The sequence below is a fragment of the Plutella xylostella genome, chromosome 11, assembly GCF_932276165.1.
Source record: "Plutella xylostella chromosome 11, ilPluXylo3.1, whole genome shotgun sequence".
Classification (NCBI taxonomy): domain Eukaryota; kingdom Metazoa; phylum Arthropoda; class Insecta; order Lepidoptera; family Plutellidae; genus Plutella; species Plutella xylostella.
This window is the reverse complement of record NC_063991.1, coordinates 5,007,458-5,122,605: the sequence shown is the minus strand read 5'-3', so window position 1 is coordinate 5,122,605 and position 115,148 is coordinate 5,007,458. Positions and strand designations below refer to the sequence as shown.

General features: G+C 38.7%; 6 protein-coding genes and 1 long non-coding RNA gene across 13 annotated transcripts; 5 read left to right on the top strand and 2 right to left on the bottom strand.

The window, feature by feature from the left end:
• The first annotated feature begins 13,406 nt into the window (after positions 1 to 13,406).
• Positions 13,407 to 21,276, top strand: LOC105385587 (lipase member I-like). Its single transcript, XM_048624076.1, has 10 exons — positions 13,407 to 13,573; positions 15,916 to 16,013; positions 16,366 to 16,445; positions 16,756 to 16,880; positions 17,223 to 17,316; positions 18,119 to 18,215; positions 18,797 to 18,883; positions 19,508 to 19,599; positions 20,025 to 20,126; positions 20,323 to 21,276. Exons 1-10 carry the CDS (start codon positions 13,441 to 13,443, stop codon positions 20,423 to 20,425), a joined length of 1,011 nt encoding a protein of 336 aa, XP_048480033.1. The 5' UTR covers positions 13,407 to 13,440; the 3' UTR covers positions 20,426 to 21,276.
• Positions 21,277 to 24,876: 3,600 nt separating this feature from the next.
• On the bottom strand, positions 24,877 to 54,709 carry LOC105396563 (signal transducer and activator of transcription 5B). 7 transcript variants are annotated; one of them, XM_048623882.1, is made up of 25 exons: positions 54,553 to 54,709; positions 53,010 to 53,054; positions 52,424 to 52,479; positions 49,558 to 49,634; positions 49,106 to 49,166; positions 48,616 to 48,704; positions 48,194 to 48,311; positions 47,165 to 47,285; positions 46,360 to 46,472; positions 45,578 to 45,591; positions 45,114 to 45,206; positions 44,473 to 44,596; positions 44,072 to 44,152; positions 43,330 to 43,412; positions 42,833 to 42,902; positions 41,824 to 41,972; positions 39,747 to 39,870; positions 38,838 to 38,966; positions 38,508 to 38,617; positions 37,706 to 37,867; positions 36,740 to 36,864; positions 36,064 to 36,213; positions 34,669 to 34,786; positions 27,494 to 27,607; positions 24,877 to 26,261 (listed from the first exon to the last, which is right to left on the bottom strand). In XM_048623882.1, exons 3-25 carry the CDS (start codon positions 52,472 to 52,474, stop codon positions 26,258 to 26,260), a joined length of 2,280 nt encoding a protein of 759 aa, XP_048479839.1. In that variant the 5' UTR covers positions 52,475 to 52,479; positions 53,010 to 53,054; positions 54,553 to 54,709; the 3' UTR covers positions 24,877 to 26,257. The 7 variants fall into 7 exon arrangements, with proteins under 7 accessions (XP_048479839.1, XP_048479838.1, XP_048479841.1 ...); XM_048623881.1 differs by lacking the exon at positions 45,114 to 45,206 and having other exon boundaries at positions 45,485 to 45,591; XM_048623884.1 differs by lacking the exon at positions 45,114 to 45,206 and having other exon boundaries at positions 45,485 to 45,591; positions 53,010 to 53,067; positions 54,553 to 54,708.
• An 892-nt stretch (positions 54,710 to 55,601) lies between these two features.
• LOC105392926 (la protein homolog) lies at positions 55,602 to 62,670 on the top strand. The gene is made up of 10 exons (XM_038116676.2): positions 55,602 to 55,740; positions 55,827 to 55,956; positions 56,359 to 56,525; positions 57,175 to 57,279; positions 57,848 to 58,003; positions 59,783 to 59,926; positions 60,361 to 60,475; positions 61,678 to 61,757; positions 61,988 to 62,171; positions 62,556 to 62,670. Exons 2-10 carry the CDS (start codon positions 55,836 to 55,838, stop codon positions 62,633 to 62,635), a joined length of 1,152 nt encoding a protein of 383 aa, XP_037972604.2. The 5' UTR covers positions 55,602 to 55,740; positions 55,827 to 55,835; the 3' UTR covers positions 62,636 to 62,670.
• A 1,614-nt stretch (positions 62,671 to 64,284) lies between these two features.
• LOC125488585 lies at positions 64,285 to 75,752 on the top strand. Its single transcript, XR_007266757.1, has 3 exons — positions 64,285 to 64,410; positions 71,758 to 71,853; positions 75,693 to 75,752. It is a non-coding gene; the product is annotated as an uncharacterized LOC125488585 (long non-coding RNA).
• Positions 75,753 to 77,060: 1,308 nt separating this feature from the next.
• On the top strand, positions 77,061 to 95,766 carry LOC105387687 (lysosomal alpha-mannosidase). Its single transcript, XM_048624319.1, has 17 exons — positions 77,061 to 77,072; positions 77,209 to 77,368; positions 77,820 to 77,901; positions 83,418 to 83,487; positions 84,036 to 84,151; positions 84,699 to 84,904; positions 85,285 to 85,421; positions 88,002 to 88,135; positions 88,972 to 89,055; positions 89,582 to 89,711; positions 90,083 to 90,161; positions 90,731 to 90,851; positions 92,591 to 92,690; positions 93,047 to 93,140; positions 93,424 to 93,888; positions 94,092 to 94,285; positions 94,439 to 95,766. Exons 1-17 carry the CDS (start codon positions 77,061 to 77,063, stop codon positions 95,624 to 95,626), a joined length of 3,372 nt encoding a protein of 1,123 aa, XP_048480276.1. The 3' UTR covers positions 95,627 to 95,766.
• A 95-nt stretch (positions 95,767 to 95,861) lies between these two features.
• Positions 95,862 to 110,641, bottom strand: LOC105392933 (gelsolin-like). The gene is made up of 20 exons (XM_048624318.1): positions 110,466 to 110,641; positions 110,059 to 110,133; positions 109,565 to 109,757; positions 108,844 to 108,959; positions 107,087 to 107,264; positions 106,633 to 106,724; positions 106,269 to 106,379; positions 103,839 to 103,970; positions 103,325 to 103,436; positions 102,788 to 102,902; positions 100,627 to 100,765; positions 100,225 to 100,290; positions 99,924 to 99,996; positions 99,405 to 99,499; positions 98,927 to 99,052; positions 98,435 to 98,555; positions 97,910 to 98,055; positions 97,304 to 97,414; positions 96,684 to 96,809; positions 95,862 to 96,057 (listed from the first exon to the last, which is right to left on the bottom strand). Exons 1-20 carry the CDS (start codon positions 110,526 to 110,528, stop codon positions 96,004 to 96,006), a joined length of 2,244 nt encoding a protein of 747 aa, XP_048480275.1. The 5' UTR covers positions 110,529 to 110,641; the 3' UTR covers positions 95,862 to 96,003.
• Positions 110,642 to 113,149: 2,508 nt separating this feature from the next.
• Positions 113,150 to 114,675, top strand: LOC105392927 (40S ribosomal protein S2). The gene is made up of 3 exons (XM_011564619.3): positions 113,150 to 113,270; positions 113,582 to 114,101; positions 114,363 to 114,675. Exons 2-3 carry the CDS (start codon positions 113,583 to 113,585, stop codon positions 114,627 to 114,629), a joined length of 786 nt encoding a protein of 261 aa, XP_011562921.1. The 5' UTR covers positions 113,150 to 113,270; position 113,582; the 3' UTR covers positions 114,630 to 114,675.
• Positions 114,676 to 115,148: the final 473 nt, after the last annotated feature.

Sequence of the window (115,148 nt, the reverse complement as noted above, 5' to 3'; positions counted from 1 at the left end):
AATACCTATCTAGCCTAGCCACTGCCGTTGTGGCCTAGTGGTAGAAGCTTCGCTATAATATCTATCAGATATCGGGTCCATAAACATTGTATTATGTCTATTTAGAAAAAAAATATAGTTGCTAAACATCAAACTCCAAATCCGCCTTTTTAAGGTAATTTAAAGACTGATTTTTTTTCTGCCTAAAATGGAAATAGTCTGCGATAAAAAATCTGAGCAAACTTTATCACTTCTTATAGTTTCTGTACTTACACTCACGGGCAATGAAATAGTTCCGCTCACAAAATACCGACAACAAAAGACCCCAACTTTTTCAAACATTTAATTTAAAATTTGTGCAAAATATTACCGTATTATGTTGGTAATATCCTGATGCTCTGTTTGATGTACTTCAATGTTGCAGAAGGCATAATTAAGCTAGCCTTTTTTGTTAATGATTAATTTGGTGTTTTTCTTAGTGGAACCTTTTCATTGCTCGTGAGTGTAGATAATTAGCTAAGGTCTCACAATATACAGTATCTTAAATTACCTACCCATTGGCGAGTAAACCGACACCATACACTCTGTATAAAATAGATGCATGTATAATATCCGTAATGAAGTTTTTTTTCAGGGGTAACATCAGATATTTCAGGAAGAGATACAAATGAGAGATAATACAATAAAAACACCATATAAAATCCAGGTTTAGGTCACAGTAATACTATAACACAACATAATTATAACATCTCTATCACATCATCAGTATGTTCACAATCATCACTATCTGTATGTAGTTCGTTAGATGTTACATTAGATAGGTGACATGCAGATGTTTGTGTTGCAAAGTTAAGGCCATCAAGATGATCTTACTTAGGGTGCAACCTGGCGGCAGAATACATAAGGTTGTTGAGCTACTAAAGTCTGTTTTTTAATCTCAGATACTAAATTGACAGTTTGAACGGCTCTTCAACAGTCGATTGTCCCGCGATTCAGAGACGTATCGTTCTCTTCGCGAGAAAATTGTCTGTTGACGAACCGTTTTTTAGAATCTGTCAATTTAGTATCGGAGATTAAAAAACAGACTTTAGAGCCGTAAATCATTGTAGCAATAGCAATGTCAGTGTTTTTTATATGTACGATGTACGTATGATGACACGTCCGTTAAAAAAACATAGAAATTTTATCAGTGATCTGAAAAGGGCACGTTTTTTACTGGTGGAAGATGATAATTATACGTACTTATGTAGTTAGTTTGGGGAGTTAGCAGTTAGCCCTTGTTTAAAACCCATAACTCACAAATATTATTGTTATAATAGTATCACCAAAACTTATTTACTTAGGTATTTACTGTTTATAGTTGCGACATCTTGTTTAAAACATGCGTGTCGCTAAATTGTGAGAACTAAACAGTTGAACTATAGGTAGATCCTATTATGTACTTGTTTTCATTACGAAATGCTTATTATAAAAAAACTGCTGTAATTTTTGGCCTTGATTTATAAATAGTTTGACCTTTCTGACTCAGCAGATATAGTTATTATGTTTTTAGGAAGTTTAAGTGCCTACGTACGTAGGTACCTATGCTTAGTATTATGTATGAATAACTTATACTTAACACTTATAATATATAAGAACTTATACTTAAGTGTATAAATAGCTATGCCTAGTGATCAATATTAAATTATTTACCAGATGGCAATGAAAGAAAGAAAGAAAATATTATTTATTAAGTACAGTACAATTTTTTATGATAACTAGGTACCTACCTAACTTTGTCGTTGTGTAAGTTAGCTATATATTTCATCTAACTATAACTCATACTTTGTTATAATCATAGCACTTAACTTTGTAACTAAGCATAATAATTAGGTAACTGTATATTTTCTCAGGTTTCGCGACTGATCGTCGGCACAAATTGACTGTAATGATATTTACGGATCGCGTGAGATACATATTTAATTATTTTTAAGAGTTGATATTTCTAGTTCGCGGCCATCCATAGCTGCGCCGGCGCCGCTACACGCGACAGGGGGGGCACTCCGACCCTGCGACATAATAATAAATAAATAAATATGTGGGGACATCTCACACACGGCCATTCGACCCCAAGCCTGGCAGAGCCTGTATTATGGATATCGGACAGCTGATATATCTACACAAATACATAGATAGATACATATTAATTATAAATATCAACACCCAAGACCCGAGTACAAATATCTGTCTTTAATCAAATTTTTAAACATGAGTCCTATCATCATCATCACGACCCATCACGTCCCCACTACTGGGGGACGGGTCTCCTTCCAGTGAAGGAAGGGTTTAGGCCTATTCCACCACGCTGGCCTAGTGCGGGTTGGTGGCACAAACAGGCTTGTGCTGAGAGAGTTGTCATGTTGTTATAACATGTATTTCTCTTTATTTATTTTTTATTTATTGAATTATAGGTAAGAATGAATACATAAAAAACAAGCTTAAAGATACTACAATAATCCTCGCATGATTGTGCGCAGCACCTTCATTCTGCGTTATAATTTATAAACAATTCAATTATGGAATCTTCTCATTGCAAGGTCTTTCCACTTTCAAAGAAACAAATGTGAAAAAGAGGCTATACCTATTATATAGTTTATAGAACACGAGTTTTTTTTTCAAGTCTCCTTATTTATATGTTTATACCTATGTATCGATATAGGTATTTTGTTTAGTTTGAATTGAGCGTAAATCTGAGATTATGAACCATCATCACGACCCATTACGTCCCCACTGCTGGGGCACGGGTCTCCTTCCAATGAAGGAAGGGTTTAGTCCACCACGCTGGCCAAGTGCGGGTTGGTGGACCCCAACACAAGCAAGCTTGTGCTGAGAGAGTTGTCGGGTAAGTGGGCAACCCGACTGTCAGATGTTTTCAAGTCGCCCGAAGGCCTCTGAACCAACAGCTGATTAATTAGATAGCACAATAATATTCGTAAATTCAAAGTTGTCCTCCCGAGTATCATTTGAATTCGTAATAATTGATGACCTTGGGAAGGTTATCGATCTAGAATATGCCAACTCACGGACAGTTGAGAACGATCAACGTTCGTCAATAGGTACATAAATAAATGACCCATAGAGACAATGCACTCAAAATATAAGAATTTTCCTTGAAAGAAAATTTGGAAATGTTAAAATAGTTAAGTAAGTACTTAGTTGGGCATGAGCTGGCACGAAGTCGAGGGCGTGGCACTGGACCGCCGGTCAGAGTGGAAATCTACACTTCGAGCCCTATGTCCTTGATTAGGGATCCCAGGACCTGATGATGATGATGAAGTACTGTTGCCTATTTAGTTAGATATAGCCTAAGTACGTACTAAGTTTGCTACTACTGATTTATCAGGTACCTACTTCATTTCTTAACCTTCATTTTGTTAAGATTTGCCACGAAACTTATTATTTTTATGACTCAATCCACATTATTGTTCTGTTTATCATGTAGGTATCATTTATTTTAACTTTGAAAGATGCCTATTTTAAGGATTACCGTTAGGTAGTTATAAAGAAAGTGAAACTGTTTTTAAATATCTTTTTATAAAAAATGTGTGTTAAGAATTTGAGAAAGTTTTTTCTTTATTATTATTTAATTCTAATATTTTTAGCATCGTGAACGCTAACCTACTGTTCTCTTTTTACTTCATCATTAGCATATCCTTATAGGTAGTTAGGCTTTTATAGGCCTACAGTACCTGGGTTCTTGAGTTCTTAGATATGCTTGAGTTATCTCTGAATATTTTGAGAACCAATGCTACCGATATAAGTAGGTATAGTTAGCTCTTAAAATTTGCAAACTGAAGTGGTAGTGGCCTGGTCATACCTACATTCATCATCATCATCATCAGCCAATAATCATCCACTGCTGGACATAGGCCTTTCCCAAGGAGCGCCACAACACTCGGTCCTCGGCCTTCCTCATCCAACCACGACCGGCTACCCGCCTAAGATCGTTAGTCCAGCGGGCAGGAGGGCGTCCCACGCTGCGTTTGCCTGTTCGAGACCACGAACAGGTCATACCTACATAAATATCTTCCAAATATCCTATGACCATTGTGGTAGTAGATTTCTCGAATGGAGACCACGAACAGGCAAGCGTATTAGCGTGGGACGCCATCCAGCGTATCCAATGCCTTTTAATGTAGAGTATTGCACTGATAAAGTTGTAACCTGTGTCATCTAACTTAGTTTGTTTATTTGTTTTAGGGAAACAGAATACTTAATTTTATTATTACAATGAAATAAAGTTATTATTTAATACACGTAAGTTTCCACTGTTAGGCATAGTTTATGGCTATAGATGTTAATTCCTAAACTTGAGGAGTAATAAGGAAATGTGCATATAACACCGAAATAGATTTCTGACATAATTTATGTGCAGTTAACAAATTATGAATCATAAAGTTTAACCTACAATTAAAATAATTAAGACAACTCGACATTTAAAATATTTAATGCATTCTTGATGGTATATTTCTTTTGATTTTTATACGTATGTATCTAATAATAATCTATAATAATCTCGCTTCTCTATAATAGGTAATATATATAGTAGGTAGATATATATACCTACACGTAGAAGTAAGTATCGATAAAAAAGTAGAATGCAATGTTTGTCTAGATGCATTTTGATCTACAATAGGTACTAGGCGGAGTACACAATATTACACTACACAATATTATTGACGTGAATACTTGATAATTTGATATAATTTATATGCGACATGTACTTAACTACCTACTAAATAATGTTATCGTATCCCAATATAAATAGGTACTTTCTAGTATATACACTGCCGGGAAATGAAGAAGTTCGACTCACGAAATTCCGACAACAAACGATCCCAATTTTTTCAAAGATTTAATTTAAGATTGCAACAAAATATTACCGATTTTAGTTGGTAATATCCTGATGCTCTTTTAAATGTAAGTACTTTAATAATGTTGCAAAAGGCGTCGTTAAGGTAGCCTTTTCCGTTTAGGAGTAATTTGGTGTTTTTCTCATCGGAACCTTTTCATTGCCCGTGAGTGTATATAAATATCATAGATAAATAGGTAGTTTCTAGTATAATGTAGTATTGCCTACTCTGTATTATACCTAATCACCTAATTTATAAATAACCAAAGACTGACGAGATCAAACAAAGGCGACATTTTGATGCGGAAGTAATGAATTATTCAATTCTTCTATTACGTTTATTGCTAAATGTTGTAAATTTCCTTGTTCTCGTAACACAACTGGGTGAATTTCCCGCGGCCAAAATTTGCGTGGCATCAATGTAATCGGTACTAAAAAACAAAGTTCTAATTTTCTAATATTTTTTTCCGGTTATGTGGAATAGTAATCTATATGAAGCACTAAATATTTTATCAATAGGATTAATGGATACTTTACAAAAAAATATTAAACCTCCAAATCTTTCATTGCCGTGTTTGTCCCCAGGTCATCTCGTTTTGTATTATTCTTCATTGATGAAAAAATATTGAGTGTTTAGATTTAAACTTAGTTTCATTTGATACATTATTAGTTAAAGTATTGTAGCGAAATACATTTATTCAAATAAATAATGAATATAACGAACGGTAAGTGAAAATTCATGTGTCCCAGAACTACATTTCATCGCCGTGACCTAAACATGATCAAGGATATTGTTTTATCTATGAAATTGGGCCCCCCCCTCGGTGCGCTAATCGTTTTTTACAAGTGTTGCCTAACTACTCGACGTGGAAAGAGGTACATAGGTGCCCACGTTTTCGCGCTATAGTGAAAGTTATATTTGTTTTTGGTCACTGGACATTTTTTCTTTCATCGCCGTGGATAGATATAACTTCTATAAAATTAAGTTTGTCTTCTTGAGTAACCATTCATAACAAAGAATTTTGAAAATATTCATCTTATAAAGTGTTAGTTTCTTCGAATAGTTAATACTTTTTTTGTTATTTATATTTAATGACTTGATTTTCATCGCCATGCTTTCATTTCCGTGGTTTCCGTGGCCAAAATTTGCTATGGCAATGAAAAAAAAGTCACGGCAATGAAAAAAATTTCATCGCCATGTCTTGTAAAATAATGTCTATTCATTGCCGTGGCCTGGTTATTCATTGCCGTGGCCAGGTTATTCATTTCCGTGACATATGTTTTCATCGCCATGGTATGTATGATTAGGCAAATAAAAATATATTTACCATCTTTTGTAATACAGGTAATACCGATCACTGAAATTACCTACAGGACTTGTCAAATTACCTCTTTTTGCAGTTCAATAAAACGGGCGCGTATCGCGATATATAAAAACTAAATGTATAATTTATCATTAATAACAATCACAAAATAAGTATTATAATTAACGTTATGTATAAATAAGATCTGTTTTAGCTCAAGCGCCCGCTTCACATGCCAGAGATGCGGGTGCAAATCCCGGCGCTGACATGTACCAATGAGTTCTTTGAATTTAAGTACAATGTATACCATCGCTCTTACGACGAAGGAAAACATCGTGAGGAAATCTGCATATCTAGATTTAGCACATCTAGATATGTGAACCCACCGACCCGCAGTGGACCAGCGTGGTCGGAAATGGTCCAAGATTAAAAAGGCAGTTTAGACCTTGTGTATATGAAAAAAGGTTCCATTCGAGAGAGCCAGGTGCAGGTACTTACACCCCCAGCAGATAATAGAATAGCATAGAATATACATCTCCGCAGGAACTCAGCTGGATGCTAAGTGGCCTAAATACTGCTTGCCAACGTGTAGGCCTCGGTATGAACTTGGGCAAGACGAAAGTCATGTAGAATGTTCACATCAAACGGGAGCCGGTGATCGTCGGTGAGACAACTATATGTCTACCTCAAGCAGACTATTCGGCTAGGCAGAAGCACTTTAGACAAGGAGGCTGAAAAGCGCATCTAACTGGGTTGGGCTGCATTCGGGAATCATCGTCACATATATGCTCCTCGGCCATTCCTCAGAGCCTGAAGACAAAGGTCTTCAACCAGTGCACCCTGCCAGTAATAACGTATGGTGCAGAGACGTAGACACTGACAGTGGGACTGGTCCAGGACTGGCTCAGAGTGCTATGGAGAGAGCTACGCTTGGGGTTTCTCTAACTAATGGATCGTATCAGAAAAGAGGTTATCCGTCACAGGATTAAGGTTACCGACATAGCTGTCAAAATGTGCAAGCTTAGGCAGGTAGCCGGTAGTAGGTGGATTAGGAAGGCCGAGGACCGATTGTTGTGGCGCTCCTTGGGAGAGACATATGTCCAGCAGTGGATGATTATAGGCTGATGATGATAAAATACATTTCATATTATTATATCAATTAAAATATACTTTCATTTAGCATAGAGCTCATAAAATATTCTATCATATCACGTTATCTGTGTAAAATCAACACCATCAAAACCCCTAGCACCAAAACTTTAAGATAGGTGCGATGACGAGGAAAGCGAGCAGGAACGGTTTATGCACATGCTGCGTCCCACTTCGCTGTTGACGAACATGTGCACCTAACTGCACCTATCTTTAGGTTTTGGTGCTTTTGGTGGTTTGTTCGGTGATTTGTAATTCAGCACGGATCATGTCATATCATAATATATTTTATGAACTTTACATAAAATTAACAGTTTGTATACTGTATAATATTATCATCATCATCATCATCTCCGCCATAGGACGTCCACTGCTGAACATAGGCCTCCCCCAATGATTTCCACCTTGTCCGATCGGAGGCGGCCCGCATCCAGTGCTTCCCCGCGGACTTGACTATATCGTCCGTCCATCTCGTGGAAGGCCGCCTAACGCTGCGCTTGCCGGTACGTGGTCTCCACTCGAGGACTCTTCTGCTCCACCGACCATCAGTCCTTCGAGCAATGTGTCCGGCCCATTGCCATTTCAGCTTACTGACTTGATAGGCCATGTCGGTTACTTTGGTTCTTCTACGGATCTCTTCATTTCTGATTCGATCACGTAGAGATAAGCCGAGCATAGCCCTTTTCATAGCTCGCTGGGTGACTCTAAGCCTATTTAAGAGGCCTAAAGACCACGTCTCGGCACCGTAGGTCATCACTGGCAACATGTATAATATAATACATTATGAAAATATAGATGTTATAATAGGTAAGGTTAATTACATGTTGTGAACGATATTAATGTGAAATTAAACATTTCGTTTTTATAAGTCGCAATACGAACCCCATAATACTACTTAAAGAATTCCATACCACATTCTTTATTATTTTATACATACTGTCGTTCTTTCTTTCGTTCCAATATCTATCCAAATATTTCTACCATACATAATCTGTCTAAAGTTTGCGTTTCCCTCACAGTTTTTTTTTTATTGCAGTGGATTGATTCTTTCATATCCATAGCACAGTTATTTCATTGCCGTGGACGTTAGTTTCATTGCCGTGGATGTTTTTTTCATTGCCGTGGACGCTTATTTCATTGCCGTGAACGCATGTGTCATCGCCGTGGCACGAAATTTTTGATCATCTGTATCTCGTTAAGTTTTTAACTTATCTGCTAGCCATTAAGTAAAAACACTAACATTAACCAAAACTTTAATAAAAGCGCTTTTTCAATATAAAAAACCTAAAGATAAAAAAGTCCACGGAAATGAAGATTTTTTAGGACTTGTTGAAATCCACCCAACTCTTGCTATTGTAAACAATGCGACATTACAGGATGCGTAGCTTTGCATTGTAATTTTACACCATTGACTCAGTACCAACGGCAATGTCTTAAAGGTATTTTTAAAAATTCCCGCTATTAAATAGTCCAGTTCTAGCTTTGCTATTATCTGCTGGAACCTGCATAACATCATAATACATACCTACCCTACCAACCCGCAGTCAACCAGCCTGCTGGTACTAAATGGAAGATTAGGAAGGCAGTCATAAAGGTTTAATTCGAGAGAAAGAAAGAAAAAATATTTAGGTATTTCACACATAAACAGAAACAATCCTTATCCTTACTAATCCTTACTATATTATAATAATAATAATAATAATAATAAATATATTTATTTTCAGACCTCATAGTCCATAGTAAGTGTTAGTAACAATGAATCTTAATACTAGGTTAGGCTAAATACAAACACAAACACATTAATAAATTTATTTACACAATCAATTTATAATCATCAGAGTACTCACCGTCCCAGCGAACACAGTTGTCTTGGTTGCCATACCAGTACTTTAACACATTAGTGATTTCAGTTGGCACAGTTGTGGTGGTACGCATTTTCTCCCATAAAACATTATAAGACACCAGATCGAATGCCTTTGACAAGTCCAAAAAGCATGCAAAGATAGGTGTGTTTCTGTCAGTATAGTACCGAACAGTGTGCTTAAGACACAACACAGCGGATTCAGTGGATAACCCTTGTCGAAATCCGAACTGTGCGTCATGCAGAGACACATGTTGATTTAGGTATTTGTTAAGCACACTGTCCAGCACCTTTGCCAACACGGTTGCTAACGAGATGGGCCTGTAATTAGACTTGTCAGAGGCATCACCAGTTTTATTTTTGATTAGCGGTACCACCACCGTTTTCATGAGGTCGGCTGGTAGGTAGTTATGCCGAATGCAGAACGTGTAAAACATTGACAAGACCCTGGGAAGGTGAACACCTGCGTACTGCAGATGCTCGATGCTGAGTCCATCGTGTCCGGGTGACTTCCCTCTGGTCATTTGTTTAATGACCATGGCAATCTCAGCCGCTGTGACTCTTATTGGAGGGTTGTCACTGATGAGGTTCTCAGCAGCGAGCACCGGCTCGACCGTCTTATTTTGAAGAAGTGGCTCTACTTTAAAATGCCTACCAAAAAGATTGGCTATGTCACAGGATCCACTCACACCATCCACACTCACTGGAAGGCTCACTTTAGGACTCAACTTCTTAGTTGACTTCCAGAATTGAGCAAAGTTCTTTGATTTTTGATGCGCGGCGATGATGTCCATCTTAATTTGGTCTTTGTTATTCAAACAAAATTTTAGTTAAGACTTAAACTCTTTTCTTGAGGAGCACATAGCTTCATACAATCGGCCAGACCTTGGCTTGCCATGAAAAGACCATTCCTGAAAACAAAGTCTTGCACTCTTATGCGCCATGTGTACATGTTTATTCCAACCTGTGACATAACCACCCTTCTTTGGTTTTTTAAAGCTACAACTAGACACGGACGCCCCAACAAGAGTTGTAACAATGGATGTATACCGTTTATCAATTATTGTTCTATGTTCTAAATTTTTACACATGTTATCACAGCAATCGCTCATTTCCTGTGGAAAATCAATATATTTCAGTTTACTGTGACATATTTTATGATAGTTATTTATTTGAGATTGTTCCCTTTCTCCCCATACAACATTCTTTAATAAATTAGTAGATTTCATATTATTATTATTGACAACACATTTTTTTGGCACATTATTATCTAAATTACAAACAATTTCTAGGGGAAAGTGGTCGGACCAAAACACACCATAATGTATCTTAGCACTTGAAACAGTTAGTTTAGCGGCTGATGAAGTGACACAGTGATCAAGCCAACGCCTGCACCCATGACTGTCACTCACATATGTGTATGAATCCGCCGGCAATAGCTCGCTATCCACTACACTAAGTTGTTGCTCGCTACAGAAAGTCTTAAGTTCATTATAAAAGGGCATGTCAGGATGCGCATTATAGTCACCCAACAGGTACACCAGATCCACATCCTCACTGTCAATAATCGCACAAATTTCACCTAAGCAATCTATTAGCTCAGTCATGTTGTCACGTTCGTCGGTAGGCATGTACACTGAGAATATTATCATCGATCTCTCACTCATAGACACTTTAATACCTATAAGACGCACACTTTTGCACTGTATTAAAGACACGCACGGGAACAAGCTCTTCCGCCACAGAAGCGCCACGCCTCCGTAGGGGCGCCCCCGCAGCACGCCCGCCGACAGGTCCACGGCTGTGTTGCCGGCATACGCGAAGTCCGCATCTATGGTTCCCAGTAGCGGTATGTCATGCTGCAGCAGCCAGGTCTCCTGGAGTGCGATGATGTCCGCCGACTGACACAGGTGCCTTATACAGTCCATTGATCGACAGAGACCTTTACAATTAAAACTTAGGAAATATATAATATAATAATATAATATATATAATACTAGCTGTTCCCGCGCGCTTCGCTTCGCCTTAAAAAGTTTTCCCGTGGGAATTCCGGGATAAAAAGTAGGCTATGTTCATTACTCTTTCACGCCAAAACTGAACGGATTTGAATGAAATTTGGTATACATACGGTCTAGACCCTGGGAAAGAACATAGGCTACTTTTTATCCCGGGATTCCCACGGAAAACCTTTTTAAGGCGAAGCGAAGCGCGCGGGAACTGCTATACAAAAATAAATGATAAAAACGGGTTCTAACTCAGCTGATGCTACGTTAGGCCATAGCGCTGGTTTTCAGCTGGTTAAGAGAGAACCACGAGGTACTTTCAGCCAACAGATAAAAGAATAGAATAGAAACAGCAGGGGCCTATGCCTTCTTTCTATTAAATACATTCACGAGCAATGAAAAAAAAACCATTGACATATTGAAAGTAAACGGCAGCGGCAGGTGGAACGTTTTCATTGCTCGTGAATCGTGAGTAGGTATATTTATTTAACTTCTTCCGGAAACCGTAACCATCTCATTATAGGTAGACATCTAGCCATGACATTTGAGGCTCACCTACCCATGCACCGGCTTACAAGTAAAAATATGATTTATTAAATCAAAGGTATTGTTAGTGAACAAATAATTGATCGGTATCTAATACCGAGGACAGCCGCGGGATGAGCCGCTAGTGATGGGCCGAGTGTGAGGTTTGTCGATGTCGATAAGATATATAAGTCCTACTATCCTATAAGTACTTACTAATATTATAAATGCGAAAGTTTGTGAGTAAGTATGTGTGTATGGGCGTATGTATCTATGTGTATGTGTGTATGAATGAGTGTAAGTATGTTTGTTACTTCTTTACGTCAAAACGGCTGAACCAATTTTAAAGAAATTTGTTATTGAGTTGGCTGACACCCTGGATTAACACATTAATAGTACTTACTTTATATCGCGGTATTCCCACGGGAAAAGTTTTTAAAGCAAAGCGACGGGCACACGGGAACAGCTACTAAGTACTAATACTTAAACCTATGACCAAGCATAAACAGGATGTATATGATTCTATATAAACCTACGTCATTGAAGAAATGTAGGTTAGTAGGATTATAACTTCATGTCATTTAAAGGTTAATAGACCTAAAATCGTTAATACACTCACGGGCAAAGAAACAGTTCCACTCACAAAATGTCGACAACAAACGGCCCCAATTTTTTTAAATATTTACTTAAATTAAAATTTGAACAAAATATATTATCGTTTTTAGTTGGTAATATCCTGATGCTCAGTTAAATGTACTTCAATGTCGCAGAAGGCGTCATTAAGCTAGCATTTTCCGTTCAGGAGTAGGTAATTTCGTGCTTTTCTCAGTGGAAACTTTTCATTGCCCGTGAGTGTACTAACCCCATCTCTAGATCAAGGGTAACTTACGCTTTCCGGCTGAACCGACTGTGATGCGGCGTGTTTCAACTGTTGTTTTTTTTATTTCAAGCCCCGTCAGTTACATAAGCCTCGCCACCGCAGCGGCTATCGGTCGCGCCTGACTTACCGCCGCTAGTTCCTTACGGACAACCTTCCGGGTTTCGTTGTGTTGTGTGACAGTGTTCTAGTTTTATTTGCTCTGTTGATAAATGTGGTGCTAAAAAATGTAAATACCTAAGTACCTAGGTAAAATATATTGCTATAAAAAAATTTAAAATCATTTTCATATTAAGGAAATTAAAAAAAAGTTTTATTAATCATGCAGCATGCTAAATTTGTTTCATAAATCAACCATAATGTTTACTAAAATTAATGCAACATTGCATTTTTTGAGGTGAAGTACAAGTACCTACATTCCTATGTATGTATCGGTTGTCTATGCCTTTCATCTCTCGGACTGTATTTGGACTTAAGTAAAATAGTGTATTTTTTATCACTGAAATATCTAAAAAAAAATACATCGTAATCGGTAGTAACTTTGTTAACCCATCATAATATTAGTTATCTACAACATACATTGTGTTAAGAGAACCAACAAGTTGCTGAAAACCAGCACATAGCTCACAACCTCCAGACATCATCAACCAACCAACGACTTCCTCATTAACCACCATCAGCACCCTCTGCTCAGCCAAGAAGTCTCTGCGTCAGCGATTGACGTTAACCCTGGCCAATCATTGGACAAACCTTACTCTGATGTTCATTGGAAGAAGACGAACAGAGAAACAAAATACTGACGGCTCGCTCCGGAACTTAGTTTCCTGTCTTAGACAGTGACTCCCCTGGCCATGCGAGTGGGCTGGGTGCCGGCGGCGGGGTGCCTGGCGGGCTGGCTGGTGGCGGCGGCGGTGGCGTCCGTCACGGACCTGCTGCCCGGGATCATCGACTTTGAGGAGCTGATCAAAGTTGCTGCTTCTACTTGTAAGTACCTATAATATACCTAGTTTGTTTTAGGCTACGACTAAATGGAGCAGTGTTATAAGTTTAAAGTGTCTGTGAATCTATTTGTCTGTGGTAGCATATCTGGGTCATAGGTTGTGTTATGCCCAGTGTCCATAGCCATATTTTTTCAAAATCAACTTAGCCGTTCAAAAGTTATGCGTCTAATGTCGGCGTTTTTTTTAACGTGGGTAAGGTTATTTTTAGGTTCACTGTACAAATACTTAGTTACTTAAGTACTTCGATTAAGGATGATAGGTACTTTTTTTTTTATAAATAAACATAACGTGGGAACGTGGCTTCTAAATTGAGATCATAAATGCTTTAAAAAGTGCATAAACTCACGTCTGACCTATCTCGTTAAGTAGGTATGTTTTGTACGTGGGTGAATCAAAATAAGAGGCTACCTACTTAAATATTATTAGTAAAAAGGTAAGAATATACTGCAGAGCATGAATTTTGAATATTTTAATGGAAAAATCTACAGACGAATGATTCGAAGACCACTCTCATTTCAAATTACTCAATTTCACAGAACTTGTAAACATCTGAACACCTACTTACAGTAAAACTATAAAGTTCTGAAAACGGAAATGGATCCTAACTAATTGTATTTATTTAAAAACAAACCCGTTAAAAACCATAACCGAACGGTATATATTATTTTTTGAATGCATGTAAAAGTAAGTAAATAACTGACAATCATAAAAAGTCTTAATAAAATCGCACTCTTTATTGTCAGGACTTTTAGTTCGACTGTATACCTATCGATTAAATAATTTTCAACTCGTAATTATGTTTCAATTCCGATCAAACTGTATTTAAACTATATTTAAAAGATATTCATCTATTTTGTTGGTTGAAACAGCAATATTTTTCATTCAGAGAACAGAAAAACACAACTTTTTACTTTTATAAAATTATTAGACCAAAAGAATTCAACGCGGTGCCTTAACTTTTCGGTGCTGCGTTGAACTCTTTTGTATGTGAAATCCGCTTTGTTACGCTAGCCCGATTATTCTTATTTCGTAAAAGTTGGTAAAATAGATTCTCGATGTATATCCTAAGTGCACTGTACTTATTCCAAAACGACGGTATGGTTCGCAACCTATCACGTGATCAACCTATATTTGTATGTACTGCAAAAAGTGTGTGGCTCGCTTGTGAGCCACCTCTGACTACCCCTTCGGGGATTACAGTCGTGCGGGCATATGTATGTATGTAAGTATGTATATGTAAGTACCTACTTATGGAATTTTGCATAGCTGCGAAGTGCCTAATTTAGTGCATTGTTATAAGTTCAATAAAACATGTGATTACGCATATATTTTAAACTACGGAAACCATAATATGTGCGCAACAAACATAATTAGCTACCTAATATTTGCATTTCTTGATGAATTTGCTCAAAAACATTAAGATAGTCATCGTGTGACCATCATCAAAACAAAACTGCCCAACTCAGCAAGGTCATATGGCTACAGTTTAAGTTTGAATACTTACGATGAAGGACTGCAGTTGAGGATTAATATTTACTCGCGTATTTACTTACCATCTTTAAATTTTGGTTCGCTGACAAATACATTAAAACTTTATGCACGGTCAGCAAACAGACTTCATTGTACTTACTGCTGACTAGGTAGTTAGCATTATGTCGGCGTCGCTTTGTTTATGTTTACATTTAGAACATTGTCATATTTAAATAATTAAGTAAGTAGGTAGATACCTGACAAAAATAACGAAACGAAATCAGGCCTGTAGTTTTGGAGGCTAACGAGGAGGTTTTACCTACAGATAGAGTCCCAAAGTTTTAATTTCCGAATGTACAGATGATGGTATATTTATTTAATTTCATTTTATATAATAGGTGTAGGTACCTATATAACATAAGTTTCAGTAGTGTAAGTGGATGCAGCAAGCCTACACCACTGTAACGATACCTACCGCGGGCAATAAAAACAGGTCATATCCTGATATAAATACAGTTTTAACATGAAGCGTGAACCTTCCTTCCGCCGTAGCACCTAAGTTCTTAGAATATAAGGTTATTGCTTTTTTATGCAGAGTGTCCCGTTAAGGTAAGCGTTTTGGCAACGAACGCAACGGACGCATCGCATTCAATATTTTTTGTTTCAAACAAAAGTGCGTCCACTTCATCGGCATTGCCGACGCCGTTTCTCCGTACATTTATGACAATCTGTCTGGCCTATCTATAATCATCGTCATGTCGGAAGAAGGACACACAACTCTTCATGCATACCATACCACTTTACTTCTTGCAAAAAACTGAAGACAACCTGTATAATATCTCTCTATCTCTCCAGGCGACATGCTGCCTCTGACGCTGGTGCTGTCTCGGCTGCACGCGTCAGACCTTCATCGGTTGGAGTCAGTGGAGTACCGCTCTGCGCCCGGAGCTGAGGTAGTTACTTCTTCAATGTGTAAATAAATACAATCGCGGCAATGAAGAAGTTCCAGAGACAATAGCATCAAATGGCAATGGAAAACGCTAGCTTAATGACTTCGTCTGCAATATTGAAAGACGGTCATGTGTAGAGAAACCTGACCCCCCTCTAGAAACAATGCTACTGAGAGGGGTCAGCTTTTTCTGCCCCCCTTACTACCTTGTACCTACATTTAACAGCCCATCCATTTGGTGCTATTTGATGTTGGCATTTTCTGGGCGGAACTATTTATTCTGGCGAGTAGTTTCCTTTGACATCGGTATACCTACCTACTTAGATAGTTAGTAATCATATATTTGACATACATAGGTGGCGGTGTACGTGCCGGGCTGGTGGAACACTCCTAGTGACGAAGCAGCCGACGCGCTAGTCGGGGCATTGCTTACCAGGTAGATAGAAAGAAATAATTATACTACTAAATATTTATAAAGTTTCTATATTAAGGTGAAATGTAAGATCAACTAGAAAAAAATCATAACTTCCGCGTTTTCCAAAACTGCCACGTTTCCCTCAGAATACCCAGTACTTTAAATGTAGAAGTACCTACACTTAACAAGAAAGGAGAGATTGCATAGTGTATTCTTCAAAATTGCCTACCCATCCAGCAAACCCCCAATTTTCACTTCAAAAGTCTAACCACCTACAAACCTACCTTGCCTACCCACTCAGATACACCTCACTATCTTGCCTACCCCTCAGGTACTCCTCGGTGCACGTGCTAGACACGCAGCGCGCCTTCTGCCGCGGGTACCTGGGCTCGGCCGCGCGGGTGAAGGCGGTGGCTCATCAGCTCTACCATATGATCAAGCGGATGGTGGCTAGAGGTGAGTTTAAAATGTATTTCATATTCATTATCATCATCGTCAGCCTATACCAGCGCTATAGCTTACCATAGCACCAAGCTGAGCTAGAACCCGTTTCAGCACCGGGAAGCAACACCCTTGCTTATTTCGCTTTACTTTAAGCTTTTTTTTATTATTATTTGTTTTATTTTATTGTTGTGTGGTTTCTGTGTGTGTGTGAAATAAATGTATTTTCTTTCTTCTTTCTTTCTTTCTATAGCAAGCCTACACAAGCAAGCTTATTGTGCTGAGAGAGTTGAAGGCCCATGATTTCACAATCCCACATACCACATAATTTTATTAATTTAATAACCACTCTTCCAGGAGTCCCCCTGGAGTCCATCCACCTGATCGGCTTCAGTCTGGGCGCGCACGTCGCCGGCATGACGGGCAAGCTCGTGCAGAGACACATGAACAGGTGATACCGATGTTTACCGCTAGATGGCGGTAGCGCTGCTCTAATATATTATCTCAGGAACAGGTGTCTGTCGCTGTTATGTACAGTGCCACAAACTTATCTGTTCCGGTGAGAGCTCACGTAAATGTCTAATATTTCTTCATTCTTTAAGATGTTAAGTTTTCCCGTAATGGTAATTTACCCTTGAGGTTTTTATAAACCCATCTAATCTATATCAATATATAATTTATTAGTAAATAATGAGATATGGACCAAATTAGTTAACTGTCACCGGTACAGATAAGTTTGTGGCACTATACCTCCTAATGCTCATAGATGGCGCTAGTCTGTTCTAATCTACTATATGTCATGCCATACTTTTTTATCTTGTACCTCCTGCAGGTTGAGTGGCAGAAAATGCTTTTAGCATTAAGTCCACCTGATTGTACATTATTACTATAGTATATTGTGCAATAAAGTATAAATAAATAAACAGGTGATCTGTGGCTGCTACTCACCAATTGATGGCGCTGCCTATGTTCCTCTATAGCAAGTAGTGACCTACCACTAGGTGGCACTACTTTTAGAATCTATAATTTCATGAAAAACCTGTCTAAGGTCGTTGTTTTAATGGCCAGAGGGCTACACGAGGGCTCACGCTACGTTTGCCTGTTATCGACTACTCGTTGCCGTTGACGGTAACTTTAGTTCTGTGAAAATTTACAAACTATTCACTCAAAACATTGAAAGGCGAGCGCAGGAAGGGCTACACTTATATTTATGATTATGTTAACTAACATTCTGTCCATCTGTGTGTTGTCAGGAAGTTGGAGCGCATCATAGCGCTGGACCCGGCCAAGCCGTGCTTCGCGCACAACGCCGCCTTCCGAGTGGACAGGAGAGACGCCAAGTTTGTGCAGGTGAGGCTGGCATAAAGTGTAGGGCAAAGATAACTGACCCCTGTATTCTATTCTGAGATCCTACAAAATTGTCCCCTGTTTTTGTAGGAGAGACGCCAAGTTTGTATAGGTGAGGCTGGCATAAAGTGTAGGGCAAAGATAACTGACCCCTGTATTCTATTCTGTTCTGAGAGGGGGCGAAGAGAGACGAGGCGTACAGTCTAGGGCAAATAAAACTGACCCCTGTATAGAATACAGACTTATATTCTAAGGGAGAGCGAAGTTTTTGGTAAGTACGTGGCTCGAGAGAAACCTTTGTACATATCGATATCCCCTTATTTTCACCTCAGCCAGCCTAGCTACTGTGTAAATTGGAGCCGCAAGCCAGGTTGTTGCTTATTTGCATTCATTAATACTTAATTATTAAAGTTAAGCGACCACCAACCGCAAAATTAGTTATTAACATTGTATTTCATAGAAATACTAATGTGTGCTGGCAAACATATTGGCGTCCTATCTAATAGGTACGGAACCCTTCATTCGCGAGTCTATCTTGCACCTGCTCTCTTTTTAACTAATTTATCTCCTGTCCCCTGGTCCAGGTAGTGCACACGAGCGCTGGGGTACTCGGGCTGGAGCAGCCCGTGGGGCACGCCGACGTGTACGTCAGCAGACATCCGGAGTGCAAGGTACTTGACCATAGAAACACCACAAAGCGGTAGACTTGCTTCGGATTTTACTATTAGTAATGTTGTAAAAAGAGTATCCCCACAGCAGCAATTAAATTTATCACCCGATCAAGGGAGTTAACCCCTTGAATTAGCATGGTGGGACACTCACTAACCTTAACCGTCCATGATGTAACCAAACCGAGGCATTTTTAACCTAACCGAATGGTGTGAAATTAGGCCTAAGCCGAAAAGAGGGTGACAGGGGTTAAATTTTTAATACTCGTAGAACAAAAGTTGTTCAGAATGACCTTCTGAGTCACCCTCTTTCAGCTTACTATACTTACCCTTTTTGCAACCACCTGTTTACCGGTTGGCTGGTAGAAAATGCTTTTAGCATTAAGCCCACCTTTTGTACACTTATATTTCATATTTGTGCAATAAAGTATAAAATAAATAAATATACCATCCTTACAGCGCTGATTTTCAGATTACTCCCCATTTCGCGACGAATAAAACTCTAAATATTTAATAAATTACAATTATTAGACATAATATTCGTAAGAACACAATCTAGAAAGCAGTCAGTCGCCCGACAAGGCTCATAACAGCACCGCTTGCAAACAATCTATTCTACATCCACAGAATCGTCGGTTCAGCATGGAGTGCGACCACGCGCAGGCGTGGAAGCTGTACGCCGCCTCCGCCGTCGACGCCAACACGCTCATGGCGCAGAGGTATGTGCAGAGAGAGAGCTGTTCAAAGTGGCATTTTATAAGTGACTTCGCCCGGTCAATGTATCTTATGTACCCATATAATAGCAGGAACGGTCCACACTGATACAATTTAACCTGGTATAACGCAAGTGGTCCACCAACCTGCACAGTGCCCGCGTGGTGGACTAAGCCTAAACCTTCCTTCACTGAAAGGAGAGCCGAGCCCCAGCAGTGGGGATGTGATGGGTTGTGAATTTGTGATGGATAACGGAAGTTGGCAATGATTGATGGATTTACCCTCTCGGAGACATCCGCCGCATGATGTTGTAAAAGCGCTATTTCGATTGAATTGAAACAGGTATTTTCCGCTTCAGTTTATACAAGTTAATATTGGCCACACCTCTAAAACCAGAAATAAAATAAATTGCTCATACCATAATTCTCAGATGCATGAGCTGGGAGGAGTTGAAGCAGGGTCGCTGCAGCGGCAACGACACGTGGCTCGGCCACAGCTGCAGCCAGGACACCCGGGGACTGTTCCTTTACCGGTACATTTGTTGGACATCCGTTTTACGTTTTAGCGCCATCTAGTGACGAGTAGCAAAGTTTATTTTGTGTGTATGAACACTGAGTTTTACGATTTAGCGCCATCTAGCGTCGTATACTTAGTTCTATTACAATTTGATAGATAGTGCTAGCAGTTCTTTACTTTTTAAACTGTATCATATTATTATTTTTCTACAGGGCCGAGTCTTCGCATAGAAGAAGGATATCAGCTGATAAACAGTACAACTCAAACGTAAGAACGTTTAATCCCTTCGATCCGTTCTCGTGGTTTGGAAGATGAAGACGCATCATCATCAGAAAGATATCGTCCACTACTGGAAATAGGCTTCTTCCAAGGAACACAACACTCTGTCTTGCTTATCCAGCCACTACTGTCAGCCGACTACAGTGGTCCTGTCCTAAATGGGCTTGTGTCCAAGATGTTTATGTCAAAAAAGTATATTCCTACAGGGCTTATTCATAAAAAAGTTAGTGGACGCTTTAGCTATAGAACTGTTTAGTCCCTCTCTATCAAAGAACAAATTGTTCAGAGAGTGACCAAACAGTGCAATAGCTAAAGCGTCCAGTAACTTTTTTTATGAATAAGGAGACTTCAATATTTTTATAGGTCAAAAGTTTTTGTTAGTACTAGCCAAGACGAAATATGGCTATCGTATTTGGAACTGTTTGCCATTGAATGAAAGTCCAAAACCATAACTTTATTTTAAGGGGTTAAGTGCCAATTTCTCCATTGTCGGTTAGATCGTAACCAGGGAAAGTTTGATCAATTATGCGTATGCGTCATCTCTATATTAAATTATTGACAGATGTGTCAAAAGTCACGCAATAATCCCTGGTTATGCTAACCCACTATGGCGAAATTGGCACTAAGTATTGTTTTTGCCATACGCCACAAACTTCTGATTTTTTCAAATACATATGTGTATACCAAGTTTAAGTAAGAGAGACCCATAGTGAGTTATATTAGTATGTGTCAAACAACAAATTAATACTTTTAGTTGAAATACCTAGTTGTTAAAAAACTGTACAATAACACGCCATGTAGGTTTATCTTAGTTTTATACAATTATTTAACTATAGCTTGACTGTGATATTAATGCATAATATTATTAATTAAAAATATTACACAAAGTGAGAAACTCTGTTTTTATTCCATTTTATGAAACCTTATATTGAAATATAAATAAATAACTTATTTATCTATTTATGTATCTAAATGGTACTTACTTGCCTTCGTCCTATAGTATTTCACACACACACACACACTCACGCTTTGTACTAATGTACTCCCTTGCGAGGTAGGCAGAGGTGCATTGCTGCACCCACTTTTCGCCAGAGTGTATGTTAGTCCCAATGTAATAGGGGGCGGGCCTATTACCATTTTACGGGCACATCCAAGACCCGAGAACAAATATCTGTGTTTAAACAAATATCTGCCCCAGCCGGGAATCGAACCCTATAGTATTTCGTCAAATGAAAATAAGAGAAACAACAAAATATAACAGTTATTATATTTATTTCATTAAACATCACAATATTAAGTGAACATCTATGCATAAATACAGAGTGTATCTAAACTAGTCGTCAACCCGAAGACTTGTTAAAAAGTCATCATCCGACCCATCACGTCCCCACTGCTGGGGCACGGGTCTCCTTCCATTGAAGGAAGGGTTTAGGCCTAGTCCACCACGCTGGCCTAGTGCGGGTTGGTGGACAAAATGGTGTTAAAAAGTACAAACAAGTAACTAATTATAGTTCTTTAATGACAATTTTTTTTTTAATAGCATCGGACCTTTTTCTGTTGCTTTGGGGCATATACATCTGTCGGGTCAACGACTGGTCAAAATGCATCCTGTATAAAATTAAAACACTATAAGAACTTAAGTTTAGACACTTGGTAATAAGGACTAAAACTATTTTCAACCTTACATGTTAACTTTTAAAATTCATATTGTAATTTCATATTTTGGTGACCAATTCATATAATTTTTTCCTATAGACTGTTAGTTGCAGATGGTGCTAACTACTTTATATTTATAAGTACATAATATATTGCATAAAATGTATAAGCACACACAATTTATTTCAAACTTAGGGTGGTGTCATATGTGCTATTTCTCTTTAAATCCTAAATTACACATTTTACACAGTCAACATTGAATAAGATTTAAGTAAAATATGAATTATTGGATGGCCTAAAAATCTCGATATCGCCACTGGCGTTCAGCCATTAAGCTCTCTTCTCATTGGTCAATCTAATTGTCAAGTCAAGCTCTGATTGGCTAGGACATTGCCAGCATAAATTCTGTTTTTATCCTACTTTCACAATAGGTATACTAATGCAATAATACTAGGTAAACTCCAAATATGTTTGACTATTCCTTCCTTAACAATCTTAAGTATACATTCAACTCATGTTAACTTGGCTTAGGGCCGGATTTTAGATCCATAGTTAGTTAAAAATGGTCTAAATTCGCAACAACAAAACTTATAAGTCACTTGATCAATGGTTAAAATTTACTACGGATCATATAAAACCGGCCTTTAGTGCCAATTTCTCCATTGTCGGTTATTACAGGGATTGATTTATAAATTAAACGTCATCTCCATATAAAATTCTTGACAGATGTGTCAAAAGTTTACCACTACTCCCTGGTTATGCTCTAGCCGAGAATGGAGAAATTGGCACTTAGCCTTTACACTAACCTTTCGTGGGTCTTATCCTACAATTAAAACACTTATCATGATTTATTTTTAAATTGACAAGACTGGATTTTTAAAAAACGTGCTTTTCTCATAGGAACTAGAGTTAGAGAAATAGGTCTTTCCGAGTGGATGGTAGTTTATTTTAGACTTCTTAAATCTGAACTGCCTGTGTGAAGCGCCACAAACTATGGTGCACCTCACTTCATGCCCCGCGTGTCCCTACACCTGTACGCGGGAAGAGCTCATGACCGCTACCAGCGGTGCAGTATCAGTGGCCCAGTTCTGGGCATGTATAATTTAGCGACTTTGTTCGTTTGTCGTCGACACGATAAGAAGAAGACTTCTTCAATTAATAAAATTTTACAATGAAATCAATATATTTCGTTCCATTTAATTTCAAAAGGTATCCAGGTAATCCTTAGCGTTACCAGTCGTTGAAATATTTATTTACATAACTCTTTATTGTACAAATATAATAGGCCCGTTTGGACAGCTACACAAATTTGCTATTTACTCTTGATTTACTTGATGAAATACATAAAAATACGCATAATCAGGCTTAATATTTAACGGCCAAAAGAAAAAAGAACTTTTAAAGCACCAAAAGTTACATATTGTTTAGATTTTCATGATTTAGGTTTGACACCAGCTGTCATCCCATACATTTTGGAAGTGTCCAAACGGGCCTATTATATTTCGACGACTGTAGTGCCACAGGCAGTTGGATAACATAACATTATAATTCAAACTTTCTTGGTACATAATTATACTAACAATTATACATATTCACCAATCAAATATTTAGGTTAGGTTAAAATTAATAAGCTCAAGTAAAGCTACTTTTGTCCATATTTATATAAGTAAATGTCTACGTTTTCTCCTAATCGTCGTCGCTGTATTTACTCCTTAGATTAACCATATACCAACAAGATGGAGCGTTACATTCATAAACAAAAAAAAACTGACCGCATTGTTTACCTTCAAACCGTTTTAAGTTCAACCATAGCACCAACGAACATGACTGTCACAGCGGTTCGCTTGTGGAACAAGTTACCACTGGATATAAGGCAAAATAAGTCTATAGATCTTTTTTTTTTAATCTAAAGTTCGTATCCACTACCTCCAAGAGCAGAACATTCAGCTTAACTGATCCCTATCTATGTGATGATGATGATAGTAATTTTAAGTTTATGTATGTATATGTGTATGTATGTAATTATTCACTTATATTGTATAGGTATAGTTATATTAATATTTTGGTTAGGTACTCAATTTAGACCATCTTCTATCGTAAGCACTACCAATCACTTTTTCAACATCACCAAAGGTTAACTGGTAGAAAATGCTGCTAGCATTAAGTTCGCCTTTGTAACAATTAATTTTGTTCAATAAAGAGTTTAATAATAATAACGAATAAGGTCACGAATCTTCTAACCGAATTAATTCAAAATAAGAGCTCGGTGAAAGAAGTAGGGTGTTATTTGCCGAAACGTAGTATCATAGTATTATGCTGAGTCAGAACCCTTTTGCTAACATGCTAAATACACGTGTTGCATTTCTATCTGCATGTCTTATAATAATGTTTTGTGTTTATGTAATCTAAAAAAATTATGTTAGAAATCTTGCTGTGTAACCTGTGTATGTGTTGTGTTAAGTAAATAAATAACTTATCTATCTATCTATCTATCTATCTAAACGTTTCTTTTGCACTGACACTCCATCTTGTTCGTATATTATATACAGGGTGTTCCAAAAAGGGTATACTAAGCTGAAACCTACATGTGCAGCATGGTATATCTAAGCCCAAAACTGAAATCAGAATTTCAAAATTCGAGAAAAAAAATACATTTTCCATAGAAACTACTTGTGTCGGTCACGAAACTTTTTACTATGGAGTGGAATTTTTTAAATTCTGATTTCATTTTCAGGCTTAGATATACCATGCTGCACATGTAGGTTTCAGCTTAGTATACCCTTTCTGCAACACCCTGTATAAATCTGCCATCGAACATAAAAACTCGAAGATTTGGAAGCTATCGGTTTTATTAAGTAGACACGAAAAACAAGATTTCTTCAAATACCTTACGTATCTGTCAAATACCATGTCAAATTCTATAAACATGGTTTATCCCCAATTTCTCCATAGTCGGTTATCTAATCGACCAAGGATTGGTTCATAAATTTATGTCATCTCCATATAAAGTTCTTGACAGATGTGTCAAAAGTCAACCACTATAATACCTGGTTATGCTCTAACCGACTATGGGGAAATTGGCATTCAAGGTTGTTCGTTTAAAATGCAGTATCTAGGTATATATCATGCTTACAATCATCTTCTGTCATTTGTTTTAGCATAGTGAATTCTGGTTTCTATACGCAACCTTTTATCAAATTAAGATATTTCATTCTGTCAATAAGGCAGCTAAATATTCAGTAAGTAGCAAAAAAAAGCTAAATATATTTTCGACAGTGAAAAACATTTTTATCGCTATCTTTCCGAAGAGTAGATAAATAGAAGCCTAGTTTTCTAAAATAATTTTATACTTATACGCATTTTTGATCCTAAAACGACGATGTAAATATAACTATGATTTAAATTTTAATACATTTCATAAAGCCACCCTTTTCCGAACACATCCGTACTAAATATTGTATACAGGGTGTTATGGTAGCGATGCTCCTGGGAAATTCAACCACATGATCGATTTTTTCAAAATACATAAGTACAGACCCATTTTATTTAAACACCCTGTATTTTACAACACATTACATATACAGTAATATATTGACACAAAATACATTTGTATATCAAAGTTGTTTATTTGAATATAAATGTATTTTTCTTGTGTTTTCATTCACAATAACTCTTTAAATGTCATAGTCCTAATAATATTAAATTTTAAATGCACATAACACTATTATATTTAGTTAATTCTGTGAAAAGCATATTTTTGGTCGCCACAAATAAAAACATGATTTTAGAAAATACATCATGTCATAATGTCATAGCTTTTAAATTTAATGCGTTTAAATATTCACGAATAAATGGCACCATACTATCATAAATACGACAGAGAAACTGCTATGATTTTCCCCATAAAAAACAAATTCAATCTTTAAAATATACAATAATTGTGCAAAAAAAACTGTAATGAATCCATACGAACATCAATAGAAAGCAAAATGTATATTTTATATATTTCTTCGATTATTATTTATATAACAAAAAATATAATATGTTTTTATGAAGAAAGAAATATGTATGGCACAGTTACAAAATTCATAAAAAAAACTTCTAGGTACAGAATAGAATTTGTCAAATTGAAAAGAAGACATTTATACTTACATTAATTCACATAATAATAATAAAAATAATGGTGTTTCCCATAATATGCGTATATTTTGATTACCTGCGAAAAAAATATACAGTTACAAAATACCCTTTATCTGACCATAGTAGTGTTTAATTGGTGTCTAAACATCTATTCCTTGAGCGGTGGTAGCTCAGTCGGATAAATCCCGGCGCTGACATGTACCAATGAGTTCTTTTAACTTAAGTACAATGTATACCATCGCTCTTACCGTGAAGGAAAACATCGTGAGGAAATCTGCATATCTAGATTCAGCACATCTAGATATGTGAACCCACCAACCCGCAGTGGACCAGCGTGGTGGGAAATGGTCCAAGCTTAGGAAGGCAGTTTAGACCTTGGGGATATGCACAAAGGTTCCACTCGAGAGAGCCAGGTGCAGGCACTTACACCCCCACAGAGAATAGAATAGAATCTATTCCTTCTAGAATCGTTCACGACATAGCCCTTTCCCAAGGAGAGGATTGAATGGGCCTCGGCCTTCCTCATCCAGCCACTACCGGCTACTTGTCTAAGGTCGTCGGTCCAGCAGACTGGGACCTTTAAGATTTATCGGTCCACTGCCACATCAAGTTTCAGGTTTTTTAGGAAAGCTACAGCTAACAACTGTAAGACGGATAAGTATATATTTTTTGCCAAGTTTTTAAGTCATAGAAGTCACCGTCTTTTGGCTTTGTAAGTATACCACTTTTTCAAATACCCTGTACAGTTTTTGATTGATTAAACTCGTGTGTTTCAAATAAATTTTAACTTTGTTGCAAAATTTTAATACAGTCTACGAATTTTAGGGTAAGAAGTACGTAGTAAGTAGTTAGCTGGTGCCGTTTTGACATTCTGGACAGCCACCTTTATTTGTTTTGTTTGTTCTGTATTAAGTATTCTCTTTATTTTGTTGTTGTTTCTTTTTCTTTTTCTGTCTTATTATTCTGTCTCAGTGTGTCAAATAAATGTATCTTTCTTTCTATTTATTTACACAGAATGTTGCAAAAAGGGTATACTTTTTTGAGAGTTTTGACATTTTGATTACATCAAAAATTTAAAAGGCTTAGATATAACATGCTGCACACGTAGGTTTCGACTTATGCTGCGTACAGACCGGCCAAACGAACGTCAACGAACGGATTTCGTTGACCTTCGTTGCTGCAATCTGCCCTGTATTATGTATGATAAATATCCATCGTTGGGCGTTCGTTGGGCCGGTCTGTACGCAGCTTTAGTATACCCTTTTTGCAACACCCTGTATATTAATATATCTTCACATTTCCACTCACCCCTCCATGCTGTTAGTGCCGTAGAAGTCCAGCTCGTCAAACTGCTCCGGGTTCAGTGCCCGGAGGTGCTCGAAGAATGTCTCGTCCATCAGAGTGTCGTGGTTGCTGACGTAGCTGTGCCGCCGCCATTTTGTTTTGCGTGTTGCGTGGGGGTGCGTGTTTTTTGGTGGTGTGGTGTTGCGTGGGAGGTGTGTGTTTTTGATAATGTGGAAATAAAATGGATGTTTGTGATAATGTGAGTTGTGTGGGATTGTTTTTGTAAAGATAAAATATAGAAAAAAATGTGTTAAAAATGGTTTTGTCGTTCGTTTGTAATGTTATTTGGGTTTTTTGGTTCGGTTAGATGTCGTTGTAGTGTGAGATTTATTTGAAAAATATTTGTATGAATATTCAAGGTAAGATGTAGATAGTTTTGTGTGTATAAGTGTGAAATTTTTTCGTAAATTTTGTATGAATATTCAAGGTAAGAAAAAGATAATTGTGTGTGTATTTGTGTGTTTTTTTAAATGTTTTTTTACGTAATTTTCGTCGCGTAGAGACGTCGGCAGGAGGATCGGGAAAAGAAGAAAATGCAACACAATTAGTGCGAATTCGGTCGAAAAAAATTATAAAAAAACCAACAAAAAAAACGTCACTAAAATCTCTCTTGCCAAAAAGGCAGCACAGACCGCGAACAAAAAAAATATATACAAAAAATGTTACTGTTAGCGCGTTCCAAACGAATTTGATCACAAAAAGTAAGTGAATAAGGTTGGAAATAGAAAACAAAAATTGCCGATCGTCTGTGTTGCATTTTCGTAGTGGAAAGGAACCAATAAAAAATAGTCTTTATATTTCATTAAAAATAAGTAAATGTAAGACTAAAAAAATATCTTGAGGGCATTTTTTTGACCGAAACACATTTATCTTAAACATTAGACTTTAGTTTCAAAGACTATTTTTTATGCAAGAGAAAAATTACAAGAAAAAAGTGTTTTTTTGTGACATTTATTCTTACAAACATGTAATGACCATTCATAACATTTAACGGCAAAATGTATAATTATATAGTAAAATACTTAACATTATAATACTTAAGGTAAGCCTCCACCTTTCGGCTTCGTACGCAACGGACGCATCGCATTCTTTGTATAGAAATTCACACAAGTGCGTCCACTCCATCGGCATTGCCGACGCCGTTTCTCCATACATTTATGACAATCCGTTTGGTCCGATACGTACGAAACCAATAGGTGGACGCTTATCTTCAATCGATACATTTAATTGCCCCCAGTTTCTAAAAGCAGGTTCAATGTTACAGCTTAAATTAATGATCTAACTAGACACTCGATTGGTCACCGCTAGTCGGTGGCCGATTCAGTGCCAATTTCTCCTAGTCGGTTAGCGCATAACCAGGTATTAGTGGTTGACTTTTGACACATCTGTGAAGAATTTATATGGAGATGACGTATAACCAATCCTTGGTCAGTTAGATAGCCGACTAGCCGACTATGGAGAAATTGGCATTAAATCAGATTGTAACGTTAAACAACAGTCAAGGTGTAGAAACCGGGGGATAGTCACATCCGTTGACACAAGTTCTATAGTCATTTTTATAAACTATAGCCTACAATAATATATAATCATTATGTAAAAATATAAAATATTAAGAACGGATTAAAACTTATAAAATTCTGCTATACCTTCGGGCGTCAATGTCCATAATAAAATGGATTTTGTTACAACATGAAGTAAATTATTGTACTAGAACAGCAATAAGGTTTGAAACTTCACAAAAGATTTAATAACGTGAGTACAAATGCATGCGAAATACGGGTGACTCGCTTACGAATCACCTCTGACTACCCCTTCGGGGATTACAGTCCTCCGCATATAATAAAATGTTAAATATATCATACACATTATATATATAAAGGTATTTCAATTTCAATATATTTTTTACCTAAAATTGACATTAATTAATTTGATATATAATTATTATAAAAAGTGACTTTAAAAACAAAACAATTTAGCACCAAATTTATACAAAAAAAACTACAAGACGATATAAAATATGATTAAAACAAGTAGGGTTTAACACGACATGAGTGTATGCATATATTTTACATATAATAATATATTTAAATCTAAACATTTAATAGTGCCTTACCTATTCAAAATTGATCCATACGTATACCTATTGATATCCTATCAGTATATTTAAATCTTAGAAAAACACCTAGTCAATGTATAAATACCTAAACACGATAAATAGTCTGAGATTAAAGAAGGAATTATCTTTTAAATAGGTAAAAAAATGCTTGTTTTGGACCCAGACAACAAAAATATCGCAATTAAATTTAATACCTTTTATCCTTGAGATACGATTGTTTTAAAAATGTGTTCATAACTCAAAACAGTACATATTTTGCTATAATTCTCCTAGTTAACTCATACTAGATGGCAGCACTTAACAGTAGGAGTATGATTTTAGTCTATGAAATTTCATTAAATTCGACCAATTACATTTTTATCTCCAATCTACCAGCCTACCATGGAGAATCAGTCTTAGGGTGAGGGGCAAATATGTATTTGATGTTTTTTTTAACCAAAGAATTATGGTTTTAAATAATTTTCGATCGATTTCTCTTTTTGAATTTTTGTACATTTTTTTAACAAAATAAACGAAAAGTTGCAGTTCTTTCTGTCATCTGCCGACTCTTTGTGTCAGATATCTTACAATTCCCGCTAGAGGCGCCATTTTTTATGCACGAAAATTATAACAATACAATCAACTTTTATTATCAGTATCAAAATTCATCGTATTTAGAAAAACGGTGTCTGTATTTTAATGGTGATGAAATGGTGAATGGTGTATTTTAATGGTGATACATAGGCTTATCTCAATGAGCGCCACAGAACTCTGTTCCTCATTCAGCCATATCCAGCTACCTATCTATGGGTGCTTACATAGAGAATCGGGTTCCCTGTATCTACCCGTACCGGTAACCTGATTATGCGAAAGCGCTCATGACATTTCAAAATCCGGGAAATGCTCCGTGAGTGAGCGCTTTCGCATAATCAGGTTACCGGTACAGGTAGATACAGGGAACCCGATTTTCTATGTAAGCACCCTACTAGTGTCAGTCCATCGAGCCGAGGGGCGTCCCACGCAAAATTTGAGACAGATTTATCATATCATTCTGTATGAACAAACGAGGCTACTTTGGCAATTTCTAGCCCAATATTTAATTCAAGTATTTTATTTATCCTAAAATTTTAATACGAATTTTTTTATAATACACAATTTGAGATCATTTTCTTGTTAGTATAAATAGTACAAATTGGCATTTTGTGCTATCAAGATGTTAGGGATAAGTTATTATTTTGTGCTCATATATTAAGGAAAGTCATTCAAGTATCCTACCTAAAAACACTTACTTACATTATATTATTATGTATAAATGTTCGTTGTTTTTATACTAATAATATATATCATTCATATATAAAGACGGCGATATGGTTCGCAACCTATCACGTGATTCATGTGAGTACAAATATGCTGCGAAAAGTGGGTGGCTCACTTGTGAGCCACCTCTGACTACCCCTTCGGGGATTATAGTCGTGAGTGCATATGTATATGTCATATGAAAAGATCAAAACAAAATTGTGCTTGTATATGAAAGAAAGTACATAATTATACGGACATGGCTTTGCAGTCCAGAATAAATAGCTTTTCAAAATTCTTTTATTTAAATACATATTTAATAGTTCCCATACAATATTCGAAGGAGGTCAATGTATTTTTTTACAATACCTAACGATATTTTTTTAAATTTTTAAGTAACAATGTGATTCTTGCAAAAATTCCGCCATATTTAATTGACGTTTTTTACATTACACTGGTATCCGGATGTAGATTAAATATATAAATTCGTGTATTAAATATACAAAGGATTACTCCAAACATTGGATCACAACTCATTGATATGATAAAAATAATACTATTAGGCCCGGTTTCTCATAGAGCAATTCTACCTAATCATGAATTAAGTCTTGCTCAATGTCAATTCAGACACTCAAAGCTAAAAAGCAAAATGTCACACTTAAGTTCTGCTTAACTTGACGGTCTCAGTTACAAGCGCAATATTCATTATTTAAAACAAAGTTATGAAATTGTTTTTAAACTAGAATATAAAAAATAAATGCATAGAATATGAATAAAAAAATTGACACGCCTGAAACTGTGCCCAATATCTGTTATAACTATTTAAATTTAAATAAATACACTTTTGATCCTTGATTTAGTCTTTAACTTGGCGATTTTTATACTATTCTTATTTATCGTCAGGTAATAACCATTCTAGGCTGAACATAGACATCATCCTCACCTAGCGCCATCTTTGTTTTTTTAACCTCCCATTCCATTCAACTACCGTAAAAAACCATTACTCCTACATACACGTGTCAAGTACATAATAATAGTAAATAAGCATATTAATAAACTAAGTACACAATTGCCAATAGCTTACACATAATACTGAGTTATGTTTTTTTTCTTATATCTTAATTTTTTTAAAAGTATAACCTTAATATTGCACCTATTAACTATAAAAAATTAACTAAATCATTAACCAACTGTCTCTTCCTGCAGAAACAGACTTTACAACTGCAGTATCGTGGGTTGGCAGCTAGAAAACAAATACACGAATGAATATCCGGTTTCCAAAATGAGAAAATAAACAGACGATTAAATTATTTGTGACCAGTTCGGAAACCGGCTGTATGGGCTTTATAATCTTTACACACGTTTATTTGAGTACTGAATCATACTAAAGCGTGCCAACATAATAAATAAAGAAACTTATTTCGTCGCAATTTAAATTAATTATTTAAAAAAAATACAACCAAATCAGAACGGAGTAACGTTATTTTGTATAAAAATTATAATATAAAAAGCGTTAAAAAAAACTAAGGATGTGACTATTAATTTGGAAAATAATAATACTTATAATAAATTACAACACAGTCTAACCTAAACACTAAAACACAGTCTAACCTAAACTTAAGTTTTTAGTCATGAAAAACCAAGCCAGAATATCCACTGTGATATATATAGGTATTTTAACTTAACACTGTCATATTATACACTCACAAGCAATGAAAAAGTTCCAGTGACATAGCACCAAATTACTCCTAAACGGAAAAGGCTAGCTGACATAACAGTCAGCTGCATAAGTAGCTACAGTGCCACAATCTTATCTATTCCGGTGAGAACTCACGTAAATGTCTAATATTTCTTGATTCTGTAAGATTTTACGTTTGCCTATAGTGGTAATTCACCCTTTCGGTTTTAATAAACCCATCTAATCTATATGAATATATAATTCATTGGTAAGTTATGAGATATGGATCAATTTAGTTCGGTCTCACCGGAACAGATAAGTTTGTCGCACTATAGCACCAAATTACTCCTAAACGGAAAAGGCTAGCTGACATAATGACGCCGTCTGCAATATTGAAGTACAGTCAGCTGCATAAGTAGCTATACACTTTTGATCGTTGTCAAACTCACTAACTGCCTATTAATTCATGCATACACTAACGTTTTGTTTAGTAGGTAGTTTGATACGGTACAAAAGTGTATAGCTTCTTATGCAGCTTACCGTACATTGAACAGTGTATCAGAATATTACCAACCAAAAACGTAAATATTGTATAAAATTTTTAAATTAACCTGCGGGAACTTTTTCATAGCTCGTAAGTGAATAATGGTTTGAACTAAAAGTTAGACTGTGTTTTACGCCAGTTTAACTAAATTAGAGAGTCCATAAATAATCTTGCAGTCTGCAACTAAAAATCTGACATGAACCTAAAAGAGTGAAAAGAAAAAATAATCATAAATGTTTAAAAACTAAAAAAAACAAAACAGGTAAGAACAACATTGTGTAAACTTGCATTTCAGATACAATACGGGGTGCCGCAAAAATGTATTTGTAAATTTATATTTATATATATGTAAAAAATGGAATTTTAAATTAAAATGATGACCAGAATAATGGGTATCGGGCAGAGCTATGGAAATTTTGCAACACTCTGTATATTCTCCATAGAGCAAGATCTATGCACGCTCAGCTCAGCCCTCCACATAATATCAAATGTCACAATCAACCAAAAATCATCCACCGCTGGACATAGGCCGATTCCAGTTAGCACAACACAAACACTAGAATCTGGACCACTCTAACTTCGCAACGGGTGTTTTTTTTAATTCCCCGATTCAACGAAGTGGAAGGGGTCCCAAGAACGTTACTATAGCTTCCAAACACCGTGGTACTAGGATAACTTAAGTTTCGGACCACTTCGGATGAATAACTTTGGTCGTTTTGGTATAAAGTGAAATCCATCAGTGAATCTATCAGCACAATCAATTACAGACTCTAAGCTACAGTAATTATTATTATATCTTTATTGCATCAAACAACATAGTTCATAGATGTGTTAGTAAAACAAATGTTCTTATACTAGTGTTAGTTTATAAGTAATTTTATCCAGTGTTTTAGCAACTTACAGTCTATCCTATCGGCTATGACCTCCAGGATGCTGTTGTGACTGCCCCGCAGTCTAATAAAGTCGTCAATTACCTGCTCTACACTTAAGGCGTGTTGCGGTGCTAATGCGACAAGATCTATTTGGAGCGGCCACTCTCTTTCTCTGCGACCAATAAATTACAGACTCTATGCTACAGTAACAAGGTCGAAAATTACCTGCTCTGCACGGAGGGCGTGTTGCGGTGCTAATTCCACAACATCTATATTTCCCTACACAATCAAATACCAATTCTATGCTACAGCAACAAGGTTCACAATTACCTGCTCTGCACGGAGGGCGTGTTGCGGTGCGAGTCGGGCGAGGTCTGGCTGTTGAACTGGTCCAATCAAATATCAACTCTATGCTACAGCAACAAGGTTCACAATTACCTGCTCTGCACGGAGGGCGTGTTGCGGTGCGAGTCGGGCGAGGTCTGGCTGTTGAACTGGTCCAATCAAATATCAACTCTATGCTACAGCAACAAGGTTCACAATTACCTGCTCTGCACGGAGGGCGTGTTGCGGTGGGAGTCGGGCGAGGTCTGGCTGTTGAACTGGTCCAATTAAATATCAACTCTACGCTACATTAACAAGGTCGACAATTACCTGCTCTGCACGGAGGGCGTGTTGCGATGCGAGTCGGGCGAGGTCTGGCTGTTGAACTGGTCGGGCAGTTTGGTGACCAAGACCGCTTCCACGTAGCCGTTGGATTGGGGCTTCTTCTCTGTTTTGGGATGAAAAAAAAAAAAAGAAATGCGTGAGTAGGATTGTCTGAAAAGAGGGTATGAAAATTGTGGTTATCATGCTTGGGAAAAATGAGGAGTTATACGTATGCGGAGAACGGGTTAAGTTTTACCGTTTTTCTTATGTACACCTTTAGTGATACTCGTTTTACGTGTTTTGGTAAGAATTTCTATAAAAAGGCGCTAGACGCGCCACCGCAGTCGATTCAAAATCCCCCGTTTCTACCCGAATTTTCATAGTTTTTTTCCTATTTCACACATTTTTCATCCGATTTCCCTAATTTTTTCACAGTTTCCAACCTCAAACTCACCCTGCTTAGTGTAGAAGCTCGTAAACTTGTCGTTCTTGTGGCTATTAGGGTAGAGGTACTGCAGCTGCGGCAGGTCTAGCACGCGGTCCGCTAGAGAGCGAGTAGATGGCGCCACAGTCGACTCAAAATGGACTCCGTTTCAGTGAATTTCGCAGTTTTTACGACGTTCTTCTTACGTATATCTTTTAAATTCGTGTTTTGGTACGAATTTCTATGAAAGAGCGCTAGATGGCGCCACAGTCCACGCCGTTTTAGTGAATTTCGTAGTATTTACATAGTTTTTCTTACCTTAATAGCAAGCGTTTTTAGGTGTTTTGAGAGAAGTTTCTATAAAATGGCCGCTGTTTTAGTTAATATTAAGTTTTGACACAGTTTTTCTTATGTATACCTTAAAAAACTGCGTTTTGCTAAGAATTTATATGAAAGAGCGCTAGATGGCGCCACTATCGTTTCAAAATGGCCGCTGTTTTCGTAGTTTTTCTTCTTTTTCGGGCATTTCTCGACCGATTTCACCCATTTTTTCACTATTTCTGAGTTTTTGATTATTTCTTACCCTGTTTAGTGTAGAAGCTCGCAAACTTGTCGTTCTTGTGGCTGTTGGGGTAGAGACACTGTAGTTGTGGCAGGTCTAACACGCGGTCCGCTAGAGAGTAGATGGCGCCACAGTCGATTCAAAATGGCCGCCGTTTTAGTGAATTTCGTAGATTTTATAATGTTTCTCTTATGTATAACTTTAATAATACGAGTTTTTCCGTGTTCTGGTAAGAGTTATATGAAAGAGCGCTAGATGGCGCCACAGTCGATTCAAAATGGTCACCGTTTTCGCTATTTTCTCACAGATACCTTTAAAAATCCCGCGATTTTACCCGAATTTCTTCGTTTTTCCTCTAGAAAACTGCCTAAACCTTCAAAATCCTGTGTAATTTGAGTAATTTCGCCAAACTCACCCTGCTTAGTGTAGAAGCTCGCAAACTTGTCGTTCTTGTGGCTATTAGGGTAGAGATACTGGAGTTGCGGCAGGTCCAACACGCGGTCCGCTAGAGAGCGGAGTGTGAGGTCGCGGGAGGTGAACGGTTGGAGACTGTACACTTCGTTTTCTGGAAGGAGGGAGAGAAGGTTATTGGTGATTGAGGAGAAAGTATTCTGGACAAGGGTATAATAAATAAAAAGGTTCTTTATGCTTGGGCAACAGGCTAGATTTTAAGTAGGGTAGCAAGATAGAGTAAGTAAGCAAGTACTTCTATATTTGTATTGGATTTGTATAGAAAAGTACTAAACTTATACTAAAACTTATTTTAGTTTGTATCCTCCTTGTAAAACTAGCCTTGTGTAGGATTGGCATTAGTTTCGATACACAATAAATTAAATATTTCATTTACTTTTTTTTATTGGAGACTGCAGTGCAGTTTGGGACACCGTATAAATAAATATTCAAAGTTAAAAGTCAAAGTCAAATGCTTTCATTCATCGTATAAATATTAAATATACAATTTACTGATGAACGTCAATCTTTTTCAAACTACTCTCCGTTCCTAAAAAGTGCTCTTTTAGTCTTTTTGTATCTACATCTCATGCAAAAACCGCCATTTTTCTACCCATTTTGATAATACCCAGGTGACTCACCAGCAATCCACGCAATAGTGATCCCTCCCAGCTCGGAGTCAGAGAACCGGAGCAGAAACGTGCCGCTCTGGCACTTGGACAGCATGTCTTCAGCCTGCTTCTTCTGTATGAAGCCCATGATTAGGCTGTGGAGGTGAATAGCAGATGTAAATATTAACTCTTCACAACGAGTAGATTACATGTGTTTTATATCTAAACCTTTACACAGCATTTCAACAGCATCTTTCGAAAAATTAACAAACAAGGCAACCTCCTGAAATCTCTCAAACATGAAGATTGTTCAAAACTTTTCGTGTAGTAAACAAAACACATATTGTAAACACAAGTGTTTTCTTAGATTTTATTTTAAATATTGTTTTTTTTCTACTTTGTCCGTGTATATGTTTGATAATAAACGTTTTCTATTCTATTCTAGTCATAAATATTTCTATTAGTCTTTGGTGACCTTCACCACCAAATAAAACCACTCTCACGCAATCTCCACAAATCTCCCAACCATAAAATCACACACAAACCATCCCACACATCTCCCCGCCCCAAAACTGCCAAAAAAACAGCATTCTCCCCAAATCTCCCCTACGTGGAGATTGCCCAAAACTCACCCCTCGCGCCACAGCTCCTTCAGGTAGTCTCTTGTCACCTTGACCACCATGTAGAACCACTCCTAAACAATCTTCCTAAATCTCCACACCGAAAAATCACACCCACACCACTTCCCTACCCTCACCCAACCCAAAACTATAAAAACTGCAATCTCCCCACCGTGGAGATTCCCCAAAACTCACCCCTCGCGCCACAACTCCTTCAGATAATCCCTGGTGACCTTCACCACCATGTAGAATCACTCCCACTCAATCTACACAAATCTCCCCACCATAAAATCACACTCAAACCATCCCACATCTCTCCCCTACCCAAAACTGTCAAAAAACCGCAATCTCCCCATATCTCTCCCCCAAAACTCACCCCTCGCGCCAAAGCTCCTTCAAATAATCCCTGGTGACCTTGACCACCATGTAGAACCACTCCCAGAAGGTGAAGCTTCTCTCCGGCAGGGCATCTTTGCAGAACTGTGTCCAGGACACTGTCATGGCGTTTAGCTCCGCCGTGCTTAGGGGCAGGTTGCACCTGTGGAGGTGGTTTGGAGTTAGAGATGTATTCACGGCAAAAAGGGGGTGACTTGGTTTTTTTTTATTCGCCAACAAAGATTACACATTACCTACAGAGTGTGGGATTTTTCATGTAAAAACTACTGAACGGATTTTTATGAAACTTGGTAAGTTTGTCCACATTAAAGGTAAGCGTCAACGGACGCATTTATAAAAATCCGTTTGATGCGTCATGCGATACGTATGGCTGTCCACTGGAACAGAGCGGTGTGTGAGGTAAAAATAGATTAAAATGAAATTGCTTAAAACTTCGCTAATGCAATTTTCATTGGTCGATTATTGCCTCAAACACCGCGGGTCCACCAACCCGCACTAGGCCAGCATGGTGAACTAAACTAGGTCTAAACCCCCCCCCCCCCCCCCTTCATTGGAAGGAGACCCGTGCCCCATTAGTGGGAACGTGATGGGTGGTGATAATATCACAATGATATCGATGCTAAAGCCAGTAATTCTAATTTTAAAGCTGCCAAACTAAAAAACAAGATTACCCACAGAGTCGAATTATAAACAAAGAAAATTCAATTTTGACAGCTCTAAAATAAGAATTTCTGCCTTCAGAATCGACATCACTAGCGCATTGTTAAACAGTAAACACTCACCTAAATATCTTCTCAGCCAAGAACCTCAGGTTGTCCTGCGACAACTCGCCCCCGTTCGTCTGCGACTTGAACTTGTAGTACAGCGTCTCGGACAGCTGGCCCCACGTCACCTGCGGAGTGTATAAAAGTATTATAATTTTGAAGCGAGAATATTTTTGCAGCCCAGTGTAGATCTTCCTCTCAGCCGGTTGATAAACACGAAAGCTGGACCAGGGTTAGTTTAGTTACCGTGACAAATTTTCTGTAAAAGTCCGGTAAAAAAACCGGATCCGGCTACCTGATCCGGTAAAAAAACCGGATCCGGCCAACTTTGTCTCTTAATTACTCTACCTTATCAGGTACTGCGAAGGGCAGGCGCTCCAGCTGGCTGAAGGCGTTGTCCCACGTGACGGTGGCCCAGCCGTGCGGCTCCTGGTTGCCGTGCACTATCACCACCACGGGGAGGGATAGCGTCCACACCTGGCGGGGGGAAATGGGTAGGAGTTAGGTTTGCCTAGGCACCGCAAGTAACGTGAAGCGGGTGACTTAGTGGTTCATTTCTACAACTTTGGGTCTTCGAGTTTTGGTAATTCGCAAAAACATATTTGCATCTCCATTAGGGTTTCGTTCCCGTGTTCCCGGGAATTCCCGGGAAATTTGTGCTTCCCGAAACCGGGAAAAAAATAGCATTCCCGGGAATTCCCGGGTTTTGTTTTTAATCGATTTTATGCTATATTTTCATCTTTATTTAACTGTTTCTCTAACCTTAAACCAAACAAAAAATATCGGCAGGCTTGACTACGATACGAGTGATAAAAGTATATTTGATTAAATTGTAAGTGTTTTAATAGACTTTTAATACCCGAAAATAGCCGAATATTTAAAATAAATTCCCGTTTCCCGGGAATTCCCGGGAAATCTTGAAAAAAATTCTTGTTTCCCGGGAACAGAAAAAGGTCGGGAAAAACGAAACCCTAATCTCCATATAAACTTTGTTGGTCACGTGACTCACGTGATTATTTACTATGGAGAACCATTTATTTTAGCTATTATTTTAAAACTCTTGAACAAAAGTTATTCAGAATGACCCTCCGAGTCACTCGCTTTCGGCTTAGTACACCATTATTGAAACACCAAGCCTTAATACGGCATGGCAACACAATTTTTTTCATTGCTTTTCGCCCGCAACTCAAGCTACTAAAATTCAAAATAACGTAAAGTAACAATTTCCCTTTCCCCTACTAAAGGTCAAGGTCTCACCTGAAAGTCGAGCTCCCCGCCTCCGACCTTGAACTTGGAGTGGAAGAACAGCGTCAGCTTCTCGTCCATCACGCTCTCTGTGCCCTTCTTCTCGGCGCGCTTGATCTTGCGCAGCTGCATGTTTCTGTGGGGGGAAGGGGGTATTAAGGATATGAGAATATAGGTTCAGAATTGCTGCTGCAAGATTGCTTGAAAATTACAATAGAATGTCAATATTTTTTAGGTCATAGCTCGAAGTATAAATCATTACGTCGCAGATTAAGAAACAATATGAAAAAGGCAAACTCATGAACACTGTTCGATGACAAAAAAACAGAGTTTTTTTGTTTTTTCACAATTTTGATATTATTTCTAAACGCAAGATCCTACAACCAAGCTGTCTGGTGTAGCTTGACCTGGCCGTCACTGCTCGACAATGGGAGATTTTCACTTGACGTTTAAAAATTCCAAAATCGACCAATATCACACGCATCCGGCCTGTCGTTTTTTTTATGAGCTGCATTCTTCTGAGAGAATGGAAGATGTCATAAATGGTACAAACCTGTCTTAAACTAGTTAACACTTAATATTATGTATAATATAACAGCTACTTATTGCATTTGGTTGAATTCACATCCATTGAGTTTTTGTATGGGCTGAAAGGACTGGAATCAATGCCGGCTAAAAAAATATATGCAGTGCTGTTGAGCATGAAGTTTTACTAGCGCCATCTATAATCGGATTTTGTCTATTGTTGTTGTCTATGGTTGAAAATCTCCCATTACGTTTCGAAAATTTGTATTTATTACAGCCAGCTATAAAACTTCGATACCGCGACATAAAACTATAGTCAACCGCACTATTCCCGCCACCTATCCCTATCCCGCACTGACCGGAAGCTGACGGCCAGCTGCTTGTTGGAGGTGTTGAACTCCATGGTGCCCTGGTTGTTGAGGATCTCGCCGCACTCGGGGGGCTTCACCTGCCCGTCGGGGACGGCCTTCAGGAGCTGCTGGGCGTGGGGGGCCCTCTACTGGCGTTCTAGTCTATGGTGACACGAGTTTAATGCCATTTCTCCATTAACAAATAGACACCTCGCTTACTAAGCTTATATTCTATGGAGGAGCGAATCTATTCTATTCCTACATAAGCTATTGATCCCAACGTTATAGCACCTTTTATTAATCTGTCTATTTTATAGTGTCCCTGCGTTTTGTTATCGACATTTGACGTCGATAAACTCGTTTAATGCCCGTTACACCAATTACAGCGCTGTATTTATAGCGAAACGCGATACAGTAACTTTTATCTACATCGATAACGAACCCGTCTAGCGGCCGCTGCCTCTAATACACTAACTAACCATTAGCGACAGCGATTAGTATATATACGCAGCGAGTAAAAAAACTTCAATACCGCGATGTAGAACTCCATACAAAACCGCTCTATTCCCTACAGATTCCCCAAATCTCGCTACAACGCCATCTATCGTGCACTGACCGGAAGCTGACGGCCAGCTGCTTGTTGGAGGTGTTGAACTCCATGGTGCCCTGGTTGTTGAGGATCTCGCCGCACTCGGGGGGCTTCACCTGCCCGTCGGGGACGGCCTTCAGGAGCTGCTGGGCGTGGGGGACCCTCTACTGGTATTGTAGTCTATGGTGAACGAATACAATGCCATTCTTCCATTAGCGATCATAGACACCTAAATCATTCTGAGAAACCGAATGTTTTTCCCCATTATCGCACCTTCTATTTATCTTGTTTTATATTAATCGTTTACAATTTCTCTTATAACAGTCTCTGTGGTTTGTTATCGACATTCGACGTCAATAAACTCGTTAAATGTGCGTTCCACCAATTTTAGCGCTGTATTTATAGCGAATCGCGATATAGTAACGTTTCTCTACGTCGATAACGAACCCGTATGTCTAATACACTCACACCTACATACTAACCATTCGCGATAGCGATAGCGAATGGTATATATACGCAGCCAGCTATAAAACTTAGCTACCGCGATGTAGAACTCCATACAAAACCTCTCGACTCCCTACAAATATCACAAATCTCGCTACAACGCCATCTATCGTGCACTGACCGGAAGCTGACGGCCAGCTGCTTGTTGGAGGTGTTGAACTCCATGGTGCCCTGGTTGTTGAGGATCTCGCCGCACTCGGGGGGCTTCACCTGCCCGTCGGGGACGGCCTTCAGGAGCTGCTGGGCGTGGGGTTCCGCTATTATTGTCACCTGGTGGAGGGAAAAAAAGAAATAGGTAATCATACGATTAGCTAAAGATATCAGTATCTACCGCAGAACCGCACGGCATATAATATATACACACGCACTCACGCCTTGTACTAATGTACTCCCTTGCGGGGTAGGCAGAGGTGCATTGCTGCACCCACTTTTCGCCAGAGTGTTATGTTAGTCCCAATGTAATAGGGGGCGGGCCTATTGCCATTTTACGGGCACATCCAAGACCCGAGAACAAATATCTGTGTTTAAACAAATATCTGCCCCAGCCGGGAATCGAACCCGGGACCATCGGCTCAGTAGTCAGGGTCACTAACCACTACGCCATTCGGTCGTCTATATATAATATATCTTCCTTATTTATTCCAAGTTAAGTCTTTTAAAAGTTGCTTGGAAGAGATCGGTTTTAGCGATAAGGCTGCCTGTTGTGCTAACTCTTACTTGTAACGTAATTTATGTTGTTTTTCAATAAAGTCATATTGTATTTGTATGTAGATAAGCTCGTTTAGTGCACGTTTAACCAATCAAAATAATCGTGTTTATCGCTAATCGCGATGTAGTATCATTTATCTACGTCGTCAGTAATTGAGCCGTGCTAACGAGACAATGCTAGAAATCTTCTTATCGTGTAGGTGACAAACAAAAGCTACTAGAGCTACACTAGGTTTTGCCACAGTGTTGAAAGGATTGGCCAGTCGGTACAAAGTGCTGTAATGGATACATAATTTTAAATAAGGGACTCAAATTATTGTAAGTTACATTATAATATATTTCGGGTACATTGATCAATCAGCCATCATGATCGTCACTGATAGAATTCGACCCTGTTGTGTAAATTAAGAGAGTATACTCACAGTGACTCGTGGGGGAGTCATGTGCACATTCAACTGGCCTCCGACCAGCAGACGAACTGTGGCCGTGAACCTGGAAACAACAAAAACAGTAAGTCACTACAATGTATTTATTTCATTTGCATTACACGCTAAAACATTGCGTCTTTCATTTAATTTAAACATTTCCAATGATGAATCCTTACCATTACCACTTTTTTAGAACATAATAATATGTTTTTAGACCTTTTTTGTGGATTGACTGGTAAAGGCACTAAGTCCACCTTTTGTACACTTGTTTATACAGTTGTCCACAATGATCCTTGGAGCCACTCTCTTTCGGTTTACTATACCATTTCGAAAGCGAGCTGCGAGCCGCTGGACTAAGCTGGAGCGAGGCCAAAAGTACAGCTGAAGTTGGGCGGAAGTGGCGGACGTTAGTGGAGACCCTCTGCACCTCTGGGATGCCACAACATACCACTTTCGCAAGACCCTGTATAAATATTTGTATAAAATCTCACCTTGTGTTGGTCTTCATAACTTGCGGCGGTTGTTTTTCGATGACGAACGTAGATGTCACCAGTGTCGACAGCAGACCCGTTATCTGAACGAGAAATTTATACATATAAGTTTAGCGAAATATTATATTTTTTAAGATTCATAATAACAAAAAATACAACTGAAAATCTGTGCTTATGAGGTGGGTGGATGCAGAACTAATGTTTTTTGGTCTTGGATGCATAAAGCATGACAACTACGTAATATTTTCGTCAAGAATGTATTCTTTTTACGACAAAAATGTTTTGTTTCTTATAAAATACACGCAAAAATAGTGTAACTCACCCGAAAATTATTAGGTAGTACAAAAGTCAGTAAAAGTGAAAAGTTTTTGTTAGTTGAATAGATATAGATAGAAATCAGTGTGTGTTCTGGTAAAATGGTGATTCATAGAAAATATCAGATAAAATCAAGTTGCCTTTTGGAAACACACACACACGCACTCACGCCTTGTACTAATGTACTCCCTTGCGGGGTAGGCAGAGGTGCATTGCTGCACCCACTTTTCGCCAGAGTGTTATGTTAGTCCCAATGTAATAGGGGGCGGGCCTATTGCCATTTTACGGGCACATCCAAGACCCGAGAACAAATATCTGTGTTTAAACAAATATCTGCCCCAGCCGGGAATCGAACCCGGGACCATCGGCTCAGTAGTCAGGGTCACACTTTTAGAAACATTTCAAATATAAATAATTAATGACATACCTGGTTAGTCATCTCCTTGAGTATCTCGACGTAGTGCTGCTGGCGCAGCTCCAGCGGGCTGTGGCTGTTGTACTGGTTCACCTGCAATGTACGGGCACGTGCTGAGTGGGGACACTTTTACCAAAATGTGTGTACACAACTTCTTAGGCATATTATGTCTCTTCGGATTTGTTTTCTAAGTTTATCAATTACTACTAGTCTACACCAACGGTTATAGCTTCTGTGGCAGATGTTTATGAGTTGTATGACCGGCCTACTAACATATATAGCTTGCAATAAAGGTGAGGATTTTTCGTTATTAACGTGTCATGTAATATGTGGTGAAAGGATGAGCTAGTCAGAATAGTGACAGTCACACACTACACCTATGATACTTATATAAAATTTTGTGCTTTGTTTACCTTAATAACCTGCTGCCTGGTGTTCCAGATCAGCTCCGCCAGCGCCTCGCACAGCTCCTGGATGGTGTCCAGGTTGGTGCGCATCTGGATGCCGTTTCCGTGCAGCTGCTGCTCGCGTTTCCATCTGGAAACGGAAACGAAGTGTTGAGGGTTGAGTTTTATAAGTAAACTTTGAAGGTAGGGAGCGCGATTATATAAAATTCAAAGTTTTGCTTGCCATCAATTTTAACACGTTGTCATTGGTTTTTTTTTTGTTTCGCTATAACTTTTACAGACAGAGATTTCAAATGAGCTCCCACAATAACTTTTGTAGTAAGTATACATGTTGAGAGTTTTCTTATACAATATGTAATATTGAACTGAACTAGTTTCATTATTGTAACAATTTTCACGCATTATTATTTTTGCCAAAATTATGCGCTTTGGCAGAGGTATTCGTCGGGTTGCCCACCCAACCGGCATCTATCTCAGCACAAGCTTGCTTGTGTTGGGGTCCACCAACCCGCACTTGGCCAGCGTGGTGGAATAGGCCTAAACCCTTCTTTGGAAGCAGACCCGTGACCAAGCAGTGGGGATGTCATGGGTTGTAATGATGATGATGAAAGTTAGCGTTGTCGGACTCTATTCTACTATGTCCTCACCTAATGAGCTCAGTGTCGAGCACCTCGCTCTGCAGGTCCCTCAACATCTCGATGTTCTTCTTTAAATTGTCCACCACGATCAGCGTGTTGCGAGTTTTTACCATACAACGTTCTACAGGGTGTTCCAAAAAGGGTATACTAGGCCAAAAGGGGGTGTCTCAAAATTCGCGACAAAAAAACGTTGTGTATAGTAATAAGTCACGTGACCAACAAAGTTTCAAGTGGAAGGATTTTTTTAATCGTGAATTTTAAAAATTCCTAGTTTAAAGGTTTTTTAGAAAAGCTCCCTGAGTGACCCTTTTTCGGTTTAGTAAACCCTTTTTGCAACACCCTGTATAATTTACATTTATTTTCACAAGAGATGTCCTCACCTAATGAGCTCAGTGTCGAGCACCTCACTCTGCAGGTCCCTCAACATCTCGATGTTCTTCTTTAAATTGTCCACCACAATAAGGGTGTTTCGATGGAACTGGATCACCTGCCAATAATAGAACAAGATTAGAAAGAAGGCAGGTACAGTCAGCTGCCTTATTTATAATAATAATATGAGGGGACATCTCACACACGGCCATCCGACCCCAAGCTAGTCAGAGCCTGTGTTATGGGTATCAGACAGCTGATATATCTACACAAATACATAGATAGATTTATATTAAATATGAACACCCAAGACCCGAGTACAAATATCTGTCTTAAAACAAATATCTGCCCCAGCCGGGAATCGAACCCGGGACCTTCGGCATAGCAGTCAGGGCCACTAACCACTACGCCATTCGACCATCTGCTAACTCAGCAGTAGCTTCGGCATAGCAGTCAGCTTGTTGAATTATTGCCACCGACACATTAGCAATCAAAGAAAAAACTATTTTATTTAGTACTGATTTTTCAATACCTAGTCAGATAAAAGTTATCTGAGGAATAAACCTGATGCTATCGCTTCTGAATGTTTGTATTAGGCAGAGAAAACATCAATTTTATTCCTCAGACAAAATTTATCTGACCATTACACAACATACATACACAAACATAAAATATAAACACAAATAACGCATGATAAACTAAGTCCCTAGCACTTTTGGAAAAAAATCAGAATCATTTAAACATAAACTTTTTATTTTTTTTAATGGGGACGCTAGTTATGTTGAATGGCAGCCTTAAGAATTGATAAGTTCCCAACCCTATCCCCCTAACTTACGGTCTCATAGTCACTGTTGATCTATTGTCGACTCTATGCCCTACAACTTACGGTCTCATTCAGCTTGATCTCCATCTGGTCGACTTGCAAGCGAAGGCACGCCTCTATCTCTCTATAGTCACTGTTGATCGGTCGACCGGCCGTCGGCAAGAAGTTGAGGTGACCTTGAGAAAGAAACAGAAATATTTATTACATACATTATTACATACATATGCACTCACGACTGTAATCCCCGAAGGGGTAGTCAGAGGTGGCTCACAAGCGAGCCACCCACTTTTCGCAGCACATTTGTACTCACGTGATAGGTTGTTAACCATATCGCCGTTTTGGAATAAGTACAATGCACTTAAGGATAAGAAGAAAATAAGAAATGAAGAATAATTATAAAAATTAAAAAAGGACAAAGTTTAAAGGATATTTCACAGACTAGCTGTTACCCGCTTCGCGTTGCTTTAAAAGGCTTTCCCCTAGGAATTCCGGGATAAATAGTAGCCTATATATTAATCCAAGCTATCAGCTTCCTGCATACTAAATTTCATGACAATCCGTTCAGAATTTTTCGCCTTAACATCTATACAAATATACTTGAAACCTTCCTAAAACGCAATCTTATCGCCAAGAGTAATCTACTCACTAACTAGTTGTTGCCCGCGGGTTAGCGTCACTATAAATGGATTTCCCGTGGGAATTCCGAGATAAAAAGTAGCCTCTGTAATAAGCTACGTTTTCAGTTTCCTACATACTAAATTTCGTCAAAATCCGTTCGCTACTTTTTGCCTTATCATCCATACAAAGATACTGAAAACCTACCAAAAGCCACAAAAGGCGTCCTTACAGCTAAGAGTAATCTACTCACTCTTCTGCTTGTTGCACTCGTGGTACTGCAGCGAGAACGTCTCCATGCTGGTCTGCAGAGTGTTGATGTCCTGGTGCGCGAGCGCAACGCGTTGGCGCACTTCTTGCAGGCCGTGGAGGAGCTGGGGGGGAAAAGGGGGGGTTACAGACTTAAATTACGAAAATATACTACATGATTTATACAATCCCTTGAACCAGTAGAACTGCTGCAATTAATAAACAGTTTCGGTCGCCTGTCACACATCTGTCAGATCCATGCAAGTTACGTCAGATTTGATAAGCGAGCGACGCTGCCGCTGCTTAATAAGGTTTGTTAATTGCAAATGTTCGGTGTTGGTACGGTAACTGATTTCACTGCACACGAAACCACGCGCCAGATCAATACTGTTACTTATGGTATAGCCGCCTCGCGCTTTTTATAGACGTGTCACTTTGGCTGGACCAATTCGGATGCGGGGTTTTTTGTTAGACAGATGACGTAATTGCGCATTTAGAGAGCTATGTTTCATCCAAATCGGTTCAGCCGTTTAAAAACTACGAGCGTTTTGTTACAACACACCTGAATACCGTTACATATGGCACAAATGCAGCACCATTCTTACGAAATATTATGTTCATAGGTATAAAATATATCTCCCCTCACCTCCCCGTACTTCCTCTCGGCGGGGCCCCCGTACAGCGAGTCCGTGGAGGTCTTCACCAGCTCCATCTCCGTCAGCAGGCAGTTCTTCACGTACGAGAACAGATCTCATTTGTATATGAGACTACTTACTGTTACTTATGGTATAAAGGGCGCACCATTTCATATATCGGCTCTTAGCTCCGAAACGGCTGAACCGATTTAGATGCGGGTTCTTTTGATAGAAAGAGGGCATCATGCCGCGTTTAAAGAGACATGTCTCATCAAAATCGGTTAAGCCGTCAAAAAATAACGAGCGTTTTGTTTCTTCACGATTGAACACCGTTAAATATGGAACAATGGCAGCACCATATTTTTAAATCTGTATGTACATTGTGTGTAATATCTCACCTCCCCGTACTTCCTCTCGGCGGGGCCCCCGTACAGCGAGTCCGTGGAGGTCTTCACCAGCTCCATCTCCGTCAGCAGACAGTTCTTCACGTACGAGAATAGGTCGTGGGGGGCGTGGCTGAGGAGGGAAAAGGGGGTGGTTGGTTAGATGAAAGAAACATAATACTTATATGTATATTAATTTCTGAAAGGGTAATTTTGTGTTGCAAGAGATATTGTAACTTGGAGTCGTTAATAACTCAGGCTATTAGAAAGTTGTTTTTTAATTAAAAGAGAACAAAGTTATGGTACAAAATCTGTGACATTACTACAGTGTTTTGATTTTGACATGGAAAATTGTTATCTGATATCAATTATAATCCTCTAGGCCGAACGTAATTCGGTACGAAACCGAATACCGGCTTCCCGGCAGACACACTCACCCGTACGTGGCCTGCAGCATCTTGGCGGCGTCGGCCAGCTTCATGCGCGTCACGAACAGCTCCGGCGCCGTCATCTGCGCCGCTTGCACCTGGGGAAGTGAAAGGTAAAGTCAAAGTGATTTGATTTAATACCTAAATTTAAAGTAAAAGTTTTTACAATTTAATTTTGAAATATCAAAATGTAGGCTAAATTTAAATTCAATTCGAATGTTTTATAATTGTTTTAACCTACATATTTCTAACATTTGTTTTTGGAATTTTATTAGTAAAGTAGTAGTAAAAAGTATGAAACCAATACTGAAATTGCAAAAAGAAGCTGTTCCATACAGGATGGCTAAGTCTTGCTGTGAAACAGCTGTGTTTTTTGGCAATTTCAGAGATGATCACGTAATGCAAGTTGGTCAATATGACTGGGAAACAAATGGAATGCCACTGATATATTTTCACACTGTATGTGGTATGTAGGTATTATTGACAGTTCTTAGTGTACCTGTATCTCTCGCACTAGCTCTTCCACGAACATACTCTGCTCAGCCAGGTCTGGCTCGCTCCTGGAGAATACAATACAATATTACTTTATTGTTGCATGTGTTGGGTTCCACCAACCCGCACTAGGCCAGCATGGTGGACTAGGCCTAAACCCTTCCTTTATTGGAAGGAGACCCGTTCCCCAGCAGTGATGGGTTGTGATGTTGATTGATTACCTACTTTATTGATACAGTTGGAGTAGAAAATACCCGATCTTTTAGCTAAAAGCGTTATCTTTTGTGTTACTTTTGGATGAAGAAATAATTAGAATGAGCAAGTATTTCATGTAAATACAATGTAGTCAGCTTTTTTAATAATTAGTACAACTAGTTAGGAACAGTTTATAATATAAGTAACATGTCACTACAATATGGTCTAGTTTGTAACCAACATGTTAAGAAGAACAAGACTCACCATATCTTAGCCTCGAGCCACGGCGCCAGGCAGTGGCGCACCTCCAGCGGGAAGTGGGTGCCGTATATCGCTTGCACCTGGAAAAATAAATAAATAAATATTAAAACAACTTCCATATAAGTATACTAGTGATGTAACGAATGTGTGTTTTTGGACATTCGCGAATGCGAATGCGAATGCGAATATCTGAAATCCACATTCGCGAATGCGAATGCGAATGCGAATATTCAGTTTGTGTTCAAATTTTGCGTTATTTGTATGGTTTGGTGGTAGTCTCGTACTGAACGAGGTACATTCCGGTCTAGGCGCATTCCGGATCAGACTAAACAATACTAAACGCAATTTTTTTTTAAACTTTATTTTGCTCCGTAACACTTACGACACATTGCGACTGTGTGCAGTTTCTGAGGACGTTTTACACGAAACATTTAAACGTATTTAAATGTATGGCTATCTTGCTCTGACACTATACTGTGAAAATACGCTTTTTGTTTGTTTATTTACACTCACGGGCAATGAAAATGATCCATTAAGAAAAACAACAAATTACTCGTAATAGAAAAAAAAACTTAATGACGACTTCTGCAATTTTTAAGTTCATTTAACGACGAATCAGAATATTACCAACTAAAAACGTTAATATTTTATTAAAATTTTCTATTAAATGTTTAAAAAAATAGGGGCTATTTGTTGTCTGTATTTTTTAAGTTGAACTATTTCTTGTCGCGTCTATTTTGACGCCGTCACAATTGATTGCCATACGGGCTCCTTTTATGGCATTTATCATCACTCCAGCGAGAACTTCGGCCGAGAGATTCTCGCACTCGCCTTAAGGGCTTCCAGAGACACGGGCTTATTCACATAAACACGGGTCTTCAAAAAACCCCTCAAAACCGTCTCAAACGGAAAAATCGGGCGATTTTGCAGGGAAAAATGACAGATAAAACGAAAAAAAGGCGTCCCGAATACTGAATAAGTATACACAATTATTCCGCGATCTTGGGGAGTATATCACTCCATGGCCTCTGAACTTGTATTCTGCATTTGTCTAGTCCACCAAATCAAAAAAAAAATTGAAATTGGCTTTCATTTGTACAAATGAGAGCAACTTCCAATAGGGTGATTACTTTTGGCCCACCTTGTATTAACTATTTCTAAAGTTTCATTGCCCAAAAAAATAATTAAATAAATACCAAATGATAAAGGTAATGAGATAAAGAGGGTAACTTGTGCTAAAAGGTTATAGACGAATGGATTTTGATTTTGTTAACCTACCATTATTTTCAAATACTTTTTTTCTAATAAGTACTGATATTCGCAAAACATTCGCACAAAATTTTGCGAATGCGAATGCGAATGCGAATATCCAAAAATGTGCGAATATTCGCGAATGCGAATGCGAATGCGAATATTCGTTACATCACTAAAGTATACTACATTAATTCTTACTTGGTAAACAATCTTTGTGTGTCTTTTTAATAAAAATATTAGGCATTAAACAGATAAATTATAGCAAAAATAAATTCTTTATTTACATATTAGTCATTTTACTAGTAAGTATTTCATTGGTTTTTAGGATTTATTTTAAAACGTAGTTCAGATTAAATCAAATATTTGATTGCCATCAAGTGTACTTTAGTGACTTTTTAAATAAATTCAAAATAAAAAGACACACATTGATTGTTTACCTTTTATGCCAAGTAAGAATGAATGTAGTGTATTTAGTTCTCCACTAAATTGAAGGTTGCTGGACGAATGGTCCGTCTTTGTATACTTAATTACATACATATTATACAACATTATAGTGTTTAACTTTGATTATGTGTCTAAAAGTAAATAGCGTAACTGGCAGTAGCTGGATGAGGAAGGATGAGTGTTGCGGCGCATGAGAGGCATCAGAGGCAATATTTGTTTAATAATTTATTTATGCCCAAGTTTAAGTGTTTAATGTTTGTGTTGTGTGATATCTTCAACCCATCAGCCAAGAGTGGAACTTATGCTAATAAAATAACCATCCTCAGAGGAGACCAATATCCTACCACTATTTACGGCCTGTATAGGTATGTGTGTGTTTAAGTTGGGTTACTTATCGCAAAGTCTGCAATAAATATTCCCTAACCTTTAGTATCCAAGTCGAATTTAGGTCTTTATCAAATTTAGACAGGATGTTGTTTCATGTTTTATCAAGTCTTCCAAAACAAAATATGGGTTTTTTACGTCGATGACGATCGCAATTTTAATTTTATTAATCTGTTATCAATTTTTTTTATAATTCTAAGAAACTAACAAAAGTTATTTTATTTATGTAGGATTTACACAAAACAAAAGAATAAATACTGCCTGACATAAAAAAAGTTGTAAATACTAGAAAAAATATACTATTGAACGCTAGAAAATAAAGAAGCATGTACCTACTACGCTATTGCACATTTTTACTCAAAAGAAATCCACTTATATGCTAGAATCAGACAAAACAAAAAAAGTTTATTAGGCCTATAAATTAAGATTTGCAATTTCTCACACCTCACATCATAGATAAAGATAAAGATAAAGATAAAGATAAAATACACTTTATTGCACACAAACAGAAATAGTTTCAAAAACATAGAAAAGAAAAATGGTACAATCGGCGGCCTTATTACTAAAAGTAATCTCTTCCAGACAACCACATTGAAAGGAAATATAGAGTATAAAGAAAGGGGTAACGTGTGACAAGACAAGAGAAAATACAATATAATTACTATGAACAATGTGTAAATACATAGGTGATGATGATGAAATACTGTGTTCCTTCCATCATCAGAGACAGAGCTCGAAGAAGGGATTTCCACTTCTAAAATTATTATGATATTTATGAAGTAGTTACCTTGGCCAGCGGCTCCGGCGGCAGTTGCTGAGCGCGCGCCCACAGCGTCATCGCGGCTGCAACAAACAACCACTTTCAGGTACACTAGGAACTATGAACACTAACTTGTACAGTATAAGGCAGACAAATCTGACCCCTCTAGGAAGCATTGTTACTATGACAGGGGGGTCAGGTTTCTCTGCACATGACCATACTTCACTTGGGATGCAAAAAGGGGCCCTCCATGATTGACGTATCAGCTGTGCCTTGTGTATGTTAAAATGTAATCATAGAAAAAGAAGTGCAATTCCCTCCCCACAGAGAAACCAATATGTACTAAGTTTTGCGGGATGTATTAGTTAGCTTAAGATTATTTTTGCAATAAATATATTTATTCATGTATAGGTCCGGCCTGTGGGTCCTGTGACAAATCTTTGATCAGCTCTGATGTTTGTCACAGATGAAAGGCACAGATAAAAATGTAAAATCCACGCGGTGATGCGCGGTGTACACAGGTGTGACACAGTGTTAGAGTTCTACTATAATTTGTGGTATGCAAATAAAGTTTCTTTTAAACTATATTGCTCTTAAATTGAGAAAATCTTACCTCAGAAAGTTTCTCTTAGTTAACCAGGTGATGTGATCACTGCTTCTGAAAATGAAAACTTATTTCATGAGTACAAACTATTAAAATAATACATAGGTTTAGGTCTGTACCTAACTAAACTAACAACTGTCGAAACGAAATGGATACAGATCCATTTGAACAACTTTATAGTTCTTAGTAGTTGACAATGAGCAAATGCACTTTTTTATATTATCAAACTAAAAACCGCCCGCTATTCTTTCAAAGACTGACAGTTCGTTAGTTTGACAAAGCACAAAATGAAATCACAGCCAACTTCAGGTACTAACTGTAGTATCTACTACAGTTTAGTCTAGCTAACTGATAGTTTTTCTGCGTTTTAAAGAGGAAAGAGTTAAGCCCATCTAGTACAGGTTTGATAGTTCGTGGAAAACTATTAAAGTTTCAGTTTTCTGACATACAAAGTGGTGCTTCTAGCGGAAACTATCATGAAACTTTTGACAGATAATGTATATGCAAGTGACAGAAGAAAACCAAAAATTTTTTTCGTTCGTACATAAATTGCAAAACTCGTACTAGAGGCCCAGATCCATTTTCACCACGATGGCAACAACAAATTCAGCGAACCAAAATACTACAGTTTGGTCTAAACAAACTGCTTTTGCTGCGTTTTAAAGAGGAAAGAGCTAAGGACACAAAAGAAGCTGTAGGACTTCTAGATCTTCAAATAGGGCTTATTTTGTATACTTTTTTCATACAGATGAAAGTAATCATATGGTTTTCTAATGGTTTAGAGTGTCTGACAAACAGATACAACACAGGATATACTCATAAAACTATACTATCTTGCACTAAAACATTTTACTAAGAATAAGTTCTCACTTAAATATCCACAACTGCATTCTCAACCAAAACATACAAATTATGTGAACCAGCCCTGTGGCTACATTTAATTGATTCCAGACATGGTTAGAAGAGTGCCTTCCAGAATTCATAAATAGGAACTCAGTTCCAGGAATTCAAGTTCAAAGATAACTACCATTGGGGCTGGCTTGTTATGGAAACTACAAAAGCTATGCACCACACAACAATGGCCTATTAATGTAGGGGATAAAACGCTACTTACAGAACCGCATAATGGAATAATTAACGCCAAAGAACGAAGTTCCCGTAAACACGAGGAAAAAACAACTGCCGACCTTGAAATGCAGTTATATGAGTCCACTAAACATGGCAAATGTTTACATGCGATTTTTACAGGGTCTGAAAAGGTTGTGATTGATTTCGCGCGGGGAGAGGCGCGGGTCTGCCCGGGGACTGAACTGGCTGATTTTGTAGAATTCTACGCGTGTATTTTACCTGTATTGAGCGGTCTCCCGACCCCGCTCAATTTCCGAGAATTTTGACGTGCACACACACAGCCGCACGTAAACAACGCACACAAGTGTATAACCACCTATACGGACACACTACTACAGGTGCATTCGCCCACACACAAGCAAGTGGCTAATTTTAGACGCATTTTTGTAAGCGAGTCTAGTGTTTGATATGAAGGATTACTTACCTAATAGTTGTTAGGACACAGTGATTAACTTTTAATACACCGAACACTGATCATCTCCTTGATTTTTGTATTTAATTACGTGAATCAATTAATTCACCGAGAGATAAATCGTAAATTGACATGCGGAATGACGGATGATGGATTGTCATAATGTCATATCAAATCAAACGTCGGACTGTCACACTTGTCAGCTGTCAAGTGCGCCACAGAGAACAACTACAACGATGCACGATCACGATACTATACTACAATCGATTCATTCATAGATATACAACTACTTAGGTTACAAAAATACTTGATGAAATCTTGATGCATCTTGCATAATAATAATCACTTCAATTCAGCTTCGTGAATGTGTGATATTTTAAAAGATTTTTTAACAATGGAGGAAGGAACTTCACAATCCTCTGAAATACAGAGTTTTCTAGTTCAGAGGACAGTGCTCATGAAATTATGTATATTTGTATTGGTTTTTATAAATAAATGTTTAAATGTTTAAATAAATGTTTAAAAAAATGTTTTAAACGTTGGTGTCATTGTGTAACACTGAAATCCTATTGTGTAAAACTGAAATTAAAATTAAAGTAATACATTTTATTATTCTGTGTTGCGTACCTACAAAGTATAATAAGTAATATAACATAATAACCTACTTTTAAAATGGTGCTAATCAATAGGTACTATACTACCCTACAATTTATATACTTTCTACAAAAAAAGCATTTATTTTTTATCAATAATTAATCATTTTGTAACAATTTTTTATACAGCAAGAAATGTTTAGTAAAAATAACACTGGATTATATTACAATATTTATAATTATTTATAATTTTATAATTTTATTACTCCTTCAGTAAATTATATTGTTACCTACATAAATTTTAACGGTAATAATGTGATGGAATGGTGACGATGTGTGTGGAGGCAGCATTTATTGTCATACCACTTATTAGCGTCATGCAAATAATCGATTCTCGATCGATAATACTACAGCACTTGCATGACATGTTGTCTGTGAATTTTAATCTGTGAGCTGTTAAACTGTCAACTGTCATTATCTGTGTGCTATTCACCGCACCACCGACGAAAGTAAACACGTGTTTCGTGGTCTACAAGCGTCTTTTTAATTCAAAACCAATACAAGTGTGGTATCACGTGTTGATTTTCCATTCCATTTGCCAAAAACAGTAAGTATATAAACATACCTTACGGTATTTACTTGTAATAATCGAACGAAAACTCAATTTCTCAACATTCCCGGTTTTCGTTACAGGTTTTCGAAATGACGGAAAAAGAAGTCGCCACAGAAAGCAAGAATGGAGAGGAGAACGAGGCAGCCAACAACGTGGAAGAGGAGACTGCATTGGAGAGCTCCATCATCAGACAAGTCGAGTATTACTTCGGTAAGACCTCATTCTAACCTCTAACCTTTTTGCTTTCGTAAACAAACAGAATGCTAGACTGAATCTGGATAGAGTGGTGTTAGGTTAACGGCTTACACACTCGTATCGTACTATACAGAAGTTAAAGGAAGTAATGCAACAACCAAAATAAAAAAAAAATTGTAGTTGCAAATTTGACTCAAATAAAATTAAAAGTTCACATACTATGACCACTGTAAATAGGTTTGATATTCATTCCTGACTATTCTGCGGCTGCTGCATGTGTCCTTCACGATTAACTATCAATATGGTACATACTGTGATAGGTCAAACCTGCAGACATTAAAATTCACACAACACAACCAAGTACATATTACACTTGTACCTACGCATATTCCACAACACCAACTTAACCAATTCCAGGTGACGCCAACCTCCCCCGAGACAAGTTCCTCCGCGAGCAGGTGAAGCTGGACGACGGGTGGGTGCCCCTCGACGTGCTGACTCGGTTCAACCGCCTCGCCAAGCTCACCACTGACCTGGAGGTCATTGCTAATGCTTTGAACAAAGCTACGTCGGGATTGCTTGAGGTAATGTTTGTGAAATTATTGAAATGGTTTAATAATAAAGACATGATACCCTAAATTCTTAATACATGGTGTCTTTGGCTAAAGTGTACATCCAAAATATTGTCCTGTATAAGTCCTGCAGCTCTGCTGCACATTTAGATGAACTAAATAAATAAATACACAACTGACAAAGTTTGTGAACAGATGCTGAAAAAATATGGATGTTTGATTTAAGACTAGTTGTGTTACTATGTTTTGGCCTCATACAATAGTTGAACAGTGCAAAAATTAAGAAATATAATACAGTTTGTGGACGTGTATTTTGTCTGCCTATGGGATTGTATCACATATTGATGCACATCTGTAAACCAGACACAGAGCAATGTAATCAAAACTGCCAGCTTATTGCAAGACAATATTCTGGTTATATAGAAATACTACAGTAGCACATAGTTAATTAGTTATCCTCTGATGGATATAGACCTCTCACAAAGACCGCCACAACACTTTGTCCATGGTATTCCTCATCCAGCCACTACTAGCTACCTATCTAAGGCTGTCAGTCCAATAGTACGGGTGGATGCCTGTTCTACACTTGCCTTTTCATGATCTCCACTTAAGAACTCAGTTATCCCACCTAGTAATACTAACACCACCTGGTCTTCCACAGGTATCAGAAGACAACAAGAAGGTGCGTCGTAACCCGGAGTTGCTGGTGCCCGAGATGACGGAGGAGAGACGGAAGGAACTCATGACACGCACCGTCTATGTCAAGGTACAGTATGAGGCAGATAAATCTGACCCCTCTTAGAAGCATTGCTACTATGGGAGGGGGGTCAGGTTTCTCTGCATGTGACCGTACATACACGTAGCGCGGGGCGGAGCGTTTTCCAAACAGCGGAAACAATACAAGGCACCAGTTTGCGCTATGTAGGGAGACGCTCCGTCAAAGTTAAAGCCAAACGAATATTATTACTTTGTATAAACCTATGCCATAGCATTATTAGGCTATTCAAGATTTGGCCATACCATTATTAGGGTAAACAATGTTATGCGAAATAACTTTTTACTAAACGAGATTTATGCCATACGATTTTCGGCGTAACGAGACTTTGACCAAACGTTACTATGCAATACGAGATTAGGCAAATAAATCTTATGCCAAAAAAGGTAGAACCGTTCTTATCGATGTCGATAAACAGCGCACACAGTTCATAGCAATCCACCAATCACAGCGCCATATTTATCGCGAATTGCGGTGTTTAGTTACGTTTGAAAATGATCCCGTGCAGCAGATTGAGTCAAACATTTTAATCTAATTTCACACTCTTCTCCATCCCCAGGGTTTCCCCAAAGACGCCACCCTCGACGAGATGCTCTCGTACTTCAAGACCCATGGAGACGTGGAAAACGTGGTGATGAGGAGGTACCTGGACCGCGCCAGCAAGGAGAGGAAGTTCAAGGGATCCGTGTTCGCCACATTCAAGGTGGTTGAGGAGGTAAGCGGAGATTTTGGAGGTTTTTTTAGTGATTTTGGAGGTGTTTCAGTGTCTTAAAGATGGAGATTGCGAGATCAAGGAGATAATTTGTCGGTTGGGTAGATATTTTGAAGATTATCATGGTTTGGAGGTCGAGATTTAGTCTGCAAGCTTCCAGCTGCCGCTACACAGGTTCATTATCGATGTAGATAAACAACACTATATCGCCATTCGCTATAAACACGACGCTGTGATTGGTGGAACGCGCATTATACCAGTTTATCGACGTCGATAACGAACCCATGTAGCGGTTGCAGTATGTTACTACCTATTCCAATGCTAGGATTTAAAAACACACAAACCTGTGTATTGGCCGCAGTAAGTTACTACCTATTCCAATGCTAGGACACAAAAAGTAGCCTATGTCAGTCTAAATCACTACAATAACCTCTCCCTAACGGCGCTCCGCTAGTCTCCATGCTCTCGCACTTCAAGCCGCACGGAGACGTGGAGAACGTGGTGATGAGGAGGTGCCTGGACCGCGCCAGCAAGGAGAGGAAGCTCAAGGGATCCGAGTTCGCCACGTTCAAGCTGGCTGAGGAGGTAAGCGGAGATTTTGGAAGGTGTTTAATAACTATATAGGGAGGTGTTTTGGAGATTTTAGTGTCTTAAAGATGGAGGTTGGAGAGTGGATGGAGGTGTTTTTCAGGAGGTTATGGAGATATTTTGAAAATTGCGGTGGTCATTTGTAGGTTGGAGAGATATTTAGGCGAAAATTTGTAGGTTGGTTACTAGCTGCCGCTAGACAGGTTTCATATCGACGTAGATAAACGTTACTATATCGCGATTCGCCATAAATACGGCGTTGTGTGTTGTTTATCGACGTCGATAACGAACCCATGTAGCGGTTGCAGTAAGTTACTACCTATTCCAATGCTAGGATATAAAAAATAGCAGTCGATTCACTATAAATACGACGCTGTGATTGATGGAACGCTAATTTAACCAGTTTATCGACATCGATGAACAAACCCATGTAGCGGTTGCAGTAAGTTACTACCTATACCAATGCTAGGACACAAAAAGTAGCTTATATCAGTCAAAATCACTACAATAACCTCTCCCTAACGGCGCTCCGCTAGTCTCCATGCTCTCGTACTTCAAGCCGCACGGAGACGTGGAGAACGTGGTGATGAGGAGGTGCCTGGACCGCGCCAGCAAGGAGAGGGAGTTCAAGGGATCCGCGTTCGCCACGTTCAAGCTGGTTGAGGAGGTAAGCGGAGGTGTTTTGGAGATTATTTTTAAGGATCCATTTCTTAGGATCACTTTGTCTCGTGTTCTTAGGTTTCATTTGTTTTAGAGGTGGAGATTTTTGTAGATTCTGTCTGTTGAGGAGGTATGCGGGAGATTTTAGGGAGATTGAGTTTGGTTTAGGAGTTGACTTTGTTAGCGAGGTTAGGGTTTGTTGTTGGAATACCGGTAGCGTTTGTCACTGTGGACTCTATAGAGGCTGATTTATGAATGATTAGATAAAAGTTATCTGAATAATAGTTTTCATGCTCTCACATGTGAATGTTTGTAATAGACAGTAACAGCAACAATTTTATTGCTCTGACTATTCAGGCAACTATAAAAAATCCGTCCTAAAATAAATACATAATGTGGTTTTTTGAAGTAAAATAATCCGAAATATCTATAATATACGAAATGAGCTTTATTTATGTACAATGTAAAATTGTACATGCTATTACCTTCCCGTTGTGTGTACAAATAAACAATCCATCCATCCATCCTTTCCAGGCACAAAAGTTCCTGACCCTCAAAGACCTCAAGTACAAGGAGACCGAGCTGATCCTGCGCCCCCAAGACGAGTACCTGCAGGAGAAGCAGCAGGAGTACCTGGCGAGGAAGGAGAAGAAGGACAAGAAGGGGAAAGACGGAGAGGTAACGACCTTAGAATTTAATAAGTTCAATAAATAATGCCCACGACTGTAATCCCTGACGGGGTAGTCAGAGGTTTTTATGTGAAGTCACGTGATAGGTCGCGAAGCGTCCGTAGTCGAATGGGCTTCGGCTTCAGTGATCGTAACTGATCGCTGCTTCGGCAACAGTCGTTAAGCCTAGTCAGAAGCCTTCGGGCGGCTTGAAAACATCTGGCAGTCGGGTTGCCCACTTACCCGACAACTCTCTCAGCACAAGCTTGCTTGTGTTGGGGTCCACCAACCCGCACTAGGCCAGAGCGTGGTGGACTAGGCCTAAACCCTTCCTTCATTACTTACACCCCCACAGAGAAAAGAATAGAAGGCTCTTTCAATAGCCTCCGTACATTTATGTCCATATTTATTTACTTATCTTACGTTATCCTCTTCCCATTCCAGTCTAAACAAGAAGACAAGCACGAGATCAAGCTCCCGACAGGGACCGTGCTCAAGTTCTCCGAGTGCCACGACAAGACTACCAGAGAGGATGTCAAGTCGGCGCTGGAGCCGCTGGGTGAGTCACTTGCGAGTCACACATATACATACATATGATACAGACATTGAATGCCTCGACAAGACCACCAGGGAAGATGTCAAGTCGGCGTTGGAACCACTGGGTGAGTCACTTGCTAGTCACACATATACATACATATGATACAGACATTGAATGCCTCGACAAGACTACCAGGGAGGATGTCAAGTCGGCGTTAGAACCACTGGGTGAGTCATTTGCTAGTCACTTACATATATGCATACATACAGGCATTGAGTGCCACGACAAGACCACCAGAGAAGATGTCAAGTCAGCGCTGGAGCCACTGGGTGAGTCACTTGCGAATAACATACATACACACACAGAGTGCCACGACAAGACCACCAGAGAGGATGTCAAGTCGGCGTTAGAACCACTGGGTGAGTCACTTGCTAGTCACACACACACACCCACACACACACACATATATTTATATGTGTACAGCAATTGCAGTTTAAACAGGTCGATAGTACCAAGTGCCGTAAGGATGTCAAGTCAGTGTTAGAACCACTAGGTGAGTCACTTGCTAGTCACTTACACATATACACACATACAGACATTGAGTGCCACAACAAGACCACCAGAGAAGATGTCAAGTTAGAAGTTAGGACCACTTGGTGAGTCACTTACGAATCACTTACACAAATGCACAAAAACAGACACCAAAGTGCCGTAAGGAAAGTCAAGTCAATGTTAGAACCTCTAGGTGAGGTCACTTGCGAGTCACTTACACATATATGCACACATGCAGACATTGAGTGCCTTGACAAGACCACCAGAGAAGATGTCAAGTCAGCGCTGGAACCACTGGGTGAGTCACTTGCTAGTCACTTACACATATGCACACATACAGACATAGAGTGCCACGACAAGACCATCAGAGAGGATTTGAAGTGAGCGCTGGAGCCACTGGGTGAGTCACTTACGAGTCACACATACGTTCTCATACATACACACACATAGTGCCACGACAAGACCACCAGGGAGGATGTCAAGTCGGCGTTGGAACCACTGGGTGAGTCACTTGCGTGTCACACACACACAAAGGCATACAGTAATTGCAGTTGAACCAAGTTTGGAATTGAACCAAGCGCGCACGAAGTTATCTATTTCTCATAATGTAACTCAAGATAGACACAAATAATAATAATTTTGCCTAAAACAATATGTATTTTGCATTTCAGGCGCAGAAGTGGCATACATCGACTTCAAAGTTGGCGACAAAGATGGATGGGTGCGACTGACCAAAGAGGACTCTGCTAAGGTAACTATTGTGACCTTCGCTAAAGCAGAATATGTTAAATAGTTTTAATTAAGTTCAAAATTAGTCAAAAGCCATGCCATATTACACGTAAGCTCTTTAATACCCATGGCTTAGTCGTTTGTAACACCATGCAAACATAGATTTACGATGAAGCAATCCAAAACATAGCACATTCTATGAAGCAAACCTTTCGTGAACAGCTTATTAATTACATTATTCCATGCCAACAGGAGCTCCACTCAAAACTAACAGACGGCAAGCTCAAGATCGGGGACTCCGAGGTGCTGTTCACCGTGCTCGAGGGGGACGAGGAGACGGAGTACCTGCAGCGCACCGTGGACGAGATGAGCAAGCGGAGGAAGAACCAGCGGAACAACAAGTACCAGAATAGGGGGGGCAAGGGGAACTACAGAGGTGAGTAACTAAATATAACCTATGCATATAGATAAACTATACTTACAGGTTGTAAATGAGCTTTTTCGCTTGCGGTGAAAGGACAAGTTTATGTTTATTGAGTAAAAGTAGATATACGTTGACCAGGTTTTGGCTGTTAGGTTAGCGCTGTTGAATATGGATATGAATCCATGTTGTACTCAATGATTTCATGATGAAAATTATCAAATTATAACAGATGTATGAAAATTTGGGACCAGCGCGAGGGTGCCATTTTCTTGAGCAGTTGGCTCTGTCCTTACGCTAGTAATTATAAGCTTTCTCTGGCGGTTAGAAAAAAAAACTCCCATTTTTTACTGTACGGTAAACCAGTGCGTTATTTAATAAATTGCACCATTGTTCCAGGTAAAGGCAACTACCAAAACCGTAAACGCAAGCAGGATGGGCACGACGACGCGCCCGCCAGCAAGGTGAAGGCGGACTAGACTACGTTATGTTTAATATATTATTGTTAAGGTTATTTGTGCTGTTTTATTTACAAGTTGATTGTTGATGAGGTTGGGTGGGTTTTCTTGGGATAATTACTCTACAATGTAGCCAAAATGACTGCCACTTATGAATCCCATAATATATGTAAATGTGAAGATTCCCTCAAAACGATCGCATAGAATAGTATACTCCATAGCTCCATCACCCGATATCGATTTGTTTCTTTTGAGATAGGGTGAGAGCTGCCATCTAGCGGTACAAGCGCTGCACTAGCTCCGCGCGCGCCACACAAATGTGCGTAAATTTCCACGGCTCGATCGATTGAGAAAAACCTAAACTATACCTGGATCTTTTATTCGACGGAATTCTGACAGTTATCTACTTTTGACATGTCAGAGATCACAAACCTTTTTTGGCTGAGCCCTTTTTTCAATACGAGTCTAGAGGGTCACTACCAAAATCAAACGAACGAACGAACAAGAGCTCGGCTCTATCTCGTTGTATCAAGCGTGCCGATTGCGTGACAATTCTTGTTCGTTCGTTCGTCGATTTAGAGAGTGACACCCCTGAGCATCTAAGTCTAAACTACTCTATACATTATATTTGTTAGTGAATGTACAGACCTATGCATTTTATTAAGTGCGGCGCTCCAAATTAAAAGGGGATATACCTACGGTGAGTAATAATTACGTCCCTTTACATCACAAAAATAATATACTTAATTAAAGTATAAATTAATAAATAAAGAAAATATATAATTGATTATTGAAATATCTAATCGATTATTAAAAAATAATAAGAGCGGTGGTAGCTCTGTCGGGTAAGCGCTCTTACGGTGAAGGAAAACATCGTGACGAAACCTGCATATCTAGATTTAGCACATCTAGATAATTATGTGAACGAGCGTGGTGGGAAATGGTCCAAGCTTAGGAAGGCAGTTTAGACCTTGGGGATATGCACAAAGGTTCCACTCGAGAGAGCCAGGTGCAGGTACTTACATCCCCAAAGAGAATAGAATAGAATATCTTATCATTATTAATACTAACCGATTATGATGATACTTAGACTGCTCAATGTAAGCCATTAAAAAAATTAATAGTGACAATTGGTTGAAACGTTTCGGAGATATGCGTGGACAAACATTATAAACATACACACATCTATAAAATTTTGCAAGTATATTTGTTTGTTGTGCAGTCCCAATAATCTTACATAAGTACATCCAAGTATGTACCGAATAAAGAATCTTTTTTTGAAATCGATTAAAAAGGTTTACTATCCCTGAATTTAGTAGGAAGTGATGCCAGCTAAAGAATAAAATAAAGTAATTAATATGAATTCCATACATTATCTGTCATTTTATTTTTTTATTGCCCAGAAATGGATCCAAATTTTTCCTTTTTTCGGTTAAGAGCTTTTTAAGTAGCATCACTTTTGAAATGTCAGAATTCCGTCGAATAAAAGATCCAGGTATAGGCCCTCTGACTTCCTCTCACGGCAGTCCTTAAATTCAAGAGTGTGAAATTGTCTTAAAAAGGAAGAGGTTACGTTATTATTCTGAAACAATATGATAAACTTTCACAGAATGCCCTTCATTGTAATCTGTCAAATGCATGTCAATGTCAAACTTCAAAGCATCGATATTAGAGAAATCTGTTCTGTGAATCAGTGACATTTTGTGAGTGGAGGAGGGTGCACGCGAATCAAGTTAAAATTTCGTATTTAAAATCGTAATGCGAAACAGTTTTTCACAATCGGAGTACCCTTTAATGTAAGTAAATTTATTCTACTCAAAGTACTGTCTAGTTTCAGAAATTGAAATATGAAATTATTTTCATAAAATGCAATTTTTATTATGTACGATGGGGGCAATTATTTAATTGACATGAACATTGTGCCTGAAAAGACTTTGTTGTCGAAAATTAGCGTGGTATTTTTAGATTTAAATGCTGACCAAACAATACCTGTCGATATGCCTGGCGTTGATGAAAGCTGCCCATTATTTCATATAGTCAACTAACTATAATATTATTATTGCCCTATCAAAACTTAGGTGGGCCATTATTTTATTTTAGGGACCATTATCGGTCCCCTACAAAGAAACATTTTTTAAAAATTAAATAATGAAATTCAGGAATGTAGCTACCGTCTGTAGCAATTAAATAAGACACCGGTCACAGAAAATATAATGAATTTATGTAAAATACTTTATTTATTTACAAATTACGGTAACTCTGTTGTTGTTTTTGGTAACGCAATTGTTTTTCATACAAAAATTGTCTGTCCCTCGTAGCGAGTCATATGAAACAAGCACAACGTGTGTAAAAAAATATAATGGAAACAATTTTTTTGAATATTATAACGAATATGTCATTATTTAAACTTTACTTCACGGTAATATTCATGATTTTATATGAACATATTATGGGACAATTAATATTCCTGGCCGAGTCCCCAAGCGTAAGCAAAAATACACCTACACTAGGTTACCCTAGGAAATTCAATCATAAATAAACTTGTTTTCACTTTCTTACACCTAAGATCATTTGAATGGCTGTGTATTTGTATCGGAGTGCAGGAAGGAGAGCGGGACGGATAAAATGACCAAGTCTTTCGGATGAGAGTCCTGGAGAGAAGCGCGTGTATTTATTGTGACGCCACTGAGTTACCGGCGACATACGGTGAGTTTTATAGATATTTATTATTTTATTTCATGCAATATATGTAATAATTAGTAACAATTATTAGGGCATTTTGATATCCCATGTATGTGTATTCATTTAAGTACTAACTTCAAATAGGTTATTGTTTTACAACTGCGTTACCGCTACACTTCGTTACTTTTTCAGTAACGTAGTTGTAGCTATAGTAACTCAGGGGTTTTTCTTATAGTTTTCAGGTATCTGTTACTCAATTTATGGTACAAATATAACATTTGAGCATATTATATTGTTACAGTATAACATTTCAGACTCAATGGCGTAAACAGCGGCTGAAAAACAACGGCTTTATAGGCAAAAAAAATGAGAAATATTTCTTAGTATTAAGTTGTTATATTTTCAGCGATTTTAATGTTTGATATTAAACAAAGAGTTCTGTTAATTTTAGTTTGATAGTTTTTTCACATTATGATTAGTTTTAATTGAAGAAAGTATAAAGATTGTGATTGAGATACCACTGTGTTACCAATTAACCACAGCGTTATCTATTTGTCCCTCGTTTCCTGAGAGTATTCACAAACATTTTAGCTACTCTATATTAGAAAGAATGTTAAACTAAATATAATAATTATAATTCACCTTATTTTGAGCTATTTCTAAAACTTTGAGCAAAAAATTATGATTATTTTGTCCTTTTTTCGAAAAGTATTGCATTAAAACTTATTGATTGGTAACGCAGTGGGAAACTTTATTATAGAATGAATAACAAAACTGAGAATATTTTGTAATTTAAACTGTTAGATTAATGTTTTTTTTCTTACTTTTTATCTGGTATATGTTTACGAACCAAAATATTATGTTCCTAACAATAAAACATAATTTTGTATGAAAGTAACGCAGTAGTATTTTTTTCTCATCGTTCCTCGATTAAACGTCAATAACTTTAAGAAATAGCAAGAAAACATCGCTGCAAATGTATTTAATGAATAATATAAATGTTAATTAACATAAATAAATATTAAAAGGTTAATTAATAAGAAGTTTATTTTTGAAAAAAATATCTGTAAAAGTATGTCCAATTGTACCCAAAATAAAATAATGGCCCAGGTATTAGTTACCAGGCAAACTTTAGCCCGCGCAATTCTTTTATTTACTTTTATAAGGTAAGTGTTCATGTATATCATAGTTATTACTACCTTATCCTAGGTAAAAACTACAAAATACCATGCATTAAAAAATACGTAGGTAAATAGGCTGTTCCAGGCATTTCGTATGGAATCATCCCTACTAATATTATAAATGCGAAAGTAACTGTGTCTGTCTGTTACTCTTTCACGCCAAAACTACTAAACGGATTTGAATGAAATTTGGTATACACACGGTCTAGACCCTGGGAAAGAACATTGGCTACTTTTTGTCCCGGAATTCCCACGGGAAAACTTTTTAAGGCGAAGCGAAGCGCGTGGGAACAGCTAGTTAACCAATAAAATTCCACTGCCCGGACATTTTCGCATTGAGGATCAAATAAAGTGTCTACCTAGATGTTAGTACGTACCTAATTAAACTGCTTATTTTAATTTGATGGTAGAGGTACCTCTACAGTGAAACCTGGATAAGTGGGAAACCGGCCCTCTGAGTACTTAACTACTTACCACTTTTAGGGAAACAAAGCAAATGCCTATGCTATGATAGATACCTACATAAATAAATAGATCGGTATATATCTAAGATTATTATTTTTTCTTAAATGGGTATTTCTTATTCTTATAAAAAATACTGTCTTACGTAAGAATCGGCTAGGTGGAAGCACTCATAGTTGTTAGGTATGAATTAAAACAGTAAATCATATTTTTTATCATACAGGCAAGTTAATTATGCATTAAAATACATAAGCCTTGTATTTATAGATTTCAATATCCCCCCCAAAATGTCACAGCCGTGCGATGTCCGCTCACCGAATTACTCAACAAAATATTTTTCTGGAATTAATTGGTGCTTTTTCAGACAAAAAAACATTATATAATCATTTTATATGTAATTAACTTATCACAATACATATATTTCATGTTGTTTAGCTAAGTAAGTTTAAACCATAACCTTTCGTAAAGTTTGTCCGATGTTTTTTTGTCACAGCCGTGGCTCAAAATATTTACACTTGAAAAAAGGGTAGAACTTGGCGACATGTATCTGCTATAACTATATATTTTTCTGCTATATCAACACTGTTTGACCTACCCTTTCTTGGCCGGCATGAATGGTGGGGTGTAAATTAATAATATTTTTTATGTTTTATTTTATAAATTAACACTCTGAACCTGTCCAGACCGTGTTCAAGTTATATAAGGTAAGCTCAACTGTATTGTCAGTTTGTTTTTCGTAATTTATAACTTAAACAATGTACTTACAGATAAAAGTAACAAATTGCAAAAATAATGACGAATTTTAAAATAATGTCAGGCACGGTGCGAAAATGTCACAACCATGGCAGTCACAGCCATAGCTTTCTGAGGCCATGGTCGTGCCATGTTTTAACATGTCACATCCATGTCGAACATGGATGTGACGTAACTACCTTATAAAAAAATATATAGTTATTCTGAAGGCACAAACTTTAATTTTATTTCTGTGAAAACTTTGATTTGGAATATTGAAAATGAGATTTACGCCATTCAGTCATAAAGTCGAATTTTAAACAAGGAATTTAATTTGTCACAACCATACTTTCACACCTCATTTTCTACCCCTTGCAAAGCCTGTTAAGCTTGATTGAAGATATTAAAATTCATTATTTTCAATACACTTTCCAATAACATTAATAAAAAAATATAAAAAAAAAGTTTTAAAAAAATATTTTTTTTTTGTTTTTTTTAAGAAATACCCAAATTTATAGCTCGCCTTACCTCTGGAGTCAGCTAAGTAACTATTTATAAAACTATAAATGCGAAAGTAACTGTGTCTGTATGTCTCTTACTCTTTCACGCCAAAACTACTGAACGGATTTGAATGAAATTTAGTATACATATGGTCTAGACCCTGAGAAAGAACATAGGCTACTTTTTATCCCGGAATTCCCACGGGAAACCCACTTTTTAAGGCGAAGCGAAGCTCGCGGGAACAACTAGTACGTAATAAATAAACCTGGATATGCCCTCCCCATGTCCCTTGAAGGTCTACTTGTCCAGGTTTCAGTGTAGCATACTTACCTGCCTACCAGTATATTTTTGTACCTACAGTCGTCGAAATATAATAGGCCCGTTTGGACAGCTACACAATTATGCTATTTACTCTTGATTTACTTGAGGAAATACATAAAAAGACACATAATCTGGCTTATTTTTAACGGCTTTTGAAGCACCAAAAGTTACTTATTGTTGAGATTTTTTATGACTGTACATAATGTATGTAAAGTTAGACACGCTATTCTGTCTATATTACGAATTTATGAGGAAGCATTTAAAAGTAGATTTATTTATAAGTTACCTACTTAACTCCAGCTGGATTTTCAGGTATTTTTTGTAAAAATATGTGTAGCCACTTAATCAGAGAATGTCCGTTTTTATAGTTAAATGCTTCTATTAGTTATCTACTCGTACTCGTAAATTATAGTGTTAAATCAGTTTAAAGAAAAAAACAGTCATACATATTTATGTATCGTGCAACGATTGTATATTATGTATGTACGATTAGGTTTAGCTGTTATGATTAAGATGTAAAGCCAATTAATTCGTTGCATATTGAGTGCTTAACTTGACATTAACACGTGAGAAACTGGGCATAAGATTGATAATCCATTGTCTTCATTCTATGGAGTAAAATATACAGGGTATACTTAATAGTAAGTAGTAAGAATTAGACAAAGTCGTGGAACATACTTAAGTTATTCAGAATGAACTCTTACTTTACTTTAGATAGATAAATAAATAGAGTATTACTTATTTGTACACAACAAGAAAGGAAGTTGCAGTAGGTACAATCACCAATTTTAGGTGTTTGTTTTGACTGTAGGTTGGGCTGGTAGGTCTTCTTGATTAAAACCAAAGTTTCACAGTGAGACAGTATTTTATTTTATCACAACACAAGAGCACCGTACCTACAGCAGATTTCATCATCAGCCAATAATAATCCACTGCTGGACATAGGCCTCTCCCAAGGAGCGCCACAACACTCGGTCCTCCGCCTAAGGTCGTCAGTCCAGCGGGCAGGAGGGCGTCCCACGCTGCGTTTGCCTGTTCGTGGTCTCCACTCGAGAACTCGTCTATCCCAACGGTTATCGGTTCTTCGGCAGATATGACCAGCCTACTGCCACTTCAGCTTGCATATTTTGACAGCTATGTCGGTAACCTTAGTCCTCTGACGGATAACCTCATTTCTGATACGATCCATCAGAGAAACCCCAAGCATAGCTCTCTCCATAGCACGCTGAGCGACTTTAAATCGGTGGACCAGTCCTACCGTCAGTGTCCACGTCTCTGCACCATACGTCATCACTGGCAGGACGCACTGGTTGAAGACTTTTGTCTTCAGGCTCTGAGGAATGGCCGAGGAGAATATGTGACGAAGTTTCCCGAATGCAGCCCAACCCAGTTGGATGCGCCTTGCAGCCTCCTTGTCGAAGTTGCTTCTGCCTAGCCGAATAGTCTGCCCGAGGTAGACATATTCTTGCACAACTTCGATTGTTGCCTCACCAACGGACCACCAGCCTGCCTCACCAGCAGATTTATTGTAACAGAATAGAATACGGAAGTGACCATAAGCAATAATTAAAAATAGACTTGTGTTGCCGTCAACATTAGGTACAGTGCCACAAACTTATCTGTTCCGGTGACAGTTCATGTAAATGTGTAATATTTCTTCATTCTATAAGATTTTAAGTTTGCCAGTAGTGGTAATTCACTCTTGTGGTTTCAATAAACCCATCTAATCTATATCAATATATAATTCATTAGTAAATAATGAGATATGGATCAATTTAGTTAGCTTTCACCGGAACAGATAAGTTTGTCGCACTATACTTGTAAATTTTCTAAAACCCTGTAATAAAGACAAATAGAGCTCTTATCAGCTATAAACCGTCAGTCAGAGAATACCGGGCCACAGATGGATTCCTAGAAACGCGGGTCCGGTGAAGTCCGGTCCCGATAATGCATCCTTAAAGAAACGATCGACAGTTAACTGACAGTTAGGAACAGACGGGAAAAATGTACCTCGGACACTAAATGTGAGGTAGGGGTGACACTACAGGAGTTTTTGATTGAATTTAATTCATTTATTTCTGATAATTTGATACATCCTTCAGTATGTGGAATAAATTGTAAAATAGAATTTAGGTTGTTGATAGGCAACCACAGTTATTGGGACAGGGTGGAATAGTGAATAAGTATTATCTGAATAAGACGCCGTCAATTTTAATTGCTAATATGTAAAAGACGCATAATTTTATAAATTATATGATATATACTTAGGTATAATCATTGTTCACAGCCAATTTTGAACAAACCATTTACGTTTGTACAGAGCGCTAAATTTACCCGATAGTAACTACTTAAATAATATACCTACATTATAACATGTTTAAAGAAATACATTCCCTGTACCGGGAATCAAAGCCCTGTCTTTAGGCCTTCCGTCAAAGCACTAAGCAAGACCAAGCTATATTTAAAGAAATAGGCAGCTGTGACAACCCTAGTCAAGTACCTGTTTGCTCTATAAGCCTTATTGAAGATCCTAAAGTATATCTTGGCAGGCTACCAAGAGCTTTGTGACTTCAAACTGTATCAATTGTAGTAATGGACTAGTTTAGCTAAATACTTTAGTCTTACCACGTCTTACTTTAGACAACCGAGTGGTGTAATGGTTAGTGACTGTGATTGCTGTGTCTAGCGTCAATTCACACGTACCACAACCACACCACGTCGCAGCGACAAAATGTGGTCAAGCTGTGGTTACGTGTGAATTGTGTGACAGCGGCTTTTTGCAGTTGCGTTGTGGCAGCGACAAAATGTCGATGTGGTTGCGTTGTCGCTGTCGTTGCGATGTGGTAACCACGTCGTCGTATGCATTTAATAGGGAGAGGAGGTGGCCGCGGTGCCACCGCCGCGTGGCGGCGTTGCCGTTGCGATGTGGTTGCGATGTGGTCGTATTACACAGGTGGTCGATAACAACGGCAAAATGTGGCACGTGTGAATTGGATTATTCATTGTCAATACAAAATATACGCCCGACCACACCGCGTGGTTGTGGTGTGGTTGTGGTACGTCTGAATTGACCCTAAGGTCGCGGGTTCGATTCTCTGGCTGGAACTATTTAATTGCTCGTGAGTGTAGTAAGCCGAAAAGGGATGTCTCTGGAGACCATCCTGAATATCTTTTATTCACAGAGTACCAGGCCCCACTTCAGCTCTCTTATACCTAACTACCTAGTATTTTTATAACTTCTTATTTTCTGATTTTTTGTTCCAGAATCTGACAATGTTAACGTTCTATGCGTTAACATTGTGTGTGTGTGTGGCGGTCGTCTCAGCGTCACCCTTCGACCAGAGACAGTGCCCTTATGATGTAAGTTATTTGACATAGAGTGCCACAAACTTATCTGTTCCGGTGAAAGCTCACGTAAATCCTAACTAATATTATAAATGCGAAAGTAACTGTGTCTGTCTGTCTGTCTGTCTGTCTGTTACTCTTTCACGCCAAAACTACTGAACGAATTTGAATGAAATTTGGTATACATACGGTCTAGACCCTGGGAATGAACATAGGCTACTTTTTATCCCGGAATTCCTACGGGAAAATTTTTTAAGGCGAAGCGAAGCGCGCGGGAACAGCTAGTGTCGAATATTTCTTCATTCTATAAGATTTCACGTTTGCCTGTAGTGGTAATTCGCTCTTGCGGTTTTAATAAACCCACCTAATCTATATCAATACATAATTCATCAGTAAGTAATGATATATGGATCAATTTAGTTCGCCCTCACCGGAACAGATAATTTTGTCGCACTGTAGGTAACAGCGGTTAACTACCTAGGGTGATTCAGAATAAATTCACAGGGGCGCTGAACAAGATGTCATACAAATTGCTATTGAAGTACCTATCGACTAGAGTCAACCATATTCGTGATTGGCACACTGGTCTAGAGGAAAGCAAAAGCGTCAATTCATCATCAGCCAATAATCATCCACTGCTGGACATAGGCCTCTCCTAAGGAGCGCCACAACACTCGGTCCTCGGCCTTCCTCATCCAATCACTACCCGCCACCCGCCTAAGGTCGTCAGTCCAGCGGGCAGGAGGGCGTCCCACGCTGCGTTTGCCTGTTCGTGGTCTCCACTCGAGAACTCGTCTACCCCAACGGTTATCGATTCTTCGGCAGATATGACCAGCCCACTGCCACTTCAGCTTGCATATTTTGACAGCTATGTCGGTAATCTTAGTCCTCTGACGGATAACCTCATTTCTGATACGATCCATCAGAGAAACCCCAAGCATAGCTCTCTCCATAGCACGCTGAGCGACTTTAAATCGGTGGACCAGTCCTACCGTCAGTGTCCACGTCTCTGCACCATACGTCATCACTGGCAGGACGGCAGGCAAAGCGTCAATTATTTACTCTAAAAGCGAATGATTTTTTGTAACACTAGCGCTACGACAGAAGATTGAACTAAGTAGGTACTCATTGAATGCTAATAACTTCAAATTTGGACTTGATCCAATAACGTTGGTCAGAAAGAGCACCAGAGTCACTCCTGTAAGTACTTTGAAAGACACCCTGTAAATTAAGTTGCTATAAAAATACCCACATAGGTACTTACTTGCCTAGTTACCTACATAATATTTTATTATTTTTAGTAGGTATAGTTAGATAAATAACAACCAGACACAAGGCAAACACAAGTGGTCTTCTCACGAATATTTGCCATAGGCACTATAATAATCGCCGTATTTATTACCAATATTTTAGTTTTTTTAACGCAGCGTGGGACGCCCTCCTGCCCGCTGGACTGACGACCTTATTATTATTATTATTTTTTTTATTGCACAAAGTAAATTGGTACAAAGGCGAACTTAATGCTAGCAGCATTTTGTACCAGTTAACCTTTGGTGATGGTGATGATGACCTTAGGCGGGTAGCCGGTAGTGGATGGATGAGGAAGGCCGAGGACCGAGTGTTGTGCTGCTTCTTGGGAAAGGCCTATGTCCAGCAGTGGATGATTATTGGCTGATGATGATGATGAAATAACGTTAACAGTATTACATATATTATATTATTATCACAAACTGTCAAATCTGTTGTAAATTGAAACGCGTTACAGGTTTTTCCTAGTGCAGGTCCCACTTTGTATTGTTTTTCTGTCAATACTTTTCTGGCTAAATAAAGAATTTATTTATTTAAATATGTTTTTGATGAGTAAAAGTCGTTCTCTCCTAGGATTCGAACCCTGGAAATCGTACCTCTTAACATTCACATGGGTATAATAAAGAAGTCGATATTAGATATTTCAATTAAATCCTAAAGTGTTTGTGTATTATGGAAATACCTAAAGGCCAATTAATTACTTATCAATAAGTCAAAAGGTTTAATACAAATGAAAATTAATTTAACATTAGTGGTCTCAATGTTTCCATAGTAAACAAAACTCAATAGGTAAGTATAAAGTAATAAGTATAGCTATGTATATAATAATTATAATAAATAGGTGTCGTCCACCAACCTGCACAAGGCCAGCGTGGTGGACTAGGCCTAAAACCCTTCCTTCATTGGAAGGAGACCCGTGCCCCAGCAGTGGGGACGTGATGGGTCGTGGTGGTCTGTATCATGTTTCTAGGTAACCGCAATCGCTTGTCACGATAATAATGTAAGCGTCATATTTTATGAAAATAAACCTAATTAAAACCCTTATATTTATGATCAGTTAGGTATAAATAAATCCTAACTAATATTATAAATGCGAAAGTAACTGTTTCTGTTTGTCTGTCATGACGCCAATACTACTGAACGGATTTGAATTAAATTTGGTATACAGATAGTCTAGCTAGACTCTAGAGTCTAGACCCTGAGAAAGAACATATAGGCTACTTTTTATCGCGGTATACCCACGGGAAAACTTTTTAAAGCGAAGCGAAGCTCGCGGGAACAGCTTGTAATTTATATTATAAGTGACAGGCTGAATAAATACAGTAAGTATAGGTACTCCTTATTATCATTGTATACCGATAACTCTTGTCTTTTGACCCCAAACCACTCTCCGTCATACTCATAAGTGTAACGACCGGAGACACTTAGCCAGTATCACTAGAACAGATAGATTAGTGAGTTAGTAAACAAAAGTAGGAGATAAACAGTTAAATGTGTTTTTGATGGGCATTTTTGTTTAACTACACAAAACGTAAAAATTCCGTAGATAAATTCCCAGGTTCTTGTTTGAGTGACTCTAAAATGTTGTTATCTTTATTTTAACTAATGGTTGCCATTTTTGGCCAATGGTTGAGTTAACTAGGCATCAAATAACTGTCCCTTAGTGCCAATTTCTCAATTGTCGGTTATCTAACCGACAGGGATTGATTTATAAATTAAACGTCAGCTCCATGTAAAATTCATGATAGATGTGTAAAAAGTTAACCACTACTCCCTGGTTATGCTCTAACCGAGAATGGGGAAATTGGCAATTAGACTCTGAACGCTAAAGCAACTGAAAAACGGTGAATACATAACAACAACAAAAAGTTTATTAGGGCAACAGTAATATTTAAACTTTGTAATTTATATGGTCTCACGTATGTCTTATTCTTCTTCATCCATTTACCTAACAGCTACCAGTTAAAGAAAAAAATATCTCCCATCTTTTTCCCAATGCAAAATATCCTTATCGGACACTAATGACACAATCATTGAATATGACAAAATGAACAAAATAGACCCGATTTGACTGGCAAAAAAGGGTTTTTCAAGTTTTAGGGCATTAGGTATTTTTCCTCGACTATATTAATTAATGTCCTCCTAGCCGAATTTCGACCACGGCGGCCAGTCTCATTTGAGATCAGCCATCTACGCAGGAGTAGATTATAGTGCCCAAGTGTGTGCGCAGTACACAGGAGCACTCTCTGTTCCATCACTATCATAGCCCAATGGGACGGATTGACCGACACGACTGGAGAGAGCTAGGCGCAGGACCGACTGCTTTACATGCCCATCCGACAGCATGGATCGTTTCACTGTTTCGGACATCAGGTGATCAGCCTTCTGTGTCCTAACCAAACTTAGAACCACAATTTAGAAACACAAATTGATGGTCCTACCCGGGAATCGAACCCGGGACCTCTGGGTCATGAAGCGAAGCCTCGACTATATTATGTCAACTTCAGGAGCTCATGCTGATGATGATAACATAATGTTCGTTCCAGAGCTGCAACCAAGTGAAGGAGGGAGTCCTGAATTTCCACATAGTGCCTCACACGCACGACTTGTCTGTGTGTCTGTGTATCTGTCTATGGTAGCGTAGCCCCGAAACGGCTGAACCGATTATCTATTTGTTTTTTTTTTTTACTAATAGGTAATATTACCCCCACGGTTCTACCCTCTCTTAAAATCGGTGCAGCTGTTCAAAAGTTTTACGGTCTTATTCATAAAAAAACCTTAAAGTAGGTTTACTGAGCTCAATAGTTACGGAACACATTAAGGGCGGATTCGGCCAACGTCGAGTAACTGTTTACTCACGAGTAAAGTACCAGTTACTCGCGAGTAAGCAGATTTTGCATTCTACCAAACCTGAAACCAAGATAACTAGCTTATCCCAAGAATAAAATGTTATACCGCCAAAATTGACCGTGTAACGAGCTTATCCGAGAGTAATTTTGTAATGGCGGCAGCACATCAGCTGATTAGAAAACCGTCATAATGACATATAAACACATCTGTCAAAACATAAACAAAAGTACGTTAAAAGGCAAAGTCTCAGAATAACAACAGCGAATAAAATATTAAAACATAAACAATTTCATACTTTTATAATCCATTCAAACTAAGTTGGCATGTCATTTCTATTGCATGCTTTGAAACGCAGCTATTTTTATTTTAGTTGCATTACAGTTTCGTTCCTCGTTCATTCAATTTAATCATGGTATAACTTGGTAGAATGCAAATGTACTTATCCTAGATATTTATTCGCGTATAATTTTAATTCCGGTATAGTTATTCTCGTGTAACGTGATGTTTGGACGAATCCACCCTAAGCCTATTTGAGGTTTCGTAAAAATCTCTATTCATAATAGTTCCGTAAACCTTCAATAACTATAGTGATGCTAATAGATTTCACAGACCAAACATTTTGACATTTACCCTATTAAGTTGCCGGTCCGACGAAACCATAAACAAAAATAGCGAAAACTTTCATTCATTTATCAATCTCTATTATCTATGTTAGCCACGGCGCGGCACTTAAAAAAGTTTACGTTGGCTTAAAGGCGCAGTGGCCAAGCCAAAACCCACAAAAAAAATAATTAAATTTTTACGTTACCATGGCAACTTATTTTCAGCAAATATTAACTCACAACAAATGTCAAATCGTCAATAAAGCAGAACAGCTGTTGACCGGCCGCCATGTTTTTGTACAAGAGGAGGCTTACGTAAGGTGTATAGTAGGGTCCAGCCAACTTTAGCATATCAAGGTTTTACGAATCAGTTGGAGAGTTCTTTAGCGCTATTGATCGTTTATGAATAAAGTTTTTTTGACATTTGCTTATAGCAGGCCTATAGGTCTCCCGTAACTTTTTATGAATAAGACCGTTAGTGTATATGTATAGGCACCGGAAATTCCAACAGACTTGATGGTGATCATGATGATAATAGCGACATAGATAGAGAACTATTTATTGTACAGCAACAAAAAGTTTGATAAACGGCTTAATTGGCGTACAAAAGGCGGTAGTATACTCAAAGCACAAGCGATCTCCTCCAGACAACCTTTGTTCGTTTCAGAGCTGCAATCAAGTGAAGGAGGGGGTTCTGAATGTCCACATAGTGCCGCACACACACGACGACGTCGGCTGGCTGAAGACCGTCGACCAGTATTATTATGGGAGTGAGTTAAAAAATGTCTAGTACGGTCAGGTGCAGAGAAACCTGACCCCCCTCCCATAGTAACAATGCTTCTGAGAGGGGTCAGGATTTTCTGCCCCTTACTGTACATACAAGTTTTATAGTTTGTCGAAAACTACAAAAAACTATCATGAGACTTTTAACAAATAATGTATGCAGATGACAGAATTACGTAAATTGCTAATGATGCTCCTGAACTACTGAAAAAAAACCATTCATAGATTTTTTTAACCATTAAGTATAATAATCCCATTGTGTTTCCCCTTTTTGGGTTTGTTTTAGTTGTAGTTACTGGATATCGTCTTATTGCAAAATGATCTATGTCATCGATAAATTGTTTTTTTTTGATGCGATAATATTCCTGAAATAATACGACGATAAATACGTGTTTGAAATAGAAGATAGATATTAACTCGATTTGTTCTCGTATCCAGGTCGCAACAACATCCAGAAGGCCGGTGTCCAGTACATCCTGGACTCCGTGGTGAAGGAACTCTGGGAGGACCCGAAACGAAGGTGAGTTCTCTACTAAATCTTCTGTTTCCTGCCGTACAGCCTGGGACTAAGAAACACTAGGACAATGCTGCTAGTGGTTAGGTTTCTCTGACCCGTACTCTACTACCACCGAAAATTTTGGAATCGACAACCCATAACACATTATTATTTACTTATTCAAAATAGACCTGTTTTGCATTACAACAAAACAGATATTATGTGTATGAAGAAACACACAGCGTTGAGTGAAGAAGCAATTATTTGATTTCTTAGTATAAATAGGAAAAAATGGGTTTTTACATACCAATCTGCTGTATTTTCCTCTCTTTCACTTCAGCCAGTGGACAGTGCAGTCTAGAATCTGGATTCTACTCTGTGACGCGCTGTCAAATTTCTGACATAGTAGTCTTCAAAACTCACCTGCAAGCCGTTGCTGCAACGCTGTGTGTTTCTTCATACACATAATATCTGTTTTGTTGTAATGCAAAACAGGTCTATTATGTGTTCTTTCGAAACACACAGCGTTGAGTGAAGACTTGTTTGTTATCTGCTGGTGAAAGAGATTAGAAAATCTAAACGCTATGTGATCTCCTTTTTAGGTAAAATATACCTAAAATACAATAAAGATTCCTGTTAGACAACATCATAGTTGTAAAGGAAACATACTTAAAATGCACCTTCATCATAAAGGTACTTGCACCTAAAAGAAAGAAAATTAATTAAAAACTAAATTTATAAGTACATAGGTACTCTAGTTAATGATCAATAGGTGTGTATCCACTACATACCTAGTGTGATACACAACATGTCACATACTTACCTACACTTATGATCTGTAAGTATGTTGCTAATGGGATCATAAATCATACCATTAGTAATTTAAGTAAGTAAGTATAACATAAATAAGCCAATTTCTTATCAAATTAAAGTTAGAACTAGTAAAGGACCAATCCAGGTGTGAGGAATACCTAATAGCATAGAAACAGACAATAGAAAATATAAAATTTTACATCATTGTCTTTATATAAGTACCTATCAATTTGTATTACATAGGCCCTCTAGGTAATACATAACCATAGGTAATTTGTACCTATTAGGTAGTCATACATATTATTAGGTAGTATTCCTTTTTAGTTGAAGTAAAATTGAACTTTATAAAGCACAGAAATATGGATTGTATTAGACTTATGTCACTGCACCACCCTTGCTTGGTAGTTGAATAGCCTACTGCAATAGGATTACATGACAGCTGTCTATGTGTACACTATCATAATTTTCCTTTTGAGATATACATGGGTGATGACTAGTCTCTAGGTACACGGAAAAATTTATAGATGTACCAATTTCAATCAAACATGACTAATTTTACCAAGATTTTACAGGACCAACAGTCTTTAAAAAGTCAAGCCTGCATGTAGGTAGCAACCTACTTAAGTAAAGGGCCAGTTAGAATAGAAACAGCTTTTGTACAGCTATTAGGCTTACACCCTTCTCTCAGGTTGAAATATAAAGTTTCAGAACCGCACATCATCTCTATCTATACTTGATAAACAATTTACTACTGCAATATAATCCACCATAAATGCAAGTAAACACTTTATAGGGCCTATTCAATAGCCCAACTAATATGGATAATTGGATAGGTATTTTCACAGCCATCAGTCATAGGCTCCACATGATGTAGGTATATGGTATACATATAAAAATCAATATAATATAGGCACCTTACCAGATAGATCCTTAGAAAGGCTCATAAAGGCCAAATGTTAACACAACTTGGTGAACAAAAGTCCAGGACAATAATAGGCACTTAGACTTGTAGCTATCTCATGTTTGTACTCTCCAGAGACTACAAACTTGTGCAATGTGGGTAATAGAAAGCTACCTGGGCAAAATCATTTGACAACCACCTGCCATGTGGGTACACTAGATGAGGAGTACTCAAATCCGGGCTCAAACAATATCAGCCAACATAGTGGTAATATATGTGCTGTGGCATACACCTTGTATAGGTGATATTAATGCCAATGTCTACTGAATAAACATTCATTCTGAAGTCAACTTTACTGTTGTAATCACTGAGCTCTTCTTTATGGCAAGCCTGTGTTAGCTATTAAGACCAAATTAAATTCAGAAAAAATATGTATTGTACATGCAATATTAAGTATAGGCACAATACAAGAGCTCACCATTAAGATAGAAGATATGAGATCTCAGGTTATGTCTTTCAAGAAAAGATCCCTGAAAAAGTAAGCAAGTTACAACACAATATATTAGATTGAAAATGTGTAACTCTAGCTGCCAAGGCGCAGACGCTTCAACATCAACCCATCACGTCCCTACTGCTGGGGAACGGGTCTCCTTCCAATGAAGGAAGGGCTTGGGCCTAGAAAGCTGCTTCATCAGCTTTCATTATGTTTGGCCACTGCATATCAATAATCAAATGTCCCAATAGCACATGGCCTCCGCGGCAACAATCTTGTCATTATGGGTTTAGCCAGAAACCGTTAAGTGGTGTTATTTGTAAAAATAAATAGGGATGTGATGGTGGTCCCATGCTATCCCCACTGGAAAGGGAGGATCTCCCAACCTGTTTGGGCTGTGTTTTGTTCTGGCGGGCAGCTGCTTTGGTAAACAGGAGAAAAAATTGGCAATTCACCTTTTTATGAGTGGATTATGCCTATTATCAGTTTTAAACTGTAAGACTTATGGATGCAATAAATGATTGAGTATTAAGTATTGAAACTCCCATAAATTCTTGCTTAAAAACCCCAAATAGCTACAAAGTCAAGGGTATGACATGAACAACTTTGAAAAAGTTATAATCATGAAAATATATTACAGATAGCAAGTAAATAGTTAATTATTTTTATGTAATAATAAAATAAGTACAGTTAAGTTCACCAGAGCCCATGGCTTTTCGACTGGTTAAAAGCTATACAAATGGTTGTTAAACATCATAATATTTGCATATATAATTGCAAAAACTATAATTGCAATAATTGCAATGCATTTTAGTTTACCAGAGCCCATGGCTTTTCGACTGGTTAAATGCTATATAAAGCGGTTGTGAACCATCATAAACTTCGCATATATAGGTATCCCATGAACAATGTGTGTGAATAATTGCAGATACCATATAAGATTTTACCTCTCCGCGAGGAAGGTTCCAGCAATTATGCAAATATAATATAATACATTTTACTTCACCAGTGCCATAAACAGCATTTCGACTGGTCAATGTATTACAATGAACTTATAAAAGTTCAAACCTTCATAAACTTTGCATAAAATCCCCAATAATTAGATACTTGAAGATGGGTCCGACACCACCAATGTGTGTGTCATCAATAATATTGCAGTTAGTAACTGCTACATATAACTTTCCGAAAGTTTAATGAAATTATGCAAAGTTAAAATACATTATGAGATGATCCATGAGTTCATCATAGCCAGTGCCTATCAGCATTTAGACTGGCAATGTATTTTGTTGCTCTGTCCATTACACCCGCATGTAAAAGGACATAATATGTATACCTAGGTAATAGGTAAATAGGAATAAAAAGGCCACGAGCCAGTTTAAATCCTGTGGGTGAGCAAAAAACAACATATTTATATGTATACATACATGTTGTAAGAAGTTATTATGGTTAATAACTAAGTCAATATGGTAAATAGGGGCCCCGAGCCAGTTTTAAATGCTATGTGAGCATAAAACAACATGTATACATATAAGTTGTAAGAAGGTATTATGGTAAAAAACCTATAAGACAACAAAAGTTGTAAATATAGGGATAAATATTAGCCAAGAGATTTTATAAATTATAATCTCATCAACCCATCCGCTAGGTCAAACTATGCTACTGGCTTAAGCCATTGGTTGCAAGTCAATATTGTCAACCACAGCACTGCATGTCATATTTAATTTATTTTAAGATGACAGTCTCAATAGTGAAACTGCTAATATAAGTGTAAAGTTCTCTGTATAATATACACACGACTGCAAATCCCCGAAGGGGTAGTCAGAGGTGACCCACATAAGGGCATAAATAGTGACTTATTTTCATTGTGTCACCCTTCATAAACACTTGGTAAATAAATAATGTAATCAACAAATTACAAATATTTTGCGACAACACATCTATGCATGCAGCAATCAAAAGGTTGGTATATTATGTAGATAGGTACTATAGGTAGGTACATGTTAACTAATTAATACCAGATGTGAAAATATTTTCAAACTTGTGAAACCAAGAATCAATACCATGTTTAGAATTGAAACATTTAAATTCAAAGTAAGCAGTGTAAAGGTTATAAACCCAACAACCAAAGGTCTAACAAGCATCTGTAGCCCATCTGAGAGGCTTCCTAATGCTAGATAACATGGCATTAAATGAATAGGAACAAAATTAAATGTTCTCATATAAGTAAGCATTCTCTTATGAGAATTTTTAGCTTTACCAAATGGAGTTAAACTATGTAAATACAGTATGTAACAACGTAAATACTATTTGAATAAAGAAACACCATTGAACAGAGCTGGTTTCTGGTTTAAAGGTATAAGCACAAAGATAAAATATCATTTGTAAATTGCAATGTTTTTGTTCCGTAAAAGATTCATGCGTGAAATAGTTTTCTGACTTACTCAGTTCAGACTTCGAAGGTAGGTATGAATCCAATTGCTGGAGAGCATATTTCACACTATCACAGAGATTTATCATAATATCTTCACGTAATCTTGTGATCTTCTCGGTTTTCTGAAAAAAATATTAATACCGGCCCGCGGGCGGAGCGTCGGTAGCGGCGCGAAATTATTTTTTGTACATTGACGAAAAGTACGATGTCTCATACAGAGTTTTTTATACATTAAGTGAATTAACACTTTTATTGATTGTTTTATTCCACAAACACGAATATTATCATGGATTATTAGTAAAAAATCCATTTTCAAAAATATATAAACGCGTTTGATTCAAGAAATCAAAAAGCTATGACAGAAATTTGACAGCGCGTCACAGAGTAGAATCCAGATTCTAGACTGCACTGTCCACTGGCTGAAGTGAAAGAGAGGAAAATACAGCAGATTGGTATGTAAAAACCCATTTTTTCCTATTTATACTAAGAAATCAAATAATTGCTTCTTCACTCAACGCTGTGTGTTTCGAAAGAACACATAATAAGTGACATTAAATTCTAATAAAAAAATATTATACTTACAGTTTTTTTACATTATAGATTCAAATCGCATCATCTGTAAACCTGAAACTTAGAACAGCAGAACAGTTACTTATAGTTGCAACGACTTTATAATGATTTTTCATCATCCACACACACACGCACTCACGCCTTGTACTAATGTACTCCCTTGCGGGGTAGGCAGAGGTGCATTGCTGCACCCACTTTTCGCCAGAGTGTTTTGTTAGTCCCAATGTAATAGGGGGCGGGCCTATTGCCATTTTACGGGCACATCCAAGACCTGAGAACAAATATCTGTGTTTAAACAAATATCTGTATATATATTTTTCATCATCCACCAGGTTTATCTACGTAGAGACAGCATTCTTCTGGAAATGGTGGAACAAACAGAACGATGCGACGCAGCAGAAGGTAATAAATCATTGTTCTACTTTGAATCATTGTTCTCTCATTCTCAACGGTTTGCCACTGTGGCGTGAGGATAATACTAAGTCAGTCAAACATCTAGATCTGCATGTTTCCTCACTGTTTACCTTCAACGTAAGGGCACGTGGTATGATCGTACTTGAATTCCTTAATTGAAAGTATTTCATTGGTACGGTCATGTGCAGAGAAACCTGACCCCCCTCTCATAGTAACAGCTTCTGGAAGGGTCAGATTTATCTGCCTTATACATGTACATGCCAGAATTTGGACACTCCGCCTGAGAAAGAGGCCTTATCCATTAATCCTTAGCCACCACGGCACTCTAAAGTAACCAACATAGCTCTTAAAATCCACAAGCTGAAGAGCTGTGAGCCGGTATTTTATGCCTAAAAACCGACTGATGATTTGTATATTTATTTAATTCTCATTGCACTAATAAAATAAATAAAAGCACAAAAGGTGGGCTTAATGCTAAGAGCACTTTCTAACAGCAAACCTGCGAGATACATGATGGTGATGTTTCCCTGATGCAGGTTAAGACCCTGGTGAAGGAAGGCCGCCTGCAGTTCATCGGCGGTGCGTGGAGCATGAACGATGAAGCGACTACACATTATCAGAGCACTATTGACCAGTTCACTTGGGGGTTGAGGTGAGCGGACTTCTTATGCTTCTTAGCGCTTCTCCATGGTGTAGGCTGACGGTATAGTTACTGTACTTTATAGTTTATGACCGAGTTGTCTAGAGCTACAGATCACTATAAATATATCGCGTAGTTTAGAAAAGCGGGTTGCTATTCTTCTTAGCGTGTCATGTGATACATAAGCGTAACTACAGGCTGTTGCAAAAGTGGTATACTACGCCGAAAGAGAGTGGCCCAGGGGGACATTTTGTACAAATTTAGCTCTAGGACTATTGGAAATTCGCGAAAAAGCATAGTATACCACGTTTTCAACATCCTGTATAAAGTACAGCAGATATGTCATTAGGGGATGCTCCTTTTGCAACCCATAATATACAGCAGATTAAGCTGGCACCCAGAATTAATTGGCTACACACATAGGCTAATTTTTATCCCAAATTTCCCACAGGTAACTATTTAAGGTGAAGCGAGCAAATTTTCCACATTTAGCCTCTAAAGGGGCATTATGCGTGAAAAACCTATGAAGTGACTAACGATCCCATTTTTCCCTTACCAGAAAACTCAAAGACACATTCGGCCAATGCGGCATACCCACCGTAGGCTGGCAGATCGACCCATTCGGCCACTCGCGTGAATTCGCCTCCCTGCTGGCGGGCATGGGGTTCCAGGGGCTGTTCCTCGGAAGAATAGATTATCAGGACAAGGGGGCAAGGTTGAGGGATAGGAGGATGGAGATGCTGTGGCGGGGGGATGACGATTTGGGTACGTATATTTGTTGTATTTAAGTTGCTGTTTTAGGTATCCGTAACTCTAATGGATTAAAGGGTGACTTTGTTGTCCGTCCGTCTGTCTGCCTGTTTATTAAGAAACTTTATCTCGGGAACGGTGGTGCTATCCAGTTTGGAACACTGCGCATTAAGATTTGAGATTCTATTTACACCGGGTGTTAAAAAAGAGAAAAGTAAGCCGATAGGGGCGACTCAGGCTGCCATTCTAAATTGAGTCACTCTCTTTCGGTCTGAATTGAGTCATTTTCTTTCGGCTTGCTATATTTACTTACCGCTTTGGCAACACTATTCAGTTAATCACCCGTACCACAGAATCCTGTGCGCAAGTTTTTCTAATCATAACACCGTCAACAGGCGAAAAATCCGACATATTCACCGGCGTCCTATACAACACGTACTCGCCGCCGCCCGGGTTCTGCTTCGACGTGCTGTGCGGCGACGAGCCCGTCGTCGACGACGTCGCCAGCCCCGCGCACAATGTCGACAGACGGGTGAGTCACTTACACAGTAATTGTCAGTCTAGGAATATTATTTTGTGCACTAGTAGTTGAGTGCAAAGAAAGCTGACTTTTAACAATGGCGACATCTATGGGAATAGTGACAAACTTTACTGATAGTAGCGACATCTATTGAAAGAGTGACGAACTTTTAATATAGTAGCGACATCTATGGAAATAATGACGAACTTTTAATATATTAGCGGAAAGAGAGCGTCGGCCGTCGGCGTAGAGTGCAAAGAAAGCTGACTTCTGACAGTAGCGACATCTATGGAAATAATGACGAACTTTACTGACAGTAGCGACATCTATTGAAAGAGTGACTAACTTTTAATATAGCAGACAATGGTCAATACAATGTGTGTATGACTGTGTGTACAATCTGTGTATGACTGTGTGTACAATCTGTGTATGACTTTGTTATTTTTCAACGCAAAAACTACTTAAACGTATAGTACGAAATACCTCTTTGGTTTTTCTTTGCACTATGCTGTACAAAGTTGTGACTTTTACTGGCAGCTATTATGGTCAGGTCTCGTGAAAATAAATTTATCCTCAGCAGCCCGTAAAGAGTAAACCACATTGACATATATATTACTGCGTAAGGACAGGCCAAACCATTCAAGAAAATGGCACCCGCGCGTTGGCCTTAAAATAAACATTTTAGGGCCAACGGTCCTCAGTCGACAGTTGTCTGTGACGGAGAGATGAGTCTTTGTTTCTTGTGATAAATATGCCTATTTTTGTTGTGAAAGGCTAAAAAACTATGATACGAAGGTCAAAAAGGAATATGGAATATCGTATCATCCTTAATTAATAAATAAACACATTTTAAAGCGATAATTTATTTTACTACCAAAGTCTACAATGGCCGCATGATGTAACCTTGTACGGACGTCCGCATGCAACTCACTCATATTTTTATGTACCAACTGTCCGGTGACGGTAAAATATGAACGCACGTACAAGGTTGCGTCGTCAGGATAAGTAACTCGGCTCTGACGTAATTCCAACAAATTATGACAGATGGCAGTTATTTTGCTTGTATGAAGAAAGTTTGAGTAAAATGTTCTGAAGGGCGTATCCTTCCTTTTGAAATCATTGGTAAACCATCATCAACATCTTAAAATAATCCTCTGCAAGATACAGGCCTCTCCTGAGAAGCGTCACAACTCTGTCATCGGTCTTCCTCATCTAGTCTCTACTTTTAAGGTTCAGCGAAATTTGGTCCCAACCCCAACCAACAAATGCCTGTTTGTGGTCTCCGATCGAGAAATCATCCACCCAGTTATAGGTTTTTAAACAGAAATAACCAGCCCTTAACAGCTTTTTTTGAAACTCTTTACGTACCTATTGAGTATTGACATATTTCCAAAATAGGTTGCAGAATTTCTGAACATCACATCAAAGATGGCGGCCGGGTATACCACCGGCAATATCCTGGTGACTATGGGAGAGGATTTCCAATACCAAGATGCACTCATGTGGTTCACAAACTTAGACAAACTTATCCAGTGAGTTCTCAAAGCATGCTGAAGTGTTGGTTGGATGTTTCATGAATTGTTTATAAAGCCATTACTACCTATGTATTAAAGGGCATACCTACTTGTGTATGGGCATGGTTTGATATAAGGCTTGTGTTTGTCTTGTAACTATTTATTTACTTTAGGATCACCATTGGATGGTGGAGACCACGAACAGGCAAACGTATAGCCTGGGACGCCTTAGAAATTGTTACAAACAAACTTAGACAGGTAGCTGGTAGTGGTTAGATGAGGAAGGCTGAAGACAAAGCGTCATGTAGCTTCATAAAAGAGGCTTATGCTATGTCCAGCATTTCTTTATAAAACCAAACATTATCCTTCTCAAATAGGTGTCCGATTTCCTAAACGTAACGGACAGAATGTCCTCACACTACGTAACCGACAATATCTTGGTTACAATGGGCGATGACTTTCAATATCAAGACGCGGGCATGTGGTTCTCAAACTTGGATAAACTTATTCAGTAAGTAAACTTTGCTCTTTAAAACTAGCATGTTGATTGGTGTTAAGCATGTTCTTTTGGTAATAATACGGGTATCTGTGCTTGGTTATATTACTTATTCAATAAGTTTGTCCAAGTGTACACAAAACTGTGTTTTTGGGGTTTTCTAGGATACCAAAATTAAGCTACTTTAAGTCGGGCAGGTAGTGGTTTATTGTAGACAAATTTGAATGATAGACAGGTAGTTAGCTAATAGTGGTCAAATAAGGAAGGCCGTGGACAAAAGTACACTATTGTTAAAATTCAAGAGAGTAGACCATAGGTTACTTCGGGTTTGTCACCAAGATTAGCCAATCCCATCATTTGCCAGTCGCTTACCAAGAGTGCGCCAGACGTATACGGCCAAGTATGGAGCTCCGGCACCCCATAATTTCAGATGACATCAGACATTCGTTCACAACCCGCCACTTTGTGCAAGTTATATTATAGTTACTAGATTATGATGATGATAGAATCTCGGACAAAACCTTGTTATCCCCTAAAGTTTGTCCCGGACACCATAACAAGAACCGTACGGTATCCTCCCAGGTATCCGCCCTCCTCCAGTACATCAACGCAGAGGCTAGCCACTACCGCTCCGGCCATATCGTCCTGACCATGGGCGGGGACTTCACGTATCAAGATGCCGGGATGTGGTACACCAACTTGGACAAGCTTATTGAGTGAGTTGGGTGGTTGGAAGTACTGTCTAAGGCAAACAAACCTGACTCCTCTTAGAGTCATTGACTACTGTTATTTGTCAGTGACTGCTACCTGTGAGGGGTCAGGTTTGTTTGCTCCAAACTGTACAATTTCGTTTGTGAAAATATGTACGTAAGACGAATAAAGTGGATCTTTTCCACGTTATGTAAAACCTTATGATACGGGGCGGAGAATGGAAAGGGATCAGGGTTCCTCTGTAAGAGTATTCGGGTGCTACTTAGAAGAAGCCTATGTCCAGAAGTTGACGATTTTTGCCCTGTTGGTAGTTCTCTTATTGCATGATTTATATTACCGTGTCAACTAATTTACGTGCATGAATTTTGGTTTTGTTATTATGTAAAGCGAATGTGTCTGCATAAATAGCATGAAATTAATGGTAATTATTAATAAGCGTAAGTATTGTATTACTTTGTTTACTCCTTATCATAACAATAGTTAATCAGTACCTAATGGTAGCAGGAGTAGTTAATTTATTACTTTAACATTCTATTTCATAAAGTATATGAAAAATTATTCGCGCTTGTGTAGCGTTTACTCTAGGGTATCTATCTACATACCTACCTAGATTTGAACTGAATCTGAATCGAATCGTCAAGGCTAATCTTATAATAGATAATAGAAGCTAGGTACCTACTAGACATACAGTCAACAAAAGAGAGAGTTGTCCATCCCAAAAAACTATTTACTTATATTATTGGTTTATTTTCTACAATGATTGAACAAAAGTTGTTCAGATTGACCAGTAGTGCCCCTTTCTACTAAGGTCAAAGGTTGTAATCTCATGATCTGTTTTCAGACACACAAACCGAGTGGCGGAGGGTAAAGTGCACTTGTTCTATTCCACACCAAACTGCTACTTGAAGGCTGTGCATGATGCGAAGTAAGTACATATTATAGTTTACTATCATAATTATCTGTAGATTTTAATTAGTTTATCAGTGTTTTTTTTTTTTAAATTCGTTCCTTGTACAGGACCAACAGAATCGTATAATACTTAAAGAATGAAAAACCAAATCGAGTTTTAAATTTTTTAAGAGCAAAAGATGTGTTGTTTGTGACTTTTTTCTATCGGCTTGACGTTGAATAATCGTACAGACTGTACCTATAGCCAGTCTTTATTCAGGATTATCCACAGGTTCTTCTTTGATAGTGAAAAACATTGTCTAATACAACCTGAAGGGTAACCCTATATTGACGAAAAACGAGCGAACGAGAGCTGTCGTGAAATCGGCACGTTGCACAACGAAACAGAGTCGTGGCTCGCGCAGCACTCCGAACCTTCGTTTTTCGTCATATAGAGTCACTGTGACCTTATCAAACCTACGTAGCTTAACCTCCCAATCTCGTATTGTAATGCTTTCTTTAATGGTGCAAAATAAAGAGTATTCTATTCTATCTCTCCACAGCCCGACTTTGCCCACCAAACGAGACGACTTCTTCCCGTACGCTAGCGACCCCAACTCGTTCTGGACCGGCTACTTCACGTCCAAGCCCACCATCAAGCTGTACGAGCGCGAGGGGAATAACGTGCTGCAGGTGAGCGTGGGACGCCCATCAGCTCGTTAGATGAATGTTGGCGAAGCGATCTTGCCATCACCGACAGCTTCCGCTATGTCGGCGTCGATAACGAAGCTGTGTAGCCTGGCAATCAACTATCTTTAAGTAGCATTGCTTATCCAACGAAACTGACACAACTTGTATAAATCTGACAGCTGTTTGACAGATAAGCGATGCTGTTTTCGATGGTAGTACGGTAGCTGTGGAGCAGTCACTATCATAAAACAAATTCGATCAGCTATTTGGAAATTTATTTTAAGACTGATATTTTCTTGTCTCATACCTTTAGGACATGATTTTTAGTATTAAGCTGAGGTTTTAGACTAATTTTAGTTTCTGTTTATCTATAGATGGTGAAGCAATTGCAAGTGTTAGCGCAACTGGATTCAAAGAACATGGATGCTATCGATGAACTTAAGAGCACTATGGGTAAGATTAAAATTTATTATAATTATGTACATAAATATGGATTCGTTCAAAGTTTCCCAGGCGTCCCTCAAGGTTCAATACTTGGTTCTCTATTATTTATACTACACATTAACGATAGAGGTCATATTAGACACTCCATACCTAAAACATCATCGCCTGCGTCGTCGTCGTCGTCGTCGTCAACGTCGATGTTATTCATCACACTTAATTAAATAAGATATATTATAAAAATAAATAAATAAAAGCCAGCGATTGGTTATAAAAAGAAATCGAGCCAGTCTGCACAGGCATCCCACAAGGTTCAATACTTGTGCCCATATTGTTTATAGTATTTATAAATAATAACATAACGTAAAGGGGTGATGCAGCACCACGACCGGGTACGGAGAAGGATCACGCGGCTCACGACTGACCTATGACCTATGTATGGACGATTGCTAGCCAATAAAAATGGAAGCATTCGAGTGGTTGTTATTAGAAATCGAGCTAGGCTGCTCAGGCGTCCCACAAGGTGCAATACTTGGGCCTATATTATTTATAATTTTCGTTCGGTGGTGGTTACCCCACAGGAGTGATGCAGCACCACGACGCGGTGACGGGCACGGAGAAGGCCCACGTGGCTCACGACTACGAGCGCATGCTGTCAGCCGCGGTCGCCGGCGCCGTGGAAGTTACTGCCGAGGCTGTCAAGTAAGTTGGGACTTTTTTTGTGTTTTTTGTTATCTTGAAGGAAGTATACAGGGTGTTAACTAGAATGCGTTTGAGCGGGAAATGGGGGTTAGTATTAGTCTAACCAAGCACGTTTCTAAGAAAAAAAACATCAGAATCTCGAATATTTATGTTTAAAGTCTAAAGTAAAGTGGAAAGTTTTACCTTAATCAAAAACATGGTCACCCTACACAAACACATAACCAATGAGACATTCGATTGCAAAAGAACACACACTGTAAATTTGTTATCAACTTCACTTTTCATAATTTATTTGATGTAACTATGATTGTTATTAATTACACAGTAGGTAATAACAATTATTAAATAAAATTCAAATTATTCATGGTGATTAATGACATACTAATCAACAATTAAACAGCTGATTGTCATAAAGTTTGATAGATCGTACAGAATATAATTTATGACTTTCTAGGAGCTCAGAACAATAATTAAACCTTTTTACTCAGAATAAGGTAAGCGTTTAGTATTCACCCTTGATACTCACCACATTTTATTTTTCTTTTATTACCTAAAGATGCGTACAGACCGGCCCAACGAACGCCCACCGATGGACATTTATCATACATAATACAGGGGCAGATTGAGCAACCAAGGTCAACAAAATCCGTTCGTTGGCGTTCGTTTGGCCGGTCTGTATGCAGCTAAAGATAAAAGACCACAATGCATAACAGGATGATAACAGGGTCTACTTCAATGACGAATTGGTTTACTTACACTTGCTCATCTCGATTTGTGTTGTGTACTTGCGATTGAGACGTCTTTGATGACGAATAGTACGGAAATCCTCATAATAAGTATGGCCTCACTTTAAATACCAGTAGAATAATAACAATCTCGCGTATCATAACCATCGAGTATTTATGATAGTCATTACCTTCTCTGTGGATCTAGTCTGTCAGTCAGTCATTGTTGTTTACTTGTTTACAATCATTTTTTACAATTATTACCTAAAAGGGAAAAGGTACCTACAATTCTATCTTTTGATTACCAAGCCTTGTTCCTCATTTCGTTTTATGTTGTGCTGTGCTGTGAATACGTGTGACCTATGTTATGAAGCATAAAATGAAAATGTTCTGTATTCATAAAAGATAATTGTGTATTAATAAAGTGATACTTATGGAGTAAAATGAAATGTCTACAATGGATTGGGTACTTTGAGTACCCAAAATCTCGGTAGGTACCTTGACGATGTGGCTCCACGAGTGTGGTGCAGATGCACGCATACTTTTTTTTGACCTTGGCTTTGAATTGTTTGGCCTTGATCTTGGCTTTCAAGTTCATGGTCATTCTGTCAAACGTACCTAAACCTGAATAGGGTGACTATGAAATTTTAAAATGTACTAAATAAAACTGTTTTATGTTGGTCAGCTTAAAGCAAATAAAATATGTTTTTTAATGTCTTATCGTGTTCAGTATCATCAGCTGTATCTACCATTTCCCGCTCCAACGCAATTAAGTTAACACCCTGTATGATGGTGGAAGTTGACTTTGAGACTTTAATATATTATCAATCATGTAAGGAGGCTTATCCTTTAACTGTGGTAACAAACAAATTAAGTTAAAACCCACTTAACACACGTTTGCACTTAAATTGTATGGTCATATTGTGGTATTACAACTACAGTTTTATATGCTTACTTATTTGATAAATATTCAGTTTTACATACTTATTTAACATAATTCTTTGTTGTCCCCAGCAAGCTGATGTCCAACAACGGTACAGTTGACTTCAAGTGGCACCGTTGCATGCTCAACGAGTCCTCCTGCCACGTCTCCGAGCACTCTCAGCGATTTATGGTGAGAATGACAAAATGGCGGCTGAATGATAAGAGAGGATTCGAAGCGCGTTCTTACCGCAATAAACCAATAGCGGCCACTTTCCATCCGCACCTCCTAGAGCACCTAAAGAGTGACTTCTAAGGGTTAAGACCGCATTTTTTCATTCCTTTTCCATTTCCTGGACCATTCCTTTGAGACGACGTAACGCACTCTAGGTAGCGTTCCCAGTGGTAATAGCTAGAACAACATTTATCAATTTAGACTTTAATTTAATATGGAAAAAAGTTCCATCAGTCAGCAGGAACTAACAGCACCGAAGGTTATAATAATAATATAGGTAATAGCTAATCAATGCTTCATTGCTTGACCCACAGGTGTCAATCTACAACCCCTTGGCGTGGAAGTTGGATGCTATTCCAGTTAGGATACCCGTCACAGAGCAGAAATACAGAGTCACTGCGCCTAATGGTAAACTATATTCACTTATCTAACTATAGTTGTATATTTTGTGCAATGTAGGTCGGTTTCTTGTGTACGTACCTTTTGTAACTTGTCAAACTCACAAACCGTACATTTTAACATTGATACCGTTTGTTAGTTTGAACAGGTATAACCATAGACTTAGTATATACTAGTATATACTAAGTATAACAGTGTATAGCTACTTAAAAAGCTGACTGAAATTTTTCTTCACAGGCTCTTTCATATATCTTTCAATAAAATAATTTAACTCTGCATTATATTTCTCCAGGTGACTACATTGAAACGCAACTGGTACCAATACCGAAAGAGGTCATTGAAATACCAACAAGAAAATCCACAGCGACCCATGAATTAGTCTTTGTAGCAATCAAAGTCAAACCTCTAGGATATAAGAACTTCTTTGTAGAAGTAGAACCAAATACAGTGAAAAGAGAAAAGAGAAGTGTCAATAGAGAGACAAAAGATGATAAAAGAAAGATGGACTTCTACGAAAGCGTCAACGATTATTGGAAAAATGTGAGGGAGCAGAGTTTTGTTAATATTGAAACTATAGATGCAATGGATAAAAAGGATGTAGAAAGACCGGTCAAGTTGAATCAAGATACAGGATTTGACGACGAAGACGAAAAGGAAGCTAAATTTGAAAATACAGAAAAAGTGTTTGTGAATACTGATAATGATAAATATTTAGACCCTACGCTGGATATCTTGAAGGATAATAAGGAAGATGAAGGTAATACTTTAAAATATTATGTCTCAACTTTACTTAAAATTGATTAAGCCGCTCCAAGCTATCATTTGTTATAACTAAGAAACAAAACAAGTTGTAAGCGTTAGATAATTTAAATTTCAAATATCTTGTCTCAGTTAGGTATCTAAATTCTCATCATATTTTTTCAAATCTTTACATAGGTACCAATGTTTTTATATCCCCAGCGAACGTCAACATAGCAGAGCTTCAAAAGCTAATAAAAGAGAGTCGAATAGTGAAACAGATGAAGCACAAGCCAGCAGTGAAGCCAGTCGTGAACCTTCCGCCGCTCAGCGAAGATGAGATGAGGATGCTGTCGGATGATCCCATGATCGTGCAGGTGTACCCTGAGGCTGAGGAGGTTGTCATGAGGGATCAGGTGAGAGGTTTTTTTGGCTCTACTGAAGAGAATACATAAAGCAGTTTTTGAACAAAAAAATACCTACAAAACTCCTAATTATTTGCTTTCAATTAACACACAAAAAGTATTTTAGTTTCATTTTGGCAATAACACCTTACCTCTTATTTGCAGGCATCGAACGCTTCATTCAACGTCGAGAACCCTGCCATCTACATACCGCATCCGAGTGGAGGATTCATGTCTGTATCCTTCGACATGGCGTTCTACCGCGCCGCTATTGGCGACAACCGGGCCCCCTCAAGGAGAAGTTCTGGCGCCTACATCTTTCGTCCTAATGTCACCAAACCCTTTATCTACGATAAGAAATGCACCTCCATCTCTGGTTCTATCGTCAATGAACTACGTTGTGTCTTCACAGAATATGTTTCTTTGAGTGTCAGAAGCTATGTGCATCCTTTATTGGTGAATTGGGTCGAAATAGATTGGGTTATCGGGTCGATTCCAATTGAGGATAATATTGGGAAAGAAATTGTAGCTATGTATAACAGTAATATGATTAATAATGGCGAATTCTACACGGACTCCAATGGAAGGCAAATGCTGAAACGAAAGCTGAACTACAGACCGCAATGGAACCTTACACTGGATGAGCCGATTGCCGGCAATTACTATCCGGTGACCAACAAAATCAGCATAGAAGATGACAAATATAGATTTTCAGTATTGACTGACAGATCTGAAGGTGGTGCGTCATTGACTGAAGGGCAAATAGAACTGATGTTACACAGAAGACTGTTAGAAGATGACGCTTTCGGAGTTAACGAAGCTTTGAATGAAACTGCCAATGACCAGGGTCTTAACGTTAGAGGGAACCACTGGCTAGTCTTATCTGATCTCAAAAATAAGGATAGTCTAATCTACGAAAGAAAGAAGCTTCTGGAACACCATTTAAGACCACAGATGATCTTTGCAGACACACAGATTAGCAAGGAGGATTATTTGAAGTTGAAAAACTGTCATGGCGGAGTGAAATACTCGTTGCCGATCGGACTCCATCTGTTGACTCTGGAACCGTGGAACGATAAGCAAGTTTTAATCCGATTGGAGAATTATTTAGAGAAGTCGGACGGCAAAGAAAGCATACAGTTTGACATTAAGAAGCTTTTCGAAAACGTCAGTTTGACAGCTGTCAAAGAGGTTATGTTGGCGGCAAATCAAAATGTTGGTAAGGAGAGAATGAGATGGAATATTGAAACGCCTTTTGAAGATGAAGAGAGGAGCGAATCTAGGGAAACGACAGGTTTTGAAGTGATATTACAAGCTAAAGAAATCAAAACGTTTATTGTTGTTATTGAATAAAACATATCGTTACAATAATGAGAAGATGTTTTAGTTATGAATTTTATTAAAACAATCTATCATTATACAGATTTAAAAACATCCTAAAGAGGTGTAAATAATAATGTATAAAAATAAAATAACTTAGTTGTAATCACTGAAGCCATCGTTTTGATATTTTTAATAAATATTTTTAATACAAGATAGAAACCTATTTATTTCTGTGACCTTATCACTAACTTAAAAAAATGTGCTATTACTCTTATTCATTACATAATAGTGCATTTAATTCTTGTGTAGGTAAGAGCAGTCTGACTTTACAAGAGGGTTGCCACTTGTTCCTATTGCAAAGTTAGCTTTCTTGGACACGTTTTACTAACATTGTGATTTGCTACAATTTATGCGTTCCCAGCTTTAACTTCGTTCTTTATATCTTCGTAAGACGTTTGATTCTGAAACCAAATTAACATGTTTAGTAAAACTTAAAAAATACAAGCATCATTCATCATCATCAGCCAATAATAGTTCAATGCTTAGTACAGCCTCTCCTATGGAGACTATGGCTGTTACTATAGGCTAACTAGCGCCGCCGCCGTCGCATTAACTTCTACGCAAGAGCTTTTTACCAAAAAGTTACAAGATAATCCGATTATCATGCTTATTAGAACATATCTTTAGATTTAAAGTCTGTTGTTTAACCTCAGATACTAAATTGACAGATTCTGAACGGTTTATGGAGATGCTGAAGGTGTTGGAGCATCCCCATGCAAAGGGAGGATCCTCCGACCAGGCCGGGTGGTGTGGCCTGGCGGGCAGCTGCCCAACGGTTAGCGTTGGGGATTTCTATATATTGCAGAGTAGGTGAGAAACTTCGAATGCGCGATGTAGGATCTTCATAGTAATTTGCGTAGGTCCCATACATCTTCTCTGTATTGCGTTCCGAGCGCCATCTGTTGATCTTCGTCTGAACTAGTGGCTAGGAGTCCGCCACAGGTTAATCAACAGTCTTCGATTGTCTCGCGATTAAGTGACGTACGTTCTATTGGGCTATAGGCGGTAAAAACAAACTCTAACCTACCGTCCACATATCCTCATCCCAGTCCGGGAAGTGTGCCCTGAAGACAGCCGGCTCTGCGCCCTGCCTCACGCTCACCACGAGGGCTGATGTCGCCGTGCGGTCGAGGCCGTCGTCTGATATGTATTGCTGTGGGCAGGGATAATAACAATCTTTATTTCAAAAACATTCTTACATTCTTGTTTTACATAGGTACAGTAGAACAAGGGTCAAGTCTCTACTCCCTAAATAGGTGGAAAACCTGTAGCTTAGGATATGAAGATATGCTCTACCCTAAAATCTTGTACAATTATGAAAGGCAGACTGTATTACGCTTCATTTATAGTATAGGATGTTGCAAGAGGTATAACTACCATACCACCTCCGACACATTAGCAATCGCCAATCGATAATCCTAGGAGCATTGCTCAAATAGCTGAGCAAACATAGTCAAATCCATAAGATTTCACAGATAACCGATACTGCAGGATTGTCGGTTGCTAATGCGCGGTGGTGGTAACCCCACAGCTGTTACAGTATTCACCCAGGTGCTATTATCACAATAATTACGTTAGACACTGGTGGCACAAACGCACCCCCATGAATAGAAGCATCCCTTTCCACGTAGCCAATCCTCGTAATACCTCAACAATGTCCTCCTTGGCGGCCAACACCCTCGCGGGGGCGGCGGCGCCGCGCCAGAAGTACAGCTCTTCTCCAGTGTCCAGGATGTAGACGCCGTCGTCGGACAGGTCCTGGGAACACATTGGACATGAAAATGTTTATTTTCCTAACTACTTGGTTTACAATAGGTAGGTATGTAGCTTCCAAACTGGATTCCATATGCTATGAGTAGCCGCAGTAGCCAGGCATCTTTCGTATACTGACTAAGTAGAGCATAGAAGGGAAAGGAGTGGATGGGGATGGATATGGAACGGGACTGAAACGGGAAGACCATGAAAGATGAGTAAGAGTCCATCACGAGGAACATCTAGTTATTATATTCATAAAGCCAACCAACAGTTGTTTCTGTAAGGGCGCGGACACAACAAAACACAAAAATCTGCGACAGTAGGTAATCAAGCATTAATTGCACTGAAAAATGCTATGTTAGTGTAGGACGCCCTCCGCGCTCCGGCTTAATGGGGGCGACGACTTGCTAAAGGAGGCTGGTAATTCCTAATTGCCTACGTCCAGTTAACTGCTATAGGCTGATATGGTGATGAACAGTAACCCTGGCGATTCCTTACCTCCTGCGCGAACTCCGGCAGCTCTTCAAACCGCACCTTCCCCCGCATGTTGACAGACACGGCCGTGAGAGTGGTGGCGGCGTGCGCGCGCCGGGACACCGTGGCTTTCCAGGTGGAGTTGTCTTCTAGGTCGTCTGGTTTACCGCCTGGTTAATAGATAGATAGGTAAATCATTTATTTGTACCACAAACAACAGATAAGATAGATACAGAACAGTTACCTAAATCCGCTACGTTTTGGACTAAAGTTAGGTGATGATGATCAGTTATGAAGATGAAATATGGTAATTTTTATAAAATTTGGCTAGTTGAAAGCTGACACCCTGGATTCCTGGATGAGTTGTCCCGGAATTCCAACGGATGTTTTTAAGGCGAAGCGAAGCTCGTCATAGCTAAGCTAGCTTAAATATACACCTAGTAGATAAATAACCCAACCTAACCTAACTGTTATGAATGATATTTTTTAAACTGATATCTAGGCAATATACCTACTACGATGAGACGACATGCTAATGATGAGACGTACCCAATATCTCCCAGAACTCGTCGCTCTCGTCCCCCTGGTCGAAGGTCACGATGTTACCGTCTTCTGTCACAAACGACTCTATGAACTCTAGAGCCGCTGTCTTCTCGGTGTCGTCTGATTCCTGAAATAAAAGTGGTGGAAATGAATCCTGATCAGCAACATTTTGTTTACGCTCGGACAACATGTAGGCTTAAGGATTGTTTGCAAAAGAGCCCCCACACGCAACATTAGTCTTCCCGTCGTTGCCTCTTGAGAACTCGCGTCTACCTAATGGTATTATCAGTTTCTGGTTCTGTAGGTATACTTATTTACCGTTGCCAGGTGTAAATTAAGAGATGGCCATTGATTGGGGATGGCTGAGAAAAGAGTGTTGTGGCGCTCCTTTTCAGAGCCCTACAGAAAACAATTCCTTCCTAATATTTCTTCCCCAAACTCCACACCCATCCTCACCTTCCCCACTCTCACATACAGGATGTCCTGAGGCCCACTCACCTTCCCCACCCTCACATACAGGGTGTCCGCAGTCTGCAGCACGAACACGTCATCATCCTCCAACGAGGCCGCCGTCTCGGGGACCTGCGTCGCGCGCATATCCACGCCTAGAGCCGTGCCTTCCACCTGGGGAGGTTGGAGGAGATTAGTGCCTAGGGCTTGTTGGCACAGTCGTGACTGCGCAATATAAGAGAATGGACAGGAGTGGCTTAGAACAGCGGTTGCGCTTGGCGAAGAATAAAGAGGAGTATGCAGAGCTCAGCCAGACAGAAAACATCGTGAGAACACCTACTTACTTATACATATTATCTAGATTTAGAACTAACGCAGAGGACCAGTGAGCGTGGTGGTAAATGGTACAGCTTAGGAAGGGAGTTTAGACCTTGGGGATATGCACATAGGTAATATTGTAGATATTTGGGATAGCTCTACCTACTAAAATAGATGTAGACCTAGGTACCTACAGGTAGGTACTCACTCTAAAAAGTCGCACGTTTGTGTCTTCATAATCATGATTCGCGTTGTCCGGAGCGTAATCATTCTCCTTCGAACCGAAAACTATCACCAAATGACCTGGAAAATATGTATGACTATTAATGTACCATCCTGGGTATTCAAATTGAATCAAAATTAAAGTCTACAGCTGTAGTGGTAGTGGACCGGAGATATCTCCCGAAGAACAGTTACGCCTGATGAGTTATCGAGTGGTATTCAAGGTTTAAACGTAGCGTTGAATGGAGCGAAGACCTTAGACAAGTAGCTGGTATTAGTGGAAGTATACAACTATACAGTGTGTTGCAAAAAGGGATAAGCCCAAAGGGATCGAGTGACTCAGGGGGTTGTAGAACAAAAGTTGTTCAGAATGACCCCTCTTTCGGACCTTTTTGCAACACTCTGTAGAAGTCCAATGGTAGAGTTATATCGCTCCTTCGGAGAGACCTATGTCCAGCAGTAAATGATTAAGTATGGGCTGATGATAATGATGATAGAAACTTGCCTTTGAACAACCCTAAGAAGTGTTTAGGCTCCTTCCCTTGGGGCACCCTCACTAGTGTTGTCTTTCCTTCCAGCTGAAAATTAAAGAACCAAAAATTATAAAATGACGGGCAAGCTTTCCATTAGCTACTGTAAGCCTTCGTAAACTATTAGCATCATAAGTAGCATTGATTTATGGATCTGACAATCAACCGAATAGTTTAGCTATGCGTCGGTAACTTATATTTCTGTCGAAACCGAAACCATAGGGGTCCGAAGAGAAGCTATATCCTTAGTAAGTATCGTAGGTGATAGATAGGTACCTCATCTTCCAACTGCGTCACCAGCTCCGCTGCAGCAGCCCTGTCCTCTGAACTAGAGTCAGCTCCCTAAAAACAGTGAAATAATGATTGCGTCAAAAAATGATCAAATCAAATATGTATGTTATTCATTTTGACAAGTGCATATAGTTATAATAGCTTGTGAACATTTCACTGCAGAACAGAGAGCCTCCTCAGAAAGTGGAGAATGATTGCCATAGTCTACACACTTGGCAGACGGTTTGGAGACATCACAACACAAACATTTACCACCCAAGACCGTAGAACAATTTACAAATATCTGAATGGCCGGGGATCGAACCTCAGTCACAGCAGTCAGAGTCAGAGTCACTAACCACAACACCACCCGACCTTCTTGCATATGTTTTAGGTGTTATTTCTTACCACCCAATTGTAGACCACATAGCTATCCCCCTCGTACTGGTACTGGACCACGTAGACCGCGCCGGCGTGCAGCACGCGCGCGCCTGACGATGATGATGAGAGCGTCTCCATGATGTCCTCTTGCTCACCGCCGGCGAACCTGAACAGTAAAATTATACATATAGTTATAGTTTGGTCCAAACAACTTGAAAGTGCTTAAGTTTGGCTGCGATTGCATTTTTGTGGATCTCTAATTTGATGGTACAGGCAACTGGAAGTGGGAACAGGGGCGTGTTATAATCCGATTTATACCTACTTATTTATTTATTTATTTTATTTTAGGAAAACTTACAGCACAATTTGAAGGTATAACAATAGAATGAGCAGTAAAAGGCCTTTTACAAGTTACATACGGGTGCGTATTGCGACGTATAAAAACGAAATGTATAATTTCACATTAATAACGTTCACAACATAATAATATAATGAACGTTACGTATAACAACAAAATCTATATTTTCATAAGGTATAAGATTCAATTGGTATAACGTACATTTTATATAATATCAAAATATATAATACTTACGAGGACTAATATCAATTCGTATAACATACATTACGTATATCGTTTAAAATATATACTATCATTTAGTATACAGTTCATAAAACATACTAACATACAATAACATAATCTGTGTTTAATTACCAAACACCGTCAAACCCCTTAGCACCAAAACCTAAAGATAGGTGCGACGACGAGCAAAGCGAGGAGGAGCGTGTTAGGTGCACATGTTCGTCGAAACCAAAGCGGAGCGCAGCGAAGCGGAGCGGAGCGTCTCCCCACATAGCGTCAATAATAATAATAATGTCAAAACCCCTTAGCACCAAAACCTAAAGATAGGTGCGACGACGAGCAAAGCGAGGAGGAGCGTGTTAGGTGCACATGTTCGTCGAAACCAAAGCGGAGCGCAGCGAAGCGGAGCGGAGCGTCTCCCCACACAGCGTCAATAATAATAATAATGTCAAAACCCCTAGTACCAAAACCTAAAGATAGGTGCGACGACGAGCAAAGCGAGGAGGAGCGTGTTAGGTGCACATGTTCGTCGAAACCAAAGCGGAGCGCAGCGAAGCGGAGCGGAGCGTCTCCCCACATAGCGTCAATAATAATAATAATGCCAAAACCCCTAGTACCAAAACCTAAAGATAGGTGCGACGACGAGTAAAGCGAGGAGGAGCGTGTTAGGTGCACATGTTCGTCGAAACCAAAGCGGAGCGCAGCGAAGCGGAGCGGAGCGTCTCCCCACATAGCGTCAATAATAATAATAATGCCAAAACCCCTAGTACCAAAACCTAAAGATAGGTGCGACGACGAGCAAAGCGAGGAGGAGCGTGTTAGGTGCACATGTTCGTCGAAACCAAAGCGGAGCGCAGCGAAGCGGAGCGGAGCGTCTCCCCACATAGCGTCAATAATAATAATAATGCCAAAACCCCTAGTACCAAAACCTAAAGATAGGTGCGACGACGAGCAAAGCGAGGAGGAGCTTGTTAGGTGCACATGTTCGTCGAAACCAAAGCAGAGCGCAGCGAAGCGGAGCGGAGCGTTCCCCCCACAAAACATCAATGATAATGAAAATACGATACGACAATCTTCTATACTTTTTGTGCATTATACATTATGATAATTATATCCGTTGTAGAATATATGTTATAAACGTTATATATTATAAACGTTATGCATTTTAATCGTTATATCAATTGAAATTATACTTTTTGAACGTTATTCTTTACGAAATTATGTATTTAGTAATTATGCCTTTCGTTTGTTATGCACAGTGATCGTTATACTTAATAAATTTATATCATATGGGCGTATACCTTGTGAATGTTATACCATTCGTTTTTATACCTCGTATTACTTACCCGTTACATACCTTTTATACCCTACAACTAGTTACTTTCTTCTTCTAATCCCTACTCTAAGGAAAACCTTATTTAGGGTCGGCTTTGTTTGTCATGTCACGCCATTTTACTCATTCACTCCACACTCTCTCATATTTTCTATCACGCAATCAAGCCACGTCTTTCTTGGTTTTCCTCTCTTCCTGCAGCTAAATAGTTACCTCAACACAGTACCTACTGTTGTAGCACTCTGTACCTATATACCACTATGTTGTGAAGTTACCTGAACACAGTGAATGTCCCGGAGCCATCGTCAGGCATGTACCGGCTGGCGGCGGCGCTCTTGCCCACCAGCTTAGCCACCACGGCGTCGTCTTCACCGGAGCCGTAGCCTGCGTCTGAGGATAGAAGAGGCTTTAATATTGCACCCAGAAAATTATGGATTATCACGCTATTTATAGTTCCGCAAATTCGTGAGAGATCCTAAAGACATCCAAGAAGTCAGCGGTTAGAAGGGAAGGGTATCCCTTTACAAAAACAAAAGACTGCATGTCGAGGGCCTACAAGAAGACTGAGGATTTATTGCTGTAATTAAAATCTCCAAGTTTGGCTGTCGGGTTGGAGATATCACATAGCACAAACATTTAACACTCAAGACCCGACAGCTAAATACCTACCCCATTCGGGAATCAAACCACATCTGATGACAGTGTGGTACAGCAGACAGAGCTGGTTAACTACTAACCGCTATGCCATTCGGTCGATGGGTGGATGGTAGATAGATGGTAGATGAATAGGATAGGACTGTAAATATTCTCACCAATGCCTGAAGCATAACTTTTAATGTAGGCGTTGTCGTTGACGTCCCAATGGGCGAAGTATTGCTTGAAGAGAGAGCTCTCCGCGCCTTCTGTGACCCTGGTAGCGTGCAGCTGAAATATGGGGACCAGATTAGCTTCCGTAAACTGTAAATATGTGGTATACAATGGTGCAGTAGTGGAGCATCGGTTGCCAAGTTCTGGGTATCCGGTACGACGTATTATACGACAAAAATAAAACTCAGTCCTTACTTAGGCAGTTTAGACCTAGGAGATATGCGCAAAGGTTCCATTCGAGAGAGCTAGGTGCAGGTACTTACGCCCCCACAGAGAATAGAATGGAATAGAAAACTCAGTCCTATGAAGAACAAGAATTAATACTTAGTTACCTCAATTTACTATGTGATGATAGCAACAGCACAACCAATGCAAAATAAGGTGTACAGTCTGACTACCATATCTGGCTGATGTAAAAGATGCGTGAAAGAAAATACTTGTGATCTGAATTTAACTCACCCAAGCGGGGTATCCCTTAACATCCAAGTACTTCTGGACAATGTCATGATAGTTCTTCTTGTTCTCCTCATCCGCACTGGAGCCGATCCAGATGAAGATACCGGAGTCCGGGGTGTCTAGGATGAAGATCTCCTGAAAGGTAGCATGTCGTATAAAAATTTACGGTGAGCTTCATAAGTCGCTATACACTTTTGTATCTTGTCAAACTACGAGTACCTAACTACATATTATACCCACTACCACCAAAATTGAGCTTTCTCAGTCTTTACTTCTACCTATTTTAGATTATGCCGATTCTTGCTATCCAGATTTAACTGAGGAGCAGTTAAATAAGCTTGAGCGACTCCAAAATTTTTCTATACGGTTTATATTTGGCTTACGTAAATATGACCATGTTTCCGATTTTCGCGCTAAACTCAAGTGGCTCCCTATTCGTCTTCGTCGCAATACCCACATTCTTTCACTTTTATATTCCATACTCTTTAACCCAACATACCCCGCTTACTTAAAAGAACGCTTTCAGCTTCGTTGTGAATCTCACAACCTGACACTGCGCTCTACCCACAATCTCCGCCTTAATATCCCTCCTAATACCACTAAATTCTTCAGTGCTTCTTACACGGCTCGCGCTATCACTTTGTGGAATGATCTTCCATCAAAAATCCGACAAGCACCAACTCTGGAAACCTTTAAGAGAATGGTGAAAGAACACTACCTTAAATCAACTGTTTAGCTGTTATCAGATCATTAAATAAGTATTATAAAATCATGTATGTAGGTATAATATGTATGTGATATATATGTATGTATATGTATATATGTGTGTGTATATATTTATATATGTATTATATTATGACGACCGAATGGCGTAGTGGTTAGTGACCTGACTACTGAGCCGATGGTCCCGGGTTCGATTCCCGGCTGGGGCAGATATTTGTTTAAACACAGATATTTGTTCTCAGGTCTTGGATGTGCCCGTAAAATGGCAATAGGCCCGCCCCCTATTACATTGGGACTAACATAACACTCTGGCGAAAAGTGGGTGCAGCAATGCACCTCTGCCTACCCCGCAAGGGAGTACATTAGTACAAGGCGTGAGTGTGTGTGTGTGTGTGTGTGTGTATATTATATATAATTGTGTATTATAATACATGTAGTTGGCGTATGTACTTGTGTGTATTTTATTTATTTTAAGCCTATATTTAGTGTGTAGTTAGATAATAATAAATTAAATTAAACTATATTCCTTGAGTAAGTACACTGTACCCCTTTTTAGGGTTCCGTAGCCAAAATGGCAAAAACGGAACCCTTATAGTTTCGTCATGTCCGTCTGTCCGTCTGTCCGTCTGTCCGTCTGTCACAGCCGATTTACTCGGAAACTATAAGTACTACAGTGATGAAATTTGATGGGAATATGTGTTGTATGAACCGCTACAAAAATATGACACTAAATAGTAAAAAAAAGAATTGGGGGTGGGGCCCCCCATACATGTAACTGAGGGATGAAATTTTTTTTTTCGATGTAAATACCCGTGTGGGGTATCAATGGAAAGGTTTAAAATGATATAAAGTTTTCTAAAAAACATTTTTCTTAAAGTGAACGGTTTTTGAGATATCAGCTCTCAAAGTCGTAAAAAGTATGTCCCCCCCCCTCTATTTTTATAACTACTGGGTATAAAATTCTAAAAAAAATAGAGGTGATGCATGCTAATTAACTCTTTCAACGATTTTTGGTTTGATCAAAGTATCTCTTATAGTTTTTGAGATAGGTTGATTTAACTGTAATTTTGGTTAATTATTATATTTGCTGCTACGGAACCCTTTGTGCGCGAGCCCGACTCGCACTTGGCCGGTTTTTTATATATCTCTAGTCCATCCATCCAAAGGTTGACTGGAACAGATCGCTATAAGCGATAAGACCGCCTTTTGTACCCTAGTTAAGTGTCTATGTAAAATTGTTAATAATTTCTTGGTGTACAAATAAAGAGTACCTACTCTATCTATCTATCTATCTATATCAAAAATGAATGAATGCACAGGCAGTTTGTGATTTTGACAATGTACAAAAGTGTACAATATCAAAGGTATACAATAGTATTAGTCTATGACAATAGTTAGCTACTTATGCAGCTGACTGTACATTGCGAATTCCTTTACTAGATTTAGTTACCGATTGCATCAAGCCTTTCTTATGTTCTATAGGATATGACAAAAAGGGTTTGTAAGTACTTATACCTCTAGTAAGCTGAAAGGGTGTGACTGAAAGGGTCATCCTGAACAGTTTTGTTGAAAGTAGGTACGACTTTTATAAATTTGCTACTACCTATATTTGTAGACATGAAAAAGTCTAGATGTAATCTACATGCCCATTGTAGATTTAAGAACCTATATAATGTATGTATTCAATCCACATTGAGAAGAAGAACTTACATCTGATGCGAGGTGCTTTTGTTTGAATGGCTTGTTGAGTGCGTCCAGTTCAAACTCGTCACCGTATAACACCTTGTACAAGTACACCGTGGTTCCATCCCTCGTGAATTCCTGAAAAACATGTAGGTATATGTAGTGTCATTATTAAATTATATTGTATAGTAAAATTCTCTTTTTTCTATGACTTTCTTGATTTCTCGCGAGAAGCCACAAACGTAGATTGGAATTTCTTTCAGCTTGACCATAGACTAGGACCTGAGTATGAACGGAACAATGCTAGCTGCAATTTGACATAACCTGATAGACTGATGTTTGCCAGGTCAGCAGTGCTATACTGCCTGACGATGGTGATGATGATGCTTACCTCCTCACTGGAAGCGTCGTCCATCTCATCCCTGGAGCCGGAGCCGAGAGCCTCGAAGAATCGATCGAAGTCTTCATCAGGTGAGAACTCATCTGTTGAACAGCATTTCAATTTTAATTTCTGGCGAATAGCTTGATCATCACTAAAGGCCACTTGCACCAAAATATTAAATATAGGTTTAACATTTTGGTGCATGTCGCCCTAAAACGACGAATGTTATTGACAAAGCAGACCAGCGGCAGCGGCCGCTACACGGGTACGTTATCGACGTCGATAAACTCGCTAAGCGCGTTCCACCAATCGCTATTTATCGTGAATCGCGATATAGTGACGTTTACCTACGTCAATAACGAACCCATGCAGCGGCAGCAGGGTGTTTTGGGGAGGCTTTTCTACACCCGCTTCTAGAACCCATTCTAGGAGATTCCTTCGTTTATAAGGCAACAAAGCCTACCTAAAATCTCAATAGCAGCCCTCCCGTTATGCTCCTCATCCCTGAGTTTGTTGGCGACGGCGACGACCCTGCGGCGCTGCGTGGCGCGCGCCGAGCTCGGCATGAGCACGAAGATGTCGTGGTCCAGCTCCAGGATGAAGCACTGGTCTCGGTGGAGGGAGGCGGCTTCAGCTGGCACCTGGAGGAAGCAAGGGGTGAAGATAAAAATAATGATAGGTTAGGGCTAGCTAGTTAGTCCAAGAATGAATAGAGTGGAGGATGAACAGACGGTTTGTTAGTTTGACAAAAGTTCGCTGTCAACTACAGAACTACCAAGTTGTTTGGACCGAAGTGTAGTGGAAGAACATTGGGTTAATTTGGAGGGTGCGTATTGCGACGTATAAAAACGAAATGTATAATTTCACATTAATAACGTTCACAACATATAATGAACGTTACGTATAACAACAAAATCTATATTTTCATAAGGTATAAAATTCAATTGGTATAACGTACATTTGATATAATATCAAAATATATAATACTTACGAGGACTAATATCAATTCGTATAACATACATTACGTATATCGTTTAAAATATATACTATCATTTAGTATAAAGTTCATAAAACATACTAACATATAACATAATCTGTGTTTAACCTGTATTAACCCATAATCTGTGTTAACCCAACACCGTCAAACCCCCTAGCACCAAAACCTAAAGATAGGTGCGACGACGAGCAAAGCGAGGAGGAGCGTGTTAGGTGCACATGGTCGTCGAAACCAAAGCGGAGCGCAGCGAAGCGGAGCGGAGCGTCTCTCCTCTTAGCCCCAATAATAATAATGCTGTGAAAGCCCCTAGTACCAAAACCTAAAGATAGGTGCGACGACGAGCAAAGCGAGGAGGAGCGTGTTAGGTGCACATGGTCGGCGAAACCAAAGCGGAGCGCAGCGAAGCGGAGCGGAGCGTCTCTCCTCTTAGCCCCAATAATAATAATGCTGTGAAAGCCCCTAGTACCAAAACCTAAAGATAGGTGCGACGACGAGCAAAGCGAGGAGGAGCGTGTTAGGTGCACATGTTCGTCGAAACCAAAGCGGAGCGCAGCGAAGCGGAGCGGAGCGTTCCCCCCACATAACATCAATAATAATTAAAAAAAACTATACGACAATCTATTATACTTTTTGAGCATTATACATTATGATAATTATATCCGTTGTAGAATATATGTTATAAACGTTATATATTATGAATATTATGCATTTTAATCGTTATATCAATTGAAATTATACTTTTTGAACGTTATTCTTTACGAAATTATGTATTTAGTAATTATGCCTTTCGTTTGTTATGCACAGTGATCGTTATTTATTTATTTATTTATTTATTTATTTAAGAAAACTTACAGCTAACACATTTATTATATATACTTAATAAATTTATATCATATGGGCGTATATCTTGTGAATGTTATACCATTCGTTTTTATACCTCGTATTACTTACCCTAATTTGGAAGCACTTATCGTTTTGCACTTATTATAATGCTTGGCAGCGGTTAGTGGGTAGATAGGTGGATACCTTGCAAAAGAAACAGATGGTGGTGTGGGAGCTAATAAATGGGGCTGGTCGTTTTTTTGTGTTTTGTGTACAGATACCTAGTGTTTGATTTATTAGTGTATTTTAAGTACTTAAATCGTTTTTCTGTGTATGTGGTGTATTTTTGTAGCTCTAAACAAATGTCTTTTCTTTTCTTTCCTTCTTTGATATAAGCTCACCTCCTCAATCCTCATATTATCGCAGCCGGACAGGCGCAGCAGCCGCAGCGGCGCGCCCGCGTTGGTCTCCACCTCCGTGAACCCTGACTCCAGCCCGCCCGGCAGGTATCTGATCGCTGAAACATACAATAGACTCTTTAACTTGAAATATGCCTCTAGGCTGTAACAAGACTACTTAGAAGATGAGAGCTGTAAAATGGATACCCTGTGTATCTCTAGGGTGGTAGTTAGGAAGAACATGTTGTAAAAAGTTGCACTTTCAACATGATAAACATTGTACTTGAAAAAGTTCGATAGGCCCCAGGGGGATGGCTCTATTATACTACGAACGAACAAACGGGGATTGGACACTCAATCGGCACGCTTAATAATACAACGAGACAGAGTCGTGATAGATTGACCCCCCGAAGGGCTAGCACGGGGCCCATTTAAGACATGACCACGGTCCATTTCGCCCTCGCTCTTGAGGCTGCGCGATGTGAGTGACATCATTTATTCACTCACAAAATACACATCACAAATACAAAACAACAATGTAGGTACAGTGGCATAAAGAATAACAATAATTGTGGTGTGTATTATGTCAGTAAAATGGCTCTGACTCAGCATGTGCTGTACAAAAAAGTATACAGCGCTGGTAATTCTGCCAGAACCAGCGAGTTGAGGTGGTACGCGGCTAAAATATAATATGATATAAACGTGCTGTGTTAACCACACTTACCAGGTTTAAAATACCCCTGGAACAGGCTGCTCTCGTGCCCCTGCACCTCGCGGTGCTGCACCGCCCGCCCGCCCAACATGTCGTCTAGAGCGACTGTGAGGATGGCAGCCGCGCCCATCTTGTCTTGAGAGGTGTGCGCGCCGAGCCAGAAGTGGACGTTGTAGGTGAAGGAGGAGGTGGCGGATTGGTTTGTCTGTTGGGGTTTGTTGGGGTTTTAGATTAACTATGTAGGTAAGTTCAGTGACGACTGACGAGCAATAAAAATGTTCTACTCACAAAATGCCGATAGCAAATTGGGACCAGATTAAAAAACTATGGTAGCTGGGGTCCTCACACTAGGCTAAGCCTGTGCCGTGAGTAACCAATAAGTAGGTAGTTACATACGTAACTATATCATCATGTACTTAAACTTTTCCATTAAATCCTTTGTGTAGGATAGTTAATACTTATAGTTCTTAATCAGATAGAATATGTAGGTATTCTTATTAACTCACATGTAAAACAATATAGGAGTCTCCCTCGTAGAACTTGCCATATTTTTTCCGCTCTATCGCAACTGGTTCGAAGTTCTGTAAGCAGTTTTACATATAGAATATAGCGACTAATACCTAAAGTAGGTACTATAGGGACCCAGAAGGATAGACAGATAGAAGGGTATAAGCTCTTGAAATTTTCTGCTAAGCTAATCTATTATACCTAGGTATATCCGGTAGTGGCTGGATGAAGAAGGCCGAGGACCGAGTGTTGTGGCGCTCGTTGGGAGAGGCCTATGTCCAGCAGTGGGTGATTATTGGCTGATGATGATGATGATAGTTATCTAACTATCTTATAGATTTTACGTTATAGCTCCGATAATACCTCTCTTTTTCAGTCAAGTCAGGAGTTATCAAATGAAACTTACATCTATCGTCCATATTTCTAAACCAGCCGTCTGACCCGCTTCAGAAAATGCTGGGTGTTCCATATTATAGCTCACTTTACACACAGTATTTTAATAATAACAATTCTTAAATAAATCACTGTGTTCTACTCTAAATGTTAGTTACACTGTATCTAAACAGTTACACCTTCCTGTATTATCGTTGAAAGTGTCTCTACCTAATTATGTTTACGTGTATGAGTCAGAAAGTATTGTAGAGATAAGATATTTGCGATATAACAATGTAGGTTTACAGGATGATTTTGTAAGTTAATCTTTCTAAACAACGTCATCACTTAACACAACTGAGCTGGCCGACCGTTCATCCTACTTTATCATCCATTTGTTACTTCTTCACGTCAAAACGACTGAACCAATTTTAATGAGATTGGGTATGGATTAACACAAGGGCAACTTTTTATCGTGGAATTTCCACGGGAAAACATTTTAACAGCTAGTCGTAGGTAAGCATATAAGTAACTAAGTAGGTAGATAGATAGATAGATAGAATACTCTTTATTTGCACACCAACAAAGAATCATAGGAATTACAAATTGCAACTTAATTAGGGTACAAAAGGCGGTCTTATCACTAAAAGTGATCTCTGCCAGACAACCTTTGGATGGAGGGAATAAGAGATAAGATTGGGTGTAGTGTACATGTTAAAAGGAAATGTAGATTCATTAATAAACTACAAACTAACTATAATATTACAAATATACTTACATAGAAGTACATACTATATTACATAATAAATTAATAATACATACCATATAACTATTATATAATATAATAATATATACATTATAAATATATACATAAAAATACATACACAATACTTAATTAGGTACTTATAGGTACATAAATCAACCGACCTACTTAAACACTATGTAGGTACCTTAGTAATTACCTTCTTATTAAGTAAGTAGGTACTTATTATACAGAACATAATGGATTGATATTATAATCAATATTAAGTATAGAGGGCCATACTGTAGGGTCAGTATGCTATCAGATAAGATACGGTTTTAGTGGGAATTGCTGAAATTGGACGGTCAATAATACCTGAACCCAGCTGATGCATCCGAGATAAGCAGTTAAAGGTAAATATACTTAAATGCGCTTATCATTATTAACCTAAGTATTGATTAGGCATAGTTACGTAGGTATATGAAGGGTACCTATACGGCAATTTCACTAATGTCCCTGTAGTTACCAATATATAAGGTATGCGATTCAAAGATATAAGTAGGTACTAACACCTACCTATAACTTTGAATAAGGTAACTAAGTACCTACCTACTTAAGTAAGTTACCTGCAGAGATAGGGGTTTGTTTTTATTCATCAAAAGGGAGCCTTCAAATTTAGTTTTAATGTTAGTAGGTGGTTACATTATTAGGCAATGGTTTTGTAGTGGAGATTACTTTACTACTCTATCATCTAATGATACCAATAAATATTTAAAAGTTCTCGGAATATTACACACAAACCTTCAAACCTCAGAATAATAACGACAAGTTTTTGGTTGGATATTGTAACGTATTGTTGGAGAAGTTGGTCGAGATGAGGTATTTTTTTACAACGTTTTAATACACAGCTTAACTTTTATTTTAATCTGTGGTTATCTAAAACATATGGAGGGGATAATGATCAGTAGTATTTTTACTCGATTATAAAAGGGGTTAACGATAACGACTAATAAACATAAACTAAAATAATACCTATAAATATTAAGATGTTATAAAACTACCTAACTACCTACCTTAAAAGATAAAAAATATTTTCTAGGTCACCGCCGTCGTTTGGCAAGGTTCCCAAGAGGCTGGCCGCATTGCCCCGCTGAATGGCGAGGCTTATCCTTTGTCCTAGGTATTATTATAAAATAAATAATCGATATACTTTAATAGTGCTGAAAGAAATAATATCTTCATTCCCAAAAATGAATATACCTACCTATTATGAATGGACAGTATTATTTCATACTCAGAATATTTTGTAAAATATTGCATGAGTCCTATTTCTGTCGCATTTTACATAGTATACAGGGTGTTACAAAATTGGTATACTAAGCCGAAAACTCCATGTGCAGCATGGTATATCTAAGCCCGAAAATGAAATCAGATATTGGAAATTCGCGAAAAAAAAACTCTTTCTCCATAGTAAAAAGACACGTGACCAACAAAGTTTCTATGAAAAATCAATATTTTTTTTCGCGAATTTCGAAATTCTGATTTCAGTTTCGGGCTTCGATATACCATGCTGCACATGTAGGTTTCGGCTTAGTATACCCTTTTTGCAACACCCTGTATAGTCGCATTTTTGTATAGATTTGCAATTTTAGGTTACATGAGAGAAATTTGTTTCTTCTTGTAGAGTTTTCCGCAGTAATAGAGATGTTTCTGACAACGGCGAGAACAGAAAACTTATTTACTTCGATGAATACACGTTAAAATGTTAATGCAATACATAATATTCATATAAGTATAGCGGCAATTACACTAGGCTACAATACATGTAGTGCACTACACTGTCTATTGTAATCGCCGCTTATTACATATTATTTTCAATATCGCTATACCTAACACTAATATAATATTGACAAACGACAAAAACACATTAAACAAAATATTTGATTAGATCCTTGTAGTTGATATCGATTACGATGTAAAAATCGATTATGTATAATCGATTATGAACATCACTACTGTCAAACACTCAACTTTTCTCGGCTTCCCAAAAATTCGGCCATTTTGTGTTTGAACTTCTCTCCGTATTCACGTCTTTACGTAAGTTTCATTTTATATTAATATTTCTAGCTAATCTTTATTTCCATCCCCCTACATATTTAACTCTCCTATCGCTTAGTTCATTTACCTATAGTTCGATCCATTTTATTTCGTATTTTTGTTATATTCCTAACCTAAAAACCACGTGTTCACTTTTCCTCGACATGATGAGAACTTAAACCAATGCATTCGCGGTATCTACCATAGTGGAGACACAGTGATGGCCTTAACGCGTCTGATCACCCTTCAAACCCACCTCCAAAAGCTCAATTTCTGTGAATGTTTCAACATGGCGTCGTTAAAATTTCCAGAATGGCGGACGCAGCTCCTGCCGGTGGTCGTGGCGGTTTCCGCGGAGGCTTCGGGTCTCGGGGGGGCGACAGGGGGCGCGGGGGCCCGCGCGGACGCGGTCGCGGTCGCGGCCGTGGCCGTGGACGCGGCAAGGAAGACCAAAAGGAATGGGTGCCAGTAACCAAGCTCGGTCGCTTAGTCCGTGAAGGAAAGATCGACAAGCTCGAGAGCATCTACCTGTTCTCTCTGCCCATCAAAGAGTTCGAGATCATCGACTTCTTCCTGGGCCCGTCTCTGAACGATGAGGTGCTCAAGATCATGCCGGTCCAGAAGCAGACCCGTGCTGGTCAGCGTACCCGCTTCAAGGCCTTCGTGGCTATTGGGGACAACAACGGACACATCGGTCTGGGTGTGAAGTGCAGCAAGGAAGTGGCCACGGCTATCCGCGGTGCCATCATCCTCGCTAAGCTGTCCGTGCTGCCCGTCCGCAGAGGATACTGGGGCAACAAGATCGGCAAGCCCCACACCGTGCCTTGCAAGGTAAATATTGCCTTCTTTATAACCTAGCTTTGTTAATAAACTAAATACCATGGTATACAAACTCTACTGTACACAGGAAATCTTGCCATGTGGTATTTATTCTAACTTTTTTTGTATGATGAGACTGATTAATCATTTCATTCGTGGTATCCCCTGAGGTCTAACCAGTGAAGTCTGTAACGCGTCTGACTACCTTTCCAACCTCATCAACACACTTCTTACCTTCCCTCCATCTCTAATACTCTGTCACCTTGTCGCCAGGTCACCGGCAAGTGTGGTTCCGTCACCGTGAGGCTGATCCCAGCTCCTCGTGGTACCGGTATCGTGTCTGCTCCAGTCCCCAAGAAGCTGCTGCAGATGGCTGGAGTGCAGGACTGCTACACGTCAGCCCGAGGCTCCACCGGCACCCTGGGTAACTTCGCCAAGGCCACGTACGCTGCCATCGCGAAGACCTACGCCTACCTGACCCCAGACTTGTGGAGGGACATCCCGCTGACCAAGTCGCCGTACTCGGAGTTCAAAGCTTAATTTTACTTCCATGTTTGTTGAAACATGAAATAAATGGCTGAAAAGTTTTTCTGTTTTTTTTTTCCTTTCCTAAAGTATCCAAGTAGGTTTTATAATATGCATAATAGTACTGATAGAATTAAGGATTATCTAGAGATATAATCTATACATATGTGAGTCTCGTATATTCAGCAGTAGCAAGTTAACAGCTGCTGATGACTCAGTTGACTCCAGGATAGTGTCCTTGTATGAAAATAGGTAACTAAATAGCTACTATGTAGGTAACCTAGCCATTGCCTGGGATGACACGAGTGAGTAGATGAATGATAGGTATTCGAGTTGTGGACCTGTGAAAGGGAGGGTGCTACCCAATACTACCCATGCTTGTGTACCCTCAGAAGGCCTAGCACAAGGCGCAAGAGATGACAAGTTTTCCGTCGCAGTCGCTCTCAAAGCCAAGCGATGTGAGTGGGCGCGACGCAATATTTTTTGTCACGTCTTGGCGTTACATCTTACGCCTCGTGCTAGGCCTTCAGAGCT

Coding starts and splice junctions, on each gene's coding strand:
- LOC105396563 (XM_048623881.1), bottom strand. CDS start 52,474: ATGACGCTGTGGGCGCGCGCTCAGCAACTGCCGCCGGAGCCGCTGGCC. Junction 38,967..39,746: donor GCGGGGAGCTCGACTTTCAG/GTGAGACCTTGA, acceptor TCCCCCCGCCAG/GTGTGGACGCTATCCCTCCC. Junction 36,865..37,705: donor AAGGAGCTTTGGCGCGAGGG/GTGAGTTTTGGG, acceptor TCACCTCCACAG/CCTAATCATGGGCTTCATAC.
- LOC105392933 (XM_048624318.1), bottom strand. CDS start 110,528: ATGGAACACCCAGCATTTTCTGAAGCGGGTCAGACGGCTGGTTTAGAA. Junction 110,134..110,465: donor TAGAAATATGGACGATAGAT/GTAAGTTTCATT, acceptor AACTGCTTACAG/AACTTCGAACCAGTTGCGAT. Junction 108,960..109,564: donor CCAGGGGTATTTTAAACCTG/GTAAGTGTGGTT, acceptor TGTATGTTTCAG/CGATCAGATACCTGCCGGGC.
- LOC105392927 (XM_011564619.3), top strand. CDS start 113,583: ATGGCGGACGCAGCTCCTGCCGGTGGTCGTGGCGGTTTCCGCGGAGGC. Junction 114,102..114,362: donor CCCACACCGTGCCTTGCAAG/GTAAATATTGCC, acceptor CCTTGTCGCCAG/GTCACCGGCAAGTGTGGTTC.
- LOC105387687 (XM_048624319.1), top strand. Junction 89,056..89,581: donor AAGGCTGTGCATGATGCGAA/GTAAGTACATAT, acceptor ATCTCTCCACAG/CCCGACTTTGCCCACCAAAC. Junction 92,691..93,046: donor AGCACTCTCAGCGATTTATG/GTGAGAATGACA, acceptor CTTGACCCACAG/GTGTCAATCTACAACCCCTT.
- LOC105392926 (XM_038116676.2), top strand. CDS start 55,836: ATGACGGAAAAAGAAGTCGCCACAGAAAGCAAGAATGGAGAGGAGAAC. Junction 57,280..57,847: donor CACGCACCGTCTATGTCAAG/GTACAGTATGAG, acceptor CTCCATCCCCAG/GGTTTCCCCAAAGACGCCAC. Junction 62,172..62,555: donor GGGCAAGGGGAACTACAGAG/GTGAGTAACTAA, acceptor CCATTGTTCCAG/GTAAAGGCAACTACCAAAAC.
- LOC105385587 (XM_048624076.1), top strand. CDS start 13,441: ATGCGAGTGGGCTGGGTGCCGGCGGCGGGGTGCCTGGCGGGCTGGCTG. Junction 17,317..18,118: donor GTGCAGAGACACATGAACAG/GTGATACCGATG, acceptor GTGTGTTGTCAG/GAAGTTGGAGCGCATCATAG. Junction 19,600..20,024: donor AACACGCTCATGGCGCAGAG/GTATGTGCAGAG, acceptor CATAATTCTCAG/ATGCATGAGCTGGGAGGAGT.